The sequence below is a fragment of the Chrysemys picta genome, chromosome 2 (genome assembly GCF_011386835.1).
Source record: "Chrysemys picta bellii isolate R12L10 chromosome 2, ASM1138683v2, whole genome shotgun sequence".
In the NCBI taxonomy this organism is placed as follows: Eukaryota; Metazoa; Chordata; order Testudines; family Emydidae; genus Chrysemys; species Chrysemys picta.
The window spans coordinates 248,698,312-248,812,682 of record NC_088792.1 but is presented as its reverse complement, the minus strand read 5'-3'; the positions used below and the strand labels follow the sequence as shown (position 1 = coordinate 248,812,682).

General features: G+C 44.7%; 2 protein-coding genes and 1 long non-coding RNA gene across 14 annotated transcripts; 2 read left to right on the top strand and 1 right to left on the bottom strand.

Annotated features, from left to right (window-relative positions):
- The first annotated feature begins 17,883 nt into the window (after positions 1-17,883).
- Positions 17,884-40,230, top strand: CCNE2 (cyclin E2). Of its 6 annotated transcripts, none has more exons than XM_065585937.1 (12): positions 17,884-18,019; positions 23,934-23,972; positions 24,063-24,183; positions 24,396-24,452; positions 25,756-25,907; positions 29,064-29,199; positions 31,608-31,754; positions 32,755-32,850; positions 34,141-34,275; positions 35,177-35,288; positions 37,077-37,231; positions 38,602-40,230. In XM_065585937.1, the coding sequence occupies exons 2-12, from the start codon at positions 23,959-23,961 to the stop codon at positions 38,704-38,706; spliced, it is 1,230 nt and encodes a 409-aa protein (XP_065442009.1). In that variant the 5' UTR covers positions 17,884-18,019; positions 23,934-23,958; the 3' UTR covers positions 38,707-40,230. The 6 variants fall into 6 exon arrangements, with proteins under 6 accessions (XP_065442009.1, XP_065442008.1, XP_065442006.1 ...); XM_065585936.1 differs by lacking the exon at positions 17,884-18,019 and adding an exon at positions 18,026-18,178 and having other exon boundaries at positions 24,066-24,183; XM_065585934.1 differs by lacking the exon at positions 17,884-18,019 and adding an exon at positions 18,027-18,178.
- INTS8 (integrator complex subunit 8) lies at positions 40,155-108,699 on the bottom strand. 7 transcript variants are annotated; one of them, XM_042845103.2, is made up of 27 exons: positions 108,565-108,699; positions 102,811-102,985; positions 99,845-99,985; positions 99,182-99,253; positions 98,117-98,168; positions 93,915-94,097; positions 92,307-92,414; positions 88,158-88,313; positions 85,165-85,265; positions 82,532-82,673; positions 78,534-78,604; positions 75,824-75,999; positions 66,119-66,252; positions 64,883-64,993; positions 62,183-62,384; positions 60,564-60,775; positions 59,345-59,529; positions 56,894-56,927; positions 55,756-55,812; positions 55,607-55,668; positions 53,194-53,312; positions 50,723-50,826; positions 43,348-43,398; positions 42,194-42,267; positions 42,060-42,124; positions 40,625-40,668; positions 40,155-40,368 (listed from the first exon to the last, which is right to left on the bottom strand). In XM_042845103.2, exons 1-27 carry the CDS (start codon positions 108,692-108,694, stop codon positions 40,252-40,254), a joined length of 3,078 nt encoding a protein of 1,025 aa, XP_042701037.2. In that variant the 5' UTR covers positions 108,695-108,699; the 3' UTR covers positions 40,155-40,251. The 7 variants fall into 7 exon arrangements, 5 of the variants coding, with proteins under 5 accessions (XP_042701037.2, XP_005291659.2, XP_065442003.1 ...); XM_005291602.4 differs by having other exon boundaries at positions 60,654-60,775; XR_006173167.2 differs by lacking the exon at positions 42,194-42,267.
- LOC135981771 (uncharacterized) lies at positions 66,697-76,007 on the top strand. The gene is made up of 2 exons (XR_010598932.1): positions 66,697-67,423; positions 74,298-76,007. It is a non-coding gene; the product is annotated as an uncharacterized LOC135981771 (long non-coding RNA).
- Positions 108,700-114,371: the final 5,672 nt, after the last annotated feature.

Genomic DNA, 114,371 nt, shown 5'->3' with positions numbered 1-114,371 from the left:
CTAACAATTTCAGGCTCAACTTCCTTTTGTATATTTTAGTGGCTACACTATCTGCTCAAGCCGATGTCAACTCAATATTAAAGATCTAAAAGATCTGTGAGGATTCTACCTTTCCAATGATGTATGGCCCAACCTTCCTTATAAGGGGTGTCTGTCTCCAACTGTTTGCCAAATTACCATACAAAAGCCACAGAATCTTAGGCTAGGTCTACACTACCTGCCTGAATTGGCGGGTAAAATCGATCTCTTGGGGATCGAATTATCGCGTCTCGTCGGGACATGACAATCGATCCCCGAATCGATGCTCTTACTCCACCAGCGGAGGTGGGAGTAAGCGCCGTCGACAGGGAGCTGCGGAGGTCGATTTTGCCGCCGTCCTCACAGCGGGGTAAGTCGGCTCCGATACGTCGAATTCAGCTATGCTAGTCACGTAGCTGAATTTGCGTATCTTAAATCGACCCCCCCCCACCTGTAGTGAAGACCTGCCCTTAGTCCAAGTGAGGATTCTGAGATACCGTTTAGGATACAGGAAGGTATGGCCTGTACTAGGAAAATGGCCCATTGCCAGGGCTGGCTCTGGCTTTTTTGCCGCCCCAGGCAAAAAAGCCTCCCGCCGCGCCCCCCCAACGCGGCAGGGGAGGGCACCGAGCCCGGCCGCAGGCCGCTCTCCCCGACCGGCCAGAGTGCCGGGGGGAGGGCGGCGAGCCTGCCGCGGCTCCGCTGGCGGCCGGAGCCCCGGGAGGAGGGCAGAGAGCCCGGCCGGGGCTCTGCTCTCCCCGACGGCCAGAGTGCTGGAGGGAGGGCGGAGAGCCCGCCGCGGCTCCACTCTCCCCGGCGGCCAGAGCGCCAGGGGGAGGGCGGAGTGCCGGCCGGGGCTTCGCTCTCCCCGGCGGCCAGAGTGCCGGGGGGAGGCCGGAGAGCCCAGCCGGGGCTCCGCTCTCCCCAGTGGCCGGAGCACCGCGCTGCCCCCCTCCAGGTGCTGCCCCAAGCACAAGCTTGGTGGGCTGGTGCCTGGAGCTGGCCCTGCCCATTGCTGCTGGATACAGTGAGCAATGGCCTTGTCTCTGCTAGCAAAATGTTCAAAAACTTCCCACTGGTTTAACTTAACCTATCAGTTTTAGCTCTGGGAACTCTGGTCTAGACATCCCACTGGCTGCTGGCAGTTGCGATCACCATACTGATTAGACTTGCTCCATATAGGACTAGCTGATGCTGTTCTCTTAACATTTGCTGATGTTAACGTCCGTGGCGTTGAATCCTAGTGGAGATGGGGCTGATGAGTGTCTCTTCTTTGCCCCCTCCCTTCACCTGGTATTGAAAATGGTTTAACTGCTGCTGTAGATGGGTATTGTAAATAGCTTTCTCCCACTATAGCAAGCATCATCAAAACATTGTTCTACTAGGTCCTTATTACACATAATAGTGCTAAAAGTCTTGTACTCCTTTCCCTTGCAATTTAAACCACTTTCAGTACCAGTAAGAAGAGTTTTTGGGGGGGGGGAGAATTGCTAGCACTCATTGTCAGCAATGAGCTCCTTATGTGGATGGTAACATATAGCTGAACATTATGTATTATACATAATTCATGCCATATCATGTTGAGCTATGCCTTAGCCAAATAACATAGTCTTGAGGGCCCTGGAATGGGAAGAGACAATGTGCAGATATGAGCCAAAAACTTCATTTGCAGAGGGGTTGTCTGGGAAGCAAAGGTAGAGGGCGTGCTTCCTCTGTAAGGAAGTCTTCACTAGACTTTTATCTAGAGTTAATTGACTGTTAACTCAAGGTATTTAACACCTTTGTGAAAGCAAGTGTGGACACTTTACAGCTGACTTGGCCCCATAAGTGAGCACTAGCCTTTACCTTGAGTTAACGGGCAATTTGCTAATCCAATGGTAGAGTGACCCCATCTGCCTGTAAAATAGATGTATCAATAAATTTCTGTATGTTGACACTTGAAAACAGTATTTAACCTACAGTACTTATTCACTGAAATAAATTATAAAAGTTCATTATATTATAGGACTTCAAAAGTAATGTACATTTGAGTGTTGCTGCTCACTTGAGTCCTATCCCCACACACAATCCCTTGTCTTGTGTTGGTATCTACTTTAGGTTACGCTCATCTTCGCTTTACGTTATACCCCCAATGAGTCAGCCAATCTATCAGCTGCTAACACCACTGCACTGTAGCATGGAGCCAGGCTAGCTCTGCTTGAGCGCTGCTAGTCCTCCAATACCTTCCCATAATTCCTCCTGTGTGCCCAGAGAGAAAGAACGGTTACTTACCTTCTGTAACTGTTGTTCTTCGAGATGTGGTGTTCACGTCCATTACACATTAGGTGTACGCGCGCTGCGTGCACAGACGTCGGAAACTTTTTCCCTTAGCGGCTCCCGTCGGGCCGGCGGGCCCCCCCCTTCCCGCCAGAGCGGCGCCCCGCTCCAGGGTATATATATCCCTGCCGACCCGACCACTCCAGTTCCTTCTTGCCGGAGACTCCGACAGAGGGGAAGGAGGGTGGGAAGTGTAATGGACGTGAACAACACATCTCGAAGAACAACAGTTACAGAAGGTAAGTAACCGTTCTTTCTTCTTCGAGTGATTGTTCACGTCCATTACACATTAGGTGATTCCCAAGCTTACCATTGGAGGTGGGTAGGAGTCAAGATACAACTGACTGTAGCACGGCCCGACCGACCATCGCGTCCTCTCTGGTCTGATGATGGATCGCGTAGTGGGCTGTGAACGTGTGCACCGACGACCAGGTGGCTGCCTTACAGATCTCCTGAATAGGGACCTGCGCCAAGAAGGCCGTTGAGGACGCTTGGGCTCTAGTCGAGTGGGCCCGGATCTCCGGGGCCGGAACATTGGCGAGCTCGTAACAAGTGCGTATACAATGCACAATCCATGCCGACAAGCGCTGTGACGAGATAGGCAAGCCCTTCATACGTTCCGCAATAGCAACGAACAGCTGGGGCGATCTGCAGAACGGCCTGGTCCGTTCCAGGTAAAAAGCCAACGCCCTGCGGACATCCAGGGTATGTAGGCTGCGGTGGTGAGGGTCCGTATGGGGTTTAGGAAAAAACACCGGTAGGCAAATGTCCTGTCCCATGTGAAACTGTGTTACCACCTTTGGGAGGAATTTGGGGTGCGGCCTCAGTTGCACCTTATCCTTATGGAACACTGTATAGGGTGGTTCCGAAGAGAGGGCTCTCAATTCCGATACCCTTCTGGCCGAAGTGATGGCCACGAGAAACGCCACCTTCCACGAGAGGTGCGTAAGGGAGCAAGTGGCTAGGGGCTCAAAAGGGGAACTCATGAGTCTTGTTAAGACTAGGTTCAGACTCCACGTCGGGACCGGCGGGCGCGAGTAGGGAAACACCCTTTCCAGCCCCTTGAGAAACCGGGCCACTGTGGGGTTGGAGAACACTGACACTCCCAACTCTCCTGGATGGAAGGCCAAGATTGCAGCTAAGTGAACCCTAATAGAGGCGGGCGCAAGCCCTTGATTCTTTAGGTGCAAAAGGTAGTCCAGGATCGACGGAACCGAGGCTTGTAACGGCTGTATGCGTTGAGGCTCACACCAGTGGGAGAACCTTTTCCACTTTGCCAGGTAGGTCGCTCTTGTCGAGGGCTTCCGACTATTAAGGAGGATTTGCTGGACTTGGTGGGAGCACCTATGCTCTGCCTCACTCAGCCAGAGAGAAGCCATGCCGTGAGATGCAGTGAAGACAGGTTCGGGTGGAGTAGGCGACCTTTGTCTTGCATGACCAGGTCGCGATGGAGGGGGAGGGTGATTGGGTTGGCTATTGACAGCTCCAGCAGGGACGTGAACCAATGCTGGCGTGGCCAGGCCGGGGCGATAAGTATGATCGTCGCCCTGTCCCTGCGGATTTTGAGGAGAACCTTGTGTATGAGTGGGAATGGAGGGAAGGCATATCCCAGGCTCCCTCCCCATGGAATCATGAAAGCGTCTGCTAATGACCCCCGGCTGAGGTTCTGGAACGAGCAGAACTGAGGACATTGGCTGTTGTCCCTAGTGGCGAATAGATCCACCCGGGGAAAGCCCCACCTCCGGAAGATCGAATGCAGGACGTCTCGCTTCAACGTCCATTCGTGCATTCGGTAGGATCGGCTGAGGCGGTCTGCTAAGCCGTTTTGAATCCCCGGAAGATACGTCGCGATGAGGTGTATCGCATGGGCTATACAGAAGTTCCATAATTGGAGTGCCTCGCGACAGAGGGGAGAAGACCGGGACCCGTCCTGCTTGTTTATATAGAACATGGCGGTAGTGTTGTCCGTCAGGACTGCCACGCTGTGACCTTTTAAGGTGGCGCGGAAGGTCTGGCAGGCGAGGCGAACCGCTCTTAGCTCCTTCAGATTGATGTGAAGCAGCTTGTCTTCGCTGGACCACAGCCCTTGGGTCCGCAGTTCTCCCAGGTGTGCCCCCCAACCGAAGTCCGATGCGTCTGTTACCAACGTCAGAGTGGGCTGTGGGGCATCGAAGGGGATCCCTTCGCATACCTGTTGGTGATCTAGCCACCAGCTTAGCGAGCCGAGCACCTGGTTTGGGATCGTGACTACCTGATCCAATGGGTCTCTGTTGGGGCGGTGCGTATGGGCGAACCACAACTGTAGGGGCCGAAGCCTTAGGCGGGCATGTCTGACCACGTGCGTGCAAGCTGCCATATGCCCCAGAATCTGCATGCAACACCTCGCCGTTGTCGTGGGGAACATTAGGACTGTGCTTACGGCTCTGTGAATTGACCTGAACCGTGTCTCTGGTAGGCTCGCTTGTGCGGTTACCGAGTCCAGGGTTGCGCCTATGAAGTCCAACCTCTGTGTGGGGACTAACGTGGACTTGGGCACATTGACCCGGAGGCCGAGCTTGTCGAACGTCTGCAGGGCCAGCGTCACGTGAGACCGGACCTCGGCTTCCGACCTGCCCGCGAGTAGCCAATCGTCCAGGTACGGAAATACACGCATCCTTCTCTTTCGAAGGAAGGCTGCTACCACGGACATGCACTTTGTGAACACTCGTGGTGCTGACGCCAGGCCGAAGGGCAGGACCGTAAACTGGAAGTGGCGCTGGTCGACGATGAAGCGCAGAAAACGTCTGTGGGCCGGATTGATTGAGATGTGAAAGTAGGCGTCTTTCATATCGAGGGCAGCATACCAATCCCCCGGATCCAGGGATGGAATAATAGTTCCCAGGGAGACCATACGGAAGCGAGCTTTGATCAGAAACTTGTTTAGATCGCGCAGGTCCAAAATAGGACGGAGGCCTCCTTTTGCCTTGGGGATCAGGAAGTATCTGGAGTAGAATCCTTTTCCCCTTAGGTCTATTGGAACCTCTTCTACTGCTCCAGCAGCGAGAAGGGACTGAACCTCCTGCTTGAGAAGTTGCTCGTGAGAAGGGTCCCTGAAGAGGGACGGGGAAGGGGGATGGCAGGGAGGGGGCGAGGAAAACTGAAGGGTATAGCCCGCCTTCACTGTGCGCAGGACCCATTGGTCCGATGTTATGCGCGACCATGCCCAGTAGAAATGGGACAGGCGGTCTTTGAAAGACAGAGGAGGATCCGGAATGGGATATGGTACGCTGTCCTCGGGCGTAACTTCAAAAGCCTGGCTTATTTCCTGGCTGTGGCTTGCCCTGGCCATGACTCTGGCCCTGGTTAGGCGTATTGTTACGTCTCCGCCTGTTATCCCTGCCTCGACGGCGGTACGGCTCGTGTCGGGGTCGAGGATGGTATTGCCTTTGCGGCGGCTGGGGTTTAAAGGGCTTACGCTGCATTACCGGGGTGTGCATACCCAACGACTTAAGGGTCGCTCGGGAGTCCTTAAGGCTATGCAGCCTGGCATCCGTCTGGTCGGAAAACAAGCCCGAACCTTCAAACGGGAGGTCCTGCAGCGTGGTCTGCACCTCCGGCGGGAGACCTGAAGCCTGCAACCACGCCGAATGTCTCATCACGACTCCCGACGCAATTGTTCTAGCCGCAGCGTCTGCTGAGTCTAGCGCGGCCTGTAAAGAGGTCTTGGCCACTGCCATTCCCTCATCCACCAGGGCCTTGAACTCCTGATGCGTTTCAGATGGGAGGGAGTCCTTAAACTTGGCGACTGATGCCCAAGAGTTAAAATTGTGCCTGTTTAGAACCGCCTGCTGATTGGCGATCCTCAGTTGAAGGCCCCCCGAAGAATAGACTTTTCTCCCGAATAAGTCCAATCTTTTGGCTTCCTTGCCCTTGGGGGCAGGAGCTTGCTGGCCATGCTGCTCCTTTTCATTGACCGCCGAGACCACCAAAGAACAGGGGGATGGATGCAGAAAGAGGAAGTCAAACCCTCTAGATGGGGCGAAGTATTTCCTCTCCACTCCCTTTGCGGTTGGAGCACTGGAGGCCGGTGTTTGCCACACCGTCTTATAGTTGGACTGTACTGTCCGTATAATCGGGAGTGCGACTCTGGAGGGGCCCTCTGGGCTCAGGATATCGACCATGGGGTCATCCTGCTCTACAGTCTCCTCCGCTTGCAAGCCCAGATTGAGGGCTACCCGGCGAAGCAGGTCTTGGTGCGCCCGGTGGTCAATCGGGGGAGGGCCGGACACCAGTGTGCCCGCTACCGCCTCATCTGGCGAGGAGGAAGAGGTCGCGGCCTTCTGCCCATCCTCATTGTCCTGTGAACCTGCGCCAGCCAATTGTTCCTCTGCGGCCTGCCCCGCAGTGTGGGATTGGGACGGTACCGTACTCGGTGCCAAGTCCACTCCTTCCCGCTCCGGTGGTCTAGAGACCGCTGCCTCCCTATACGATTGCGGGCGGTGCCGCGGGGAGCAGGATCGGTACCGGGATGGCCCGGATCTCGAGGCTCTCGATGGGGGCCCTTGTTGATGGTAGGCCCAGGGAGTCCAGAATGGCCATTGGCTTGGCTGGCCCCATTGGGACTGACCGTAGTCCCTGCTGTCCTGTGACCTATGGGCATACCCGCCGTATCGGTCTGAGTCAGCTCCCGAGACCACTGACGGTGATCTGGAAGGCCACGGAGGCGCCGTCGGATGGTGCCGGTCTGGTCTTGGGGAGTAGCGCCTCCGCGACCAGGATCTGGAACGGTGCCTTGCCGACCTGGACCTGGAACAGTACCGGTGATCTCGGGACCGGGAACGGCTACGGCTGGTCGGCCTCGGATAACGAACCGCCGACGCTTCGCGGTGCCGACTCGTGCTTGGTTGCTGAGTCGGTGCCGACCGTTTGCTGAAGCCCGACTGCTGCGGTGCTTCCTGCGCCGAGGGCAACCGGGAGTCCACCGAGGCGGAGCTCGACCGGGACCGGTCCCTGGAACGGTGCCGGGACGGCGACCGGGATGGGCGCACCATCGCCGGCTTGCCTCTGCGCGGCAGCATAGGCGGGGCGCCTTCAGCGCGTGCCGGGGCCTCGACGGACAAGGCAATGAGGTCCTTAGCTGCCTCAAACGTGTCCGGAGTGGAGGGCTGTTCCACGAGCTCCTCCAGCCCTTCCTCCTCGCTCGACGCGCCCATCCCGGGGCTCGACGGGCCCTTCGGCGCCGGAGCCACTACCGGGGTCCGTGTTGGGGCCGTATCGGCCTTAGGGGCACTCGAGGTCTTTGCCGGTGCCGCCCTCTTGTGCGGGGAGCGACCTCGGGCCTTAGGTTGGCCCTTCACTTTCGCCGGCGAAGACGATCGGCGTCGTGTATTTCCCCGCTGGGTCGGTGCCGCGGTCTTCGGATGACCCACCGGCACCGGTAATGCCGTCTCCATGAGCAGCTGCTTAAGACGGAAGTCCCTCTCTTTTCTAGTTCTGGGCTTAAAAGCCTTACAGATCTTGCAGCGCTCCTTCTGGTGAGCCTCCCCCAGGCAACGAAGACACGAAGCGTGGGGGTCGCTCAATGGCATGGGCCTGCGGCACGTGGCACAAGCTTTGAAGCCTTGGGCGTGTGGCATACCCCACCGGCGGGGCCGGTGCCGGGGCTGAACAAACAACCCCGGCAGGAACTTTAAGTACTCTAATGAGCTGTTAACTACTGACTAAACACTACAACAACCAACTGATAACTGTTAGAACTCTAATTGACTATTGCTAAGGGACACTCTCAGACGAGAGACAGAGTTGTTCCAACGCCGCCACGGACGGTAAGAAGGAACTGGAGTGGTCGGGTCGGCAGGGATATATATACCCTGGAGCGGGGCGCCGCTCTGGCGGGAAGGGGGGGGGCCCGCCGGCCCGATGGGAGCCGCTAAGGGAAAAAGTTTCCGACGTCCGTGCACGCGGCGCGTGTACACCTAATGTGTAATGGATGTGAACAATCACTCGAAGAAGAAGAGATGAGTTCTCCCCCAATTCCCTAAGGAAAAAAAATTCAGCTCAACTTACTGCAATGGAAAGAATAATGGTAGGATCCACCCAGATGTGCCATACATGAATGAGGGTATCACTAGTGTGGACACACCAGTGGGTTATTTTCACAGTGTGGCCACTTGCACTTGAGCTAGGTAAACGCAAGGGAAGTAACTTGAATTAACTCTGTAGTGAAGACACTCACTGTTAATCTATTCCCAGGGAAGACAGCAACCTCTCTGGAATTATGGGGTTTCCTGCACTTTTTTCTGGACTAGTGGTACTGGTCCCTGTCAGAGATGGGCTCATGACTAGCTGGATCACTGCTCTGACCCAATATGATCATTCCTATGAACAGGTATGTTTTACCCTTTGTAGTGTCCAATAAAGTGTAAACTTCAAAAAGCCCAGTTCTATGACTTGACTGTATAATTATTATGTATGAAAAAAATCAGTGGAGTTTTTTTTTAATGATTGTTCAAGTAACTCAAAAACTGTCAAACTGAATTTCCAGGAAAAAAAAAAAATCACCCCTTTGCTGAGAGAGTACAATGTTGAAGTTTTCATTCCCAAAGAAAAAAATGTATAGAGGGTGTCACGGAGTATTGGGGGACTCAGGGCCCTGCACCCCCGGCTTCCTGCGATTCACCATGACTCTCAGCCAGCCAGTAAAGCAGAAGGTTTATTTGGATGACAGGAATACAGTCCAAGACAGGTCTTGCAGGCACAGACAACAGGGCCCCCCTCAGTTAGGTCCAGCTTGGGGTCCCAGGGCATGCCAGCCCACCCCCCTTGGGGGGTCAGAGCCATCTCTGCCTCCCAGCCATCTCTCCAGCCTCCTTCCAGCCTGCTTCCAGCACTCTCCCTTCAGCGACCCCTCCCACAGCCTTTGTTCAGTTTCCCGGGCCCCGGAGTCATCTGACCTCCAACCCCCTCCTGGGTTCTCATGTTACAAGCTCAGGTATGTTCCCTTGGGCCGGCTCCCATCCCCCGATGCAGACCATCCTAGTCACACTCCCCTGTCAGCATTCCCACACCACAGTAAGAACAGTCCCAGTTCGTCACATCTCTCCCCCCTTCGAGACCGAACTGAGCAGGGTCACTTTAGCCAGTGACCCGGGGAAGTTCGAACCTACCCCCGTTCCCATGGATGCCCCCGCATCCCTCCAGTTCCTTGGTGAGAATTACACCAGGCCCCTCCAGTTTCACGCCCCCCCTTAGGTTGGGGGTGCTTGATGGCACTCGCAGTTCGCATGTGGGAAGGTTTATGCGGCCTGTGCCCTTTTCCCACCCCCATACCTCTGGGGTTCCAACTGGGCTGTGGTCTTCTCCCAGCGCTCCAGTCTGGGGGTCTGTGCTTTGGGCTCTCTTGGTTTAGAGCCGCCCTTTTAACCTTGGCCACCCTCTGGAAAGGATCCTTTATGCTGGGCAAGGGTCCTAAAGCTGTTTTCCCCTTGTCCCAGGCCTTCCTCCCCCTCTGACAGGGGTCACAGGATCCGCAGTACTGTCGGACAGTAACAAAGACCCCAGGCCAGTAAAAGCTCCGTAGCAGCCTCTGCTGGGTACGCCAGGTTCCCTGGTGCCCTGAGAGGGGAATGTCATGGGCCCGGCACAGCAGCTGGCGGCGATACTTCTGGGGTACCACCAGCTGCCTCCTGATCCCCCCTGACTCCATTTTCCCTGGGGGAGCCCATTCTCGGTACAGGAACCCCTTCTCCCACAGGAACCTTTTCCGGCCACCTCGTCCCATGGTCTGTACCGCATTGAGGTCGGCCAGGTCCCTTATCTTCCACAAGGAGGGGTCTCTCTGTAACTCGGCCTGGAACTCAGCAGCTGGGACAGGGATGGCCACCTGCTCTTTCTCGCCCGCTGGGTCCGAAGCTGCAGCCTCCCTGAGCCGCGTCCCTGGGCGTTCCCTCCCCACCAGGTTAGGGTCCTGCGCCTCAGGCAAGGCACCCCCCCCAAGGCCAGGGCGCAGGGCCCCTCGCCGGCTCTGACTGCGGGTCACAACCAGTGCCTTTTGGGGGTTGCTTGGCCAGTTCTCCAGGTCCCCCCCCATCAATACCTCAGTGGGCAGATACGGGTGTACCCCCACATCCTTGGGGCCCTCCTTGGCCCCCCACTTCAGGTGTACCCTTGCCACGGGCACTTTGACTGGTGTTCCGCCCACCCCCGTCAGGGTCAGGTAGGAGTTGGGCACCACCTGATCTGGGGCCACCACCTCGGGCCGGGCCAGCGTCACCTCTGCGCCCGTATCCCAGTATCCATTGACCTTCCTCCCATCCACCTCCAGGGGAACAAGGTACTCTCTCCGGAGGGACAGTCCCGCGCCCACCGTATAAACCAAAAACCCTGAGTCTGGGGCATCCAGCCCCCTAGAGGAGCTGGCCTGGGGCCCTTCTCTCTCTTGAGCAGTTGATAAGCTGCCAGCCCCTCTTGCGTGAGAAGCCTGCCCCTCGTCCGTCTGGGCCTCTACCAAGTTAACCCGGTGCGGGTTCGGTCTGCTCAGTCTGTCCTTGAGCTTGGGGCACTGGGCCCGAACGTGGCCTCTTCGGCCGCAGTAATAGCAGCTCATGTCCCGTGGGTCCCCTCGAGCCGGTCGGTTGTCCCTGACGCTGGGCATTCCCCGTGGGAGGGGATTCCCCATATTCCCTCTTTGGGAGGTCCCAGGGTGACTCTCTCTCTGCATCACGGCGGGCCTGTTCCTTTGGGGCTCCTCCCTGCCACCCCCTGACCGGCTCTTTACAAACTCATCAGCCAGCTGCCCGGCGTGTCGCGGGTTCTCTGGCTTTCTGTCCACCAACCACAGCCTCAGGTCGGATGGGCACCGCTCATACAGTTGCTCCAGTACCAGCAGTTTAATCAGGTCCTCCTTCGTCTGGGCCCCACCAGCCCACTTGCTGGCGTATCTTTCCATGCGGACGGCTAGTTGCAGATATGAGATCTCAGGGGTTTTATCTTGACTCCGGAACCTTCCCCGGTACATCTCAGGAGTCAGCCCAAACTCACGTAGCAGGGCCTTTTTGAATAGTTCGTAGTCCCCTTTCTCTGCCTCTCCCAGTTGGCGGTACAATGCCACGGATTTGGGGTCCAGTAAGGGGGTAAGGACCCGGAGTCTGTCCGCGGGATCCACCCGGTGCAGCTCGCAGGCCGTCTCAAAGGCCTCCAGGAAGTCATCCATGTCCTCCCCCTCCTTGTATGGGGCCATGATGCACTTATCAAAGCCCCGTGCAGTCCTGGGTCCCCCCTCACTCACCGCAGCCGGGGGTTCGCTGCCCTTCAATCTCGCCAGTTCCAGGTCATGCTGACGCTGTCTCTCATTCTCCTGTCTCTGTCTCTCTTTCTCCTCCTGTTCACGCTGATGCTGTCTCTCATTCTCCTCCCGTTCATGCTGTCTCTGTCTCTCTTCACGCTGATGCTGTCTCTCTTTCTCCTCCCGTTCACGCTGATGCTGTCTCTCTTTCTCCTCCCGTTCACGCTGATGCTGTCTCTCTTTCTCCTCCCGTTCATGCTGTCTCTGTTGTTCACGATCCTCCAGCTCCCTCAGTTTTAGCTCTTTCTCCCATTCCAGCCAATTCCGCTCCCCGGATGCCGAACGTCGCCGGGAGGATCCTCTGCTGGCCGGCGAGCTTCGCCGGGGGGACCCCCTGCTGGCCGGGGGGGTCACAGCGCCTTCGGTATTTGCTGGGCTCCTCCCCACCCTTCCCCTAGGCATAGGAAGGAGGGGTCTCGGGAAGCCCTCAGCAGCGGGCTGACCACTCCCAGCTGGGACAGACACTGGTGCCTGCGCTGCATTTGCCAGGCTGCTTCCCTGAGACACAGGGATCAGTTCATTCGCGCGATCTTCCGCCTCCAGCTGGGCAATGAGCTGTTCTTTGGTGAGCCTCCCAATGCGCAGCCGCCTCTGCTTGCACAGCTCCACCAGGTCGCTCTTAAGCCGCTTGGCATACATCTTCCTGCTGGCCACTCACCGGCCTGTGTGCTCACAGCTCCCCCCAGTTCCCAGGGGGACCCCTAGTGTGCCAGCCCTTCTCGAGGTCACCACCTCTCTGCCAGGGTCGAGCTGCAGACTCCTCCGCCCCTGGGACCACTCGCTGCGATCCCCCCAGGGGACCCTGTTACTGCAAAAGTCCTTCTCGCTGGTCACACACTCCCAGGGGTAATAACCGTCTCTCTCCCACTCTTCAGCGTGCCTGGTCCCCGTCAATCCCCCTTCGTTTTACTGCTCCCCAGTCACTTACTGCAGGAAGCGCCGTCCACGGGGTGCAGTAGATCCCATCGCTGCCACCAGTTGTCACGGAGTATTGGGGGACTCAGGGCCCTGCACCCCCGGCTTCCTGCGATTCACCATGACTCTCAGCCAGCCAGTAAAGCAGAAGGTTTATTTGGATGACAGGAATACAGTCCAAGACAGGTCTTGCAGGCACAGACAACAGGGCCCCCCTCAGTTAGGTCCAGCTTGGGGTCCCAGGGCATGCCAGCCCACCCCCCTTGGGGGGTCAGAGCCATCTCTGCCTCCCAGCCATCTCTCCAGCCTCCTTCCAGCCTGCTTCCAGCACTCTCCCTTCAGCGACCCCTCCCACAGCCTTTGTTCAGTTTCCCGGGCCCCGGAGTCATCTGACCTCCAACCCCCTCCTGGGTTCTCATGTTACAAGCTCAGGTATGTTCCCTTGGGCCGGCTCCCATCCCCCGATGCAGACCATCCTAGTCACACTCCCCTGTCAGCATTCCCACACCACAGTAAGAACAGTCCCAGTTCGTCACAGAGGGTTATGAGCTTATGAAAACAAGGAGATAAATAATGAGGCCTGTCTAAAGGGAAAGGGTTTTTTTACCAGTTATACAAGTATAATTATACCCATCTAGTTAAACTGCTATAGCTATACTGGTATAGCTTCTCAGGTGGACACTTTTTCTGGAATAAGAGTGGGGTTTTTTTCCCCAGTTTGGCTTAAACCCCTTCCAAAGTAAACAGAAAAAAGCCCCTCTTGTACCAGAATAAAAGTGTCCATAATTGTATCTGTTTAAATTAACACTTTAGCTTATACCAGTATAACTTTTGTTTGTAGACAAGCCCATAGCTATTAATATAGCTCTAATCACCATAGTATCATTTTAAATACACCTCTTCAATGGTTAAAACTGTAATGGATCCCTAATAACTATATTTTCTGATTCAGCTGTGCAGTGTATGCTTTCTTACTTTGTAGTTTTAGTGCATATTCATAACCACAAGAAGCTGCCCACCTCCATTTTCGCATTTCATCACCCCATGACACATGCAAATGAGAGTCAATGTGTGTGTGTGTGTATAGAGAGAGAGAGAGAATGAGTCATTTCTATCATAGGAAAAGTCATGCTAGGACATGTTTTTGACATCATTGTCCCCTTGACATCCTTTCAGAATAGAGGAGATTGAACACAGGCTGAGAAACGTGAATTATAAAACTCAGTTTTGATAGTCTGCCAGTATGTTGATTAAGGGAAGGGCACCATCTCATCCGACCTCCATAAGGCCCTATCTACAGTATACACCCAGCCTAAATGTGATAGTCACCTAGCCATGTTATAGCAAGGATCAGGGCTGCTGAGAAAATTCCCTTATTCTAGTAGCAAGACGGTTGAGGGCATGGTGTGAATTGGAGAGCTGCTCAACAATCCTCTTCCTAGCCCCACTGAGGGAAGCAACCAGCAGCTGGAGGGAAGTGGGGAGCTACTTAACAACCCAGTCACAGTAAGAGATTGTGGGAGCAGAGATCGACTCAACAATCCGCTCAACTATAGTGAGGGAAGTGGCCACAGGGGCCCATGGAGTGGAGACCTTCTCAACAACTCTATGGTCCTATTGAGAGAAGCAGCCACAAGGAGTGGAGTGTTAGAACTAGAAAAAAGATTACTACCATCACTGGTCCATACCACAGCTCTAGTGTTCGCTGAGCTTTTGTACTATGGTGCCAAACATGGTTATGATGTGCTGAGTTTGGTCTACATTGAGCCCTGTCTATTCCAAGTACACTTCCTAAAACGTTTCCATCATTGCTAACAATAGTTCAGTCCCACAAAAATTAAGCAACAATGAGAGTCCTAGTGCAGAGTGGGCAAGGACTATTGCCACCAATTTAATCATTGTTTTACCTAAACCTGTTCAGATCGGGTCTTAACAACGTTGTTGTTAAAAGGCCTGCAGCAGCTAGTACAGCTGAACCAGTGTTAGCAACGGGGAAATTTTGAAAAATGTCTTTTAAATATAAACAATGGATCCCTTGCTGCCAACAGCCTTTATAATACTGTCAGTTACACCATGGGTTTAGACCATGGGGTTAGAAACAATGGCAGTAATAAACAACCCACGTAAGCCAGGGCTCAGGGGTGCTCAAACTAGGGGTGCTGGGGCTGCAGCAACAGCCCCTAGTGTGAAGTGGTTTCCATCATATACAGGGTTTACAGTTTTGTCCAATGGCTCTCAGCAGCCCCCCTATAAAAATTGTTCCAACATCACTGCAAGGGCTATGTCTGTCTGATAGCCACTTTCTCCAATATATTTTGCATCATGTAGCTGCTTTGGTGCCCTTAATGTAGGTGTGCTGCATTGGAGTAAGCTGTGCCTTACTCCAATTTGAAATGCATAAGCTACTGGTACAGTGCCTCTATGCTAGAGGTTTGTATTGGTGTAAGTACAGGGTGCAAAAATAAACCCGACCCAGTGTAGGAAGGGCCTCAGGCTCCCAGTTGCTAACACCAGTAGGATTTTTTTGACATTTCCCCTAGTTTAAACAGAGCTGGAGGTATTGTGAAAATCTCCCACTGTTGTCCAACAGTAGTGCAGTTCCAGTGGTGGGAGTGCTAAGATAGACTGGTCACTGGCAGTTTTATCACCCTATTGTCTAGAGCAGCAGGCAGAATGCCTGAGCTGGCTTCCATCATTGCTTCAACTGGAGGATCTGCACCAATGGCAATTTACAGTTATTAAGCTGACTGCTCAACATTTAAAAAAACCCAAACACATACAAAAGTGTCTACAGTAGATATGCTCATTGTGGAAAGGGCCGACATTTACAACCCTTTGTTGCAATATTAGCTTTAGCCTTGCTGAACTAGTATCAGTGAGGCACCTATTGTTCTTTTGAGGTTGCTGAATTATATAAAACATATTACTTGGGGGTTGTATGGAACTTTACCAGTACATCTCAATGGCATGTGAATTCTGCCGTCTAATTTTACCATTAGCACTTACAATTTATCATTAACCATTTAAATATTGCTCCTCTTCCAAAGCATAAATAGTAATAAAGATTGGAAAATAATCCTTAAGAAAACGTTTTCCTCCATTTGGCAAACCTGTGGCTTGTTATTGTGTACTAATTGCAGCTCTGACGCTATCAGCTCCAAATCTGGTCCCTGATCATAAAGAAACATAAGACTTCATTTGTAAAATAGTTGCTTTCCTTCACTGCATCTTCTTTCCTTTGACAATCTCACAGTCTGATATTGCATTTTTTTTGTTTAGATTGTAAATTCCTTGACTTCTTTGTCTGCAAGGAATTGGGCACTGAACTGGCACTATGTAAATAATATTGAACATTCAGATGTCCCTTTTCATGTTGAAAGTTTTGTACATACACTAACTAATCCTCTACCATATCTGGGAGGCAGGTAGCTGTATCCTTTTGTTATGGATGGGGAACATGAGGCAGAGAGAGGTTGTGGCTTGTCCAAGTTCACATAGCTCTGAATGGAATTCAGAACTCCTGACTCTCAGTCCTGGGCAGTACCACAAAACAACACTACCTCCCAAAACATGGTCTTCTCATTGTTACAGCCTCACAAAGAGAAGTCCCAGCAGTAAGTATAACTAAAAATATGACTTCAGTGTAAAGGAGAATTCAGCTGACTGCTAGAAGACTCACATTTTCCCTATAATGGGTCTTCTCAGAGACCTCCTTTTGGGAGGGGGAACAGAGCAGGTGGGCATCTTTGCTGGTTACCAGGGTTTCTGGCATGTGGAAGATGGGAACTGGCCAGCTGCCACACACTTTGTGGAGGAGGAGATGGGTCTGAAACCTGGGAAGAAAGAAAAGGGCTATGTCCACATTTAAAATGCTACAGTGGCACCGCTGCAGCTGCATCACTGTAACTCTTTAATGTAGATACTACCTACGCTGGCAGGAGGGGTTCATAATAATTCTTCCATTGACCTAGCACTGTCTCAAGTGGGAGCTAGGTTGGTATAGCTTTGTCTCTCAGGGGTGTGGATTTTTTTCACTCCAAGAGGCGTAGCTATATCATGGAAATTCCTAGTGTAGACCAGGCCTCAGAGTGGGCACACAAACCTCAACATATGCTACCTGCATTAAATTCATGGTATAGCCATAATATTGCCACTGAGCATGGCTGAAAATGACCAGATTCCAGATTTAACTTTAAGCTGTAACCCCAGAAATCAAATGTCAAAGCTGAAAGTCTGTTAGGCAGTAATTTACACATCACATAGAAACAGAGAAAGGGAATGTGGGTATTTGCAATTCAGCTTTAACCACCCCACTCTGATCAGGGCCAGTTCAAGCAAATCCATTGGTTTCTGCATAGTAATTTGATTGCCCTCCAAGGTCCAGTGTGCAACATCCTCCACCCCATTTGATCCACACTCCTTTCCCATGCCAGCTGTGGGGGCAGAGGTGTAGACCTATAGGGATGGGATAATAGGGAATCTGTCTAGAAGTGCTGCATGTGTCTGTGGAGTGAGTATGGGAAATAGTGGATGGGGACTTCCTATGTTAAAGGTGGTGAGTGGAAACCTGCATTGTGTCCCAGCCATGGCCGTGATAAGGAGTAGGGAATTTAGAAAAATTCAGATTCCCGGGGGCTCAAATTATTATCACTTTCAAGCTTACAGCCAGCACTGACTATGTCATACTCCAGGACACAGAGAAGTGTAATCAATGAATGTTAAACTAACTTCAACCTGCCTTTGTAGGAAAAAAAAAAAACCAAGAGACAAGGGTCCTCTACAGCTGCAGGTTTGATAGCATTGTCTGAATCAGCCTGGTCTCTCACCAGTCAGGAACCAGACCAATCTTGGTATAATTCCCAGCTCAGAAGACTTAGGCTAGGGTGTTGGCAGTGACAAGAAACCCAGTGCTAGAGCAAGTCCCTTAACCTCAAACTCACTTTCCCCCCTCTATGAAATGGAAATAGTATTCTACCTGCTTCATAGGGGTGATGTGGGAATTAGTTAGATATTTGTAAAGTATTTCGATCATGAAAAGCATTCAGTATTTTATTTTTATGTTCCTATTTTCAGCGGCTTAGAACTTACTCCCAAAACTACTTCTTGAACTGAAATTCCTCATGCTTAGTCACAGCTCAGAGGTGAATTTGTGCTAGAAAATTTGAAGAAAATCAGTTCTCTCCTTTCTGAGTGTCAGTGTGAGATCATATGCAGTGTTAGGTAAGGAGAGGGTTAATACACTATTATTAACAGGTGTTGCTCCTCAGTGTAGGGATTGCAGAGGAACCCTTTCAGGGGGGATATGGAAATGGATGCCTTCCTAATAGGCTGAGAAGCCATTTGGAGGAGCAACTGAGAATAACAAGGATGTGATTGTGGTTGGGGGAGCCATTAACTTTATTAGTATTGAAGGCGAAAGACCAGACTTTCAGTCACATAGAGACAAGGGTAAGACTATCTGACAGAGCCATCTTCTTCCACTGTAATTGAGACTTGAAGCAAAAGAAACTGGTTTTCCTCTAGGTTAGGACTACTGACTGTTCCCATCATGAGTAAAGATCAAGGGCTCCAAATGTACCTAGATAAGGAAGGAAGGAAGGAAGGTAGGTGATACTATTGAGAATCAAAGAAATATGGCTCTTTGGTTTGACTTATTGCCACACTGCCTTTCATGTGTGAAGCCTGGCTGAACTAAAGCTAATGTGTTAAAGGCAGTGCACTTTGTCTACCATAGACTGTTAAAATGTATTAGTTGGCATATTAACATGTGCTAATGTTATACAATCCTTGCCTAAATAAGGCCAATATCTGTCTGTGCCTATCCGTAGTAAGCACATAGACTGAATGCTTATTTTAAAATGATCAGTAGTGAAATAGTTAACAATGGCATTTTATATTCTCCCTTCTAGTTTTCAAAATTAACTCCATTGGAATGAATAGTGGAAGTTCACATCTTACCTGGATTGCTTTTAGGCTACTTACAGATGTGAACAGTAAATATTACATTGTTTGTTTTTTCTTTGATTTACATTTGGAAGCTTTCTTCTTAATCAGAAGGACTAGCAATGTAACTTGTCAAAAATTAAAGCTTAGATCTTGTGGCAGTTTTGTAGAATTGTGAAAGACATTGGCCTTGGGTATCTATCACATACTACTGTAAGACATTGTTTATTGTATTGTGGCAGTGGACAGAAATGTAGGCTCTATTGTATTAGACATTGTGCACACAGAATTAAAAGACAGTCCCTGCCCCAAAGAGCTTACTACATGTTGAAATAGTCTGTTTGCCAATGAAACTATTATAACATCTTAACCTTTGATATAATATATTGCTTTTTATTGTGCTTTGAAATGGCAAAGCAATAAAAAGAAAGGAATAAAAAGTGCATATATTTGTACTTCTTGTCATGCCTTTAGGATATCAGAAAATTGTGTGTAATTTTGTTATGTGATATAACACTGTGGGGGGGGGGAAGAGAATGGAAGGAGGAGGAACATAAGTGTTTAGAGAGGTGATGGGAGAGGAGACAACAATACATAGGAAGGGGGTGCCTGAGGCCTTGTCTACACACACAGCTTGCACCATTTTAAGCAAAATTGTTTTAAAAATGTATTTATTGAAACCAGTATGTCTCCTGTGCAACACGCTTGAATAGGCTTATTGCTGGTTTATACTGAATTAAGGCAAATTGATATAAACCAGCTGTAAACCAATTTCAGAATATCTGCACAGGAGTTTGCATTGGTTTAACTAAATCTATTTTAAAATGGATTTTAAGATGTTGAAAGTTTGTGTTTAGACAAGGCCTGAGACACAGAAGGTGGAAGAGAGGAGGACAAGAAAAATACTAGGGTAGAATCTTAAAAAATAATATCCTCTTAAACTGTGTATAAAGTTGAATATCTGTTCATTTTTGGGAGTTCTAGTTGCAGAAACTATAACCATTCAAGCTTTCTTCTTATAACTTACATTATGTCTCCAAAATGTCTGTGGAAGTTAGACCTGAGAGCTCTTTTAAAAACACGTTAATGTTTTGTGAAACATTTGGGAACTTTTACATTTTAATTGCCCACCATTCCTACTGAGTGACTTGGAAAAGTCTGTCCTATTCAAGAGATACTCTGAACTCAAAGTTGCTGCTGATTTAGGAGTGAATTGATGAGAGAGTCATGATGACCAAGAAGAAGGTCCAAATTTAGCCATAGACTCCTATCAAATATCATGCACTTTTATGTCAGTCAGACTAATACAGCACCTGAGTAATGAGAATTAAAGGACCTCAAATTATGCTGAAACATAGTGATGCTAATGCTGCTATCTAATTGAAACTGGGGACGGGAGAAGGTGCTCTTCCAGTGAGGCCATCGGTATTAGGAGTATTGTGTAAGCTAGTTTCTCTCTAGTTAAACAGAACACAGACTTCTAAAGCGCTAAGAGACCTTAGACGGAGGAAAACCCTCAGATATATCAGACTTAAATAGGAATTTGTGTTTCTCCTAACTTACTATGTATGTCAACTAAGAAGTGGTTTATATATTCACAGACTATTTCCCCCCCCCCCCCATTTGATCCTGAAATTAAATCCTAAATCTGTCTGTGACATCCCAACAGGTAATGGCAACGGAGTGATGTTACTGCCAGACCAGTCAGGGGACCACAGCATGGTAGAGGGTTGAGTCAGAAAATCCTGTATTGTAACGGCAGGTCTACCGATTTGCTGTGCGGATCTGAGCAACTCAGCCTCAGTTTCCCCATCTATAGAAATCATACTTTCCCTGCAGGAGTGTGATGGGGACTAGTTCAAAGTACTATACAAACTATCAGGGCAAGTGTTAAATATGAAGAATTTATTCACCAGTGGGGCTGTAAGGAAGAAATGTCTTATTTAAACACAAATATCTGCAATGGTGACACAGAGAAAACGCCAGCTTCGCGCCATGCTATTATTATGTGTAGATACACAGTCACACTGCCGGATTTTAAATTCACTGTTGTGGGAGCCACGCCGCGCACAGATCTGTGTTTACATTTTGCAGCCAGGTCCACGTTGTCGGCCCTTTCTCCCTCCCCATTGGCTCGAGGCTGCCCCTGGCTCCGCCCAGGGGTGGAGCTCCGCGCCAGCCCGCGCTGGGCGGCGGCGTGTGCTGGCTGTAAGGGGAAGGCGGCGGGTGCTGACAGCTGTGTTGTTCCCTGCTGCACCCCCGGAGCAGGAATCCCGGGCGCACTGTACGGGCTGGGCCGGAGGCAACGGGAGAGGTATAAGGAGTTCGTAGTGTGTGTGTGTGTGGGGAGGGGGGGCAGGGCGTGAGGCTGCCCTTCCTCTGGGAGTTGCAGCAGCCTGGCGTGTCGTGTGCTGGACTGGAGCATAGCAGTGTTGTATGTAAGTCGGTGCCTGTATGGGGACATAGGAAACTTGAGATGAGGCTGCATATCCCTGCAGGGGTGAGGCTGCTGTGCCCTGCCCTGCCCCTGGAAGCAGCGAGTTGGGGTGCCCTGGGCCGTGCTGGGGGCAGGGAAGGCTGTCTAGGTGGGGCCCTGGCAATGTTGGGGGCAGGGAAGGCTGCCTAGCCGGTGCTGTATTGAGGGCAGAACACATGAGACAGGGAAGGCTGTCCAGTGGGTGCCCTGGCTGTGTTGGGGGCAGAACACATGAGACAGGGAAGGCTGTCCAGTGGGTGCCCTGGCTGTGTTGGGGGCAGAGCACATGGGGCAGGGAAGGCTGTCCAGTGGGTGCCCTGGCTGTGTTGGGGGCAGAGCACATGGGGCAGGGAAGGCTGTCCAGTGGGTGCCCTGGCTGTGTTGGGGGCAGAGCACATGGGGCAGGGAAGGCTGTCCAGTGAGTACCCTGGCTGTGTTGGGGGCAGAGCACATGAGACAGGGAAGGCTGTCCAGTGAGTACCCTGGCTGTGTTGGGGGCAGAGCACATGGGGCAGGGAAGGCTGTCCAGTGAGTACCCTGGCTGTGTTGGGGGCAGAGCACATGAGACAGGGAAGGCTGTCCAGTGAGTGCCCTGCCTGTGTTGGGGGCAGAGCACATGGGGCAGGGAAGGCTGTCCAGTGAGTACCCTGGCTGTGTTGGGGGCAGAGCACATGAGACAGGGAAGGCTGTCCAGTGGGTGCCCTGGCTGTGTTGGGGGCCGAGCACATGGGGCAGGGAAGGCTGTCCAGTGGGGCTCAGGTAGGAGAGGGAGGGTGGGGGACTGCTGGAGAGTGCAGCAGCCTGGGGGTGCCCTGTGCTGCATGGGGAGGAAGGGGGCTGTGCACGTGGGGGGGGGGGGGGGTGAGTAGGGCCTGGGTGTTGCAGGGAGGGACGATGACGGGGGGGGGGGGGTGAGGAGCCGGGATACGCGCATGCGCAGGGGAGGGCCCGGGCGGCAGTATATAGGGGCTTGGCGCCGGCGCCAGCTGAGCAGCACTGAGCCGGGCGGCAGCGGGTGAGGTGCGCCCGGGCAAAGGGTCTGGGGGTCGGGCGGGCATGCAGGCAATGCATGGGGGGGGTGTCGCCGAGCCTGGGGCGCGGCGGGGGGACAGATGGGAGGCGGGGAAGGCGCTGAGGTGCCTGTTGCACCCCCTCCTGCGGGCTGAGGGGGTGGCGGGCTCGGGGGGGCGGCAGCGCCCGGCTCTGGAGGGCCCGCTCCGGGGCGATGGGTGGGGACTGGGCCCGCGCGGTGGCGGGGCCGAGGCGGGTGGCGCGGCGGGATGTCTGCCCGGGCGCTGTTTTGGAGGGAGAGTGGCTGGGGAAAGGTGTCTGGCGGGCGCCCCCCCATCCAGCCCCGGGGCGCCCCCTGCGCGCCCTTCTGAGCATGGGGGGGCTCGGGGCACGCCGGGGGCTGCGCCTCCCTCCGCGGGGTGACGGCTGCAGCCCCCCTCCAGGTCTGGGGTAACCCCGTCCCGCGCTGGCCCCCGTTGGAGTGGGGGCCGGGGCGCCCGTGCCTGAGGTTTTGGAGGGAGACTGGCTCGGTGCAGGGAGGGAAGGGGGTGGGGAATCCGGCTGGGGCGGCTAATCCAGCCCCGGGCTGGCCCCATTATACCGCCCAGAGAGGGTGGGGGGGCATGTGAGGGCTCCCTAGTTAACCCTCCCGGGTGGGAGGGTGCAGGGGCACCGCGGGAAAGGGGCTGCCTTTTTGGAGGGAGCTGGCCCCGCGCGGGAGGGGGAGCAAAGTGCCCGCCCGCGTGGACCCCCTGCCCTGTGACACGCGGGGGGATGGGTCCCCGGCAGGTCCCGGGGGTGGAGCGGGGCCGGCAGCACCAGGGGGACGCCCTGAGCCCAGCCCCAGGCCGCTGCCGCCTGCTCTTCCCCGCTCTCTAAATTGGCGCGGAACCGGCATTTCAGGGGCCGGAGCAGCGCGCAGAGCCACAGAGGGCAGGGAGCCCTGGGGTCCCGGCTAGAGTCCTCTCAGAGCTGGGGTGGGGAGAGGCGTAGCAGCTCCGGGGTGCAGGGGACAGGAATAGCTAGGCGAGGAAGAGATGTCTGGCTCTGTACACAGGGTGGGTGAGTACACACAACCACTGTGTGTGTGTGTGTGTGTGTGTGTGTTTAAATATGTCATTACACTGTGTGTATACATTAGAGGAATGTGTAATAATAAAAATAATATGGCAACGCATATAAAATATATGGTGTTTGTTTAATGTGGGTGTGTATTTATGTATAATAGATCAATATGCTACACTAACACGCTGAGGGTGGGGGAGATGGCCTGGGCTTAGTGTCCCCTCTCTCTCCTTGCATACCCTGAATTCCCTCTCCATCACCTAGATCAGGGGTTCTCAAACTGGGGAGAACTGGGACTCCTTAGGGGGTCATGAGGTTATTACATGTGGGGGTTGCACACTGTCAGCCTCCACCTCAAACCCCACTTTGCCTCCAGCATTTATAATGGTGTTAAATATATTAAAAAGTGTATTTAATTTGTGGGGGAGGGGGGAGGTCACACTCAGAGGCTTGCTATGTGAAAGTGGTCACCAGTACAAAAGTTTGAGAACCACTGACCTAGATGAAGCATCCCCCTGATTCCCTGTACAAATGCAGTGAATTAAATTTGCTACTGGTGTACATGGGCACATGTATTTTGGAAACCATGGATTTACACTAGTGGTGAACCTGATTGTGCATCTGTATAACCTACATTGTGCGATTATGTAGATATAAAATACATGCACACTGTATATTTGTACATATGTGCACACATACTTAGCACAAATATTTTACTAATGCACTGATGCCTACTGGTGTAAGAGCCAGTGCTTGAAATGTACAGCACACAAACCTTGGTATTAAATCTGAGTTAGGCTCCATAGTTTGTCCTATATTTCTCCTCTCGTGTCTATGGACTAAGTTATTGTTCTTTCCTCATTCCAGGAAGGGATTCTACAACCCAAGGAAGATGTCAAGACGCAGGTAACTTCTGTCCGCTTCATAAACCAAACTAACCTGTCTGTTTAACAACAGCTGCTCTCTTCATGCTATATATGCTTTTCTCCTCTCCAGTAGTCGTTTGCAAGCCAAGCAGCAGCTGCTGCCGCCACCCCCATCCCCCTGTCAGGAAGAGTCTCCACAAGAGCTGCAGGCACCAGAGCCTCTCCAGACCAAGAAAAGGAGAGCAACAGAGGTGAGCAGGGGACTAATTTACCTGGAAATATGCAGGATTGGAAGCTTTGTTTCCTATACCTGCCACTGTAGGGGGAACAGGGAAGAAATGTGTTCTTCTCAGTAGAACACATGATTAGGAAGTGGTGCAAGATAATGGTGGTTTACTCTGCACACTGCTTTATATGACAGTATGGTTGAAGGGCATTGATCAATTAATGTCTTTCTCAACAGGATATCAAGAAAGGAGAAGATGAAAAGGTCATTAAAAGACATCAGTATGAGATTAAGGTAATGCATTCATGCATACAAAACAGATTGGAACGGGAGGGGAGGAGTCTCCCCGTTTTATATATATATATATATATAAAAGTTGGGTGGTGAGGGGAAGCTACTACTTTACTGAAGTAGAGAGTATCATTGTTCAGGCACAGGACTTCTGGGTTGTATGCCCACCTAGGCCAAAGGCTTATCTATATGTGGAAAGTTATTCTTGAATGAGGTATGGTGTGGATTTAAAATGGGATTAATCTCAGGGTTTGTCTAACAAGAATGTTACGCTAGTTTAAAACCACAGCTTAAACTAAACCTATTTAGTTGAATGGGTGAAAAGGCTATGTGGGTGCTCTTATTTCAGTTTAAACCAGGTTTATTTTGTTTTTTCCTCAAGTCTCTTAGGAATCAGTTTAAAATGAACCGAGACAAGGCACTCTTAAACCAGTGAAAGCCCTCTTATTTTGGTTTAACTAAGGCAGATTAAAATAGCACTTTAACTATTGTAGACAAGACCTGACTATGACTTTGGGGAAAATCAATGTCTTCTGGTTTTAAAAGAATGGGAATACTACTATATCAAATGAATGATCTGAAGCTAAACCTGTTGAGTGTGAAGTGTTCTGAGAGCTGGAGATGAAAGGTGCTATATAGGTGTAAAAGTTACTTTAATAACTAGTTGCAATCGGATAGTTCCATCTCACTAAATAGGTTTTCCCCTTGAATGGGTAATTGAAGATAATATGTTGCTGTGTCTCCACTGAGATGATGTAGATAGTTCATGTCTGTTTTTTCCTCCTCATTTTCCCCAGATTAAAAGTAGATAGTGGAATTGGCTGCCGTGTTTCCCATGACATTTTAGGTACTCGAGAACATCATTGTTCCACAAATAAATGAATAAATTGATGGTTCAAGCAATGGATTAGTTACACCTTGGTTGGTAAATCACAAGTTATTTACCTCACAAAAGCCAGGTTCCTTTATCAGAATTATATGCATGTGGTGGTTCCATCTTGACTAGAAAGTCATTCTTTTGTTTTCTAATTTTTCAATACCCGTATGTATATCCTGGAACACTTGAATAAACTAGCTCTTAGTTCTGAAGAGCAAGTTAACTTCTTACACATTTTGCTTATGTTTTCGAAATTACTTATAGCATTTTGGAGGATGCTGAAACTAGATAGGTTACATGTACACAATAGAAGTTATTTAATAATTTCTTGATTTATTTTATTCTGTTACTACTTTAGTATCTATCTCAAAAGCAAACTGGGCAGGTGAAGTCAGCACTTAAATTTTTTTTTTTGTATTTACATTGTAGAGTTGTTGGCCACCCACAATATCAGGAGGCATCTCCCCCTGCATAATTATTGAAACACCCCACAAGGAAATGGCAGCTACTGACTTTTCCAGATTCAAGAAATACAGGTTCAGAAACCTCTTCATAAATCCATCACCTTTGCCTGAACTTAGGTAAGTTATCTACATCTTATTCCAAATTATTGTACAACAAATTCTACACTATTAATTTTAACTGTGTCCAATATTGAGTTTATGACCAGAGACAACTGAAATCTTCATCCCATCCACTCTGATCCCCCCCCCCCCCTCCTCATCTGACCACCCAAAAAATTCCAGGTGTGTGGTGGTGTTTTTTTTTTTTTTTTTTGAGGGGAAGCACACATGCAAAGAGGGTTACATTAACTTTTCTAATTGGAGACATTCTTTATGGCTTAATATCAAATACCAATGTAAAATTCAGTCATTTGCAAATATTATGGTGTTTGGTTTGGGGATATGTGTGCGGTGTTTTTATTTTTATTTTTTTAATGAACTGTATTCATGGCTATTGGAACCAGACATTTGGAAAACCTAGAAGCCAAAGCATTCTTAGCCTACGTTTTTTCTTTAGGGACTCTAAAGTATGTCTAATGTTTTGACCATGAGACAGTGTGTTATTCATTCTAGTGCCTTGGTGGCTAGCACAGTGCTATGCTGATAAAAAGCCTAGTTTTAGGCGCAGCCCTGGTTTTTCCAGACTGTGGGAAGCATTGTGGAAGCATCATATTCAGAGACACTAGTGAAGAGGAAGGGTCTCCTAATGGTGGAAACTAATTATAGTGTGGAGTAGATCTGATAGAGAAATGGTGGAAGCCCAGTGTATAAAGTCTAGAAAAATGTATAGAATATATTTTATGGAGCAATACTGCACTTCCCACGTGGATGGACTAGAACTAGATGACCTGATTGAAGAAACCTTCTTCAGTCTCTAATGTCTAAGGAATTCACCCAAATTGGGGAAGCATATTAGTTGGATACTCCTGCTAAAATGGTCCAGCTATGAAATAGTTGCTACATAAATTATCGTGGTGTTTGAGTTACTGCTCCACTGAGGTGAGTAAATAGGTTCCATTTTATCAGTTATTTCACTCTCTCTAAAGAACACAATGATGAGGTGAGTAGGAGTGGAAAATTTAGCAGATGCCTAATAGCCCACAGTAGATATCAAAGATGAGGATGGGTGGGTGATCTCTGTGAACCCTTGGTGAGAAGCTGAACTCCTTTATGCTCCCCCGCAGTTTCTGAAAAGGGTGCTAAGATTTCTTCCAGAGTTCTGTTCATAGACTCTTCCCTGTGGACTCCATGTTTCATATCTATCTAACAAGTATCTGATAAACCCCCTTCAGCTGCAGTACAGGAAAATCATCTTCTCTTCTGCCCTTTCCAGAGTTGCCTAGCTATTGTAAGAAGATGATGGAAAGGGGTCTCTGATACTTTAACCCCATTTTTGGGATCCCATTCCCTTGAATAAATCCAGCAAATAATTCTGCATCTTCTCATATCTTTCACCAGCAGCTGAGTAAAATTAACATGGCCTTTTGCTTGGTACTATTCAGAATCCTGTGGGAAGCAATGAAACTGACCCATCCTGTTAATCTGATTCTGTTGCTGCTTAGCAAGAAGTAGGAGCAGCAGCAGACACTGAAACTGATCGTATGAGTGAGGACTGATGAAGATGACAATACATCAATTAACATTGGGGAGGGATAGCTCAGTGGTTTGAGCATTGGCCTGCTAAACCCAGGGTTGTGAGTTCAATCCTTGAGGGGGCCATTTAGGGAACTGGGGCAAAATCAGTACTTGGTCCTGCTAGCGAAGGCAGTGGGCTGGACTCGATGACCTTTCAAGGTCCCTTCCAGTTCTAGGAGATAGGATATCTCCATTAATTTATTAAGGGGGGAGGGATAGCTCAGTGGTTTGAGCATTGGCCTGCTAAACCCAGGGTTGTGAGTTCAATCTTTGAGGGGGGCCACTTAGGGATCTGGGGCAAAATCAGTACTTGGTCCTGCTAGTGAAGGCAGGGGGCTGGACTCGATGACCTTTCAAGGTCCCTTCCAGTTCTAGGAGATGGGATATCTCCATTTTAAAAAAAAAAATGTGATTCGTTTTGGAGCACTTTTTTAGGCTATGTTTATGCTTCCAACGCTTCAGTATAGACACTTACTACAGCAATAGGAGGGGTTCTCCCATCTCTGTGGTAATCTGCCTCTGAGAGGCACTATCTAGGTTGATGGAAAAATTCTTGACCTATCACTGTCTACACCAGGATTAGGGATTAGGTCAGTTTAACTGTCTGTCAGGGTGTGTGGATGCCAATATAACTTTTTCAGGGTAGACCAGCCATTAGTGACTACATGGTGAGATGTGTAGTTTAAAAAACACACACAAACCCAAACCCAAACCACTCCATAATAATGCAAAGTTAAAATGATACAAAAATGAAGGTATAAGCAGCCACTTACTCCAGTGAAAGCTTTCTACTCCCTAGTGTAGAGGTCCCCAAACTGTGGGGCATGCCCCCTAGGGGGGCACAGAGGAATGTGGAGGGGCATGGCTGGGGCCCAGGCCAGCCCCCCTGGGGGGCAAGGAAGGAGCACCACTCAGCTGTTCCTGGCCCTGTGTGCACCATGGTCCACGGCTGGCCTCTGTCCATGACTCAGCAGGGTGTGGACAGGGGTAAGGAGGGGGCACAAGGAAAAAAATTTTGGGGACCACTGCCCTAGTGGATTTTTCAAACCTTCATTGTGAGTAAATGAACTACTTCATTGTTAAAAATGTCTATTTTTTGTTAAGTTATGCTCTTCACCATATTTTTCCAGTCCCTGGGAAAATGATGTAGGAAGCAGGAAGGGGACTAAACTTGAATTCTAAACACGCGTAGTTTGGTCTGGCTTGTAGCACTAAATCAGGTCAAAGATTTATTTTTGGGGTGTCTAAGTTGTCTTTTATCTGACTACTTAGGAAGCCAAGTTTTCAAATGGATCAAATCTGAACTGTCTGACCAGATGGACAGGCGAGATAAGCAACTGCGCTCCAAGTGGTGACTTGTGTGTGTACTTGACCATTGGGTTAATCAGATATATCTTGGGTTTTGGTGACTGATAGGCTAATTCTGGGATTTCAGAACAAAGTATGCCTGTAGTTGTCTAACTTAAAAATATTTTTTTCTGATTGCATATAAACAGATGAATATCAAAAATTTAACTTAAAATATAACACACTAAGATAAATATTTATATCTCTTTTTTGTAAAGAGATCTCAAAACTTCACATGACTTTATTCCATAGCTGGGGAAATTCTAAAGATGTCTGGCTCAATATTCTGAAGAAGGAGAACAAATATGCTCACTGCAAACATTTTACATCGCTACATTCTAACTTGCAACCACACATGAGATCAATACTCCTGGACTGGCTCTTGGAGGTATATTTTGAGTTACTTTACATTGTGCTATGGCTGTAAAATAGATTGGTGTAAAGACAAAGAGTTTATGTAAAGTGCTAATATCTGTGATCATGTAGAGTAGACATTAATTACAAACATATTTTGAAACAAAAAAGTTGACAATGCTGACCTCTAAAATAGAGCAGGGAGTAATGTTCCTTTTTAATGCATCAGTATTGTGGGTAGAATGGGATGAGTGTTTTAAATAAGCTTTTTTTTTTTTTTTTAATGAAAAATGAAGTTCTAGAAACTCTTCGTAAATTTGACATGAATAGTTTTGACTGTTCACAAAATGGCCAGAGAAGGTGGTGCTGGTGCTCTCCCCTATAACCTTTAGCCCAGTGGTTAAGGCACTCACCTGGGATGTCGGATAACCAGGTTCAAATTCCAGTTCCAGAAGAGAACCTAAATGGACATTTTTTTTCTATTCACTGGAAATTTGATTGTTATAGTTGAACCAAATCCCCTCTCCTCCCCCCCCCCCCAACCAACAAACCTGCAGCCAAATTGAAAAATTATCTGCCCATCTCTAGTTGTGGAGGATCATGCTTCAGCATGGTTGTAAACTGAAATGGTTATAGCACGATTATATATCGGACCTTAATCACATCCCCCAAATCTTGGGACTGTCTAATAGGAGTAGTTTTGGGGACATGGCTAAGGCCCTGTGTATCATACAGGAAAGATCAGTGTTTGTAGCTGTTTCTCCTGATGTTGTTTATATTTAGTATTTCAATCACCACTCCTCTTTAAAAATGGATTTGTGTGTGAATGGGGGTGGGTCAAATTTTGCTCAAAAGATTTCACCAGTTTGCTTGTGCAGTGCCCTAAAGGGGTAATGGCTTACTTGATAACTATTCAAAACAGTTTGACCCTCTCCACATTGGCAGCCAAATCACATTCAAAACTATTTGAGACTGGATTTGTTTTGGAAATGGTTGGAGAACATAGCTCTTGTATTCGACATCCCTAAAACAAGAGGTATTATAACTGTTGCCAGTAGTGCAAAATTCTTGTCCCTGCTCCACTGGTAGATCTGTGTGAGATTGTGAAACATGGTAAATTTCATGACCTCAAATGTGGCCGCCAATGCCTTATTTACATTAGAACGCCAACTGTTGCTATCACCAATGGAACTGCACTGGTAAATTTTAGGGGAAAAATCTACAGCCCATCATCAAAGTGATGCAAATCACATGATCTCACCATTTATTCCCAACACTTTTAATGTATTCACCACCTCTGCATTTGGCTCACTGTTGTCTTCTGGAGATGTGGACAGCGCTGTCGGCAGGAGATGCTTTCCTGCTGACAAAGCTACCACCCCTCGTTGGGGGTGGTTTTATTTTGTCAGCAGGAGAGCTCTCTTCTGCCAACAAAGAGTGGCTACGCTGCATGCCTTAGTGACATGGCTTAGGGCACAGCTGTGCCGCTGTAAGCTGCGCAGTGTAGACATAGCTTTGTGTTACTTCCCTCCTGATATGTAACTTAACACCACGCTGAGTGTCACTATGAATTTGATACAGATAATGCTATAGGAATTCCATCTATTTGCTTCAGGATGGATTTGTCCTCTACCTTTTTGTTTAAGGCCTTATCTAGCACAGGATTTAACGGTATGATGTTAGATATTCGCTAGCTAATATAGCACCTTTTACCCTAGTTTAGACTAAACAGTATTTGATCCAACTGGTATTTTTTCCCCAAAATTAGAATGGGAAACCCACAAATGAGACCATTTCAGGTTTTTAGCCCCTTCTACTATGAAATAGCTAGTGACGTTGATATTTAAATTAAGTACTGACTTTGCACTCAGTTGAAACTAATTGTAGGTGGAAGAGTTCATGCCTCTTGAATTATTGTTTCAGCTGGTTTGAAGTTGTTTGCAGAGAAATTTAGTAATTTTTTTTTTAATTAGGCTTCTGTAAAATTTAATCTTAAGGGGGCAACGACTTACTTAATATCTGCATGAAGTTAAGAGGAGAAATGCAGAATCCTAAATAAGCTTGAGTTTTGGTGGGATTAAAGAAGTTCCCCCTTTTTTACAATTCATTTAAAGGCAAACAGGCATACAACTAACATCAGTGTATAGTTTCATCTTGTTTCTGTTAATTAAAACTAAGACCTTGTGTATCATATTTTTGAAAACTTGCTAGCAGCTTGTGCTTAACCCTGGGTGTTGGACAGATTCCCCCCCTCAGCAAACCACAACAAACGAATAAATTTGGAAACATGACTATCTTTGTTCACATTAAGGACAAAATTGTGTTTTACCATTAAAACAGATTTACTAACCCATTTATAATTGGGGAAAATGCACCACACTGTGGAACCGAAAACTGAACTAAGTTTTTTTTTTTTGTTTTTGTTTTTTTGTTCTGTCTTAGGTATGTGAAGTGTATATGCTTCACAGAGAAACCTTCTACCTAGCTCAAGATTTTTTTGATAGATTCATGTTGACACAAAAGAATATTAATAAAAATATGCTTCAACTAATAGGAATTACCTCATTATTCATTGCCTCCAAACTTGAGGTAAGTGGCTATATGCATGGTGTTTTGGGGGTTGGAATATCTTAACTGCTTCTTGAATGGAAATTATCAACATAAAAAGAGATTCAGATAACTGATAACCTGGTATTGTTACAAGTAAGATCTGAGATTAGAGAAATTTTCTTCAACTTTATGCCTCTTTTAGCCTTCTGTGTGTAGTCCATTTCTCTGTTTCCCCTGCATAATCCAAGAGTCCATCAGTTTCCTCTGTGGGCCTTCTACATAGCAGTAGGGGACAGAAACATTTTAAAGAGGGGCTTTTTCTTTTTTCAAAACCACAGAAATTGGCAGGTGATCACAGGGACAGGCGTAGGATCCGAAACTACTGAACTGTTGAAATAAACTAGATTTCAAATTGATTGTTTTTTAAAACCAGGTTTTAAAAAACAAACCTTTTTTTATACTGGCAAAAGCCCTAGTATAGACGCAGCTATACTGGTTAAAAGCACTCTTGCTGGTATAAACTGCATCTACTAAGATGATTTGTTAATATATTCTATATACACCAATAGCTATATCTTCAAGGAGTGATATGGTAAATGGTGTTTGAATTAAACAGAGTTGTTTCACTGGGGTTCTCAGAGTTGTCTGAGCAGGTGAAGATCCTAGACTCTAAAGGTGATATAAGCAAGAAATAATTCTGTTCTGGCCAACATTACTCCCCTATCCATGAAATTGGTTCTATTAAAGTCTATGATGGCCTGTGGAATACATAATATCTTCTCTATTAATATTTAATGGTTTTTCACTACTAGTTTCTAGCTCACTTTTTGTGGACACTTAAAGTATGAAAGGCTTATGCTATTTGTACTATCATAAGAAATAGCTGAAGTACAGCTGCTTCAACTGAGTTGATAAAATGGTTCTGTGTATAAATCTGAAAAGATTCACAGCTGTCTTCTGCAGTTCGTTTGCATTCTTGCAGGATACAAAAACCCTTCTGGTCTTGATGGTTTTTTTTATTTTATTTTTTATTTAAAAGGAGATATATGCTCCTAAACTACAAGAGTTTGCCTATGTCACAGATGGCGCTTGTAGCGAAGATGATATTATAAGAATGGAGCTCATTGTATTAAAGGTAATGTAACAGTCTTAATATTTTTATTAACTGGTTGAGTGATAGCCCAGTAGAGCCTTTCATTTTAGCATCTTATGTTTAATGACTGCACTCTTGGTGCCCTTTCCCCATCTGTAGGAAAAAAGAAGTACCTCACTTCTAACTTTCTGAAGAATTGAAGAACTCAATCTCATAGGTTGGCATCCACCCTTAGGGTGGAGGTCTCCATTAAGGGCCCCTCTTTGCCACCTAAGTCCTACTTTTATTTTCCGCAAAGAAAGAGCGGGCCCCCAAGAACTGTATGTAATGGAAGGTGGCTTTTACCACCCCCATAGGCCTGGCTGGAGGATGGCAGGCTGGGAGTGGAGAGGAACTATTGAAATAGCCCATACAAATAGTCTAAAAGACTGTATTAGAACCTGTTTGGAAGATTTTGTTGAAACAATTTTTCATCAAAATCTAATTGTTCTGCACTACCATGTCACCTTTTGATGAAATTCTGCCAGAAACCAGGCAGGTTTTGAAACCTGGTTACCTGCCAGACTCAGCAGCACACCTGGCAGGCTGACCGGTAACCTGGAGTCCTGACCTATAGTTCCTCAGCAGCCAGCCAGGTGGACTGCCCTGCAGTTGGGGCTTCCAGGGTCCCTGGCTTTGGGTCATCTGCCGGGTGGAATGCCTCCATGCCAAGGTTCCCAGAAGAGTTGGGTAGAAAATGGTAATCTTGTTCTGCTAAGAATTGACATTTTTGGTATTTATCCCAAGTCAGACCAAAACCAAACCTAGAAATCCTCCAAAACTAAATTATCTGTGCTAGGCTGCAGCTACTATAGCTCCAGTTCCAAGACCATGGCACATCTTGGGAATGTATGTTTTGCCTCCCTGCTCTTATGTGCATGTCCTGCATGAGGACCACTTGCTCAGTATTTGTGAGGCATCTTTTGGAGAAGGTGGAGGGGAAAAGGGTGGGAAAGATATTCTGGCTGTTGAAATCCAGGCTTGTTCCAGCTCTATTTCTAAAAGTCAGAAGAAGTTTATTTCCAGAGCATGTGTACTTGAAATCGTAGGGGATCCTGCATGTGATTCAGGCATGTAGGTGCATGATAAAAGGTCTGGCTGACCTAAGTGGAGATGAAAATGGGGAAAGGAGACTGGGTAAGATTGTGGGGGTAGAGAACTTGATGGTGTGTGTGTGTGTGTGTGTTTTTGTTTTGTTTTTTTTAAATTGTATATGGGGGGGATGGAAAGAGGTGCTATGCACTTTATTAGAAAATTATATAAATATGTATCTCATGTTTTTAATATCTGTAGGCTTTAAAATGGGAACTGTGCCCAGTGACAATCATCTCCTGGCTCAATCTTTATCTCCAAGTGGATGCTTTGAAAGATGTTCCAAAAGTGCTGCTACCTCAGTATTCTCAGGAAAAATTCATTCAAATAGCACAGGTAGGTAGTTGTTTCAGTCAATGCACACTACTTAACATGCCACTGTTGGTGACCTAGGCAGAAGTGTATGCTATAAAATAAGACTTATAAAAATATCTTGCCTAACGTTTAAAGGAACAAGGCAGAGTTTTCTATGATAATATCTAAGTGGTTCCCTGAAGGTTGGTGACTATTTTAAATTAACAAATAAAAAGTGCAATAATGTCACTTGGTGTAATGCCAACCATCTAAGCCTCTAGGAGGAAAAATGCCCAACAGTGCACACTTCTATCTTCTTCTGGGTGGACAGGACTAGAGTATTACACAAGGTAGTGCTTGATGGGTGGCAAAGGATTTAAAGGTGTAAATGGATGTTTGTGTTAAGTTGCTTTACATATAAATTAATTTTTTTTTTAAATAAGGTACATCCTCTATTTAGAAGAGAAAGAAGGAACTGAGTTTTGTATGAAAAAACACTTGGAGCACTAAACCAATCTCTGTGCACATTTTTATCAGCAGTATAAGAACCATAAGGGTTACTAGATGGGCATATGAACCAAGAACTTTTTTTTCCCCTTCCCTTAAATCTATACAATCTTGAAACTGAAATAATTGAATCATTATGGACACTTTCCATGTTCATGCTGGGTCACTGAGATTGCTGTCCGGTGTTTTGTTTTAGGGATTGGCCTCCTCACACCTATCTGGAGCTGTAGATTCTGTACAATCAAAATTTTAGAACAGAGTAACAAATCAGTTTACTGAAGGGTCCCTTAGACTTAAGTTCTAATATTTTTGTGTGTGTGGAGGAAATAAATGATGCCTGTACACTGTATCTCTTTTAGTGGTTTAGTCCTATGATGGGCCTGGGATTCTCCCTCTCATAAAAGAAACTTTGTAACCATTACTGTTGTTTTCACAGCTTTTAGACCTATGTATTCTAGATGTCAGTTCTCTGGACTTCCAGTATAGGACACTGGCTGCTGCTGCACTCTGCCACTATACCTCAGCTGAGGTAGTCAAAAAAGCTTCAGGTAAGGTGGTCTATTACTATGACAACTCTTAAAAAGGCTAAGTGCTTTCAATTCATTCCTGTATCATCGCCTTAAATGCTTGGAGCACTGTAAAACTTTATAAAAATTGAACCTGAGGTCATTTAAAATTACCTTGCTTTTAACAGCATGCTTTTTACTTATTTTCCACCCCCCCCCCCCCATCAACTTGATCTATTTAAAATAGATTCAGTTTTGGATCCATTTTATTTTACAGATTCCTCATTCACTTGCACCCCATGCTATGTTAGGGTCACAACCACTGGAAGCGCAAAATTGTTGTGCCTCTGAGGTGAAGTATCTGGAAATATAGCAGAATATTTTGTTGCTCCTGGTTTGCTGCTATTTCTGTAGCTGCTGCTCTGTAAACTAAAAATTCAACAGCAATCACTATTAGTTTATGATCTGGCTCCAGTAGCCTGTATCTAGTTCTTCCTGGGGAAGGTGATTTGTTTATAACCAGTCATTCTTGACTGACAACAGCAGTCCAGGATAAAAACTTTCGTGGTGGTTCCTATCAACCTGTCCTCTTGCAGCAAAGGATTCTGAAGTGGAATGGCTGGACATAGCAGAAATAGGTTGTTGATATGAAAGGATAAACAGTAATTTTAAATAATGCTAAAAAGTTGGGGAGTTTTGGTGACTTAACCTTGCATGAGCGTGTTATGTGGGTTTTATTTGTGTTGACTCCCACAAGATGGTATGCCTTTGTCAATAATGGGATTCATCTTCATGCAAGGGGATAACTTGAAAAATGTAGCAAGATTATTTTGATACAGTGATGTCTGATTAATCTCATGCACAGGGATAAGAGTAATACAGTGATATTGATAAAGGAAAAGTGAATCAGAAGCTGCAGCACTGATGCATCTGAGTATTTGGGTCCCAATTTGTTACCATTGCAGACTGTTGGCTACCACAGATGTTTCTTCCCCCCCTAAAATCAGATTTTTCCTGTCAGGCCAGCTGTAAAGTAAATGATAAAAATAAGAGTTTATAATTGGTAGATGTTCTAGGCCAGGAACTCACCTTATTTTCTGCTGTGAGACCCTGGTTATTACCCATAGCAGCTTAATCTAACTCTATATAAGGTACCAAACATTGGCAAATATTGAGAAAAGTGGAATACTACAGGACTGCCTTACTCTTCATCATATTTTTCTACTGGATTTTAACTACTTTCCCATTTTCTGCTACCCCTCTAATAAAAGAGCATGAAACTGATTGGATCTTGTACCTTCCCTTTGATGCTCTTCTATAAAGACCTGCACAGAGCAGTGGCTCTTAGCATGTCCAGGGTTGCTGATTCCACATCTAGTCTATTACTGAAGGCCAGTGGAAAAAGTTTGAGCCTTATGGGAGGGTCCTTATGTTTAGGAGTGCAATTATTGTTCATAAGCTAAACAAGGCAACATGTCATAGCTGCTTTAATACACATTCTTATGGCTTTTTGATAACCATTAATAATGGTTTGGGCCTTGAGTAAAACTAAATGTTTATCTTAATTCACTGGGATTATATGACAAAACTTTGTCTGCTAAGTGATAGTGCAGGATGCAAACAAGTCATTTATGGTAGCTTTTGGGTTTTTTTAATCTAATTTTAAATCTGCAGCCAACACTATCAATAAAAATATGCACAAAGCACAGGAAAGTGGAAACAAACTAATTTAGCCTCTCATTTACCATGTTACAATGCTGGGTAGGGGATGGATACGCAACTAGGTTTAGCTGCACACTGCCTAAAGTTGATATTTTATTTTCTCCTTAGGTTTAGATTGGAACAGCATTTCAGAATGTGTAGCGTGGATGGATCCTTTTGTTAGGGTGGCAAGAAAAGCCCCTGTGAAATTGAAGAGTTTTAAGAAGGTTGCAGTGGAAGACAGACATAATATCCAAACCCACACAAACTACTTGGACATGCTGGTATGGCCTTACTTGGTGTTTTTTGTCTGTATATCAAACACTTATTTGTATGATGCCTAAGCTTAAAACGGGTGGAGAACAGTATAGTTCCTAAGGCTCTGTCCACCTATTCATTGGTCTAGCTCAGTGGTTTTCAACCTTTTTTTCATTTGCAGACCCTTAAATTTCAAATGGATGAGTGGCCCCCTCTGAAAAATCTTAGTTAGTGGACTGCTAGGGGTCTGTAGACCACAGGTTGAAAACCACTTGTTTTAGCTGACTAGAGGCAAGTACCAGAGTTGTCTGAGAGAGAGACACACTCACACTCACTCTTCTTCCCTCTCCCCCCCCAATCAAACCTTGCTTGTATCACTGTAACATAGGGAAAACATGCAGGTCATCTGTAAAGTACCTGGAAGATAAACAGCCAGTTACTCCACATCTATATATGTAGCAAAGGCTGTCAAGTGCTGGGGGAAGGATGACAGGCCAGGCTGTTTACACAAACATGGTGAAGGAGTATGTCTGCCCCTGCAAAAGGATGCTGAACTAGCAGCAGGAAGACCACCCTAGGCTGCTGGGAGGAGCAAAATAGCTAGGGCTCATGACTATCTCCCACCTGGCTATAATGTGGCACATTTCATTAAGATCTGTTGTATGGACAGGGCCTATACTACCTTGTCATGCTCCTTCAGGCAGAGTTGCTAAGAATGTTATCTGTGGAACAGCATTGATTACTTTTTTCAAAAGTACTGTTGACAGTAGGGCCAGCTGTTTACATGTTGTCTTACCCTTGACCCCGACCGGCCTAGCTGTGCCAGATGTCCTATTGATAAGATTGCACTTTTACTGGTATAGTTTTTCACTAATGGAGGTGTGTGCATGTGAGTGAAATTTACTATACTGCTACAATATGCAACTTAACCAAATCTAGTATTCTAGTAAAATGGTCCTAGCACAGACCTAGCCAGATTAAAGCACTCATGTGCTTTGCCAACCCCTTAAGGACATGGTGATGGTATAAGTCCATGTTTGTAGAAGGAAACTACTCCTATAATTGTAATCCCATTTTACTTGTACCTGAAGGTTGTTGTAAAACAGTAGACATGGGTCATTGTATTCAAATTGTCAGTCTCTCAATGTAGGTTGAGGTGCTCAAGCACTTGAAATACCTTCTTAATATGGGATTATAAAGGAGAGGGGAATTGAAGATAAATTCAGGTAAGGACTAAAAGACTACTATATTTAAATATCCCAGATATTTCCTTAAGATAGTAACTGTAGTACCTCAATGGAAGACAGAGCCTTGAACTAAGCACAAACCCTTATACAATGAAGATGTGAAATCCACTTTAACATTGTGTGTTTGTTTTTTTTTCCAATTTACATAGGATGAAGTGAATTGTGGAGTAGCTCTAACAGCAGCACCAGGACAGTTATCTCCAGGATGTATAGGAGGAATAATAACACCACCCAAAAGCACAGAGAAAAAGTGAAAATATGGAAACCACTGACAAGACATATGCAACGAACACTCTTTGGTAGAAACTCCAAAGCAGGACACTGCTTCAGTACAGAGCTACCCTAAAGCAGAGACTCAATCTAATCCTTGAACACTTACTGCTATACAGGATGTTGAGGCAGAAAAAGACATGTCAAACTGAATAATGGATAGCTTGGCCTTGTGCAGACTTGTTACACAACACCTATCCCTCCCTAGGTTATGGAGGGGGTTATGATAGATCATTTGGTACCTTCTGCTTTTAATCTCTGCTATAGTAGGAATATTAATTTAACTGGAAAAAATTCATAATTTAAAGACTATTATGGATTTTGAGAACTTGTTTTAAAACAATATCTTGTTGGATAGGATAGCAGTCATTAACGAAGCAGAGCCATACACCAGTTTTTGTTGGATGGCAGGAGAAACAAAGCTATGTATTGCTCCTTAAAGCAACAGTGTGTACAAATTCCCTAATACCATAGTGACTATTTTCTTGGTATGGTCACCCTTTAAATCAGAGTTCAACCAAAACAAAAGCAGCCCACAAACTGATGTCACCTGTACCCATGCCACTTATTCCTGGTTTGTGTGGTACTTGCAATATCTAAAGTTGAAGGCTATGTTTGAGTTGGAAATTTAATCTGACTGCACTTAAGCAAAGCTGCTATCTACCTTGATGTTGGTGCAAGGGGGATGAACTTCTAAGGCCAAAATAGCATCTTTAGAGGGGTAGGGCTAGATTAAATCCTCAGTCTAGACAAGACCTAAAGTAAAGTGACAGATTGCTTTGGGGGGAGGGCTGCTGAAGAGGTGCTAACCTGAACTTGTTTTAAGTGCTAAATTTGACCTCAGGTAAAAGTAACAATTTGCTGCTGAAGTAATTTAACTGGAAAAGTAATTGAAGGGAAAACATTCTACTACATATTAAGATCTAGACATGGCCCCTTTTAAACGTAGAGCTCTGAGCAAGAGTACACCTTGACTTCAAGAAGTCTACAGCCACTTAAAGTGGAAGCTGTACAGGTATCAATGTTTAAAACAGCATTAGCCACCACTCTATTCACTACCTCTGCTCCTGCTATGAGTAGCTGCTCCAGCAAGGAGCATATCTTTTTGAACAATGGAGGAATTACATGCTTCAGTAAGGTAAAGTATAAAAAATTTTATAGAACTCAAAGCAAGACTTTTGCTGGCAATGTCTGAGCTGTGCTTATTCTGAGCACACACCATCACAATTAAGCCTCTAATGTACATATTCTTAATAAACTGTATTAAACTCAGCATTCTCTACTAGTTTAACTTAGCTGAAGCTTGAACTCATTGCTTCAAATTGATTTTTTTTAAAAGCATTACTTAAGTGAGTATTCCAGATCTTCTGTACAATTTTGTAAGATAATGGGTTTTGTAATATTTCATCTATTTTAAAAAAAACACACAATATGCTTGTAAATATGTATTGTATAAAAATTTCAAATACTCAACACAACTTAAATAAAGTGAAATATTTTCCACTCTACACCAGCATTTATAAGAATATTTAAAAGTAAAGTTTTGCCATTGCTTGAAGAAATTTCTTTTTTCGTCTCTGTGCAGCAAGTTGCAATACTTCCTCTGGATTGCTAGCATTCAGCTCTGTCTGGCCAATAGCTTTAATCTTAAAGTACAAAAAACAAGACTTTTTCTAATACAAGTGAACAAGAAGGTTTAGTTACAAGACAGTTTCTTATTTAGGCTAGAGAGAGAGAGCGCAAGTATTATTTCACTTTATAAAGTAAATGCTTATTCCAGAGTTCACATCAACAGTCACCTGCATAGTTACAGGTGGGCTGTGGAAAACTGAACAAAACTGTAAGATGAAATTCAAAGCTAACAAATCCCTAGCACCAAACCTCTCCCCTTCTTTAACTTACTGCTATTTGTCTCTTGTCTGTCTCTCCTCGTTTATGATGGAGATCTGAACAAGAGTCAAGGAAAGTATTCATGTGTAATATAGCAACACAACAAATGAGCTGTGATCTAAAATGCAAGACCTTTGCATAGTATTTCCTGAGCAATAACTGCTGTTAATTATCAGAGGGGTAGCCATGTTAGTCTGAATCTCTTGCATCTGAAGAAGTGAGGTTCTTACCCACGAAAGCTTATGCTCCCAATACTTCTGTTAGTCTTATAGGTGCCACAGAACTCTCTGTTGCTCTGTTAATGGCTGAGCAAGTCATAGACTTGGACACTAAAAATTACTTTTCTACCCAAGTTCGAGTCAGGTCAAAAGCTCTATACAGGCTGTGCCAGCAAGTAGTATAGATGCTCCTCCTTTCAACCCCAGCAGACCTAGACAACCTGCCCAAGGCAATATGACAACTACTCCGGGGGAGGAGGGGACTTTGCTTCCCTGTTTTCTGCAGTGATGCAAAGGGAAGCCATGTGGGGGGCAAACATGGGTGCAGTTTTTTGGCAGGATTGCCCCCTCCAAACAGGTGAAGCATGGGGGGCACACAGGGTTACATGCCCCTGTCTCTCTCTCTCTCTTCCCCCCCCCCCCCCATTTCTGCAAGCACAGAGCTGCCCAACTGAAGGAGGCTGCATTTGGGCTCTACTGACAATAGCTGACCACCACCACATGGGTTCTAAGGCCAGTCATGTTTCCATTCTGTGTGCTGGGAGCCTTCCTGTTCTCTGTGCAACACAGTGCCCACAGTCAGGCTGGGTAAGGGGGGAGTGAGAGGAAGGGGAATAGGGGAAATAGGAGCCCAACCTGCAGCATCCTCTCAGCAGCAACTGGGGCGCTGCTGTTAAGCAGGCCCATCGAACCCTCACCCTGACAGACCCTACCCCTGTACATCTAGACACCCCCACACACACGCACCTAGATCCCCTGCAGAGTCCCTTCACCCAGAACCCCCCCCCTCTCCCCACTAAGTCCCTGTGCATCTGGACTGCCCCACACAGAAACCCCTCACCCCACACCTGGTATAGAGGGGGCAGGCCCAGCCCTTGCACTGTGTCAGGGTCAGGTGCAGCCTTACTGCAGAGTCCCTGTAACCAGGGGAGCTGGGGGCTTCAGGGTGATCTCCCATCTTAATGCAGCCAGGGGCCTATGCTCCCCACTGCCATGCTGGAGCCATATTTATTCATTGACAAAACTTGCAGAATTTTGCAAAATTTTAAAATATTGTGTGCGTAAGTTTTAGGCCAAGAATTGCCTTAGGAATAACCTATTTAACATCTACATGTTCTAGCATGAAACTTAACAGCAACTCAACTGTCAATACACTTAAGCTTTGTGTTGGTTTTTCAACATGACCCCACAAGCTGCTTTTTCTTTAACTATTTCTAATGAAAGGATACATGTCAAGTATTCCAAAATGGTAACATCCCAGATGTAGTCATAATAAGAATCCATAGCATCATGGCTGAAAGAGAATATCAATTAATTCATGGAATACATACAGAATTTTAATTTTAAACATAAATATGTTTACCTGTTTTGTTCCTGCAGTGCCTTAAATGCTGTTTTATAGTCTATTTCTCTGAGGAACTGACATAAAATTGCTACCTGTAGGGAGAAAGACTGTAACTTATTTCCTTAAAGCTTGTCTCTTTTCATGCTGAAATACTGGACAAATGTTTCTCCACTATGTGGGAAACTTAATAATTACATCAAGTTTTAATAGTAAATGGCTTCTCAGTAGTCTAAACTTAGTGTTTGCAGAATGAATCAAAATATCAGAGACAAGGTCAGTAAATTAAGCTTTATGAAGTAGCTTTGCTCCAATTAAAGGCATAATACAGCCTTTCAAGCCAGAGTAATACCAGCAGACTGCAGAGGTGACAGTACACCATGCAGGCGGGAAAAGGTCAATCAGACCTGCTAACAACCCTCTATTTTTAGTCTTCTATTCCACCCCACCAGGATAATAGCTTGGTGTAGCTCCAAGAGATATACTGATTAGGTGCAGATTTAAAAAAAAATGCTTGCAAGTCATGAAGTCTGGGAAGGGTAAAAGGAACTCCTGGGGGGAGAGGGAGGAGACAGGGTTACATGCCATTGGTCTTTGCAGAGTTGGTTATTCCTAACTTACTTTTCCAGAGGGTGGGTTCATTCTAGCTGACAGGTTTTTTTCCTTTCAGCAAGAAGGATCCAGATACTTTTGGGTGCAGCCCTGTTAGAATGCCTGCTCAGCCCACTGATCTCTAGACTAGGCTAGACTGCCCTGTGTGGTTATTAGGTTGAGCAGAGTCTGACTCCAGCCCTGGCAAGGATGTGCCCCCATAATACAAATCCCATTGCATTCCCCAGCTGCTAGACTGGGCATTAAATCTGAAGGGGGCGGGACAGGGACAGAAAAGGTTGCAAGGAAATGAATATTTTAAGCTTAAAAACATGAGAAGCTCAACTAATGTACTAAGTGAGTTCAGATCTAAAATTTCATTGGCTGGTTCTGAAGCATTATCACAATATTTTGATTAGTTTCCCAACTCTGCCAGGGAATGTTTACATAAACAAAACTTTTACATTTTTAAAACCAGATTTATTTTGTTAATTTTTTTCTTTTAAAGAGAGAGTTTGGACTTAAAATGGGCTGTTTTTTTAAAAAGAGTCCTTATTTAAACTGGCACCTGAATACACGCTTACCTGGGTGTGGCAGTTGAGCAAAGAACAGCACTTTATCATTCTTTTTATCACCTATAGAGCACAAATTCACAAGACAATTACAACAGCTTCCAAAATGCTGATGCTTATATTAAGCACATTGCTAGCAACTTATCTGACCCTGTAAACAAATGGTTAAATAATTGTACAGACCTTTTCTTTAAAGATAAACTGAAGAAGAGGATATTTACCTGTATCTGGAGGTTCTTCAAGATGTGTGGTATCTATTTGGATTCCAAATGCAGGTGCGCACGCACCAGAACGTTTCATAGCAGTGTCTACTACCCTGCATGTGTCGTGAGTCACCTCGTTCTCCCATCTGAGATTATACAGTAAAGTCTTATCTGACACTTCAGGAACTGGCAAACTCTATAAACCTGCATTTCTGATCTGCATTGAAAGTCCAGTTTATAGTGCGGTTGGTGTGGGTCCAGCAGGGGACTCGGGGTGCGGCGCTCACCTCCGGCGGCTCCCTGACCCTGCTGCTCCTGGCGGTGGCACGGCCAGGCAGCTCTGCAAGCAGGCACATGGCCTCTGTCTGCAGGCGCCGCCCCCTGCAGCTCCTATTGGCTGCAGTTCCCAGCCAATGGACTTGGGGCCACGGAGTCATCACTCAGGGAGGGGGGATGGAGGCAGCGTGCCTGCTTGCAGAAATGCCTGGCCACGCCTCAACCAGGAGCAGCAGGGACGGGGAGCCACCAGAGGTGAGGGCCCCCCCATCTAGCACCCCGGACCCCCTCCCATGCCCCAACAAGCTCCCTCCTGGACCCAAACTGCCTCCCAGAGTCCTGCAGCCCCTCCTATGCCCGTGCCCTGCACCCCTTCCCCCTGCACTCCAAACCCCTCCCTCTGAGTTAACTGGCATTTTTAATTTACCAGCACCCCCCATTCCCCCAGCATGACAGTTAAAATTTTTTTTTACTGTAATAGGCTGTGTGAGTCAATGCCTCTCCAGTAACCCCCTTACCAGAGTATTCCAGTCAAGGGCAGAGGGGATGGAGTGCAGATATTGGAATCCAAATAGGGACCCACACATCGCAAAGAACCTCCAGTTACAGATAAGTAACCACCACCTCTTCTTTGAGCGATGGTCCCTATATAGATTCCAAATGTGGATGAGTAGCAAGCAGTGATGTGGTCAAAAGTGTTGGCTGTAATACAGGTTGGCCTGCTGCTGCATCTGCTACTGCCCTGGGGGCGATGGCGTCATATGAGATGAAGGTATGTACAGAGAACCATGTTGCCAGAAGACATCAATGAGGCAGGACGACATAGCTGCTTGAGCCCAGGTAGAGTGCACCATGATGAAATCAGGTGGCCTCATGGTGCTGAACGTGTAGCATTCACAGATGCACCCGGAGACCCATTTAGAAATGCATTGCAAGGAGAGGATGTGGCCCTTGCATCGTTCGACAATCACTACAAAGAGAGTTGTGATGAGGCATGGAAGTCACGGGTTCATTATAGATAGAATGCCAGCGCACATTGTATGTCGAGGGAGTCTATTGGCCATGGAGGCATGAGGTTTGGGGTAGAAAACTTGGAGGTGCGTACACTGATTGATGTGGAACTCAGACACCACCTTAGGGTGTAAACCCAAAGACACTGTCTTTGTGGAATATGGTGTATGGGGGCTCAGGTATCATGGCCGCTTGTTCACTGACTCATCTAGCTGAGATAATGACCACTAAGATTACTTTCAGGGAGAGATGTGAAAATGAGGATCTTGCCATGGGTTCGAAGGGTGGTTTCGTGAGAGCGGTGAGAATGAAATTAAAGGTCCCATGAGAATGTGGGATTTTTGACTGGGGTGAAGGTGTGGAGCAGGCCCCTTAGGAAGCAGACTATGGTAGGGTGTGTGAATACAGAAGTGCCAAACATTAGGGGGAAGATAAACCACTGTTGTGATGCTGTCTGAGAGTAATTGGATGTGCTTGGTTTGGATGAGGAGGAGGAGGAGGAATGTCACGCAGGTTGCCCTCAATTCCAGGATAGTGATGTGCATATCCTGGTCTCTTAAAGCATCCACACGCCCTGTGCCGTATAACAACCCAGGTGAGCTCTCCAACCTGCCAGGGAGGCATTTGTTGTGATCATGGCTCATGGTGTGGGAGGGCAAAGGGGGCACCAATCAGGACCTCGGAAGGGTCGGTTCACCAGTGAAGGATGCAAACACCTGCCACAGGATCAAGACTTTGTCTAGCTGGTCTGTGATTGGTTGGTAGACAGAGAGGAGCTAGAGTTGCAAGCAACGCATGTGGAGGCAGGTGTGCAGTGTCACTGAGGTACATGCCGCTATGTGGACAAGAAGGGGAGAAAATGGTGGACGGTGGTCTGGAGCTTGCAGCAGGGGTCCGTGATTAGGGTTGTGAAGCAATTCGTCGGAAGGAAGGCACATGCAGCAGCAGAGTCCAGCCATACTCCAATGAAGGCAATGGTCTGGATAAGTACAAGGACCAATTTCGTCTCGCTGATACAAATGCCAAGAGAGGTGAGGCGAGCATGGAGGGTGTGGATGGCAAAGAGCAAGGTTTAGCAGCAGCGCGAGACAAGGAGCAGTTGTCCAGGTTAGGGAAGACTGAGTTGCCTAGATGGCATGTGTGCGTGGCTATGATGGCGAAGACTCGTGGAGCTATCCCTATGTCAAAAGTCAGGACCCTGAATGGATAGAGGCCAGGTCCAACTCTGAATCAGAAACTTTTGATGGGCCAGGTGAATATTGATTTAGAAATAGGCATCTTTCATGTCGAGAGCTGCGAACCAGACTCTGCGGGGAAGGGATGGGATAAACTGACACATGGAATTTGGGCTTTCAAATAAAGGTGTTGAGCACTCTGATGTCCAGAACAGGGTGATGGCCCTCTGCCCTTCTTCTGGATGAAGAAGTCAGGGGAGTAGAACCCTAGTCCCCTGTAGGGAGGTGGGATCAGTTACATGGTGCCTTTGGGGAGAAGAGCGTCAGCTTCTTGCTGGAAGGTGCTCTGATGGGAGGGATCTCTGGGGCACATCCGGGGTAAGGGCTGGCAGTGTGGAAATGCCAGGAATTCTATGGAGTATCCATTGTGGATGACCTCCAATACCCAACTGTCTGTGTTGATCTTGCCCCAATTGCAGGCAAATAGAACAAGGCAGCCCCCAAAGATGACAAAATGGGGTGCTGCAGGAGAGGGTGGTGGTTCTCTATATGCATATCAAAACTGGTGCTTGGCCAGCTGCTGAGGTGGGCTGAGGAGGTGGTTGTGGCGGAGGTGGAGTAGCATGGTCTCTGGGATCGCTGTAGGTGACATAGTGCCTCCTTCTGACTATGATAATATGGTGGATAGGGGGCCTGCATGGCGGTTGTTGCTGCTGTCTGCCTTTGGGAGCTGGAGTATAGATGCCCAGAGACCAGAGCGTGGTGCAGAAGGCCTTGAGGGAGTACAAGGACTTGTCAGTCTCTTCTCTGAACAGCTTTTGGGCATCAAAGGGCAGGTCCTTTACAGTAGTCTGGACCTATTTGGGGAGCCCAGAGGATTGCACCCAGGATTGCACCACTGCTCGAGTAGCAAGTGAGCAGGAAGCCATGTAAGCTGCATCCATGGCGGACTGAAGACCCACCTTGGCCACCAGGTGGCCCTCATCAAGAAGCGCCCAAGAGTCCAGGTACTGCAGGCACCAATGTTATAAATGCGATCATATGCCAGCAATGCCTCTCTGCTATGTACATTGGCCAAACTGGGCAGTCACTACGCAAGAGGATAAATGGACACAAGTCAGATATCAGGAATGGCAATATACAAAAACCTGTAGGAGAACACTTCAACCTACCTGGCCACACAATAGCAGATGTAAAGGTAGCCATCTTACAGCAAAAAAACTTCAGGACCAGACTCCAAAGAGAAACTGCTGAGCTCCAGTTCATTTGCAAATTTGACACCATCAGATCAGGATTAAACAAAGACTGTGAATGGCTATCCAACTACAGAAGCAGTTTCTCCTCCCTTGAAGTTCACACCTCAACTGCTAGCAGAGCACCTCATCCTCCCTGATTGAACTAACCTTGTTATCTCCATACTGATTTATACCTGCCTCTGGAGATTTCCATTACTTGCATCTGAAGAAGTGAGGTTCTTACCCACGAAAGCTTATGCTCCCAATACTTCTGTTAGTCTCAAAGGTGCCACAGGACCCTCTGTTGCTTTTTACAGATTCAGACTAACACGGCTACCCCTCTGATACATGACTTATTGTTTTTCCCCTGCACCTTTGCTGTGAAATTTACTAAAAATGTCTACGCCAAAAATCATAGCCTTAACTAAATTAATATTTCAGTAAATCATTACGTTTTAAATGCAATATATATTTTGATAAGCTTTTTTTTCCTCTTATGTATCCAGCCACTTAAGGTAGTTTCATTCAACTAATAAATAAAATCTTAAAATACTGTTTTTGTTTATTATTTGAATTTCAGTTTCCATCCACACGCAGCTTGACAAAAATTGAGAGTAAAAAAACAAAAACCATCCTGTAAATAAGTGTGTCATTCACCATTTTCTATCATAATTAAAAAGTAAAAATTAAGAATCTCAATAAATGTATGCTAAAGTCTAAGTGGTTAAATAAATATGTATAGATAGTATACCCTCCTCCTGATCAGCAAAAGGTACAAAATCGAGTGTAAAGTCTGCATTTGGTGGCAAATTGACATGTTTTAATGGTTATAAAAATCAGTGAGAAAAAACTTTTCTTTAGGAAAAGAAAAAGTATGAATGGAACACAAGATTAAAATTAATTATTTATATAACAATTAAGATCTATCTATCCTGATGGAAACTACAATAATTTGCTAGGCTAAATGTAATGGAGCCCAGACTTAAACAGGCAAACACAGGGACTTTCTGTTGAGAGGCCAAGGCTCAAAGGCTATGTCTACACAGCAATTAAGCCTAGGGTTAGTGGGACTCGGATTTTAAAGCTAGGTCAGGGATTCTCAAAACTTCATTGCACCACGACCCCTTTCTGATAACAAAAATTACTACATGACTCCAGGAGGGGGTCCGAAGCCTGGGTCTGAAGCCTGAGCCCACCCAAGCCCCACGGCCCAGGATGAGGGGCCAAAGCAAAACCCTGAGCCCTACCGCCCCATGTGGGGGGGCCAAAACTGAAGCCTAAGGGCTTCAGCCCCAGGTAGGGGACCTGTAACCTAAGCCTCACCACCCAGGGCTGAAGCCCTCAGGCTTCGGCCCCGCGTGGTGGGGCTTGGGCTTCAGCTTTGGCCCTGGGTCCCAGCAAGTCTAAGCCAGCCCTGGTAACCCCACTAAAACGGGGTTGTGACCGACTTTGGGGTCCCAACCCACAGTTTGAGAACCACTGACCTAGGTTAAGGATTTTCTGACCCATGCTTGAACTAGGGCTCTGGCGTCCACATTGCAGTGCACAGACCTGAGTCAAAGTAACCCTGTCCTAGAGAGCCTAGCGCCTCTCACCTAATGTTGACACTCTAGCCCTACAAATGTGTTGCACTGTGGGAAAACTCTACTGCCCACCCTGTTTCCTAACTGAGACAGCACTATTGATGGGACTCAAGTGCCCATAAGTAGCACAAGTACATAAATTGCACAATTAGCTCCTTTGGTGGCTGGCTCATTAGAATGTCTGTCCTTTGAGAAGGCTTTATACTGAATTACCATCTAATCTGAGAGTTGGGCTTTCCACCTCTAGATGGAGTCACATGGGCAGGAAAATGCCATGTGCATCTGTTCAGAGGATAATTAGGACACAGTCTCCAGGGCAGTCAAACTATTAAAATGAAACTTTTGGAATTCTTAATTTTTAAAATGGTATGTTCAATGAAGGTGTTTCTTTGCTTTTTTATTTATTTTTGTCTATTTGTTTTGAAGTTTTATGTCAAACAGGTTTCAGAGGAAAAACACACTCACCCACCCAGTCTGGTTGCTGCCAGCTGTGGCCTGGTGAAGTGCATTCCCAGGGAACGGCTAAAGGATCCCCAGGAGGCTGTGGGGAGGTTTAGGGGCTGACTCCCATTTGCCACTCTCACAGCACATGCGTCTGGGCACGCCTGCATATGCAGCCCCAGGGAGCGGAGTGGGGACCAAGTGGCTCCCTGGCAGGGATGGGGAGTGGCTTGGGTGTTGGGGGTCATCCCTCGCATTGCCGTGCTGAGCCGGAAGCTTTGTCACTCCCACTCCCTGCAAGGCAGCTGCTTAGTCTCAACTCGACTCTCTGCCCCCATATCTCCTTGTGGCTGCATATGCAGGGGCACCAAGACAGCGTGCACAAAAAATATGGCTGCACTCTTGTGACCAGGAAGCAGATCTCTTTGCAAAAAGCATCTTCTCATCAGTCTCCACTGAATAGTGTGCTTGCAGACTGGTGTTCAGCAGACATCGGGTTACTGCTGATCTGAGCTGGTCCATTTGCAAAGGGAGGCGTGGCTTCTGTTTGTAATACAGAGTGCAGTAGACTGCACCACAGATTGTTGGAATAGAGAGGACTAAACGAAGTTGCCCTAAGGAACTTTGGGATACATCCAGAGGACTTCCGGGACCAGAGTCAAGCTGGGGCTGCGTGCACACAGGAAAGCAATAGGGCTTGGATCCTAGGTTTGAGCTCTAGGTTAAGAATCGGTGTGTGGATGCAAGGGGGGTTAGACTTGAGCACAGACTCACATTGCTGTGTAGACATACCATAAAACATTATTCCCAAAGGAGGCCAAGTTATAGTCCTACCCTCACCACCCTGAGGCAATGTTATAAGGCACCCTTGTTCACCACAGCATTCCCCAAAGAAAGTGTGACTTTGTGCTCAAAGACAGAAGCCTATGGTTATACTTAGAGTAGGTGAAGAAACTGCTCTCACTATTTATATAATCCATATCCAGTGCTCATCTTTTACAGTAAGGGGGTAGTTTAAATATGTATCTGTGCATTTCTAAATTGTTAACTACACAATTACAAACTTTGTAAGAGGTTGATTATTAGTTTGCTAATGTATAATTGCATAAATATTCTGAGGATTCCACTCAGGTATATATAAGTTCAACACCAGTTAGTGTGCTTTCCATTAGTAGTTTGAGCATATAATCTCTACAAGTTACTTTAAAAATGAGTAAAAAACACACCCACCCACCCGTGCATCAGCACAGTAGAAACCTACAGATTTTATGAGTTTCAAGCAATGAAGGAAATATATTAAGTCTATGTCATTTAAAATAGCTAAATATCCATACATTCACACACACTATATATTAACTTATGTGGTTAGATAAGGTCCACCCCGATTAGCGTACAGTTGTCTCTCATCTACGAATCCAGAAGAGTATTTCCACGGTGCCAAATATTTTAATAGCATAACTCACCTGGTCTGTGTATACATCAGGAGGTACCATCTTATTAAAGAAATCAGAGCATACTGCTCCTGCTTGAAGATAATAATGAAGGGCTGCTGAATATTGATTTGTTGCTACAGTGGGGAGGAAAAAGTTAGAATAACCTCAGAAATCAAAATGTAAACATTTGTAACAATTTACAGAATTATTCACACTAATATTTAATACATACATACATACACGCACACACACACAAAATGGTGACAAATTTTAAAGTTCACTACAGTTTAATTCTACTTGAAGAATTACTCATCACCCAGGTATAAATGCATACATGTACATGGAGATGGCAACACTGTAACCACTATGTGATAAGACATTCTGCTACGAGGAAGTGATTAATCAGTAAAGCTCATTAACAACTATGAAGCCTAGGGTTTTAAGCAAGTTTCTCTTAATTATTTTTCATATTTTAAAACGTTTTCACTCTGAGTTGGGGAGGGCAAGTGGGACTTTTTAAAAATAGTTTAATTTGTACCACTATGTTGGCCCCTGGGGTTAATTTATTTGCCACATTAATAATATAATAATATATGGAGATATACCTATCTCATAGAACTGGAAGGGACCCTGAAAGGTCATTGAGTCCAGCTTCCTGCTTTCACTAGCAGGACCAAGTACTGATTTTGCCCCAGATCCCTAAGTGGCCCCCTCAAGGATTAAACTTACAACCCTGGGTTTAGCAGGTCAATGCTCAAACCACTGAGCTATCCCTCCCCCCTTTTTTTGCTACCTCACCCTGAATTAGTTCTCTGCCACACACAGGGGTTTCCAACGTGCACCATTTGTAATATCAGAGCACCAACACACTGTCACAGCTGGACTGAAGACTGTCAGCAGGTGCTGCTATAGATTTTTATTTCAAGCGTTCAAGGCCACAGCCAAGGCTTCACAGAAGGTTAGTGGTCTCAAAGGGGATTTACAGGGTCCAGGATGGAAAGAACAGAGTCAAGTGGTAGCTCAGATACAGGGGTGACAGGAATAGGCAAATGGTGCTAGAAATTAGACTGTAGATTTTGGACTCTGGCATCTTATCCATCCATATTAGAGAATGTTGACATTCCCAGTAACTGTGCAAGCACCTGAAATGCTTGTTCATACACTGTGGTACTCCTAATATTACACAGATGTTCCTAGTACATAAGCTCAAAAAAAGAAAAATCTTGTAAACATCTCCCTGCACTAATTCAGTTCAAACTATTGGACAGATGCGGACAGAAATGGCAAATATTGTCAATGAACTAATATATTTGATTTTCCCACTGCAGTCCCACAATGCTCCCATCCACTGCTCTCTCAGCTTAGAACACTGGCTCCACCACAACTCGACGCTTATCTGAATGGTTCTGTGCTGGCACTCAACTATTTTATGGCTCTAGCTGGTACTATTAGTATCAGTACCACCCCCTGTTCTTAGTAGAACCAAGAGCAACTTCCTCATCTTTGGAAAAAGAATGCAGGTCACATGCTTCTATTTTGAAGTGGGGAGCCAAGGAAGCAATGCAGAGGCAGTTAAATCTGCACACAAGCCCCTCTTGGTACACTCAGATTTGCTTGAATCTTTTAACATCCACAGATTCATGGAACTGAGAGGTGCCTTGTCATTCTGAGAGACTGTTCTCTCAAAACAATTTGAATGAAACACTGCAAGTGAAAACTCTCAAATTTTCTAGGACCCATGTGGGCTTTTACCCACAAAAGGATGGTATCTGACCCACAGAGAACATTTCATTCACCTTCAAAATGCAACAGCCATTTATAACCCAACAGGTTAGGGAGCAGGATTTATCATGTCTTGCCTATCTTGACCCTTACAATGAATTTGAGGAACAATGTCTAAGCTGCTTAACTGGTTTTCCCTTACTATTTGATTTGCCAACATGGACAGGGCTGAACTGGGTTATTAGAATCTTATTTTTCAAAACATTCCAGTTTAGGCAGGGAGTTACCATCTCTGAGCCCTACTCCAGCAATGGCCTCATAATAACTACATTTCACTATTTTTTTTGGATCAGTGAATACAAATATTCACCTGATTCTATAGATTGGTATATAAATTAGAGTATTAGTGTCTTAAATTTTTCCTTTAGCACTGAAGATTTGAAGTCACACTTACTTATTTCAGCTTTTAAAATAATGAAAAAGAACCCAAAGCCCCCATCCTGCAGGGTGATTCACATGACCACATGGAATCTCACTGACTTTAACATTGTATGCACTTTGAGATCTGCCCTTGCCAACCCATTTACATATTTGAGTCCAAAAACACTGCCATTTTTAAAAGCTCTATGCTGTTTAAGCTTTTACTGATAAATGATTAGTATAAGATATAACATAGCTTTTGCTCTTATGCAAAAAATACATGAGGGTAAGTAACTCTTAAGACAGAGCACAGTGCACGAAAGCGCGCGCACACACACACACACGTTGGTTTCACTTACCAAAATAAATATCTGCCTGAATAATTAACCAGAAGTGGTTGTTTGAGTTTATAGTCAGTGCATAACTGACCAGCTCTTTTACGGTAACAGCTACAGCTTCAAAATCCACTGACTGAAGGCTAAAAAAAGAGGCAATTTTGTAATATCAATCACTATACTGAAACAAACAAGCTGATTTCAGATCTACTTTAAGAATGAAGTCATTTTGCTAAAAAAAAATTAAACACCCTCTCCCAATAAGATTTACCACCATTAAGATTATTGTTACCCTATTTTATCTCCTGTATTGAGACCTTTCAAATATATCAATCACAGTTTGATAACAAAGTTTAGAATGGTATCAATGACTACGACACCATTAGACCTTGGGAAAGTGGTACCCTTAAAGTAAACTGTAAGCAATGGGGTCTCACTTTCAAGAACAAAGAAAAGTTACACTTCAAACCCACGTTGGTCCAGATTCACTGCAGAATTTGCATAACACAACAACCCAAACAGCAACCTCCAGTGGTAGAAAGCATGCAGACATGCAATACTGATTGGGAAGTGAGTGATACCAGGGATTTAGCACGTTGTTAGTTTCTCCACATTTAAAAAAAAAGTTTTCCACTTTACAGCTGTATTTTGGAAACATTGGAAAAAACATCTTCTGATTTGGCCATCCAACAGCACTGCAATATTCGTTAACTTGTTAGAAAAACAAGTTATGACCTGTGCAGTTATAAATACGGTAATTCAGGTGGGGGCCAAATTGCATGATTTTCCTATCATATATATCCTTGGTGCACACTTGGGTGAAGGTTAGTCTCCTAGTCAAAAGGTGTTCATTTAAAGCAGAGGTCCCCAAGCTGTTGGGCATGCCATTCTGGGGTGTGGGACTGGGACCCAGGCCAGCCCCCATGGGAGGTGGGGAGGGCGTGGAAGGGGGTAAAGAGGGAGTGCAAGGTAAAAATTTTAGGTACTACTGATTTAAAGACTCATCTCTGAAATTACTCAGTTCTCCCCTCAGGACTTTTCAGTTGTCTCGGCACCTTTGTCAGTTATCTCCTAAAAATAATTTACCCCTTTAGAGAAGAATCTGCTTTAAAATTTCCCAAGTGAACAAACCTACCTGTACTATCTGGAGACATACCTTGTATCACTGCACCACACCCACCCATCTGACACTTTTCACCTGCCAGTGCAGAACAGTCCCAAGCAAAATTCAGCTTCCATGAAAAAAGTGGGAAAAGGAAACTACTACCTGTGGTAAGGTTTAGGAATGAGCCTAGATGGCAGTAATACTGGGAGCATTAGTGCAGTGGCACCAGTGGCAGTAATACTGTAAAAGCACTAGTGCAGACCAGCTTCAGGAGTTTTAATCATTGTATAGCCATTGTGTGCTTAGTCATTGTTAATACTGTAAGCTCTTTTGGGGCAGGGACTGATGTGCACACTCAGCACAATAGGAGCCCTGATTCCTAACTGGGGCCTTTTAGGAGCTACTAGAATACAAATAATAATAAATACCTAACCTGGCTCAGAACAGATCTACATAATATGGTGATTGACAGTGATGTGTATGCTCAAGTGCTCCCACTGATGGAGCTACACTGGGAAATTGTAATGGGGGAGTGAGGAGGTGGAGGAAGGAAGGGAAATGAGCTAGCCTTTTTTCTTCTTCCAAGAAGAGGTGTGTTTTTAACCACAGGATTTGGGGTGGGGACGTGCTGTTAGTTATTTTTGCTGTAAAAAAACACACGCACCCACCCACCCCTCCCTCCCTTTTTGGTAGTGCAGATATAGCCCTAGTGTAGATAAGGTGTATGAGGTAATAAAACAAAGCTTAAATGCATCAAACTCCATGCTTGTTTTCAAGAGATAACATTATATACATAAGCACACACACCCTTTGCCACTGTTAACATTTTGGAAAAATTAACACTTCATAACACTAACTTCTAGAGCTACTAAATAAAAAGTATAAATAAGGTAACTAATGAAAAACTACATTTGTACTTGCTCCTCTATCAGGGGCATACATATCTGTGAGCAACGATCCATTGTAAGGCTACATCAGAATCCTGCTTGAATGACTACAACTATGCCTTCTAATAGAAAACCAGTTAACATAATACAGGTCTGTCGCATCTTACGCACATTTAACATGCGCAATTTCAGCTTTACACGGTTGGCAAAAACAAAACAAAAACAAAAAAAGAGAAAAATAACAATTTAAATACTGTACCTGTAGTGCGGGCGATTCCGCCCGCCATTACACTCAATGTAATTTTGACTATACGCGATTTTCGCTTTACGCGCTGACTGCGGAATGTAACCCCAGCATAAGATGCGACAGACCTGTAGCTGGAACTAGATACACTATACACATGAATAATTAGAAAACAGTATTTTATATTAGTAGTTATCTTACTTGGGAATAGTTGATGGCCAAATAGAAATATGCTCTGCTGCAATATCATTCACAATGTCTTCCTAAGAGGAGAAAGACATTAAAATAGGAGTTACAGAAGCAAATATGCAATTCAAAAAAAGGAAGGATAATGAGGACACTGTACTGACCCGAACATTATGAAGCTTAACAAACAGGGATAATATTGTAGTCAAAACCAGTGGTTCCTATGATGGAAGAAGAGGAGAAAAAAACAAGATTACACAATAGCCCATTTTCTCTGTCCTCAACAACAACATCAGGGACAGCCAACACATATCAGTGTTATTTCTTCCAGGGCAGGTCTATCTTTTAAGGGGTTTACAAGGACTTTTGCAACAAAGAAAATGGACTCATTAAGTCTTTATACAACTATTTTTACCCCTGGAGATTAATCTAGGATAAGGAATAATGTGAATTTAAATCAGATTAACTATTCCTGATTAGTTCCATGTGTGGATGCTCTTATTCCAGAATAAGAGTGCTTTATTCTCAATTAGCTTAATCCATTTCCAAAATGAATTAAACTAATTCAGAAGAAGAGCATCCAGCACACTGAGCTAATCAGGAATAGCTCCTTGTGTAGACAAGCCCTAAAAGACAGTCCCCTAATAAACTACTCAGGAAGATGTTAAATAAGTGGTATTTATTTTAGACCACTGTGCATATTTATTCCCCCCGGCTCTAAAGTGCAATGTGTACTATAATGCTCCACAAATTAAAAAAAAAAAAAGCATTACTTTTTGACTTGTGCATGTGTTTCTTGTGATCCAAACAGTAGCTGTCTGTCTTCCCCTATGGAAGTGTTTAGAATGGGGGGGGGGGGGGGGGGGGGGAGGGGTGCATAAAATACAGTCCACATTAGACTTTAAGGTAATAGGGAAGGAGTCCGTTTGAACGGAAAAGACAGACAATTTCATCTGAATTCCTAATTGCACACAACAAAGTCAGCTATATCATCTTTAGGTAAATGTTGGTTTTATGGTTATTGTCTATTTATTAAAGTTTATCTACCTCATTCTATGACCATTCGCTTAATAAGATCTCTGCTATCAGAAGCTAGTGGAATTTTAAGCAAGCTATTCAACAAACCATTGTTTGTATGGCTAGACAGACAAATTCCCAATTACATCATCTGCCATACAAAAATAATATTTACATAATACTCATTTTCTGAAGTAATAGGCAACATGATCCATAAAATATTATACCAAAGGATAGTGTCAATAATAAAGCAATAGGTGTTGAAGTCTGCAACATAAAACTTACCCGTAACTTTTTGATAAAAGAGAGTAATTCATTCCTAAATAAGAGATACGTGTTACATGTATAAGGAATCAAACAAAATTGAAAGTGCATAGAAACATTTGTCCATCAGAAATAATACAGTGGTGGTCAACCAAAACAGACTGTTGACCTATTGGAATATTCTTAATTTCAGTTTTGCATATACATAGGGAGCATTAAAGAGGAATGCTTGTCATCGTTCTTCATTTATTCCATTACTGATGTTGGACTATTCCATTTTAAGTGTTACACCAAGAACAATATTTTTAAAATTAATTTGTCCTTTGTTTTTATTTTAGCATAGTCCATTGCTTAATATAATGGGAGCACGAGGAAGCCTTAGGGACTGTTTACTCTAGAGGTGAAATAGTGCACAGCAAGCTGGAGTGTAAATCTATAGCACATAGTGTACCACACACTAACTTCCTATGTGGACCCCGCTGCTGTGCATTAAAGCTCCCTAGTGTACACAGATCAAGTTGGCAAGAGCAAACAGGACAAATGCAGGACGGCAGGACAGAGGTTTAAAAAAAAAAAAAAAAAAAAAAAGAGACTATCCCAGCCAAAACTGGACATATGGTCACCCTAGCCATAGAATTTCCCATAAATAATTCCTAGAGCACATCTTTTAGAAAAACATCCAATCTTGATTTAAAAATTGTGAGTGATGAAGAATCCACAACTCTTGGTAAATTGTTTTAAAGGTTAATCATTGCTATACATTTACATCTTATTTCCAGTCTGAATTTGTCAGCTTCAACTTCCAGCCATTGGATCATGTTATACCTTTGTCAGCTAGACTGAAGAATCCATAATTAAATATTAAATAAATAGATTGAGTGCCTTAAGTCTATCATTATAATCACTCTAATGGCTCCTCTGAACTCTCTCCAATTTTTCAACTTTTCAGTTTTTCATATAGGGCACTTGTGCCTAATGTGACCCTTTCCTAAATACTTTAAGAAGCTGCAGTGGGGATTGCTAATGGACATGGACTTATTACTGAATGGTAATAAGCTGGGGACTTATTGAAAGCTGGGGACTTTGGGGACCAAGCTGAAGCTCAAGGGAAAAAAAGTATAAAGGAAGCTTAAAATGAGTATCACTACAAACTACTTAATTTAATTTAGCTAAAGAATTTTGCTCAAGAAATCATTTCTTTAGAGGGGATCTATAGAGAAAGGGAAGGAGTAAGAAGAGCTCTCATGTGTGACAACTACTGACCAAGGGGAATGAGAAGGAACTGAGGGTCAGGGCAGCTTTGCTTGTTATACCATCGACTAGCAGCACGAGTGTGCAGAAAGCTCATGCGCTGCCCTGATGAATACCGCTATGCGAAAAAGTTCTCCAGCTCCAGTGTACTGGTGTGCAGACACCTGAAGTGGAATGGACATATACAATCACGTGAAGAGAACTTTTAATGCACGGTAGTATGGGCCACAAACAGTTACTGTGTGAACTACTCAACTTTTTCATAATTCTACAGGCTGGGTGGGATCAAAGCAGTGAGCCAAAGATTAATATGCAAAGATACACTGTAGCTGTTTTTACTGTATATGCAGTTGCCAATACTACTGCTGGACATGGAAATTCTCACCATCACGCATTTCAAACAAGAGATGGAGCCTTTACCATCAAATTCTAAACAGTTTTCATATCAAGACAAGGCTATCACCTTTTATTGTTTGAACTGGAGGAGTCATAACAGGTTCAATATCTCAGTGTACACCTAGGCCTTGGCTCCCTTTTGCTTTAGAAAATATGTAATCACAAGAACATAAAAAGCAAGCCTGTATACCCTCTCCTCCAGCCAATCACATAATACTGAAAGACAAAGCAGCCTGGTTTTAGATACATATTAACCAGATCACCACAAGGATGGCTAAAGTATGTCTCAAAGTTTTACTCTTAAACAAAGCCCTGCGAAAGATTTAGTACAGCGCGCTGGCCTGTGAAGACCAGAGATCCAGCATGTAACACATCACTGTAATCTGGGCAGAGGCCTGGAGACAACATTGGCTACAGACAAGCTGCAAATGGCTCTCAGTTGGACACAGTGTGGGTGCCTCTGGGTTAATCAAATAAAATTAGCAGAGGCTTAGATATTAAAGGTGAAATCTTGGGCACACTGAAGTCAATAGGAATTTTTTTCATTGACTTCAGTGGAGTCAGGATTTCACCTTAAGTATTCAAAGGCCCTTGTCCACTTTTGGGAATAGCCTTGATTTAACAATCAGTGTCAATGCCGACCGCTAAGAGCAAGCAAGAGCAGGTGGGATTTGCACTGAATGCTCTTTGGTAAAAACGCCCAGCCTGTTGTAGCTATGTCAGTTGCTGGCCACTGATTGCTGAAACAGGGCAATTCCTGAATGAAGACAAGGCCAAATTTAGAATTCAAAGATTGATTTTATTAAATAATTCGTGGACACATACCTGTACATAATGCCTAATGTAGACTCTCTATGTTTTATTAAACTCACTCTGCCATCATTCCCCCGCTTGTGCTGGTTGGATACACTGCAGATCTGCACAACAACTTCCCAAAGGTCTTTAGCTGTCCGTCTACTTTCTTTGGGGCCTGGAAGTTCTTTGCATGTAGCAGCCAAAAGCTGCCCCAACTAAGCAAAACAAAACAGCAAAAATACAGTGGCTAGAGCTTCTTTGCATATTTACAAAGGATAAAAGGGATTATTGGTCTAAATAGGCTATTTCATACCACAGTAGCAGGGATGACTACTCTTTGTGACACAGGTCATCTAACCAGGAGCTTGAGGCCTGCAACTAATTTTCATAAAAGGGAGCAAACTGCAGACATCTTTATTTTTAATAGAAAGGTGCAGCCTAGGGAAACCACAACAGGTCCAAGAAAACAATGCTCCACATTCTTGATCCAATTAGAATTCAGGTCACACTGCAAAACTAAGGCTGCATTTATCTATACATTCTAGCAAGCAAAATATGAATATAAAAAAGGTTAAAAATATCAACAGTAACTGCAAAGCAGGCTGAGTGGGATCAGAAGAATTTTCACCACTAAAAACAATGTTTGTGTATTTTGCTTTAAGGTAATAATCTGATACGTAATCATAACATTGCTACAAAAAACAAATATTTTTGAAAAGCAGAACTCCAAAATGATAGGTGTTTGAATGCCATGGTAATATTTAACATACAATCAGTAATGAGTTGGAAACTGCAAACCACTGAAGTTTATTAGGAAAATGAAGAGTTCTATGAACACAATACACATATGGCCCAATCTTTAATCCTTTTCACACCTAAACCTCCTACTGAAATAATTCATGTCCCAAATATAATTGAGGCAGGGGACCCATTCACAGCATTGTTTCAATATTCGGTATAGGTAGGTTAACTCATTACTGTTTATGTCCCTCCAGTGCTAGATACTGATGAAACCAGATTGCTGCCAGGTCAGTGGACAAAGGTGGTGTAAGTCCCATCTCCTGTCTCAGTTACTCTTGTAGCACAGATGGAATCCAGAGACAAATCAACCTTATTTCTAGATATTACTGAATTTCAACCAACAGTGCTTAGTTTTGCTACACAGTATTTGGTTCGTTGGAAGACCTCTTCCCACTCATTACTGCAGTTAGAATTAAACTTGACAGAAACAATGAAGAATGACACATGCCTTCAGAAGTACTAGAACCTTGGGGGGAGAAGGGGGAAGAAAAGAGGCGTAGTATGGCATCTTGCCCCTTTCAGTCTGAACATCCATTACCTTCACATAAGGATTAGTCTGAACCAGAAGTAAAGGAACTTGCATAGTTAAGTATTCATTCTCCCGCCAGTTTAACATGAAGGCAACACATTCCTCTGCTACAACTTGTCGAAGAGGAATATCTAGAAGAGATTTATAAAAAAAATGTTTAGCTCATCAACTAAATATTAGATCAATTTTTCCCCCCATGAAACACTATCATTTATAAACATGACAAACAGCTGGGAAGATCTAGAAATAATTTCAGTTAAGACCAGGAGTTGTGTGGTTAAGCCTACACTGTACCAAACATATATTCCCACAATCAAAACATTTCAGCTTCTTATATTTTATAGTAGAAAACATGGTAGATAGATACAGAGGGGCCTAATTTCTGGAGGAGATGAGCATCAGCAGCTTCCATTAACTTAATCTCGTAGCTGTTCCATGCCTATAAAAAACAGGACATAGCCTTTAGAAGATTGTAAACAGAAGTTGCAGTATCCAGCTTCCAAAATGGTATTTGTTAAAATACCAATGATCAATATATATATCAATATATATATATATATAAATAAATAAAGAGAGAGAGAGAATGAATGAATATGACTCTCCAGCCTGGTCATTAGGGCACTCTCTTGGAACTTGATTCTCCCTCATCCAAACCCCTGATCCAGTGTTTAATTATTTACATGAAGCAGAACATCTTCAACAGGAGGGACCGAGAGATCCACCCCAGAATCCCCTTATAGCCAGTGGTTATAGCACTCAGCTGGGAGGGGAGAGACCTGGATTCAAACTCTTGCTTCAGAGTAGAGATTCAAATGTCAGTCTCCCACATTGCAGCTGTGTCCTAATTACTGGACTATTGGGTATTAGAGGACCACCATCTCCTCCATCAAGCGAGCTTTTCACTTCCTTTTATTATTATTATTTTAAATAAAAACAGATTTAAAAGTCTGGAAACAAAAAATTATTCAATTCAAAACAATGTGGGTTTTTTTGACTTGCCAAAAATTCCAAATGATTTCAGCGAGATAAGATGGGTGAGGAATATCTTTTATTGGATCAACTTCTGTTGGTGAGAGAGACAAGCTTTTGAGCTTACTCAGGTCACCTGATAAAGAGCTATGTAAGCTCAAAAGCTTGTCTCTCTCACCAACTACTACTTCACCCACCTTGTCTCTCTGATATCCTGGGACCAAAATGGCCACAACAAACACAGCATGCAAAAAATATCAGTTTCAGTTTGGGTCAAACCAATTTTTTCCCCTAAGTTGCCAGAGAACAAAAATCAGTTATTTGCCCAGCTCTATTTAAAAGAAATGGACAAAGTGCAGTCCAAGGACAGCTAGCTCACTTCAAGATGCTAAAACTCACTAAGACAACTAAAAATATATTTAATATTTTACTACTTTTTATTATTGTTCCTGGTTATAACCTAAGTACTGAAGGTCACAGAACCCTGAATTTTCTCGCTTTTGCAAATCTGTTACCACCTTTGCATTTTACTGTATCTTTCCTAAGAGATCAGTCAGCTACATTCTTACCAGGTACCCTCATTTCCAAATATCCTCGGACTCTGCTGATCAAATCAGAAGGAGGACGTTCTCCAGAAACCCCTGCTCCTGCTTCATGAGTGTAAATATCTAAGAGCAGCATCTCATTCAGCATGACCTGGCGCAGCTTTGGAGAAAACTCTGTCACAAGCTCCAGACAAGCAGCAAAAAGCTGCTTTGCATGGACAAAATCCTGTAATAAAGCACAGCATGTGTGAAAGTGACACCACTCTTTGGTTGAATTACAATAATAAGAAAAGTTGGAATATTGTTTTAACCCATTCTGGATTACTTCAAGCCTTGGCATCTATGTAATGGGAGTTGTGGGTTCTTGCTACCTTTCAGGATCAAGCCCTAATCTTTGAATAAAGTGAGTAAATTTCAGATTGAGCCAACACACCACAGTAAATGTTATCAAATCCCGAAAGACGCAGGAGTTCTATAATCCCAAATTCTTCAAGCAAAATAAAAAAAGTTTCAGAAGAAAAACATACTATAAAAGGAAAAGTCACAAGACTCAACTGGAGTTTTCTAGTTATAAAATGGTTATAGTTTTATCCTATGTATAGTTCATTAACCATGAACTGTGAGGCAAAGAAACAGGGTTTCACATGCTGAATATTCATTCAAAAGTGTTAGCTAGTTGCAAAAAGCCTTTCCCAAATTTAGATAAGTTAGCGTATTAATCATTAATGTGTCCTAAGCAAAAACTCCACCTTAATGAATTTAGCCCCACAACACTTCAGCGAGTTCAGTATTATACCCATTTTATTGGTGGGGAACTAAGGCACAGAGATGTTAAGTGACAAACCCAGACTATAGGACAGGGGTGGGCAAACTTTTTGGGTATGGAAATTGCATGGGAGGCCATGAATGCTCACAAAATTAGCAATTCAGAGATATTCAAATAAACTTAATTAAAGATAATTTTTAGTGGAAATAAACATAAAACCTTACTTACTATTATAAATATACCATCCTAACAACGTATTACAATAATTAAACCAAACTTACCCCCTTTCCATGCCTTCTTTGATTAATGTGAACAATGCAGCTGTCACTCCCTGGCCAACTACTCTTTATTTTATCCACAACAATGGAAAATTAACACTACTAAAACATCAGTCACCTAAGCCAACAAGTAGCAGGCACGTGCGCTTGCAAGCTCCAGGCTGCTGGCACATGAGGCGCGTTTGGGTTGTGCAGCTGCAGTAACATGCGTGCCCTCATGAACACATGGGAGCATCGGGCAGGCAGAGTGAGGCAAGCCACCGACCCGGCCGGGAGGGCGGAGCGGGGCAAGCCGCCAACCCCACTCCCAGGGGCTGGATTAAAAGGTTTGAGGGGCCGGACACAGCCCACAGGCTGTAGTTTGCGCACCCTGCTATAGGAAGTTTGTTACAGAGTTGTAAATAGATTAAATGGCAAAAAAACCCAACCTTTATTAACACAGAATCAGGTTTGCCCAGTGATAGCTACGTCCTTCCAGAATACTGAATTTAGAAAAACTCAAGCTTCTGAAAACCTGGAAATATCAGATCCTGGCGCGCATGTGTCGGCAGAGAGCCCCAGATCCCAGCTAACATGGGGGGGAGGGGGCGGGGTAGAGAGAAGAGTCAGACCCCTGAGATAAACAATCCCCATTCCCATCTACTCTCCCATTCCAATCACCCTCCCCCTCCCGCTGTGTGTTTGCTTCCTCTGTAGGTTTCAGAAAATAGTTTCAGCACCTTCTGAATATTCTGTTGTAGTCAGATTACATTTCCCCGGGCCCTCCCACTCCCCACCCCCTTTGACAGAGGCAGTTTGGAGCAACTGTGTGCTATTTTTAGTTCAGATTTCTGCCCTGGTTTGGATCTGAACTCAGAGCCCAGTGTGGTGCTCAGACTTGATGACTGTAGCATACCCTCGGAGCAACCCAGACACTGTGATGTGTAAGTAGTTTTCTAAATAGATAGCTTCTCTCTGCACACTTGCTCAGTGTAATGCCTTAGACATGTGAACTTCAGCATGTGTAACTGGAGAAGCAAACTTTTTCAAACATTTTAATCTGATTTCCCCCAAAGGGTTGACAGGTAACATGCACTCTGTCAGGGTAACCCTTGGGCTTTCGATGATCTGAGTTCAGTTCTAATCTCTATCTGTGAGCAAAAAACATTGCCAAGATGTGTCAACTTTAAGAAAAGCTGTTTTTTCTCTAGGGACTGTATCTTGGGAACAAACACCTTGGTCAAGAAGCCCCAAATCTGGATCAATAACAATAGCCAGTGCCCCCATGAGGCACACCACATTTTAAGGCAATATGTTTACTCATATGGATTTTAGAGCACTTAGAACAGTCAAGTTTTAAACATGAAGCAGGTCTTAAGGTTAACAGCCCTGCTATAATCCTAGATCTCCTCTCAGGTCCTGTACTTCAAACCCTACTCTATGCTTTCACTTGCATGTTACAAAAGAATACACCTCATTTAGTTCATGTTCTTATTACACCAAGAATACATCTGCTTTTATCAGTATGTACTAGGCTATTCCTACTGCACAGCAGGTTTTTCATAAGCAACTAAAGAATGGCAGAACATAGTCAAGTCTTATTGAAAAACAGGATATTTTTATGGGAAAATTATCTGTATTATTAAACATCAAGACTATGAACTGTTTATTTATAAAAATATTTATATATAATTTGCTCACCTTAATTGCACTGCAGTGTAACCCCTTTGCCATCAGGATGTAGACCAAATCTCTAGTCAAGTTGTCTTTAATTCCTAAGATAACACTGCCATAAACATTTGGTACTTCCCACTAAGAGATAAATATATAAAATATTTGAACGGGAACAGATTTTTTGAACTGTTAAACCACTGTAAAAACATTAGTGACCAGATTTAGGGAAATACTCAAAGAAAAGAGCAGTTTCTCACATGTCGTTTCCAACTCTTCAACATATACATTTAAAATTCTTATTAATTGGATGTGAATACTACAGTTAAAAACTCTTCAAATGTAAGTTTACAGAGGGTTCATATGCAAATAAACACACTAGTTGCTCCACATGACAAAGTACATAAATCCCTTGGTATCGTATTTTGTTGATGCTTTGAATATTTAATAGTTGAAAAGAAAAAAGTCTTTACTCAACTTAAAATGCAAGACAGCTTTTTTGCCAATTACTAGTAAATTACAGTAATTTAAGTCAAAAGAGCAGAATGATAGCATTTTTTTAGGTATGGATTTTAAAATAAAAATAGAAACTCAAGAGAACCAGAGATTGTATTATAGACCGTTACATATTTAAAAACAATTTCTATCTAACTCAAGGAAGCAACGTAATAAGCATACCAGAGAAAACTGTGCAATAATACTTAACACTTCTATAACTTTTAACAGAAAACATAGAATTCTTAGCAATATCATCATCATCCCCATTATACAGACAGGGAACGAAACAGAAGTTAGCAAGTTACTTAAGGTGTCACAGAAGGTCAGAATAGAAGAAAAAAAATCAGAATCCAGGAGTCACCACAGTCAATCACATTCCCACAAGGAAAGGAGTTTACTGTATGCAACTACAGTAGAACCTCAGAGTTACAACCACCTCAGGAATGGAGGTTGTTCGTAACTCTGAACAAAATGTAATGGTTGTTCTTTCACAAGTCTACAACTGAATATTGACTTTATACAGTTTTGAAACTTTACTATGCAGAAGAAAAATGCTGCGTTTCCTTTATTTTTTTTTAGTAGTTTATGTTTAACACAGTACTGTACTGGCTGTCGTCCCCCCCCCCCCCCGAGTCTCTACTGCTGCCTGATTGTGTACTTCTGGTTCCAAATGGAGATGTGTGGTTGACTGGTCAGTTTGTAACTCAGGTGTTCGTAACTTTGAGGTTCTACTGCACATACTCAGCTATGCTATGAGAAATAATTTACCTTGCTAGAAATTGTCCAGAATTGGCGTTCTGAGGTCATGCCATGCAGCTCAATTAAAATCTGGCGAATCCTCCAGGGATCCACTGATAATATAAGCTGATGTTCCAGCTGGCCAATATTGACACTTGCTGATGCTAGAACAGAAGATTGCTAGGTTTGCAGATTTATTTATTTATTTATTTATAAGATATACCCATCACATAGTATTTTTGTGAACAAGTAAGATTTAAAAACTAACTAGAGGGTCACACACTTGGTTGCTTATGTAGACCAAGTACACTGCACACAACAGGAGCTTCTTGCACTCCTCCATTCCCCCCAACAAGCTCCCTGAATGTTAACCTTCCACCTCCCTGTATTTCTGGCATTTCCTGCAACCCAACCTACCCATGCCAGGGACTCTGTTCCACATTCACCCTTCCCTCCATAACATGGGCTGTTTGCGCCTCCCAGCATACCTCCAAGCCCATTTCCCCCCCACTTTCTGTCTGAGAGAAAAGTCATTATGTGTGTCAGCATTTTTAAACAGTATTGGGAATATGGGTAGAGCCTAGAATGGGTATGGTCTTGTGGGCCTCCTTTTTGGCTTTTTTTTTTTTTTTCCTTTTTGCTGTGTCTCGAGTTTTGTTAATTGAAGCAGTTTCTGATGTTTTCTTTCATTTTCTTTTGCTTCTAGTTTGGCCAGTTCTATTTTTTTAGCTACTTCTTTGGTAGTCATTTTTCTGTTTTCTTGTGCTGGGTCACGCCCTCTGCAGTTGACTGAAACTGGGATGTACTCAGCTCTGGCTGCTGCTGAGTTAACAGAGACTTTCTAACTAGCTACTCCCAAGGATGTAAAAAGAAAAAAAAACAATTCAGGTTGTAAATTCCTTTTACCAGTCGTTTGCTAATTGAACCCTTCTCTTAACAAAGGATCTTGTTAAAAAAACTTAACACCTCTGCCTTCAGGCAAGGAGAGATAAGATATGCATCTACCTTCAGCTCTGCTTTTCAAGCAGCTAGAAGGAAAAAAAAAATCTCTTACTGGCTTTTGGGTTTAAAATGATCCCACCTCTGCCACCATGTCAGGGCTGTATCCCCACTTTGAACTTCAGGGTACAAATGTAGGGGCCTGCATGAAAACTTCTAAGCTTAACTACCAGCTTAGCTCTGGTCCGCTGCCACCATCCCCAGAATTCCCATGCCTGGGAAGCCTTGAGAAACCTTCACCAATTCCCTGGTGAATACAGATTCAAACCCCTTGGATCTAAAACAAGGAAAAATCAATCAGGTTCTTAAAAAGAAGGCTTTTAATTAAAGAAAAAGGTAAAAATCATCTCTGTAAAATCAGTATGGAAATTAACCTTACAGGGTAATCAAACTTAAAGAGCTCAGAGGACTCCCCTCTAGTCTTAGGTTCAAAGTACAGCAAACAAAGATAAACACTCTAGTAAAAGGTACATTTACAAGTGGAGAAAACAAAGGAAAACTAACACACCTTGCCTGGCTATTTACTTACAAGTTTGAAATAGGAGAGACTTGTTTAGAAAGATGTGGAGAACCTGGATTGATGTCTGGTCCCGCTCAGTCCCGAGAGCGAACGCCCTCCCAAACAAAGAACACAAACAAAAGCCTTCCCCCTCCCAAGATTTGAAAGTATCTTGTCCCCTTATTGGTCCTTTAGGTCAGATGCCAGCCAGGTTACCTGAGCTTCTTAACCCTTTACAGGGAAAAGGATTTTGGAGTCTCTGGCCAGGAGGGATTTTATAGTACTGTACACAGGACAGCTGTTACCCTTCCCTTTATAGTTATAACAATTGGGAATATGGGTAAAGCCTAGAATGGGTATTGTCATGCTGGAAAATGTTAATGGTTGCCCTCAACTAGTTCTTGATCAACAGACAACTACAGAGGTGGCTGAAACTGCTGGATCTGCAAACCAGATGGCAGGGGCACTGTGTCTTCCCTTTTCCTTTCTCTGCTTTCTAATTCGCACACACCCCCCCTTCCGAAAAATGAATAGGGTGCTGCCCAGAACATTCCCCAAAACTTTGGAATTGACTGAATGCAGCATTCAAAAGTTAGTGTGTGACTAAGAAATGCCATCAAGTTGAGTGCAAGACCTTGCTTTGGTCAGCCAAAAATCCACTTACCAATGGCAACATAATTCACGTCTTCCAAAGACCTCAGTGACTTCAGCCCACGGCTTGGAGCTGCACTGTCTTGCTGCCTCCCATAGGAGCCAGGAGCTGCAGGGTACCTGCGATGGTAGGAACCCCACAGCCTCCAGCCACTGCGGTTGGCAGGGGACCCCGCAGCTCTGAGCCAGAGGTGGAGGGGGACCCCAGAGCTCCCAGCTGGCCCCGTGCTGCCCAGCAGCTTCCCTTTTGTCATGGATACTTTTAGTAAAAAACATCAGGGACAGGTCACAGGTGATAAAGCGGAAGCCCGTGACCTGTCCCTGAATTTTTTACTAAAAATATCCATGACAAAATCTTAGCCTTAAGTATAAGCATACCCTTTAAAAAAAATAAACTGTGAAGAAGAGTAGGCCCTGCTGCAGAAAAAGGAACTAGTTCAGCAAGATAAGTCAGAGTTCCATATACAGAAGTCAGATTCAGCTCAAAACAATTTTCACAAATCTGTGGTCCTCCTGGGTTCTAAAATCTACAATTAACAATTCTAGAGCAGAATACTGGGAATTAAGAACGGGATAGATAATAAGCCAGAAAATATCATATTGCCTCTATATAAATCCATTATGGTATGCTCACATTTTGAATACTGTGTGCACATGTGGTAGTTGCATCTCAAAAAAGATATATTGGTTCAGAAAAGAAAAGGTTCAGAAAAGTGCAACAAAAATGATTAGGGGTATGGAACAACTGCCACATGAGGAGAGATTAAGAAGACTGGGACTTTTCAACTTGGAAAAGAGACGACTAAGTGGGGATATGATAGAGGTCTATAAAATCAGGGCCGGCTCTGGCTTTTTGGCAACCCCAAGCAAAAAAAAAAAAACAAAAAACCTGCGGCGCGGCCAGAGCGCGGGTGCAGGGGGAACGGCGGGTGGGGGAGGGAGAGAGAGAGAGAGAGAGAGAGAGAGAAGGGGGCGGCCAGGGCTATAGCAGGGGCGCTGCCACACGGCCTCTCCTGCTGCGCCGCCTCCTGCCATGAGGGCTCCGCTCCGGTCAGTGGGGAGGGAAGAAAGAGGACTGCCTTGCAGGGCGCCAGAGCAGAACAACAACAACAACAACAAAAGCGGCCGTGCCGCCCTAGGATTGGGCAGAATGCCGCCTCGAACAATCTGCCGCCCCAAGCACCAACTTGCTCAGCTGGTGCCTGGAGCCAGCCCTGTATAAAATCATGACTGGTGTAGAGAAAGTAAATAAGGAAGTGTTATTTACTCCTTCTCATAACACAAGAACTAGGGATCACCAAATGAAATTAATAGGCAGGTTTAAAACAAGCAAAAGGAAGTGTTTTTTCCATACAACACAAAGTCAAGCTTGCCAGAGGATGTTGTGAAGGCCAAGACTATAACTGGATTCAAAAAAGAACTAGTTAAGTTCATGGAGGATAGGTCCATCAATGGCTATTAGCCAAGATAGATAGCGATGGTGTCCCTAGCCTCTGTTTGCCAGAAGCTGGGAATGGGCGAGAGGGGATGCACCACTTGATGATTACCTGTTCTGTTCATTCCCTCTGGGGCACCTGTAATTGGGCTCTGTCGGAAGACAGGATACTGGGCTAGATGGACCCTTGGTCTGACCCAGCATGGCCATTCTTATGTTAGAGAAGAAACTGCCTGTGCCGTTACTATGTAGTATTTCATTGGGCATTTGCATTGTTAATCTGTTCTCAGGAGAAGAGTGACTACAGCAATCTTGACTGCCATATATAAAAAAAGCGACACCGAAAAAGTTAGCTTTACAGGACTGATCTGCAGTTGGAAGGGGTTGTGCTCTTTCTTGGCTTATAGAAGAGGTCAGCCAAGAAAGAACAAAGCAAGGACCAAACTAGACAAAGCAGCCATCTGGGAGAAGATAATCTACTTCCACCTCACTGGAGGAATTCACCCATGGCAGTTCTCCAGTTTCCCAGCAGTGGCCATACAAAGCAATCACGCCAGTGCAAAAACTGGACCAACTCCCTTTTCATAGCAGTAGGTGGAGGGGTTTGAAGAATTAATTGCAAAGATCCTACCTACCTCCCAGTCAGCTCTACAACTCTAGTTCCACACACCCCTTTTTTTCTGTGCGCGCGCGTGGGGGGGGGGGGGGGGTGAGGAGGAGAGGCAACACAAGAGAGGCTTCCACAGCATGGCAAGTTTCTGCTACATAGGTAAACTTTGAAGGATTTGATTTTTAAGGGTAAATCTCTATTTCACCACACACACAAACTGATAAAAATATTTCTATCAATAATAGAAATGTACAGGTATGCAAAGAAAAATGCTGCTTGAGAATTTATCTATTTAAGTACACTTACTTTGTATATCGACATGTGATGTTGACAACTTGCATTTTAATGGTTAAGCTTTAATTTTCTGAATCTCAAGGTCTACTGTCATTAAATATTGTCTGCCCCCCACTACAATTTTCTGCAACAGAAAATTGAAATATACCGCTACCTTGATATAACACGACCCAATATAACACGAATTCGGATATAACACGGTAAAGCAGTGCTCCAGGGGGGAGGGGCTGCGCACTCAGGCGGATCAAAGCAAGTTCAATATAATGCGGTTTCACCTGTAACGGGGTAAGATTTTTTTGGCTCCCGAGGACACGTTATATCGAGGTAGAGGTGTAGATAACTGAAAAAAATACTTAAAAATAATCACAGATATCTGTCAAAATTACAAAAAAGTCTAAATCTGCAAAATCTATAAATAAGTCAACCTGTCACAGTGCCAAAGTCCACAACCTGCTAGGCACAACTCAGACTGGACTGGGCATGGAAAAAAATACACAAGACCTGAACGCTTCCTCTCTACATGGGAAATGATGCCACCCAAGATCTCAGGTCTGGTCTAGGCTACAGTTAGGCTGACATAAGTCACCTTGCATCGACCTAGCTGTGCAGGTGTCTAAGCTTAAATTAGTCTCCCACTAGACACTTTGTTACTTATGTTGACCCTAACAGTCCTGCAGCAGCTGCCCCACAATACCAAATGCTGACTGCAATTGCAATCTCCACTGCCCGGGGGTAACAGACACCGGAAGGCCCATTCTCCTTCACAGCCCCATGAATTTTTGAAATGCTTATTCCTGATTGTCCAGCTTGGCAAGAACACTTAGCGGCTCTCCATTACTCTGTAAAACTGCCCAGCTGATCATGCAGGCTACACATTCTAGTTGTGCTCCTTCTTGAGGAGACAGGAGATATTGGATCTCCTGGAGTAGCTCTGGGGAGAAGAGGCTGGGCAAGCACCGCTATGGACCAGCCCTAGAAATGTGGATATTTACAAGCAGATTGCAAGGTGGAAGTAGGAGAAGGAGAACACAGGGACCAGCAATAGTGCCACATGAAAATGAAGGAACTGCATCAGGCTATCAAAAGATCATGGAGGCCAGCGGTCAGTCTGGTGCTGAGCAGCAGATCTGCCACTTTTACAAAGAGCTGCATGCCATACTTGCGGAGACTCCAACACCACCGCATATGCCTCTGAGGAGCCCAAGCCACAGGCCCTGGCATGAAAAGCAAGGACAAAGAAGAGGAGGATGGGAGATATGCGCCTGGGGGCCTGGACCTGTCTGAGACTCCACCACAGTCCAGACACTCCTAGCAGTCGAGCATGGACAAGCCCTATGCTGGGGAAGGAACCTTGGATAAGTGTGTAATTGTTTTTTCCCCATTACAATGATGTGCTGATGGTGCCCCAACTTAACATGATACAGCTACTGACTTTTCATTAATTTACTCGTATTAGAAGAGGCAGCAGTACAACAGAGAGACAGAGCTGTCATTTGCTTTTCATTCCCCTGTAGAATTAGGCAAGGGGGGGCCATCTGGAGCATTTGTTTATGTACACAGGGATATCCCTTGAATCCTTCTGAGAGTTCTCAAATGAAACTTTCATGGTGGTACTCTGCAACCCTCTCCCAAAGGATTCTAGGTATGGCAGCCTTATTTCTTCCTCTGTCAGTCAGCAACAACTTCAGTAGGCACCATTGCAGTACACAGGCTAGCAGCATACAGGCTCTCGGCAGCTTCGGGGTGCCAGCAGAAGCTGTGCTTTCTGTGCCTTTGTTACCCTCAGGAGTGAGATATTAGCTACAATCACCACAGTCTGTGGAAAATGGCCTGAGCATGCAGTGCAACTGCTCTATACTCAGTTTCATGCAACGAAGCAATTCCCTTGGCCCCTGCCAGACCATATTCACCATGAACGGTGCTGTGAGTGGTACTGTACAGAAGCACTCCGAAGCAGAAATGACTATAAGCATGCCTTGTTTAAAACTTCAGGGGAGCAAGGGAAGGGACTGCTCAATCTTCACTCTCACTGTTCATTGTGACTATACTGACAATGGCACCTCTGTGTTTTATTTGCAGTTGCTGCCGTTGCAGCTTTGAGGGGTTCCCACTCCATACCCGTGGAATGCTTGAGACAGATAAGGAGGAGAAAGAAAAGTACTCGGGATGACAGGTTCAATGAGATCCTGCAAGCCAGTGCTGCATCAGATTGTGAGCAAGGGGCCTAGAGGGTGAACACTGCAGATAGCCTAGAGAAGGAAAGAGCAGACATGAGAAAGGTCCAGGAGTTCCAGAAGGAAAAGGAGAGTCAGATACATCAGGACATAATGGGACTTCTCTGCCAGCAAATCGATGCTGCAGACTCTTGTGGACCTACAGCTCAACCATCACGGGCTCATCTCCTTTTGCAGTGCATGGAGAACTCCATTGCAGTACCTCCTGACACCCCCCTCACCATGGTATCAGGGGCCACAGCCATATCCCTACCACTTGACCCTGAGCACCATTAAGGACAACCACAACTTCACATGTGAAAGCCATGATTGAGGTGTAGTTAAAACAGTCTTGAGTATTCTTTCCCCTTGTTAATTTATGTTCCATTAATTAAAGTTTTTAATGAATTTGCTTTTAAACTGCACAGATTTCTTTTTGGACTGGTTTTATTAGTGAATACAATTCTAGGATTTATTAGTTCACAACATACGCTGCAGAGTGCCTAGAAGTTCTGAAAGCACCTACTTGTTACTGTACAGCATGACAACTCAGTGTCTGTGACAAACCGCGTAATCATCATAAATGTAAAATAAGCACCGCAAAATTAGTAAGTGCATTGATAGTGTTATATTCACATATGTACACCATGCATCACACAACTACTAATAGGCCCCAAAATAGCAAGACAAGGTAAAACAAAGTCCACCATAACGCATTACTGTGGCTCACTGTTCGAGTACTCTTTCAAGGCCTCTCTTATCCGCATAGCTTTGCAATAAGCTCTAATAGCCTTTGTCTCTGGTTGCTCAAACTCAGCAGACTACTCCACCTCCACTGTCCAACCCAGTGGCAAATTCTCCACTTTTGCTTCACAAATATTACACAGGACACAACAGGCAGCTATAACCATTGTGATTTTTTTTCAATTCTGATCCAATCTAGTGATTAAACAATGCCAGCATTCCTTCAAACTATCAAAAGTGCATTCAACTGTCATTCTGCACCTGCGGCGCTGGTAGCCGAATCTTTCCTTGCTGCTATTGAGGTGACTGGTGTAAGGCTTCACAAGCCAGAGGAGCAAAGGGTAGGTTGGATTCCCCAGGATCACTACTGGCATTTACCACTGGTGATATTTAATGGCTGGTCACGAAAGAAAGTGCTTGCTTTCAACTTTCTGAACATTCCTATGTTCAGAAAGTTGCAAGGGTCATGCACCTTCCCTGACCAGCCAACATGGGTGTCGGTGAAGCATCCCTAGTGATCCACCAAGACTTGCATAACCACAGACAAATAGTTCTCTGTTGAGGTAATCTGCTGTATGGTGGTCTAGTGCCAAAATAGGGCTATGCGTGCTGTCTATTGCTCCAGTGCAGTTTGGGAACCCTACTGCTGCAAATCCATCCACGATGCCCTTCAAGTTGCCAAGAGTCACAGTTCTGCATAGCAGGAGACGATTCAATGGCCCTGCACACTTGCATGACAACAGCCCCTGCAGAGGATTTTCCAGCTCCTATATGGATTTCCCACTGACCAATAGCAATCCAGCAATGGAAGTTTCCACAGTGCAATTGCCACTCACTTCTCCACTGTCATTGCAGCTCTCATTTTAGTGGCCCTGCGTTGGAGGGCTAGGGCAAGCTCGGCACACAGCTAGAGAAATGTGGCCTTGCAAACCTGAAAATTCTGCAGCTACTGCTTGTCATCCCAAACCTGCATTACGATGAGATCCAACCAGTCGTGCTCATTTCTCAAGCCCAGAAGTAGCGCTCCACCATCTAGAGCTGCTCTATAAACGTCACCAATAACCTTGCATTGGTTCTCACTACGTCCCACAGCAGTCTGTCCTTCACACACATCATCATCTTGTTCCCTGTTGATTCTGTTCTTCTTATAGCTCTGCCAATACAGAGGATTGTACATCCTGTGCTTGTAACACTTAGGCCAATAGAGCAGAGCTGTGCAGGCTTCATGCTTCTACCAGAGATGGCAGACAGTGAGAATGCATGTAAGGATTTGTGAAAGTTATGGGATACAGATGACATTATGGGATGGAGACAGTTGCATGCTGGGAATTTGATCCCTTGCTCACAGTCACCCCTGTGAGACTCATTTCTGTCCTAATACGCACTGCCAAAACATTCCCCAAAACAGCACATTGGATGATGGTGGGTTTCACACTGGGACACTTATCCATAGTGTACTGAACTGTGCATCAACCCAAGCACTATGGAAGTGCAGCAGCACTTATGCAAAAAGCCAAGTATGCACACACACAAAATGATATACTAACTGTGGCGGCTTTATGCTGACATAACTTCCATTGACCAAAGTTTGTAGCATAGACGTGGACTCAGACTTATCTTCCCTTGGTAGTTAAGAAGGGACAAACTCAATAACTAAATATAGAACAGAATACTGCAAGAGCTGAAATAATCTTGTATTTGAATCTGAGACTTAATTAGGCAGAAACGAGATTAAACTGATATATTAAGAGAAAGCTCTCCAAGTATCCACTCATCTTTAAAGTTACTTAAATATAATGTAAAACTAGAGCACTAATTTAAAATTTACCTTAGTTTTTCACTCAAGGATAAGATTTAAAAACAAAATCTAAAAAAAAAAAAAAGAGTTTAAATTACATAGGCTTTGTCTGCACCAGAATGAGTTTGCCGGTATAGCTATACCAGTAAACCTTCCTAACCCAGATGTAGTATATATTGGCCAAAGAGTGCTTTTGCCAGTATAGCGTATACCAATTCCCCAAATGAAATAAGCTATACCAGCAAAAAGACTTCTTTGCTGGTGCAACTGCATCTACAGTAGGGCTTTTGCAGGCATAGGGTGTGAAAAAAACCACATCCTAAACTGACATAGCTATCCCAGTAAAAGTGTAGACCCATATAGTCATTGGCTAAAGACAGGAATAATAGTGTCTGAAGTTCTTCTTTTTAAACATACATCAGAATATTACTGTCACTTTGGCCATGAAAAGAAATACTTTAAAGCATTTAGGAAGCTTGCTGGGAAACAGACCTGGAATATCATAAAACGAAGTCACAGGTTTAGTGCACAGATTGATTCGAGGTGATCTTTTCCTCATTTGATCAATGAGCAGCTTCCGTTCATCATCTTTCAGTAAGGTTATGAACAGCTCATGAGAGGAAATCATGAAGACAAGCTGAAGATCTTCCAAACTCAAACACATATTCCTGAGTAAGTTAAAAGTTATTCATTAGCAGGAACGTTACTTTGAAGTAAAATAAAATTTTTTACTGCTTACATATGATATTTCAAACAACTTTCTGTGATTATTAATAATGGTATTATTTCCATCTGCAGATAAAAGATTTCAGTCATTCCCTTTTGTGGAAAGCATACTGATTCGATTATTTATTTAAAGGCTTTTTTTTTTGTCAGAGCATATCCAGCTACAGCACAAATGTTAATAAATCTATCTCCACAACCTCCTGTAAGGAAGGTATTTTACTGATGGGGAACTGAGAAACAAAGTAACAGATCTGTCCAAAGTCACAAGTTTGTGGCCATTGTGAATTACAACAATGATTTTTTCCACTGTTATTTAAATTATAGTAAGTTTTTCTTTTTTAAAAATAAACCTGTTTAAAATGAAATCTGAATTTAATACAAAATATCTTAACACCTAAACTTATTGATCTCTCAAAACATCTAAATAAAAAATAACCATGCTTTTGGTGGAATGTTGATAATCAATGGGACATGGCAATAGCAGGGTACAAAATACATAAGAATGACAGTAGGTTGTGCTGGTGGGGGAGTGGAACTATATGTGAAGGAAAACAGTCAAATATAGTAAAAAGCTTGAATGAATCAAACAGTAACACAGAATCTTTGGATAGAAATTCCATGCTTGAATAATAAGAGTACAGCAGTAGGAATATATTACTGGCCTCCTGACCAGAATGGTGGTGAGGATTATGAAATCCTCAGGGACATCAGAAGCTATGCACACAGAAAATAAAATAATGGGGCATTTCAACTATCCCCATATGGACTGGGTACATGCCACTTCAGGATGGGATGCAGAGATAATTTCAAGACACCATTAATGACTACTTCTTGGAGCAGCAAGTCCTAGAACCCACAAGGGGAAAGGCAATTCTTGATTTAGTCCTAAGTGGCATATAGGATGTGGTGAATATAGCTAAACTGCTCACTAACAGCAACCATAATGTAATTAAATTTAATATCCTTGTGGGGGCACCAGGAGGGGGATACCAAATAAGCCCACCACAATAGCATTTAACTTCAAAAAGGGGAACACTACAAAAATGAGAAAGCTAGTTAAAAAAGAAGTTAAAAGGAACAGTCACAAAAGTGAAATACCTGCAAGCAGCATGGAAGCTTTTAAAAAACACCATAACAGAGGCTCAAGTTAAATGTACACCCCACACAAACACAACCCTCTCCCCCCCACAAAAACAGTAAGAGAAAACAAAGAAGTGACACCATGGCTGAACAACACAGTAAAACAATAAATGGAGGAAGTTAGAGGCAAAAAGACACCTTTTAAAAACTGGAAATCAAATCTTATATTTCAAATGTTTGCTCCTGTGGTAACACCCACAAGGTATTTAGCCTGCACATCTTAAAAGGGACTATTCAAGTTAAATGGCTCATCAAGGAACACAACTCACAATGGACCATGGGAGACGCTTATCTACACTTAATAGACTTTCATGTGATGGCCTCTGCTATGACTAAGTGAAATCATGCATAGACATGTGACTTACCCATGGGACTCCAATCATCATCTTGTTACCTGTAATTTTCTACAGTGAGAACAATGGGCTTCCCTTCACTTAGCAGAAGCTATAAAAAGCCCTGGAAACGTCTCCATTTTGCCTCTTTCCTGCTCAAACCTCTGGACTATTAACTTACACTAATGGGAGCATTCTAACCAAGGGACTGAGGATCTTCCAATGATTTGGAAGCAACCAGAGACTTGACTTAAGTCAGCACTTTATTCCATCACTGCTACAAGCCTGATCCAAGAACTTTGCAATTACTGTATGTATTTGATTCCTTTAACCAATTTTAACTCTCACCTTTCTTTCTTTTTATAAATAAACATTTAGATATTAGATACTAAAGGATTGGCAACAGCGTGATTATTGGGTAAGATCTGTGACCTGGCTGTGTGGCTAGTCCTCTGGGATCAGAAGAACCCTCCTCTCAGGGCTCCGGCCGCCCCCCCCCCGGCCGCCGGGGGGAGAGCAGAGCCCCCGCCGGGGCTCACCGCCCTCCTCCCAGGGCTCCGGCTGCCCTCCCCCCGGCCGCCGGGGGGAGAGCGGAGCCCCTGCCGGGGCTCGCCACCCTCCCCCCGGGGCGGCAAAAAAGCCAGAGCCGGCCCTGGCTGTGGATGGGCATCATGCTCAGGCCCGGGGGAGGAAGCATCATGCATTTCTCTAAAGTGACCAACCCCTATGCATTATTCAGAAACATTCATCCATGAGTTCTAGATGAACCCACATCCAAGTCTCCTTTGCCAGAAAGCATGGGACACAGGGTCTTGAGAGCAGAAGTTGGAAAACAGGGATGGGTGGATAAGACAACTTTGGGAGGTTTATAGGGGATCCGTTGGTAAAAAGAAAAATGTTGCCCTTTTTGTCTAATTTTTTACCTGCAAGTTCATGAAACATTAACATAACAAGGTAGTATCTACACACTGCACAGTGAAAGTAGTCTAATGTCAGGTACTTACTTGAGAAAAGCTGCCATTTTTCTTTTCAAAGATTCTGAAGCATGTTCTAAGTTTATTGACCTTGAACAAACCTAGAAAATTTAAGAGTTAAATCATTAAGCAACACTAGGAATTCTGAATTTTCATTTGGTTATATAGAGTATTAAGAGTTATTTCCACAATTTTCTGTTCATGCTCTAGTAGCAATCAACGTCACATAAATTTTCTCTCCCTAAGGAGGGAGGCAAGCCATCTAATGTAGCCATCCTCCAAATACTGTTGATGTTACAGTGGGATCAGAAAGCCAATAATTAACCCTGTATACAAAAGGGGTTATTTTGATCGCCATGTGATTCATTACATGCTCCCTCTAATACCCAATTCCCTTCCTGAGCCTAAAGCTTGTGTCTGTAAGAGCCAAATGTGAAGATTACATCATCTATGCTGCTAACTTCACTACAAAAGCAACAATCTAGCAAACTACAAAAGCAACTGCTATGTAACAATCAAGTCCACTTAACTGAATGAATGATAAAAGTGAAATATTTAGGTGAGCCAGTTCTCTAGGTACAAAACCCCTGTGTATCCAATGTTAAAAGAAACTTAAGTTACTCGGGAGGGCTGGGGGATTTTTAAAGTAACTTTTCATGCTTAATTTAATCATCAGCAATTTAATCATTTTATTACATCAGTTTGAAAAAGATAAAGCTTGTTTGTCAAAAACACATTAATTTCCATTGTCAACTGGGCATAGAGACTACTGCTGGATCAGTGGGGGCTGGTGCACAGTGCACTTTTATCTGGTTTTTGCTATAGGTGTCAGGTAAGTACACCTCTACCTCGATAGAACACTGTCCTCGGGAGCCAAAAAAAATCTTACTGCATTATAGGTGAAACCGTGTTATATTGAACTTGCTTTGATCCACCAGAGTGTGCAGCCCCGCCCCCCCCCGGAGCACTGCTTTACTGTGTTATATCTGAATTCGTGTTACATTGGGTCGCATCATACCGAGGTAGAGGTGTAGTTACTACTCATGGCACAGGAAGTGGCTTATGTTAGCAGACAAAGAGAGACCTGAGAATCAGCAGTAAAGCGATAAACAGAAATGAAAGAGCATGAATTCAACTCAGGCACAGCTCACTACCTTCCAACGGCTGCAATAGGTGCCACCCACAATTAAAACCCACATGTGCAATAGCTCAGGGAAGCTTCATTGGAAGAGTTGATTAGTCTCTAAGGAATTCTGAGAGGAGAGAGAATTTAAATGCTTTTTTTCAGCAGATCTGTTTTTCTAAACTTTATGCTGCTCTTACACAGACCAGAATTTTTAAAGAAAATGATCAGAGCAATTGAACTGAGTGGCTATCACATTTTTCCCATGTGTTTTCAAATGTGAGTGCTCCTTACAAGATTGTCAAATTAAAGTAAGCTGGAAATCCAAGATTTATGGTATGTCATCATCATTTATACAGTTTTGTTTTAAAGGGCACTTTTCTTTTATGTTCTTGATTTTATTAAACTGCCAGTATTGCTTATGATGTTATTGACTGTTGCCCAGGAAACCTAGAACCACCTCAAAAAGCAGTTTTGCCAGGTGATTTTCATAGGTTTTATTTGTAAAACTATAACCTACTACTGATTTGGGAGCATAGGCAGTTTTAATTTTAGCTTAACGCAAAATATCATCTTAAAAAGTTGAACTGTAAAGTTTTAACTACCTGTAAAAATACAGGGTTATATGCTGAATATCACAAAGTGTAAAGGCAGGAGGGGCATTTAATGTAAGTGATTAAAACAAAACTCTTCAAAATTTGTGGCCTGCCAACTCGTCTCCATGAAATAATCCAGCATGCATTATACTGGACATAGCACAAAGTACCATATGTGTCAAAACCAAAAGGAAGGAAACCAACAAAACCACTAGGAGAAAGAGGATATGGGGCTGAGGTAGGTGAGTTTTAAAAAATGGTTTTAGGGTAAACAATAACAAGCCCAAAGCTACTTAACAAGGGAATGAAAACCTATTTCTTTAAATCCCTCAAATACACCTCTACCTCGATATAACACTGTCCTCGGGAGCCAAAAAAATCTTACCACGTTATAAGTGAAACCGCATTATATCGAACTTGCTTTGATCCACCGGAGTGCGCAGCCCTGCCCCCCCGGAGCACTGCTTTACCACATTATATCCAAATTCGTGTTATATCGGGTCGCGTTATATCGGGGTAGAGGTGTATAATTAAACTGTCCTTCAGAAGAATTCCATGCTGGTTGTGCAATCACTGGCATCCTGTTTGCTGGGACAGCAAACAGAGTGAGAGACAGTTGACTGCCACTTCAACAGTCCTTAAAAATAGCTACGCTTTTGTATTGAAATTGGAGGTCTTCCTTTTCAATCAGCACATAACAAACGATCAGTACCTGTACTCCTAGGAACAGTCACCTCTGTAAGATGTTATGTGGCATTCAATTATTGATCCCCCAGAAATCATGTCCCCATTTTAAGCAGACTCTGGCTTCCAGAAAGGGTATGGTGGAATGAAGATCCCTCCCTTGACCCTGCCCAGCTCATGGGAGGGAAGGGAGGGAAGAGAGGGCAGAGTCTCAACCTTCCCTTTTGTCCCCCAGTAACCCATAATGGTGTATAGGGGAAGGGCTGCTCTTCAATATTTCTCCTCTACATTATGAAGGGGCCCCCAGCTTCTATTCTTCCAACTTTTTCTACCAGACCCTGTTGGGAAATTCAGAGGGAACCCACCCCCACCGCATTATTCTTTCCAACCTGTAGAGAAGACCTGGAGTGAAGCCTCTAGTTCTTGTTGCTGGGTGGGTCCTAGGGACCTCCATGGTTCACTGCAAAGGTCTGAGGAAGGAGAGACTTCCTCCTAGATCGGGGTGGGCAAACTTTTTGGCCCTAGGGCCACATCTGGGTATGGAAATTGCATGGTGGGCCATGACTGCTCACAAAATTAGGGGTTGGGATGCGGGAAGGTGCTCCGGGCTGGGAGTTCAGAGGGCGGGAGAGGGAACAGGGGGTTGGGGCATGGGAGGGGGTCAAGGGTGCAGGCTCCGGGCAGTGCTTACCTCAAGCAGCCTCCAGCATCAGCATTTCTCCCCTCTGGCTCCTACGTGGAGGCGTGGCCAGGCGGCTCTGCGCGCTGCCCAGTCCACAGATGCCGCCCCTGCAGCTCCCATTGGCTGTGGTTCCCGGCCAATGGGAGCTGCGGGGGAAGAGTGCAGAGCCCCTAGGCTGCCCCTACTGTGGGAGCCGGAGGGGGGATATGCAACTGCTTCCAGGAGCCATGTGGAGTGGAGCAAACACCTGATCCAGCTCCCCGGGAGGAGCTCGAGGGCTTGATTAAAAACTTCTGGAGGGCCAGATGCGGCCCCTGGGCTGTAGTTTAGCCACCCCTGTCCTAGATGCTCCCCTCTCTGGCTCCTGCAGGGGCACTGGGGAAGAAACTTTTTAAACTTTCTTGGTCACTTCTCTGCTTCCCACTTTAGCTCCACTGAAAGATGGTGAGGAGAAAAAACACAAAACACACTTCCCTGTCTGCTCCTTCCCTCCCCAGCTCAGTGAAGGGGTCTTGGAGGACATCAATTTCCTTCCCCTGAACGCTCTTCTACTCCCCTCTCTGGCTCCTCTATACATTTTCCAGGACAATTCTTCATAATTTAGAAATTAAGATAAATATTTTTTACTAAAGGAAAAACAGGGCAACATCAAATTAAACTTGGAAACTTTGGCAGCTTTGCTGTCACAGTGTTTGGCGAAATGGGTACCTCTGTTCCTGAGTCAAAGAAGTGAACCAACTATCAACACAGAAGTGGGACGGACTATATACTAAACCATCTGAAATGTACAAAGTAAGCTCAAAATTAGAGAAAAACATTTTCACCTCTAATCTTTCAGTTTTACAAATTTTAGGGTTTTACAAACAACAATAGTAACACACTCAGACAGAAATTAGATTTTTCAGTTAACAGCGTCCTTTCAGTCTCAAGAATCACATCTTACCTCAAGGAGAAAGTCTATTTTCTCTTTGTTCGGTTTAAGAAATAGCTGGTTAAACTGAATACCAATTGCTCGACCCTGCATTACATCACAAACAGTGTTGCATGTACAGATTCTGAAACAGATTTCATCTAGAGCATCATTCCTGCATGAATACAAAAAATGCAATAAGATTACAGACCTTCTTTGACAGCCATGCAGAGGGTGTCTAGACAGGATAACAGGTAACCACCAGCATTTTAAGCACCGTGTTGTCTAACATTGCTTGGAGCATGTGTACATGATAGTGTTTAAAAATGATTATTTGTATTACAGCAGTGCCTCGGGGTCTCAGTCCCGGATCAGGGCCTCTCCCAGCATTCTTAAGAATGCTCAAGTCTGCTCCAGTGCCATGGGCTTCAAATGGTTTGCCTGAACAGTTATGACTAGAGCAGCAGGTTTTGGGAAAGCTCTTAAAGGGCATTAAAGCTTAGAGTTAAGTGAAAAAGATTTCATAGATGTTTTCGTGTCCATGTTACCCTTCTTTATAAGAAGTTCTGTCATTGTGTGACTGTAGTGAAATACATTCCTGAGGAATCATATTTATACAGAATGTTCAGTTTCTCTCATCATAAGACTGACCTTCCTCCAATTAATTACTTGTGTCTGAATTGTTCAGACAGTTTCTGTGGAAAGCATTAACAATATAAAATTGTTTTTTTTTTTTTTTCAAAGAAAGATTCCTCAGTCAAGTTGACAGCAAGATCTCTTGGGGGAGGGAGTGACTTTGTTCTGTGTTTGTACACCTAGCACAGTGGGGTTCTGGTTCATGACTGGTGCTCCTAGGCATTACTGTTATGTGGCTGCGAATAAATTAAATAAATTAATTAATAGAGATATCCTATCTCCTTGAACTGGAAGGGACCTTGAAAGGTCATCCAGTCCAGCCCCCTGCCTTCACTAACAGGACCAAGTACTGATTTTGCCCCAAATCCCTAAGTGGCCCCCTCAAGGATTGAACTCACAACCCTGAGTTTAGCAGGCCAATGCTCAAACCACTGAGCTATCCCTCCCCATCCACAGTAGTTGTGCTTGCATCCCTGCGCTGCCAGGGCCGGCTCTAGGTTTTTTGACGCCCCAAGCAAAAAAAGTTTTGGCTGCCCCCCGTCCCAGCCCTGGGCACTCCCCCACCGCCCTGCTGCCCCAGCCCTGGGCTCTCCTCCCCCCATTCCTTGCACCCTCCTTCCATCGCAGCCCTGGGTCACTGGTAACTCGCTCCCAGGGCAGGTCATTCAGCAGGAATTTTAGATGTGCACAGAACACAGACAGGATTGGTTCCCATATGATTATAGAATTGCAGTAAAGTGGAACAATTTTCAGCTTGTGTGATTGGAGGATATCTGGATGCATATTATAAGACTGTCCTACATAAATGAGGAAAAGTTGAGGTGCCTTTATTATTCTTTTGTCCCACTCTTTTTTTCTATGGGGAATTTGCCAATGCAATATCACTGTCTTCCTTTTAAACAAACAAACAAAAAAAGGCAATGGCTGTTGAAAATAGCAATTCCAGTCCTAATAACCACTGGGAAGCATTTCTTGCTCAATTTTATCCTACTTTTTCCTATAGCAAGTTACAGTGTATCAGTATATTTGATTTGAGAGAAATGAAGTAACAGCCACCCAAACTGAGCTTGAGCACTCCTGAATTTTGAGGTGTTCAAATCTGGAAGGCAGGTGCTGGGGGGAAGGCGCTGTGGCTCCGCAGGGGAGCACAGCAGCATGTATGCAGCAGCGTGTCTGGCCCTGCGCAAAGCCAGACATGCTAGTCTGAGTGGCACGGTAAGGGGGCTGGGGGGGTTGGAGAAGGGGTAGGGGGTCCGGGGGGGGCAGTCAAGGGACAGGGAGCGGGGAGGGTTGGATGGGGCAAAGGTTCAGGGAGCAGGGAGAAGGGGGGGTTAGATGGGTCAGGGGTTCGGGGGGGGCAGTCAGGGGACAGACAGCAGTTGGATAGGCATGGGAGTCACAGGGGTTTGTCAGGGGGCAGTTGGGGACAAGGAGAAGGGAGGCTTAGATAGGGGGTGGGGTTCTGGGGGGCAGGGGTCACCGGGAGGGGGTGATCAGGGGACAGGGAGCAGGGGGGTTGGATGGGTTGGGGTTTCTGTGGGGGGGCAGTCGGAGGAAGTGGATGGTGGCAGGGTGGGGCTACCCTCCCTCCCCTTGGAGTGTCCTATTTTTTGAATGTTAAAATATGTTATCCCTCCCCTCCCCAGTGCAGCTCTCCATTCACAGCAGGCTGCAGCATGAGGTCTCAGCTTCCTCACTTCCTCCCCCATTTTCCTGTTGGCAGTGGCCAAGGGAATGCTGGGAAATGTAGTTCTTTCCCTGCTCCAGGGCTGGCTCTATAGGCAGGGAGCTAACCAAGGAACTACAGTTCCCAGGGCCCCCTGTTGGTTCTCAGATCCCATGCTGGATCCCTGCTGCCCCTGCAAATGGGCTGCTCCAAGCACGTGCTTGCTTTGCTGGTGCCTAGAGCTGCCCCTGTGCGCTGCTGATCCGAGAACTTTGGAGTAGCGTCTGTTAGGTCTGCACATACGCTCTCTCCCCTCATGACCCGCCATGAGGCTAGTCAGCGCACAGTAATGCTAACTACTCACCCCTGCTGCGCTTTCTGGAAGAGTTCTCTCAGCACAGACTGTCTGAACTGAACAGGTAAACTGAGAGTTAGATTATCTTCAAGGAAAATCTTCACTAACTCCTAGAACACAAACAGATAAATACTGTATCAATTTCAAAAGGTATTTCTCTAATTAGACATTAATAGACGAGGCTATCAAATGTAACAGATCAAACTAAGATGTCCCCACCGCCCAACCTGCACCTAGATGAGATCTTGAAAAGCCTTTACAAACTGTCATTAAACCTCATGCCTTCTTTAGGAAGTAGGTTTTATATCCAATTTACAGATCAGGAAACCAAAGCAGCAATTAAAGTCACACAGTGAGTCACTAGAAAAGTTGGAAAGAGAAACTACAAGTTTTGACTGCAACATCCCTCTAATTCAGAGGTAGGCAATCTGCGGCCCAACAGGGCAAGCTGCTGGCAGGTCACCAGACCATTTGTTTACATTTGCATGGCTGCCCGCAGCTCCCAGTGGCCGGGAACGGCGAACTTCGGCCACTGGGAGCTGCGGGTAGCTGTGCAAATGTAAACAAACGGTCTGATCACCTTGCCCTGACGGGGCGCCTGCGGCCCGTAAGCTGCAGGTTGCCCACCACTGCTCTAATTCCTAGGTAACAATGCCTCCATGGCATACTACAGTTACCCTGTGAAGAGGAAGTTACTCACCTTGTGCAGTAACAATGGTTCTTCAAGATATGTCCCCCTGTGGGTGTTCCACGGTAGGTGTGCTTGCGTTTCTGCGCTGCTGATCCAAGAACTTTGGAGTAGCGTCTGTTAGGTCTGCACATACGCTCTCTCTCCTCATGCCCTGCCTTGAGGCTAGTCAGCGCACAGTAACCCCCTCAGTTCCTTCTCTACCGCAAAGAGATTGACAAGAACTCTGAAGTAGAGGGGAGGAGGGCTGTCTTTGCCACTAACTGGCCCTCCTGAATAGTGGCCTTTAATTGGTCACAATGTGACACTGGCAGCTGTTCAATAAAATCATTCAGTTTTCAATAATTTATATAATCATATTTCACTGTGAGGGCTTGGCAGTTGGCAATACAGAATTGAAGCGTGGTTGAGGAGTACACCTTTCTTTTGAAAAGGTCCGGGAATGTGCAGCCCCTATCACAAGGAGTGGGCCCCACCTGGTGGGGATGGCCATGGGAGGTGACGGTACCCACTATGACAGAGTTGGGTAGAGGGCGAGAGAAGAGGAATTCAGATTCCTTAGCTGGGACATAACATTTTTTGTTCTCCCACTTGCAGGCAGGCGCTACTGATACTGGAGTTTGCCAGATGGTTCTTGCCAGGTACAAGATGGCCTCATTAATAGGATGGGCTCTATTTGAGGAAGAGGATGAATGGAGAATGTCAAGGAGATGATGGTGAGGGTCGTTGATTTCCTCCAGGAGTATTTGGAGTGTCTACAACTCTCTTTGCCCAATCCTGGAAGAGACAAAAGCCGTCAGCCAGAGATGGTGGGGAACGCCCGACAGCTTCGTCCAGGGAGGAGGATATGGCCCTCGAGGTTCCTCCATGATGTCTTCTGGAGGCGCCGAAGCTCTGGATGCTGAGGCCAAGGGGGTGTGCCTTGAGGGTTCATGGGTGAGGCTTGAAGTTCGAGAGGCATGCTGGCAATATGGCACCCACGGGTCCCAATATGGCCACTGGGGTGGTGGTGACAGAGCCCAGCAGTGGTGCCCATGGGCGGCCATACCAGGATGATGATGATAGGGCGATCTGAGGGTATATTGAGTACTGTACTGAGCCTGAGAGGAGTACTGACACACCACCACCTTTGGTCACTGTCTGAACTCTCGCTAGAGTGGGGGGAGCATGCATGGCAGCAGGGATGATTCCTGTGCTAGGCAGAGGTTTGGTGTGGAGATCCCAGTACTGAGAAGCAGGGACTCCGGTTACGTCTGATACACAGAGGTACCTGGAATGGTGGAATTCTTCCAGTACTGACCAGCTCAGTGCTGATGGTGGGGTGCCGGGGATCTTGCCTGTACCGGTCGCTCTGGTGCTGGATGAGGCATTAATGACGGTACTGATACAGACTCTCATACCAGGAATGCCTTTTTAGCGGAGTGCTTACTTGTGTCCCCTGGTGCCAACCACTCAGTGCCAGTGCCCATTAGGTCTGTGGGCATGTCAACAGTACCTGCTGCTGTCAGTTTCTGAGAGCTGTGGGTACCAGACTAAGACCGTCTTGGTGCCAGAGATACAGAGCTGGATGGAGATCACTTATGGCTATCTTAGGGCTCACTATGAGTGCTTCCCACTCTCTTCTTTGATGACTTGAGAAGGGTCAGCAACTTGCTTCTTCGACTCACAGGCTTTAGAAATAGAGGGATTTGGGGATGACTCATGTCTGCCAGGTGACTTGTGACATGGGTACTGAGAGGGTCTGAGTGCCACCTGCATGAAGATAATCTTGTCGGAGCTCTCTATCCTTATGTGACTGTGGCCTGAGTTGCTGGCAGAAACCACACTTCTGCTGGATGTGGCCTTCCCTGAGGCAGCAAACGCACTGGGAGTGCTTGTCTATAACCAGGATTGTTTCCTTGCAAGTGAGGCACTTCTTGAAGATGGTGAACCCGGCATACCCCATAGGGTGAAGGGTCCGCAATGAGGAAAAGAAAAGCAGGGGGGAAATAAATAAAATTTAAAAAAAGGGGAGGGGGGGAGGAAGAGTAAAGAAAAACCACAACTAACCATAGACATGCAAATAAAAAGTAATGATCTAGCCAGGGCAGTTGCGAAAAAAATGAGGTGGGTTAGCCCATGCGCTGAATAGCCTCGTGGCAGGGTATGGCGAGAGACCGCACATGTGCAAGCTTGAGGGACACTGCTACCAAAGTTCTCTGATCAGCAGCACAGGGACGCAAGCACACCTACGGTGGATACTACTTAAAGAAGAAATCTTAGATATGAACTCATTCAAGTCAAAAGACTCCAAATTGCTTTTCCAGTACTTTACCTGATAGTTGCCACATCTCATACAGCAATGGATTTGACTATAAGGAGTTGACTGTTGTGATGTGCTATTAGAAGATGATGTAAGAACTCCACAAGCTTGACAGTACCCAGCTAACCTCTTCTCATCTATGGTGCAATGAAGTGATGATGAACCAATCTGCAAAAATAAGAACACATCAAATTTTAGCTACCTAGATTCTATGAATAATTATGGGCTTACTTCTGAGCAATGTTGAACATTCACAACTTCTATTTTAAGGAATTATCAATATTAAATAAAAGCAAAAGAATTTTTTTAAAAAATCAGTTTGTTTTTTTTATTCACATGTGCTCTTACCATTTGATCTTTCACTGACCAGCGGACAGAAATGCCAGTTTCATTATAATTTCATATTTGGATTCACAGTGAGGCAGGAAAATGTTTCTAAACTGTGGAAACATTTCTATCATCTTAGATTTTTATGAAAGGTTGTTTTAGTAATATTGAAAGTTTGGTCCAAGTTGATCACTGATAAGATACACTTGCACATTGAACTAGTGCCCATTTTAATTTCCCCCTTTTGCCTCCTCCCTCCAGGACCTTAGAAGAACTACAAAACTAAATTCAAATAAATAAACTCACATCGTAAAATGAATGGAATATTAAGTTTTTAATTTAAAAAAATCAGAAGCAGGAAATGAAAGTTATGGATTTCTACAGCAACGTTAACAACCACATTGCACGTGTATCTCCTATTCCTGTTTATCGTTCTTAAATATGTAGTTTAACATATTACCGTTACAATAGCAAAGAACACAGAGTGTGCTGTACAGCCAAGGCATTACTACTGTGGAAATCTAAACTTTTGAATTTTCTAAATGATTTTAAACTAGTATAACTTTAGCACTGTATTAACACAACTTCTACATTTAAACAACATGAGCTTTCCCTTTTTTAAAATAAGCTTCCTCTAACTGAATGAATCAAACAAACAAGAGAAGGTGGCCGATAGAGACAAAGCTTCTGTTTAAAAACAGCCACATTAATGGAGTTTACATCTTTAAAAGAGGTCAAAATTCTATTACTATCTGGAGTGCAACTGTAGTTTTTAAGTTGTTTTAAAGAGACAGAAGAGAAAAAATGAGTTGATAAACAAAATGTAAGTTCTAGTCTCAAGTCCTAAAAGATATCTGAAGAAAAAAAAAAAGTGAGGATTTTTTTTTTGTTATTTTAAGTTTGTGGTTTTTGCATGAGAACAGTTTTAGCTAATTCTGGACTGAAATGCAATGATTTAGTTGAGGGAGACAACTTCTAACAATGGCATCAACCACAAGTTCTTCTCTCAACTGCTGGAAACTCTATAACCTCAATCAACTTAAAGCAAGCTCATCTAAGGTAGATAAAAACATTTTCCTCTTGTAAAAAGGCACATTTGCCACCCAGGTTTCTGATGGTAAAGTAAGATGAAATGATATCAGCATATACAAGGCATGGTAAAATATGCTGACAAAAGAGCTGAGCTGGATAGCCTAAGACAATTTGTGTTTTTTTCCCAGGATTCCTGCATCTCAATTCTATTTTGGTAAACAATCCAAACAAAACAAAACACTTTACCTGAGATGGAAATCTGCCTAACAATTGCCTGTCACCTTCTCAACTACAGTAGGAAATATGCAGAACACCAAAACTTTCCTCAGAATATTTGATGCTGAAGTGAGAAAGTCCACAGGGAAATATTCTTGTATCAATGGCAGACACTATTAAGAAGTGTGGAAGTACAGGATTCTTCCCAGTAAAGTTTTGTTTTTTGAAAAAAGTGGTTTTATAACGCACATAAGTTTACAATGGGAAATTGTTTATCTCGAGCAAAGAAAAGTCTTCAGCAAGCACTGCCAACCCAGAGACACAGCTATAGTATTGCTGCTCACTGCAAAGTTATTTAAATCTACAGATCAATAGTTTTCCACTACAAGTTCAATGTTCAGTGAATATATACCATACAAGATAGGCAATCAAACCAGAGAGATGACAACTGCTTTCTAAAAAAGGAGAGTTTCAACAAGTGGAGAACTTTATAAAAAACTAAGTGAGATGTCTGTCAGATCTGCAATTACACCTAAAAGAAACCATACCTGTCAAACTCTTTTCTTTGGAGCACACATACATGTTCATTTTGAAGAGGTACCATCTAAAAGAAGTGTTCTTGTTTGATTTTTGAGCAAAAAATGCCATAGCCATAGCAAGGTTATCTTTATACATACAAGAACATCACACTGTAACTGGAAAGATGTCCAATCCTATATTTCATCCACTGACCAGATCACCAATATTTGGAATTGTACCGTATTTTCCGGCGTATAAGACGACTGGGCGTATAAGACGACCCCCAACTTTTCCAGTTAAAATATAGAGTTTGGGATATACTCGCCGTATAAGACTACCCCTCTTCCAACGCACACCAAAAAAAAATTAAAAAAACATCAGATTTGATTTCAATATGGTAATTTTAATTCAAATGCTTATGACATGCAGGTACTTAGCAGGAAAACTGTCACTTATAAACATAAGGCTGTTTGTCATCAAACATGTAAACATAAAACAGTGCAAGTGGATTAAACTTTTCCTAATTCACTCTAAAGCTGAAAGGAAGGATAAGACAATAAACCCATGGGAGCTGCCATGCTGTTTGTTTTCTAAGCTGTCAACCAAACTGGAACTGATGATGATAGGAGGAAGATAACAAACAAGAGAGAGAGAGCAAGTGCCGGGCAAGTCCCTGGCGAGTTAGCAACGCCCATCATAACTGCAAGCTATGGTATTTTTACAGGTTTTGCCTCTTCTTAATGCACACTTACCCCTTGGCATACTCTTTAATGCTTTTTCATTTGCTTTCCAGTCCCGAACCATCTTTTCTGTTACTCCATATTGTCTTGCAGCAGCGCAGTTATTATGTTCCATGGCAAAGTTTACAACTTTAAGTTTGAAACTGGCTTCATATTTCTTTCTTCTTGCTGGTGGAGCCATGATGGGGTTTTGACTGTTGGACATTTGTATACTGTACTGTATGTACTGGTGCTATACTGTATGAACAGGTACAGATACTGGTGCTGTACTGTATGTGGTACCCAGTATACAACAACCAGCCAATCACGGCAAGCGATGTACCTTACCAGCGATTGGCTGGTTGTTGTATACAAAGCCTGCTTGGATTGGTCAGCTCTCCCTGCCTGCCCAGCCCTCCCTGTCTCCAAGACTATCAGAGCGGTAGCGCAAACACGCCTCTTTCACCCGTCTGGCCCGCCCTTGTATCCTATTGCCTCCTTCTCTGCCTCTCAGATCTCGCACATGCGCACCTGCGCCGCTTCACTGCAGTCCTCAGGAGCGAGATCTGAGAGGCAGAGGAGGAGGTACGGAAATAGGATACAAGGGCGGGCCAGACGGGTGAAAGAGGCGTGTTTTTCTGGGCACAGCGCCGCTCTATCTCTTTTTTCCATACCCCGGGCATCCCGGACGCTTGCAGCTTGCTCCGCCCTTCACTTACACCTTCCCGGTGAGGCGCCCCCTCACCTCGTCATCGGGTGGGGATGCGGCCGCGGCCGTTTTTGAGCTCCCCCCACCATATGCGGCGACCGCAGATTCTCCAGTCCGGCTCGGAAGTTTCAGCACCCGCCCTATAAGACGACACCCGGCGTATAAGACGACCCCCGACTTTTGAGAAGATTTTCCTGGGTTAAAAAGTAGTCTTATACGCCAGAAAATACAGTAATCTCAGAAACCTCTATAAACACACAAATTTGCAGGCCATAGGCTAGTCAGTCATATTCAAAACTGCATAGAGGACTGCAGCCTGCAAGCGTATGAAGGGAAAGGCATATACACCATGTTCATTTCCATAGCATTTGAGTGTGTAAGAACTAAAGGGGTTTATATACTATAAAACTGGTTTTATCCAACACAGATTTGAGACACTAGTGACCAGTGGAAGTCCATTCACTTAACTTCAGGGAAACATACCTCTGAAATTGCTGAAGCTTGAGTTTAAGCACTGTGTTGGAGGAGTTTTTAGGTAGTTCTTGAAAAAATTAATCCATCTTTTAAGCTATGCTGGATTTCAAGGAGATTCAGTTTCTAGACCGCTAATGTTTGAACATAATGTATGATCAAGCTTACCTTTGAAATCAATTCTTTTGTTCTAAAAAACTTCTCCTTGGCATTTTCATAAACAGCTGCATTTGTGGAGCCTTGCTGGAAGTAGACTGCCCCCAAATCATAACAGACCTGCAACGATCATTATTTGATACCAAACAGTAAGTTAAGTTAAAAAATAAGCAAACACATTTTAAGGTAAGTGTTTCAGGTTGATATTTTTATACATATTTTAAACTACTCCCACTTCTCCTTCTATTTAATTTGTTGATATGTTGTTTAAGTTTTCCTATATCCTTCATTTGTTTTCTGTCTTTTTATACTGCGAGCTCGTCAGAACAGGAAATGTAGCTTATTATGTGTTTGTATAGTCTGTGCATTTCTGTAGAAAACAATAGGATTCTATTTAGAGTTGTCAAGCGATTAAAAAAAATTAATCGTGATTAATTGCACGATTAATTGTGCTGTTAAACAATATAGAATACCATTTATTTAAATATTTGTTGATGTTTTCTAAATTTCAAACATACTGATTTCAATTACAACACAGAATACAAAGTGTGCATTGCTCACTTTATATTTATTTTTGATTATAAATATTTGCACTGTAAAAAACAAAAGAAACCGTATTTTTCAATTCACCTAGTACAAGTACGATAGTGCAATCTCTTTATCATGAAAGTTGAACTTATAAATGCAGAATTATGTAAAAAAAAACGTGCATTCAAAAACAAAACAATGTAAAACTTTAAAACCTACTAGTCCACTCAGTCCTACCTCTTGTTCAGTCAATCACTCAGACATTTGCAGGAGAGAATGCTGCCTGCTTCTTGTTTACAATGTCAACTGAAAGTGAGAACAGGCGTTTGCATGGCACTGTTGTAACCAGCGTCGCAAGATATTTACGTGCCAGATGTGCTAAAGATTCCTATGTCCCTTCATGCTTCAACCACCATTCCAGAGGACATGCATCCATACTGATGATGGGTTCTGCTCAATAATGATCCAAAGCAGTGCAGACCAACGCCTGTTCATTTTCATCACCTGAGTCAGATGCCACCAGCAGAAGGCTGATTTTCCTTTTTGGTGGTTCGGGTTCTGTAGTTTCCACATCGGAGTATTCTGGCTCCGGAGGACCGCGTTATATCGGGGTAGAGGTGTATTTGAAAATGTAGAAAAACATCCAAAAATATTTATTAAATTTCAAATGGTATTCTATTGTTTAACAGTGCGATTAAAACTGCAATTAATTGCAATTAACTATTTCAATGGTGATTAATTTTTTTGAGTTAATCACGTGATTTAACTGCAATTAAGTGATAGCCCTAATTCTATTACAACTTTCCATGTCAACATCAAGGCTCACGTCCTCTCCTTCTCTTTTCTCTGAAGAAAAAAAAAAGGGGGGGTTATGAGGGAAAGCATGAACAACAGTAGGTCTACACGCTGAAACAGCTTTAATGTATTTTAAAAAACTGAAGCAACAAATCTTATTTGGATTAATTGAGGACAAAAAGTTCAAATTGTAGAATGTTCTAATTTAGACTGTAACAACACTTCAGTGACTTTGTCTAGAGAGAAAAAAAAAGGAATATAAAAAGTTGCAAGCTTTTAGTTTAGTACTTAATGTACCTGGCATTGCATTTCCTCAGTACTGATTTTCAATCCAGCTGTGGAACTCTCCGTTTCTCCATTCACCATACCGGGCTCCATGGCTAATAAATCCAGAGTTCTTATAGTGTGGACATAAAGATCTTTGTTTAATTTAAGTGCTGCTTCTAGCACCAGGATGGAATCAGCAGCCTGCTCTTTCAGCTAAAATAATTTAAGTGCATTTTAAAAATCAAGTTATTCTCTAATCAAGTTTAGTTTAAATTCACATATTAAACAAACAAAAACCATCATACTCCTTACCTGTGTTACAGATATCCTATTATTAAAATTTCAATTGTAAAAGTCTAATGTAGCATCTGATCCTGCATTTCTTGTGCATCCAAAATTCCCACAGAAGTCAATGAGAGTTTTTGGCACTCACTGAATGCATGGTTGGATCCTTACTTTTCCACCATCTAGGACATTCATTTTTATATTTTGTTCAAGTTGTACAGTAGAAAAACTTTTCTTCTTTCTGTCAATTTCTTTTTGTCAGCTTCACTTCCTGATTTTAGTCAGTTTCCAGTGTATTAGCAAGTTACAATGGTTGGGTTGTAGACACCTCATCTGAATGTTTCACTTATTAAAAATAAACTGTTTCCATTTGAATTTTTAAAAAAAAGAAAGCAAAGGTAAAATAGCCTTTTTTGGTCCTAAATTCTGAGATATCTTATTTTTACAAATCTCAATTTTTGGCAAATTTTCACATAGGATCTTTTTCAAAATAAGGTTTCCTGAAGAATTAAAAAAATAGTGAGACTTATCAGAAAGCTTAAATAGGACAGGCGAATTATTTTAATTTCCTGTTCAAAATTATTTACATTTGCAGCACTGTATACATAATTATGTCAGTAAATAAAAATTGTGCAATTTGTCTAAGAGACACTATAGAAATTGGCTTTTTAAAAGCATTTTCCCATATCTGGAAAAAAGTCATGACAAATAATGGAAACAAACCACAGAAGAAATCAGTTCAACATAGTAATGCAAAGTTTTCATTTTCTTTTAAAAAAGTTTTCATAACAATAAATTCAACTATGTCAACTATCACAAATTTGGAGAGTATTCTTCCTACCCTTCTACTCCCCACAAAAAGTAGAACACATTATGCACCACTGGACTGACAGTTGAAAGCTAGATATATGAAGCATGTGAGTGATGAATTCTAAAAAAAGAACCCACAGCTTAAAAGTTCCGTATATACTCGTTCATTAGCCCATTCATTTATAAGCTGACCCCCCAAGATGGTTAGGTAAAAATAGCAAAAACCGTATGACCCTTTCAAAAGCCAACCCTATATTTCAGAGGTTGGAAAACTTTGGCTCCCAGTCCATCAGGGTAAGCGTCCCAACCCATCGGTTTTGTTTACTTGGAGCGTCTGCAGGCACAGAGCCCCTCAGCTCCCAGTGTCCGCGGTTTGCCGTTCCCAGCCAATGGGAGCTGTGGGAAATGGCGCCACTTCCCGCAGCTCCCATTGGCTGGGAATGGCAAACCGCGGACACTGGGAACTGAGGGGCTCTGTGCCTGCAGACGCTCCAAGTAAATAAAATGTCTTGACCCACCAGCAGCTTACCCTGACGGGCTGGGAGCCAAAGTTTGCCGACCCCTGCTATGTTTTAAAAGCTGGCATCACAAGAAGCACTCAAAAGTTTTGCTAGAATTATTTTAATGTAATCTAACGAAAAACCTGTTATAATAATAACTGAACAAATATGTATTCACCTTCAAAATTACAGTCAATATTTAAAATCAGTAAATGGATATTTAAAACAAGTAACTTAGAACAATACGAGACTTTAAAAAGTCTTAAAATCCTTCAAGATCTGAATCAGTCTCTGATTCACCAAACAGTTAATTAAACTCTGCTTCAGACACAGCTGCACCTGCATTGTCATCGTAGATGTCAGGAGTGTTGTCTTCAGAATCAGATTCTTTCTTCTCATCAGGCTCTGTTGTGTCATCATCAAATATGGCATCATCTTCTGACCCGTCGAGTGCATTGCTGATACAGCATTTCTTAAATGATTTTTCTACCATTTCCGAGGGAATGGACATCCACACATCCTTGATTCACTGGGGCGACCAGACTGATTTCGGGCTTCATAAGATTCCCGCCTTTTGTCAACTTCGCCATGCCTGAGCACATCCATGCAGACCACATTTTGCGTAGCCTGTCTTTAAAGGGTTTGTTCAGGCAGACATCAAGTGGTTGTAGAACTGAAGTTAAGCCTCCATGTATTACAACCAAAGTAGTTTTCATAATTTTGGCCACATTTTTCACTCATCCGTCTTGTGTGCCCTGAACATGTCCCAAACAAGCATAGCAGGTTTCTTGAAAAGTGCTCCTGGTCTCTTATTCCACACTTTTTCCAGCCATTCCATAGTCCCACTTTCATCCATCCATCCCTTTTCGTGTGCACGTACGATGACACCAGCAAGAAATTTCATGTTTTTAGGCAAGGTTTTTCTTCTAAAAATAACAACAGGAGGGAGCTTTGATCCATTGCAAACATGATAAAACCACCGTAAAATGGATTTTTTCACGGACAGTTGTTTTAATTAAAACTGTTTTTTCACCAACACCAGTTATCATTCTGTTGCTCAGGAGATCGAAGGTCATTGGTGTTTCGTCACAAATAGGAAACATGGACAATTCAAATGCATATTCCTTTTGATATTTTATAAGCCTTTGGAAAGATTCGATTTTTTCTTCCAGATCTATAGGCAGCTTTTGCACTATCTTTGTTCGCTGACAAAGGCAGAGACCATGAGGGTTCATGAAGCGAGTACACCAACCCGCTGATGCGACAAACACTGACGGCTTTACTGACTTGTATTTGTCGTCTTTTGACATTTGCAGAGCACGCAGACGAATTCCAGTTCTAGTGAAATGTACCCATTTTGTCGACATCAACAACCCAATTATTGAGAGCTTTCTCTAGCTCAGGAAATGAAGCGCAACTCGTTGGACATTTTTTCTTGCTTCTTGGCATGTCTTTTAGTGTTTTATTTTTTCGCCATTCTCTTACTTGCTTCTCATTGATACAGAATTCACGAGCAGCGGCACAATTATTGTTTGCTTCTGCATATTCAACAACTTTAAGTTTGAACGCTGCATGATAAGAAGACCTTTTTCTTTTGATTTCACCGTGTTCATTTTAAATACTAGTATGAAAATAGATTATTATTCTAGTAATTATAGATTTTGTAGGACTTTATATAGGAATGTCACCTGTTTTATCACTGTCAAATTATTATTGCTCTTCGTTTATTTCAAAGCAGCCCTGTAGATTGGCATGTCTGTAGGGATAACCGGCTACTTCAATTTTATTAGAGATTCCATCGATTCTGCAAGTTATATTTTCATATTGGCTCAAGACTTATGAGGTCCATTTCAAGCCAATCTAGTCCACTAAACAAAGCCTTTGAAACTTTAAAAGGCTGCAGTATTGACATCAATAAATGGGTCAGCAAACCTTGGCTCCCAGCCTGTCAGGGTAAGCCACTGGCGGGACGTTTTATTTACCTGGCGCGCCACTTCCCACAGCTCCCATTGGCTGGGAACGGCGAACCGCAGCTACAGGGAGCTGAGGGGCTCCATGCCTGCAGACGCTCCAGGTAAACAACAATGTATTAGATATTCAATTCAATGATTCCATAGAGTTTAAAATCATCAAATTTTGGTGTAGAGCCGTTTATAAGCTGACCCCCGCTCTTTGATGCGTCACTTTTTTACCAAAAATATTCGAGTTATGAACAAGTATATATGGTAGGTAATGTATCTATTTTCCTTTTTGCTGCCATTCAATTTCAAAGCATAAGCATTCAGTCATGTAATTATCACTCTCACATAACTACACCCCCTCTATGTTTACTCTATATGTTTGAGCACAAAAAGACTGCCATAAAGAACGTTTTCACTACACAAAGCAAGTTTTTTTACATTATCCAGAGATCAGTATCCATTATAAAAGTAGTGGAATAATAAAACAGAAAAACCCAGATATACAAATAAGTGAAAAAGCTTATTAACCAACATGATATCTTGTAAAAGACTGAAGTTAAATACTCTGATGCAAAATATATATATATATTTTACATTGCACCTCTACTAGTTAAACTTTTTGGTACACTCACATCTATGTCTGAAATCTAAACGAAAATAAAGGAAAAACACTCACCACTTTTAAAATATTTTCTGTAAGTTCCTTTTCCTGCTGTATCTGATTCATTCTGACGAAAAAAAAAGATTTTTTAGATGGCAGGTCACAATCCTAATTATAGGAGAAAACAACAACTACGTTAACTAGAAATGTAGTCCAATCCCTTAAACACCTACAGTACCTTTGCACTTCACAATTAATAAATATGCTTTTGCAGGAACTGATGAATTGTTATTTTAAAATGATTGGGTATTTTAACTGATTTCTCCATAGAGAATCTTCCCATTAAATAATCAGTTTAGTCTCAGAGACAGACATAGGAGGTTTAAAAAAAAAATCTAATATATGCATATAATGAGGATTTTTCTTAATACATGGCAAAGTATGCTACGCCTCTAAAGTTAGCATCTATCCTCTGTTTTACAAAATAAATAACTGCTTTTCATAAACAGACTTTCTGACTATAAAGCTGACAGTATTTTGACAATGCAATTTACAGGGATTTACAGTGTAAAAAAAGTCAATCCAAGAGGCAGTTTTTAAAAAAAAACATATTTTGCTCAAAAAAAAAAATTGGATTTTTATATTTATATTTAAGTATACAAAATGTCTAATGAAATAACCTGTGAGCTAATGAAGAAAACAAGCTTTATTCTTGCAGATTAGTAATCCAATAGCTCAGTGGATTCTCAGTCTGAAACAATATGACCTGACTCATTTAACCAGCCTGGTATAAATAAACCCAGAGACTTAAAAATGTACCCAACACAGACTAGACTGAGGCCTAAGCCTACTAGTCAGAGTGAAAAACACCTGCCCCCCTCTCCTCCATGATTTTCCAAGTTCTCTGTCAGGCTACACAGATCATATATAATTGGAACATATTTAACAAACAAATATATTTTTAAGATTTATTCTGAATACATTCATTTTATATGTTTTTCAAGAGTACACTAATTCATAATTTTAATCTTCTATAGGCTATTAACGTGCCATCGTCAAACTGAAAATTCAGCTTCTGAACTATACAACGCTCAATAAATGTGAGGTCAATAACATTCTGAAGAACATTTGCTGACTTACACACTTAACTGAGGTGGACCAGGTTTCACTTGTTTTACTGGAAAACTACTTTGGACAATGGTCCTAATGGCCCTATAGGGGGAAAAAAAGTGAAAAAAAATTTAAGCACAGAATAGTTTGTTATTCTCATTAACATGTGATATGCAGAGCACAGTGCATGCTAAAAATACCCCTCAATTTAGAAAACCTGACAACTTGTACACATTCTCTGCATAAGAGTATTAAGACATATAATTCAGTAGCCAACATACTACAAACATCTATGTTCAATATTCTGTTACATGACAGCATATTTTCTTTCTAAGGCCTCTTCAGACCTACCCACTTGTTGCACTCATCCAGGTGACTTCAAAAGTATAAAAGAGCAGAATATTAACAACGCTATACATTTAGTTTGAGATTTATATTTCATGTTGAATTTGCACACCTTATCTAAATATAGATAAGTAAACAAAGATTAAATTTAAACTGTTAGCAAACTAAAACATGTGTACTTTTGTGCATGCACGTACACCCACCCCCACCAACGCCCATTAAAGACAGAAGTTCAACACTTCTCTGAACAGCCTAATTTAGAATCAATATTAAATTTAAATAGGATTAATTAACTTTTCTTTCTGTATTTGACCTATGAAAATAGCTCAAAGGAGAGAGTTAGTTTACCATCTATTGTAGAGCAGTATAGCCATTGCAGTGGTTGGAGGTAAACTGGATAGGTCCACATCTACATGTTTAGTTCCTGGAGGAACTTTGCTAATGCATAGTAGTTCATTCAGCAACATATTCAGTACAGGAACAGACAAGCTAAAAAACAAGAAAAAGAGGACTGTACATTTCACGTAGAAGTCCTACTTCTAATACCTTTAGATAAGACAGAACTAGTCAGTGCAGGGCATATTACTTAAATTGATCCATAATTCCCCAGGAAAGTAAGAGTAATTTGCTCCTCTGTAGCAGTGACTCCCACACACTGATAAGTTCTTCCTCCCAAACCAGTGTCAGATCCTGCTCCCACAAAGTAAATGACAAAACTCTCATTGAGAGTAGGAGTGGACCCCTACAACAAGAAGCAACTATGTGCTACTTCTATTTGCCTCATATTCAGTTGTGCACATTAGCACACAATGGTTTAAGACGGGGGCTAGAGTGGCACATACACCATTATAAGTTTGAACATATATAACACAGGTGATGGGCATTAGTTGGTACAATCACGGTCTTACTCTGATAAAACAATATAGTTCCCCTGAAAAGTCAGGAAAGCCCCATGCTAGGATTCTAAAGTTCACTGCTATGCAACTGAAAATACCATGGTTACTAATTCAGATTTCTCTGTAAGAGAAGCATTTGAAGTTAAAGTAAATGACTAGCTTATGTACCCTAAGACTTCAGAAAAATACTACTACATAATACACAGTAACATTCGTGACAGCCCCAAAGCAACCAATTCTACATGCACATTTCGTAACTACAACCTGATTCTGAAATACTTGATTGATTTTTTAGTCGTCAACAAATAACAGACTGATCGATATGTTGTCACGCTATACAATATTGAAAGTCATGCCAATTAATCTACTTTTAATATGAGAGGTCCAGGAATCTTGTCTATCTTGGCAAAAATGAGACTCATGATTCACCCTGGATGAAGCTGTAATGCAGACTGGGATCAGAGTATGACAGCGGTTCTCAAAGTTCATTGCATCATAACCCCTTTCTGACAACAAAAATTACTACATGACCCCAGGATGGGAAATGGAAGCCTGAGTCACCCCGAGCTCCGTTGCCCCGGGGCGGTGGGGTTTAGGTTTCGGCATCAGGCCCCAGCAAGTCTAAGGCCAGCCCTGGAGACCCATTAAAATGGGGTCATGACCCACTTTGGAGTCCTGACCCAGTTTGAGAACCCCTGCAGCATGCCACTGAAATCTCTTTAAATGCAGCTGTGTAACCTAGCACAGGCAGTTGAAATCCCAAGGTATGGGTCCTGATTATGAAGCCTTAGGACAATCACACACATAGTTATTCATGAATCAGTTAACAGGACGAGGGATCATATTTTAGTTTCTCCCTATTAGGGAAAGATTTTAAATTAAGACAGGACCAGTTTAGAGGGACAAAGTGAGTCTATAAAGTCCTGCATCAGCTCAAGGTTGTGTTGCATTAAGGAGACAATTTTCAAAACTGGCCTCTATTTTTTGTAGCTGTGAATCTGAACCCTTGATAAACTGACTGCAAAAAACACATGAACTAATTACAAATACAAAGGTGTGCCTGCAAAATTGGAGACCCAGTTTGAAAGTCAAGCACAATCAATGCTTTCCTATGTTCATCTTGACTTCTACAGTATATTTAGAATTAAATTAAAAATACATTTTTGCAGTAATAGTATTATAGCTCATATATTATTGTGGTTTTGGTATCTTAATCATAATCTTTATGGTCATGATTTAAGTGCTACATAAATGCAGAGACTTATAGGGGAGAACCTCATAGCACTTTTACAGACGTTAATTAAGCTTTACAACACTCCAGCAGTACAAATAAATCCTATACCCAACACATGAGGAAACTGAGTAACAAAAATTAACAAAGCTGGAAATTTAGAATCAAGGACACTAACTCATGGGCCCCTGCTCTTCTCCTTACACCACATTATCTGAAAATGTGGAATACACAAGAAAGCATGACTTATAAATATTCAAACATCAGAGTTTGGTGAGAAAGAATAACTTGTTTATGAATACCCCATCCCACCTATATAAAAATTAGTTTGAAGACTGCCGTATGGCCCAATATGCTTATAAAGATAGCAAGCTTCTTTAGGTCTTCATGAAAATTAAGCTTTCTTTATACCACTTCATCAAAATCAATTACTCCTACAAGACAAGGAAATTATGTGAATTTTTAGTTTTCTAGTGAATCTACTTGAAACCAATGTTATTTTTATGGCATCCAAGCTTTAAAATAAGCTTTGTAAAGCTTACAATCCAACATTAAACAAATGTAATAAACAGTGAGAAGGTGGAGAAGGACAAAGGTTACAACAATAACAGCATACAGTTACATAGGTTAGGAACGTGAGCATCTTATAAGGTTTGCTGTCTCTCTTTTTAAAATTACAATTACTGCTACTACTAATAATAATTCACTTGTGGGAGTTGCAACATCCCTGTTTATGGGCTGGCTTCCTTACATCATCAAGAGCAGTGGGTCTCAAACTTTTTTATTGGAGACCCCTTTCACACAGCAAGCCTCTGAGTGCGACCCCCACTAGTAAATTAAACACACTTTTTAATATATTTAACACCATTATAAATGCTGGAGGCAAGCTGGGTTTGGGGTGGAGGTTGACAGCTCATGACCCCCCATGTAATAACCTCACAACCCCCTGAGGGGTCCCGACCTCCAATTTGAGAACCCCTGATCAAGAGTCTTTTTATCTATTTATAAACAGATGGAACTATTATAGTTGACTGAACTGTTAAATTCCTTCTCCGACCCCACACCAAACTTTCTTTTGAAATGTCTCAGCTGGAATACAGAATAGGATCCATTTCCAACTTGTTAAAAAACAGAACTTGGGCCACATTGTAGTTTAAGATTTTCAACCTGAAATGTATAAGCAATACCTTTTCTCTAGTACATCCAAATCCCACTTTAAGTGTGCAGCAACTTTAAGAGCAAGAAGTTTTAAAATACGGTTTCTCTTGTTATCAGGCGGAGGCTGGACCTGGTTCTGCTCATTCACTGATGGCTTAGAAGCCTGCTCTAAAAACTGGACAATCAGCTGAACAGGTGGAGGATCTATAAACAGGAGAAAACACATTTTTAACTTCATTTTTAGGCACAGAAGCAAAACATGTCATGTTGAAATAAAATTACAACCATGAATATCGAGCAGAGAATGTTCTTGCATTTATACCAGCATCTTTTTTGCTTGACAGAGATTCTAACCTCAAAGAATATCATGAGTTTTTACACTGAATTTAGCCAGATTCTTAATATACTAAATTTAGGTTAAATTATGATTTTATCATGGCATCCAAATATTCTTTGTATTTATTTTCACAGTTGTGCACTACTGTTATTAAATTTCAACTACCACCAACCATAAGAGAAAGCATTCCAACATTAAATGTGTCTTGAGCACATCAACTATTAGCTGAGAGTAAAGAGTCTGGCAAATAGAAAGATTAAAACCTGATTTTCAGCAGGGCTCAATGTAAGAACATAAGAATGGCCACACTGGGTTAAGACCACTGGTCCATCTAGCCCAGTACCCTGTTTTCTGACAGTGGCCAATACCAAATGCTTTAAAGGGAATGAACAGAACAGGGCAATTATAAAGTGATCCACCCCCTGTTGTCCAGTCCCTGCTTCTGGTAGTCAGACACTTATGGACACCAAGAGCAAGCAGTTGCATCCCTGGGCATCTTGGTTAATCGCTACTAATGGACCTATCCCCCCATGAATTTATCTAATTCTTTTTTGAACCAATTATAATTTTGGCCTTCACAACATCTCCTGGCAACAAGTTCCACAGGTTGACTGTGTGTTGTGTGAAGTAGTACTTCCTTTTTGCAATTAACACTTTTTTAAAAAAATGAGAGTTAATCGCACACCTCTGGAGATGGGACTCCAGCATCAAGGCGGGGAGGGAGACACTGGCTGGGTGAGGGGGGCCACTACTCATGGCACCATGTTCAGGGGGGTACTGCTGCATGTCAGGGCAGGGGTGCCCTTCCTTCTGCCGCCCTGCTCCAGCCTCCTCTCCCCCTTCCCCAATGGAGCCACCCCTGGCCAAGCTGCTCTGAACAAGGAGCCTTCCATCTGTCTGCTGTGCAAAGGAGATGCAAGGAGGCTGAAGTTAGGCTCCCCCTGCTCCCCGACCCCAGCTCAACAGTGACCAGGTACACAGGTAGGGGTAGAGGGACATCCTGTCTGTTGAGGATGGCTCAGGAGTGAGAGCTGCTGGCTGAAAAAGAATTCAGGCTCCTGAACTCTTTGCTTAGAGAGACAGCGGTTCTCACACACACTCCCCCGCCCCCCAACACACACCAAACCAAAAATATTGGCAAAAATATTTACATAAATGGTATTCTATTATTGTTTAACAGTGCGATTAATCACAACTTTTTTTTAATCTCAATTTTTCTTAAAATCGGTTGAGAGTCCTAATTCTGTGTTATAGAGTTCAAGTCAGGAGAAAGCAGTATTGAACTGATCACTAATCTTTCCTACAGCTTTGACTGCTTTTAGTATTCAAAAATTAGAACTGTTAACCTTTTCCTGTATTTTACAAAATACAGGCAAACACTGCTAACTTAGACATCAAAAATTGTGGATTAATACTATGAGATCTAAATTAACAATGTAGATTGGGCCTGTCATATTTAATGTTTTGTGAAGATAATGGGACTTTAGTCATGGTCAGGGCCTTTGGTGCTACAAGAATACAAATAAATGACAGTTTCACTTTGTAATTTTAGTCAGATTCTCATTTGAATGAGGTAAAATTTTCATGGTTATTAACAGTATCTCAGAAGTCCTGATTCTAAACAGACCAGGCTATGCTAGCACAATATATTTAGAAGGGCATGCAACTTAATTTCTTGAAACTAACAAGATTTTGAGTTAAAAGAAATTTCAGGTACAAACCTGCCTAAATCCCTCTGACAATTTTTGTGGTTTTACAATTAATTTTTTTGTTTACAAAAAAAATGCTTGTCCTATTGCTGTGTGAAAGGAACAAACAAAAAGGAAAATTGTGAAATGAAGTATCGTTAAATGACACATTAAACAAAAAAATAAAAAATAAATAAAAAACCTTCTAATTTATGTTGTCTACATTGGCACTTTCGTTGCTACAACTTTAGTTGCTGAGGGGTGTAAAAAACATCCTCCTGAATGACAAATGTTTTAGTGACGAAGAGAGCAGGTGTGGACAGCGCTTTGTTGGCAGGAACTGCGCTCCCATCGATCAAGCTACTGCTCCTCATTGGAGGTGGTTTTATTTTGTAGAGAGCTCTCCTGGCGATAAAGAGTGACCACAGAGCACACCTTACAACGGCACGGCTGCAGCAGCACAGCCCCACCATTGTAAGGTGGGCTGTGTAGACATAGCTTTAGGTGTTAGAACATTGGGTAATACATTTTAGAACAGCAGTTTTGGTTATTCTTTTAAAACCTTTTTCATTACCGCAAGTCAGTTTGCATTGAAGATTTATTTTCTCAGTTATGCTCAATTATATGTTAATATTATTTAGTAAATGCATATAACACCACAGATGCGCATACTTCTTTAAATAGATATTTGCAGACATAATGACTAACTCATGTGGACTGCAAAGGTCTTGCTCCTTAAAATATTTACTATATGACACAGACCCTTCTTATTATGAGTAATCCTATTGTAGTCATTGGCAGTAAGCATTACATCCTGTAACATTTGCAAGATCTGTCCCTAAGTAGTGAATGACAAACATATTGCTAGAGAAATACCATCAGGCAAGGGGGTGGACAGAAAGGCAGGGGAGAGATAGGACTGCATAAAAGGTGGTTATGTGGTAGGTAGGCTAAGGTTAGCAATATGAATTTTTCTTACCACCATTTTCACTACATGGGTCATCTGAGAGACTGTAGTACCGGGATCGGCAACCTTTGGCACGCAGCCTGTCAGGGAAATCCGCTGGTGGGCCGGGACGATTTGTTTACCTGCGTCTGGTTCTGCTGATCGCAGCTCCCACTGGTCGTGGTTCGCCGTTCTAGGCCAATGGAGGCTCTGGGAAGCAGCACGGACCAAGGGATGTGCTGGCTGCCACTTCCTGCAGCCCCCATTGGCCTGGAACGGCAAACCGCGGCCAGTGGGAGTTGCGATCGGCCGAACCTGCGGAGGCTGCAGGTACACAAACCATCCTGGCCCACCAGCAGATTTCCCTGACAGGCCGTGTGCCAAAGGTTGCCAACCCCTGCTGTAGGAAAAGGTGAGCTTTAAGGAGGAATCTGACAGAGACAAATAGCACAGCATGTGGGCTCATGAAAGATATTCCTCATGTAAGAAAAGTAAAGTATGTTACATACTGTATGTAAGTGCTTGAGAAAGACAAATAAAAGAAGCATGGAGGAAAGTAATGAGCAGAAAACAGAGCCTGAATAGAAGTGTAGCAGCAGGTGACCAACAAGATGTAAACAGAGACAGTGCTATGGAAGGCTTTAAAATGTGAAAATGAAAAATATGATTTTGTGTGTGTGAGCATATTATGGTGATGTCTTCAGAGCAGCAATATTTTAATAAGTAACAAAAGAACATGAATACATTTTTTCAGGTTTTAGCAAATATAAACATAAACAGTGTCCAAAACTTCTATTTTCCACCTATACAGCATATGCAGCTAGTCTTCAGTATGATGTCAATTGCTACCTCTTAGGGTTACCATATCTAACAAATAAAAAAGAGGACCCTCCACGGGCCCGGGCCCCCCCCATTTCCCCACCCCCCCCAGCCCCGTCCCAACTCCGCCCCTTCCCCACCCTAACTCCGCCCCCTCCTCCCTCCCACTCCCAGCCACGCTGAAAGGGCTGCCCGAGCGCTACCGGCTTCACGGTTTGCCGGGCAGCCCCCAGACCCTGAGCCCCCGGCCGGCACTTCCCCAGCGCAGCTGGAGCCCGGGAGGGGAAGCGCCCAGCCGGGGGCACAGGGTCTGGAGGCTGCCCGGCAAACCGTGAAGCCAGTAGCGCTTGGGCTTCGGGCAGCCCCGTTGCCTCCGGACCCTGCGCCCCCAGCCGGGCACTTCCCCTCCCGGGCTCCGGCGGCGCAGGGTCCGGAGGCAAGGGGGCTGCCCGAAGCCGGTAGCGCTCGGCTCTTAAACAGAGCCGAAGAGTCGGGGAGGAGCAGAGCCACCGCGGCCGGAGGCTCTGCTCCTCCCCTGACTCTTCGGCTCTGTTTAAGAGCCGGGCTGCCCGAGCGCTACCGGCTTCAGGCAGCCCCCTTGCCTCCGGACCCCAGCCGCTGGCCGGGCACTTCCCCTCCCGGGCTCCGGCGGCGCAGGGTCCGGAGGCATGGGGGCTGCCCGAAGCCCGTAGCGCTCGGCTCTTAAACAGAGCCGAAGAGTCAGGGGAGGAGCAGAGCCGCCACGGGAGGGGAAGTGCCTGGCCGGCATTTTCCCGGACATGTTCGGCTTTTTGGCAATTCCCCCCGGACAGGGGTTTGAGTGCCGAAAAGCCGGACATGTCCGGGAAAAAGAGGACGTATGGTAACCCTACTACCTCTGGAAGTATTTTATGTCTTTTTGCCTCCTGCAGCTGAGCTCATAGCAACCACTGGGCCATAAGACTGCCATCTATTGTGATTCAACTGTATAGGCAATCCTATATCCTGAAAGCCTTGCTGGCAGTCATCCCAAAATTGATCTAGGATCAACAAGTTGTCTCTTCCTAAACATGCCTTGTAACAAGCAGGCTTCTTGCAGTACTTTAACGTTATTTATCATTTGTTCAATACCTTGATCATGTATGGCACTTTACAAAACTAAACTAGTAGCAGGGACTGTGTCTAATACTTACAGTGTAAATACAGACAAAATGAGACATCAGACAATATAGGAAGGGATGGGAAGACAAAGGTTACAAATGCACTTGCTTTGGTTAGTTTGTGCACTTTCACACTGAGATGAAGGGATAGACAGGCTTGAGAGAATGAGGCAGGCTGTAAAAAGGAAGACAAGAAATGGTGGAGACTGGATGCACTCATAGGAGCAACAGAACATAAGAACGGCCATACTGGGTCAGACCAATGGTCCACGTAGCCCAGTATCCTCTCTTCTGACTGTGGCCAGTGCCTGGTGCTTTAAAGGGCATGAACAGAACAGGGCAATTATCAAGTGATCCATCTCCTGTTGTCAAGTCCCAGGTTCTGGCAGTCAGAGGCTAGGGACACCCAGAGCATGCCATTCATGGACCTATCCATGAACGTAGCCAATTCTTTTTTGAACCGAGTTATAGCTTTCGCCTTCACAAGATCCTCTGGCAACAAGTTCCACGGGTGGACTATGCATTGTGGGAAACACTTCCTTATGTTTGTTTTAAACTCACTACCTATTGATTTCTGGCTCCTTAACATATAAATCTTATCTAGTGGTTCAAAATGACGCCAGACCATCAGCCCTGCAGAGCGAAGCCCGCCGAGGCCGGGCCAGTCACCCCATCGCCTTTTCTAGGCGGCGCGGCACAGCTGGGCAGGAGCCGCTGCTCGCTCCCACGCGCCGCTGGTCCCTCGTAGCGAGACGGGGGCGGGCCCGCCACAGCTCAGCTCCCGCGCGAGCCCAACGGCCGCCCCCGTCGCTTCGTGTGAGACACTGAGCAACCCCCGCCCTGCCGGTACTAACCAGGGCAGGGCTTCTTCAGGTGCGTCTCCAGCAGCGCCTCCTCCAGCAGGAACTCGAACCAGGAGGTCTGCGGCGGGGTGCAAGGCCGGCTGGAAGTGGCCGCTTCCCGGTCAGCGGCTTCGGCGCTCATGGTGCTAGTTCGGCTCCGCCTCGCGGCGGCTCGCCGAGACCCAGCACCGCTCGGCGAGTCGGAACTACGGGGGTGGGGAGTGAACTCGCCTCGCGGCCCCCCCCGTTCGCGGTCTCCCCTTTGCCCTCAGCGACCCGGGGCCACACCCATCAGGCTCCCGAATCCCTCACTGGTTGCCCCGCCCACAGCCGAAGGAGCCCTACGTACCAAGATGGCCGCTGCTGAGGCTCCTCGCGGAGGGGGGAGGCTCCGCCCCATTCAGCATTTCTGGCCACTCAGCGAGCGGCTGGGGCTCGGCCGTTGGCTCCGCCCCCTCAGCTCTCTTAGGGCAGGTCTACGCTACGGCAGGGATCGACGCTCTGAGATCGATCCACCGGCGGTCGATTTAGCTTTCCAGTCACGTTGTTCCCCCAGTAACTTTCCAGCCCTCGGGCTTGGGTGGGAGGGAGGAAGTGGGGAAGCTTTAGGACAAATGCAGCGTCATAGCTCAACAACCAGAAACAGCCACTCTAGAGGGCACCTGCATTAGCATAGCAAACGAGCTGGGGCACTGACTAATGAATGACTTTGGAAATGTCAGTGCAACTGTAAGTAAGCAGCTCTCCACCTGTTTTATCTGACCTACAGCCCTGCTTTTGTGAAAGCTTGGCAGAAAGGTAGCAGTAGGATGTAGGGGGTGACTATAGCAAAGCAGATGGACAATAAGCCAAACGTATTTATTATTTGTAGGGTTACCATACGTCCGGTTTTTCCCGGACATGTCCAGCTTTTCGGCAATCAAACCCCCGTCCGGGGGGAATTGCCAAAAGGCCAAACATGTCCGGGAAAATGCCGGCCGGGCACTTACCCTCCCGCGGCGGCTCTGCTCCTCCCCTGACTCTTCGGCTCTGTTTAAGAGCCGCGCGCTACGGGCTTCGGGCAGCCCCCATGCCTCCGGACCCTGCGCCACCGGAGCCCGGGAGGGGAAGTGCCCGGCTGGGGGCGCAGGGTCCGCAGGTATAGGGGCTGCCCGAAGCCCAAGTGCTACCGGCTTCACGGTTTGCCGGGCTGCCTCCAGACCCTGCGCCCCCGGCTGGGCGCTTCCCCTCCTGGGCTCTAGCTGCGCTGGGGAAGCGCCGGCCGGGGGCGCAGGGTCTGGGGGCTGCCCGGCAAACCGTGAAGCCGGTAGGGCTTGGGCAGCCCTTTTTGCGTGGCTGGGAGTGGGAGGGAGGAGGGGGCAGGGAAGGGGCGGAGTTGGGGTGGGACTGGGGTGGGAAATGGGCGGGGCCAGGGCCCGTGGAGGGTCCTCTTTTTTTATTTGTTTAATATGGTAACCCTATTATTTGTAATACATTAGCATTATGCACCCCCTAAAAGCAGGGTGCCATTTTTGGGCTTGGTACTGGGTTAAATATCCTAAACACTGTAAGCTCTTCGCAGAGGAGGCCATTTAAATAAACAAGACAAAGAGTGGGAGAGGAAATGGAGGTGAAAGAACTGGCTCAAAGTCACACAGCTGGGTAGTGACAGACCAGAGAATAGAACCCTGGTCTCTTAAAGCTTAGTCTAGTGCAGGGGTATCAAACTCAAATGACCACAAAGGCCACATGAGGACTAGTACATTGGCCGAGGGCCGCATTACTGCCACCTCCCCCCACCCCCCCGCCACCTTTGGCCCCGCCCCCACTCCACCCCTTCCATGAGGCCCTGCCCCCATTCCAACCCCTTCCCTGAAATCCCCACCCCAACTCTGCCCCCTTCCTGCCCCCAGGGAGGGCAGGAGGGGTGTGGTGGGGGCTCAGGGCAGGGAGTTGGGGTGTGGGGTGCAGGAGGGGGTTGGGCTGCAGGAGGAGTGCGGGGTACAGCAGAGGGTTGGGCTGCAGGAGGGGCTCAGGGGGCGGGCTCCGGCCCGACACGCACCGGGGGCAGGGCAGGCTGCCTACCTGTCACCGCACCACTCCAGGAAGTGGCCGGCACCTGGGGGAGGAGGGGCACAGGGGTCTGTGTGTTGCTGTTGCTTCAGGTGCCACCCCCAGCAGCTCCCATTGGCCGGGAACGGGGAACTGCAGCCAATGGGAACTGCTGGGGGCGCTGCCTGAAGCAAGAGCAACACACAGAGCCCTGTGCCCCCCCTTCCCCACGTTCCGGCCGCTTCCCGGAGCGGCAGGCGGCAGGGCAGGCAGGGAGTCTGCCCTTCCCCCGGTGCGCGTCGGGCTGGAGCCACTCTAGGTAAACGCGGGGGGGGGGGAGCACGAGGAGCTTGCGGGCCGCAGAAAACAACGCTGCGGGGTGCGTGTTTGAGACCCCTGGTCTAGTGCTTTATGCACCAGGCCATGGTAAGAACGTTTTTTAGTGCTTTACCCTTTTTGTTTCCTATAATGAGCAGCCCAAAATTTCTGCTTGTGAAATTGTGTATCTGAGCATTTTACTTTCTGTGTCAAAGATGAATGCATGAATCGGATTTTGATGGTAAGGTAAAACTATTCACTGTTCCTCTCACTCATCGGTCAGACCTCAAGAGTATGCATGCAAAGCAGGAAGATTTTCATGGGCAGTAGTGATGTTTATAAAATAAAATGCACTTTTCCATTCCATAACCTCAGGCTTTGTTTGTACCGGACAAGTAGAGCAGTTTAAATTGATTTAGACAAATTCATACAAACCCCTAATGTAAGGGCATTGAAACTGTTTTGATCTTTGCTTATATTAATTTAGCAGTACATTACTCTTATTTCCTCTTCTAAAAAATTTACCCTTTGTAGCACTTTTAAACACATTAAATAATTATGGAACCTTTCACAGAAGTGAAATGTTAGCTCCCAGGACCTGGCAATATTCCAATGCAGGTATTTTCAGTGGTAGGTAGGGTTGCCAACTTCTAATTGCAGAAAACTAAACACCCTTGCCCTGCCTCACTTACTCCATTCCCCCCGCCCCCTCCCTCCCTCCATTGCCCACTCTTCCCCACCCTCTCACTTGCTCATTTTCACCAGACAGGGGGTTGGGAGGGGGGGTGAGCAGGGATGAGGGGTTTGGGGTGTAGGAGGGGGCTCTGGGCTGGGGCCAAGGCGTTCAGAGTGCAGGAAGGGATTCAGAGCTAGGGCAGGGGGTTGGGGTGCAAGAGAGGGTTCAGAGCTAGGACAGGGGGCTGGGCCACAGGAGGGGGCTTTGGGTGCAGGCTCTGGGCAACACTGACCTCAGGCGGCTCCCGGGAAGCAGTGGCATGTCCCTGTGACTCCTAGGCAGAGGGGTGGCTAGAGGGCTCCACACACTGCCCGCAGGTGATGCCCCCGCCGCTCCCATTGGCTGTAGTTCCTGGCCCATGGAAGCTGTGGAGCCAGTGCTCAGGGTGGCGCCGGCAGGTGGGGGCAGCGCGCTGAGCCCCCCTTGCCCCTCCTCTGCCTATGTGCCAGAGGGGCATGCTGACCACTTCCGAGGTGCTGCGCAGAGGCAGGCATGGAGCCTGCCCGCCCAGCTGGCACTACAGCTGTGCTGACCAGAGACACCACCTTTTCAAGCAGGCATTCTGTTAAAAAACCAGCCTCCTGGCACCTTTAGGAGGTGAGCAAGTCCTATCTTATCAAATTCCCATGTCATTTATATAGAAATATGTAAAAATCCTGTATTAAAGAATGTTAGGGTTGCACAGTCAAGCACGCAAAAATTAGGAAATGCCAGAATTAAGGTTTCCCCTGCAATTTTAATTAGGGCCCTTGTGCATATGTATTATTACTCTATAATCTAAAGACATGGTCGCATACCATTGTTTCCCTCAGGATCCCTTATTCAATGTCCAGGACGAAAGGTGCTTGTTGAATGAATTTGGGTTATACAGTGAAGGAGTGTTGTCTATAGGATCCCTACTTCATTCGTTGCAGAAGATGGAAGTGTGTAGTGAATGAGGGAGAGGTTGCAGGAAGAGAAAAGATGGTCTCATAGATAAGATATTTGAATGTTCTCTAGAGAACAGGATTCTATCCCTACCTCTGCCACAGAGTTCCTCTGTAATGCTGGGCAAGTTGGTAAACCAAAATTTTCACACAGATAGCCATAAACTGTGTATTCATTTTCTGGATGCCAAATTAAATTAAATTAATGGAGATATCCCATCTCCTAGAACTGGAAGGGACCTTGAAAGGTCATCGAGTCCAGCCCCCTGCCTTCACTAGCAGGACCAAGTACTGATTTTGCCCCAGATCCCCAAGTGGCCCCCTCAAGATTGAACTCACAACCCTGGGTTTAGCAGGCCAATGCTCAAACCACTGAGCTATCCCTCCCCCCCAAATGAGAGGTCCTGGGACTGGATTTGCAAGAATTGAGTACTAACACCTGCAATTGAAGTCAATTGAAGCTGTGCTTAGAACATACAAAGTGCTATATACTACTACTCTGAGAAACCAGGCCCCGATGTCTCACATTTAGCAAAATAGGGATACTGCAGGGGGGAAAAATGTAATGAGACCTCTTATTAATCACACAAGGAATCAGTGTTAAGGTTCCTAGGTAGCCTGAGCTGCATGTTCCTGATCTTGCAACTTTAAGCTCTTGTAAAATAGATTTTGTATGCAATTTTTTTTTAAATCCACTATTTTAGCTATTTGCTAGACAGTTGAATATTATCTGCTAGCAGTAGAAATATGCTGTACTCTGCTATATATGAACTAATGAGACACAAGGCCCTTCTTCCTTCCATACACACCTTCATCCAGCACAGGGGTGGGCAAACTTTTTGGGCCAAGGGGCACATCTGGGTGGGGAAATTGTATGCAGGGCCGGGGCAGGAGGTTGGGGTGTGGGAGGGGGTGTGGTGTGCAGGAAGGGGCTCAGGGCAAGGGATTGGGGCAGAGGAGGGGTGTGGAGTGTATGAGGGGGCTCAGGGCAGGGGGTTGGGGTGCAGGAGGGGTGCAGGGTGCAGCAGGAAGCTCAGGGCAGGGGGTTGGGGTGCAGGAGGGGTGTGGGGTGTACAAGGGGGCTCGGTGCAGGAGGGGTGCAAAATGCAGGTAGTGGGCTTAGGGCAGGGAGTTGGGGGGTGGGGTACAGGAGGGGTTTGGGCTCCGGCCCAGCGCCGCTTACCTCAAGCAGCTCCGGGGTGGCAGCGGCGCTCACCAGGGCCAAGGCAGGCTCCCTGAATGCCTGGCCTGTCCCTGGCCCCACGCCGCTCCAGGAAGCGCTGCGGCCCCTGGGGGAGGGAGGTGGGAGGGCACTGCGTGCACTGCCATTGCTGTGCCTCCGGGTACCTCCCCCAAAGCTCCCATTGGCTGCAGTTCCCCGTTCGCGGCCAATGGGAGCTACAGGGGGGCGGTACCTGGAGGCAAGGGCAACGCATGGAGCCCCCCCCCCCCCGCCCAGGGGCCACAGGGACGTGATGCCGGCGGCACCGTGGGTTGGATCCAAAGCCCTGAGGGGCCGGATCCAACCCACGGGCCATAGTTTGCCCACCCCTGGTCTAGCATATGGAAGGAAGCAGCACAGTCCAGTGCTTTCACCATAAGACCCTTCTCTTCCGGTGGACCCTACCTATTGTTCCCTTGCACCTTCACTGATCCTAGGAAAAAATATACTGCTAGCTACCTATAAACTTTCCTAAGGTATGCATGCACGTGTAGAACCAGTAAAACAGGCAGACTTTAGTTGCATTATAAAATACAGTCCAGATGGAGGACAGGTAATGCAGACTACTCCCCCACACCCTGGAGTC

What these genes read in the sequence shown, in the direction of transcription:
- INTS8 (XM_042845103.2), bottom strand. Translation starts at nt 108,694, where the DNA reads ATGAGCGCCGAAGCCGCTGACCGGGAAGCGGCCACTTCCAGCCGGCCT. An exon ending in GGTCCACCTCAGTTAAGTGT is followed by an intron (nt 98,169 to 99,181) that starts GTAAGTCAGCAA and finishes TTTTTTCGTCAG; the next exon opens with AATGAATCAGATACAGCAGG. An exon ending in TACACTGCAGTGCAATTAAG is followed by an intron (nt 62,385 to 64,882) that starts GTGAGCAAATTA and finishes GCTTTATTACAG; the next exon opens with GATTTTGTCCATGCAAAGCA.
- CCNE2 (XM_065585934.1), top strand. Translation starts at nt 18,120, where the DNA reads ATGAGTAAAGATCAAGGGCTCCAAATGTACCTAGATAAGGAAGGAAGG. An exon ending in AGAAAAGGAGAGCAACAGAG is followed by an intron (nt 24,184 to 24,395) that starts GTGAGCAGGGGA and finishes CTTTCTCAACAG; the next exon opens with GATATCAAGAAAGGAGAAGA. An exon ending in AATTCATTCAAATAGCACAG is followed by an intron (nt 34,276 to 35,176) that starts GTAGGTAGTTGT and finishes TTGTTTTCACAG; the next exon opens with CTTTTAGACCTATGTATTCT.